Raw genomic sequence first — 124,217 nt, forward strand, 5'->3', positions numbered from 1 at the left:
GGGTATGCAGCAGGAGAATTCCTGGAAGAAAATGTACCTATTAGGTAATGAAACTAGAGTAGCCTAGCCCTTTGCATTCAAGTGAAATTACTTGGTTTGTTAAGAGATTATTTCTACATTCTTCACATCTTTCTATAGAAGTTTAAACATAGTTAAACAGACTTAAGACTCAAGGAATTTACTTTCTCCTCCTGTTTGGCAGTCAGCTTCTATGATACATGTGGACTGTAGATTTGAGGTGAAACAGGAGTGATTTGATAAAACCAAATTACTTTTATTATATCCCAGAGCTGTTCTCTGCAGAAGTTGAACATAAAACTGGAAATAATTATTTAATACTGTTGCAAATCTCCTCTTTAACTTTGCTGGAGTTTGAACATTTGTAAAGAAGTTTATGCATAAGGATGATGAAATGTATCATTCAAGTCGGTGAAGCGGAACACTAGGAAGGTTAGCGTTCTCCCATGTGGGAGACGTGTTCAGTCTGCAATGAATAAACTCCTCCACAAGTAAGAACCGTAACAAATCTTTCTGCTTGCACTGAGTACAAGGCACGTTTATTTGACCTTTTATTCTTCAACTTCCAGGCAAAGCAATGGATGTCTTAAGAAGATCTAAGCTAGAAGAGGTACTTTCCTGCTTTTGCTTTTTATGGCAAGAAGGTGAAACACCCAGCATGTGTGGAGTCATAATGCACTGTGGCTTAGTGCATTAGTAGAGTATATTCAAAATACTCTAGGGGTAAGTACGGTGTAAGAATATAGAAAATGCATCCTTGAAAGGAGAAGGGGAAACATTAAAGTGTTCTCTCCATTCTCTGCAGTCATTTTTGAGTAATAATACTAATGTGTCCTGTGTGCTGAGGCTTACTGTGAATATTAAAACATACATCACATTATATTAGATATTAGGATAGTAACTGCCTTGCTGTAATGGTTTTGCAATGGCCTCAGCTTGCTTTTTTTTTCATCTTCTAGCATCAGCGAGAAGGAAATGCTTAATTCTCAGAACTGAGGTTTTATTTTGTTCCTCCCCTTCTTGGTCCCGCTGTAATGCAGATGAAAAACTTTTTTTTTTTTTTTTTTTTTAAGTTTTGCAGCACCTCACAAAGAACAGGTGTTGTGTCAGTTGTGGGGATGAACGCTTTAGTTTTCGGTTGTTAGTACTGCAGATAAAATCAGCTTTAGCAAATCTCTTTCCATGCCGTTGTAACAACAGCCCTTGAATGAAGGGCATTCAGAGGTTAAAAAAATGGGTGTGGTAACAAAAACATCCTTGACCTGTATAAACCTGGGTAGCTGAAGTTCAGAGAAGACCATTTGATTTTATTTAATTAATTAGTTTATTTTACAAAGGAGGTGAATGTGACCGTGGAAAAAGACAGAGGAACCTTATAAAGAATCAAGGAGGTTTATTGATCAAACGCTGAAACTTAAACATTTCCTGCACTGTGTAGTTGAAATGAGCAAAAAGCAGAACTGTTGGAATGACAATTACATTTACCATTCTGTTAGAAATCTCTCCTAAGTGGCTTTAATATTTACCTCTGGCTAAAGCTTTATTTATTCTGCCTACCCATTATCAGATATTTATGTGACTGATAAATGGATGCTTATCAACTACTACCTTGCTACACTGTCTACCGTTACATCTGAATTTGCATCATAGAACTTTACAGTTATGAAACCAATGTGGTTCCATGAAGGGGAATTTTTATAAACTGTACCTGCCATATATTTTACAGATACCCTTTGTCTTGGGCACAATATTGATTATTCAGGGTATTTATTTATTGTAATATGAAGTCTGTGTTGTAAAAAAAAAAAAAAAAAAAAAAAAAAAAAAAAAAAACCTTCAACATTTAAAGGTTGACAGTCGTTGTGTTTGCTAAAGAGAGTATAGTCTGTGCAGTGCCAGCCTGCAGTAAGGTGCATTGTGTGCCTCAACATGCAAATGAATAAATATGAGACAACAGTTGCTTGGTATAAGCTTTTATTGCTATGTTTATTCTGAATGGTTGTGTAGAATATCCTATATAATCTCCAAGAAACCATTGTATGTGCCAGAATAGTGTAATTTCATATACTTCTAATCAACATCTCCTAGTTTACTCTTGACATCTTGAATAGCTGACTTGTGTTAAATGGCTGAGTAATGTAGACATAAGGGTAATAATCTTATTAGCAAAGTCAACAGTGTTCATGTTCTGGACTACTGAATATGGCTGAGTCTTGAAGGTAAACAAGTTGCCTCATAAGCTTTGGTTGATGGGGTTGGAGCAGACAAACCTATCAGTGCTGCTGCCCATTCTCATCTGCAGTGTGCTTTTTCTAGAGAAGCAATTCAATACCTGAATGACTACTGTATTTTCTTTTTTCATACTTAGTTTTGTTTCAAGCATTACAGTCAAGTCAACAGCTGGCTGCTTTTTATTTTGTTCTGGTGCTAAACTTGCATGTCTTGGGCAACAGGAATGCATCCTGAAATGCAAAATACTATGTATGACAGGAGATTCCAGTCTGGGTAGGAAATTCAATTGCTGGGGGGGGGGGGGGAGCCTCTCATCAGAGAAATGAGATTGTTTAAAAGAGCTAGTATAACAAAAATGATTTTTTTCCTATATAGTTTCTTTTTACTATATGGCTCTTAATTTTAAAGTGGTTGTAGATAAAACTTCTCTAGGTGTTGTCTCTTAAAACAGTCTTCTTGGCTTCTTTCTTTTATATTCCTGTAGAGGTTCGTGTTTTTTCCTGCTTCATGCTAATAAAGGAATTGGTTGCTGTATCCCCTAACCAAAGGTTTATGCACTGTGTAGAATCCACTTTTCACTCCAGATCTGTAAGTTTAGGGCTCTAGCTGGAAAGCTGTGGTGAATCTTGCAGCAGTGGTTTAGGACTGTACTCCTTCAAGCTATTTGCTCTTTCTGTCTTTTGGCATCAGCCTCACAGTGATGGTGCATTTATATTAGGAGGAAGTGGAATTGCTGAGATGCAGGCACATGTTTGCTTCTGTCATGGAAAGGCAGAGGAGCACAGCAGCCAGCTAGAGCCAGTAAGAGCCTCAACTGATATTGTTGTTTGCTCAGTGCACATGAGCATGCGGTGTAAAATTTTTATGCAGAGTAATAGCTCTCCAGCCTGTGAGGAAGGTCTCTTGATCATGTTATAAGATCCTGGCATCACAAACACTTTTAACTTGAGAGCTCCCAAAAGAAGCAGTCTTGACTTTTCTCACTCATTCTATCTCTAGCAGTTTGTTCCTATGACAGTTCTTCCCCCTTTTGATTAAAAATACATGAAATTAATCCTTTATTTAACAAGATCTTTTTCTGGATATAGTTCAAAACATAACAGCATGAGGAAGCTAAAGGAAGGAATGGTGGGGAGGTGAGAAGGAGGCAAAGAGATTTGGGGGGAAGGGAGGAGAATGGCATGGCCACTAAAAAGAGCTGGTTTATGCCCATTTGAAGTGCTTGGAAGCTGTGGCTTTAGTGTTAACTAATACAGTCACTTGTTAGCCTCAAGCAATATCTCTAGAAGGTGAGAACCTCTTATTGCAATGAGGTATTGATTCTGGAATCCGGGGAGAGTCACACTGCCAAATCTCAGTCAATTACTTGAGTAGACTCTCCTAAGATGTGCTTACCCTATAATTTCTACCCCCACTCCTCCCAACTTCAATTGCCTGTGTAGGGCTTGTACCGAATGTATAAATAACTAGTGTGCTTTATTGCAGCTACAGTGTAATCTATTTTTATACTCTTCTGTATCAGCAATTATACAGTTCCTATAAGCACTATTTCACTCCAGTAGTGTGACACATGATCTGAGAGCCTTACCTCTGGGCTTGTGCTGAGCTCACTGTGAGCCAGAGTCATAAGTGCTGGTCCCTGGTGTTGATAGATTTTTGGGGGCTTTTTTTTTTTTTTTTCTTAAAGTCAATATTTAGCTGTTTATCCTGCTCCTGATACTGAAGAAACTCTGTTTTAGGGATTACGCCAGGGTAATGCTGATGCCTGTCAGGATGTACCTGACCTCAGCGAAGCACTCTGGGGATGGAGCTAATAATGCAGTCAGAGTGCTCTCTGCTATGAGGACTTTGTGCAGAAGTATAAAGGAACGTGTGGGCAGAGGAAAAGGGCAAGTGAGGATTTTCCAGAACCTTGCTGGCTTCTTCTGTAGTAAAGGAATTCTGTCTTCAAAACCTACTGCTCACTAACCCTTCCTCCATCAGGGAAATCCATTTGCAAGATGCTAAAACTGACAAATAGCCACAGACTGGAACATTAAGGCAAGGGAAACACTGGATGTGTTTTCAAAGCTGTGTAAGCAGCTGTGGCTCATTGATCTGCTTGATGGTGCAGGAGCATCATACAAAGTCAGCATTTCTGTTGGCTCTTTCCCTATCATTTAGCACAAAAGGTCACCTTCGTAACTCCCTAGTTAAGACTCTTGCTCACGACAAGCATCTCACGAACATGTCCAACAAAATTTTGCCTGCTGTGGAAAAAAGGGTCTTAACTTTGAGGGACTATTACATATTCCTCATGTTGGTACTTGAGTTCTTATTAATCAGTGTAATTCAGAGCCTTGTGCCTTTCTTCGATACACTTTATCAGGTGATCTTTCTTCAATACTGTCCTTTTTAATGTGTTTTTAGAAAGGATGACAGTATCTATTTTTATCATCTGTAGTGTATTTCAGTGGAGGATCTCAAAATATTCATGTTGTGGACCTTGATATATAATCTCTTAACTTCATATGGGGTTCCTTCTGAAAGTTTACTTGCCTGGATATGCACCTTGGGGTCCTGTCTATGACTTGTCTACTTCAGAGAGTTTACCAGCATAATTATATATGCCAATAATAATGATAAATTATAATACATAGTATAATAAAGTCTTAAAGGGACAGTCAAGTAGGTTCTCCTGTGTGTGTCTAAAGTGGCCAAAAACCCTTGTCTGGGTAGATTTTTAAGACCTGTCCACGTTTTACAAACCTTTGATTGACTTAAAGGATAAATACCTCAGAGTGGGATGCCTCATGGCAGAAACAGCATATGAGTGGTAGCTCATTTGGGACTACTGTGCTATATAATCATGTGCAATAACACAGACTACTGCTATCTTGGTAAGACTTTCTGAACACATATTGCCTATCAACATGTTTCAGAATAGCGTTTGCTAAGCATGCACAGGCCATCCGTATGTCTCATGCACAATGGATCATGCCTGTACGCTTATTTTTAAACATGGACAAAAATAGTTACATGGTCATAGCACTATTTCCTGTCATCTACTCCTTAGACTTTGAGTGTAGTAGTACTAGGTGTTCTGACAGGTTTTGGGAGGTATTTCTTAGACTGATTTAGGACAGCATCCTTCCTTCTAGCATAAATAAAGACGTTGGCTACTGTGGAGGACCAGTCTGTCCTTATGAGGGGAAACAGGCAAAGCGAGGGAGGCAGCACGGGGCAAGCCTCAGAGGCAGCAAGGCATTTTAAAGTCATAAAAAGTGTGTATTGCACTAGGCCTGCACTGAGAGCTTACTGGTGGAGTTTGTACGGCTTTTCCTACTACATTATTGCTGTTTTGGACTATAAAGGGCTGTCAGTGACTTTTTTTTTAAGCAGTCATGGAGGAGACATCACCAGACAAAACTTTTGAATGTAGCCTTCTGAATGCAAATCTAAAAACACATCAGGAAGGTGCCAAAAAGATAAAGCAGTAGCCTGGGCACAACTTAAAATTGTTTGACAAAAACACAGTGTAATAGGTGGAGCATAGCATGATCAACAAGCAATGAGATTAAGAATATAACTTTCACATCGTATGTTGTTCAAGATCTTATACAAACACAGCTCGTCGCTGCTTGGGGCGGTAACGGCAGCCTGTTTCTGCGAGGAAGCCGCGCCGGTAACAAAAGACTGTGCTCGGGCTCTTGCTGCGACCGTTACCGGCAGCGCAGCGGGTTGGGGGCGGGCGGTTAACGGCCTCGCAGGCCCCGCGCACCACCGCGCATGCGTGGGTCTCGGGCCCAACGGCCGGGGGCGCCTGCTGCGCATGCGCTCAGCACCCTCCCGGCGTGGGCCCGCGTTTCCACCCGCCCCTTCGCGCGCGTGCGCGGAGCCGGGCGCCGCTCGCCCGCCGCCCGTGCGCCGTGACGCCGAGCCGCGATGACGTGCGCGCGGCCTGCCCCCGCGGCGGCGCCGGGCGGCGCGGCCTGCGTCACGGGTTTCGGCGGAGCGGGAGGCGGAGCTCGCGGCGGGCAGCAGGAGCGGCGGCGGCCGCGGGCGCCTCACGCCTGCAGGGACCCCCGCGGCGGCGGCGCCAGGGGCGGAGAGCGCCCCCACCCCCCTCGCGGCGCCGCTCGGCGCTCGCCTCCCTCCGCTGCCGGCCTCGGAGCGCGCCGTCGCCCCCCGCCGTGCCCTCGCGCGGGCGGGCCCGGGCCCCTTCCCCCGCCGGCGGGTGGGCTGCTCTGCGGAATCCTGGCCGCTCCCTCCCGGGGCTGCGCCGGCCGCCGCCGGGCCCCGCGGCGACCCTCGCTGCCGCTGGCCTCCGCCGTGACACAGGTCGGTGCCGGGGCGGGGGGGCGGCTCGGGCCGGGCCGGGGGCCGCCGGGGCCGGCCGGGCGCGGGCGCTGGGGGGCGGCTCGAGGGGGAGCGGGCCCGGCGGCGCGACTCGCCGTGGGGAGGCCTCCGGGAGGCGGCTTCGGCGCCCGGGAGGTGCCCGGCGGGCTGGCGCAGGCCGCACCGAGGAGCGGGACCGGCGTCCCCGCCCGCGCAGGTGGAGGGACCGGCTACCGCTCCGAGGTGTGTGGGGGTGGACGCATTAGAGGTATTTACGCTACAGCTGCCGGATCTGAAGGGTTTTACGATCTCTATAAATATTTATACGTGACCATAAGTGTCCCTGTAATTGCGCGCTGATACTGTGGCTCTTTTCCTTAAATCGCTCTGCAGCGAGAGCGGTGCTGTGAATTGGGTATGTGGGTCAGGTGCTGCGAGATGTTTTTGCTGGGGGGAAAGTGAGCATTAGGTTCTTTTTCCCTTCCTGCTTGTGAGGTGGCCGCAGTACCCACGCGAGTCTTCTCTGGCTTCCTCTCTTTCCTCCTTAATATGGTTTTAATGGTTCACTGTGGAATTATTCAAGATGAATACATTAAATAAGCTGAGTACTTCTAAGCGGTGTTGTATCATTGAAGTATTCCTTGAAAGGATGGTGAGAGATAATGGAAGCCTGCCTTGAAAGAAGAGGGATTTTTATTGCATGCAGAAAACGTTTCTGAACTACGAGATTTCTTTCTTTAAACGATGCAGCATGTTGCAAATTGCAAGAGGCCTTCCAAAATGTGTTCTGTGTATGTGGCAAAGGCTTAGTATTTGTAGAATGAACGTCTACATGCTTGTCTTGCAAAACATCCTGGAGTCCCTTGTGGCGTAGCGCTTATTAGCAGAATACCCTAGAAAGTGTGCTTTCTCTTTCTTACAGGATTCCCTTATGGATAGTTTTAAGGCAAAAAGGAGTGATGAGTTAGTATTTATGCTACATTGCAAAACTGAAAAGAATTTTCTTGTAATTTTTTTTCCTGCTCTGTGACTAAATTCTTCACTGCCATTTAAAAACAACAGAAATACTGTATGAAAAACTTTAATGTATTATTGGTATTTGATGATGTTGCTTATGGTGGCTTTTTAAATACCTCTTTTTTCCAAAATACAGTTACATTCATAAAAGGGAGCTTCTTATAATTTTTACAATTTGTGTTATGTCATAGTTGCTATTGAAATGTATTGAACCTGGTTAATTCAGCTAATGATGCTGTATGTAATTCATTTAACTTTTTCAAAGGGTTTATTGTGTTTTGATAAAGCAAAATAGTAAACTAATATTTGTCAAACTGACTCTGCTGGAGAAAATCTGTGTGCAGTTTGTCTCGATAAACTCGGTGTCAGTGGTTTACATGGCACTAATGGAAGACTGTGGTGAAGAAAACACGTTTTTGAATAGCTTGTGTCAGCCTGCTGAGATTTCTAAACTGTCAGAGGAGATTTTTTCTAAGGTAGCTGTTACAGTTGAGAACCTTGAGAGCTTATATAGTATGTGTGAATAGGTAGATGTCTGGGACAGGTAGAGAGAAATATGTAAAGTTTTCCAACCTGTAGCATAACAGGAGTGTTGTTTTGTTGTATGATGTTTAATACCCTGGCAGGGGAGATCATACATAAACATATTTTTTCCACTTTATGTTGATAAACCTCTAGATACTTCATGGTAAAAGTAAATAACCTTTCACATTTGGTCATAGCATTATCACTGGTTCTTTTCTATGAGTCTCAGGAAAGCTGGAAAAGGTGTAGACTTAAAGAATTTAAAGCTGATTGAGGTTAGATACAAAAGCCTGTTTTGTTTTATTGTAAGGATACAGTTTTCTTCTGGAGAAGGCAAGCAAATTAGTCATGTTATGAATCTAATTCATATATGTAATCTTGGTTCTGTATCTTTTTCTTATTTTTTCCTCAATTATTGTTGGTATTTAGGTATAAATTAGATTTTAAAAACCTTTGTCATTATTAGTAAAGGTTTATAGAGAACTTCTTGAAAAAGCTTTATGTATTAGCAATGTAAGTTTCAGTTGTTAATTCTTTTTCATCTATATTATCTTCGCTGGAGGCTGACTTCTTATGTTAGCAAACTAAGTCAAAAGTAATGAATAACATGTAATCTATTGTTGTGACAGATTGTTCGGTGGTTTTCTAACTGAACAGTCTTTGGACTGAGAGTAACATCTACTTGAAAAATGCATCACGAGAGTGATAATGGAGTGATTTCTTCCATTAATTCCCCTTCTCCCACCAAACATGCAGCTAAAGGTATTCTGATCTGTCAAGATATACATAGTATGTGTGGAGTAAAGACCAGACTCTGTTACAATTTTTTTTCAGATCTTTGCAATTAATACTATCCTCTTTATGTAGACTAGTATTTGGAGAAAAATTAATAATGGCAATTGATGCAGCTGATCAGTGTAATTAATTACATTGTTACCTTTTGTAGAACTTGTTTTCATATGCATGATGAGCTAATGTAAATATGTATATAGACTAGTGACTCTGCCTGGATTTATCTAGTTAGCCAGTAGTTGTTTGCTGTCCTGAAAGTTTAATTTCTAAATTTTAACTTTTAATATTCTGAAAGAAGAACCCACAGAATTTTACAAAAAAATCTTGGTGGATTATACTGACAACACTAATTTCTCTGTGGGAAAGGAGAAATCTCTCTCTCTCTTTTTTTTTTTTTTAAGTGATAAACATTGCTGAATTTTCAGTTTTAAGATTCTGGTGTTTTGCAGTGTTACAGAATAGGTCAAAGTAGGTCATGTATGTTATAATTGCATATAACCTGCAACATAGCATTGCTATACATCATATAATTGGGCAGTGGGAACAGCATTCAGAATGCAGTATGCCAGTTGTGATTCTCACTTCTGGGTCTTAGCATGAGATCTTGACTTAGTAATATATTAATAAGGGCAGATGTAACTTATGGCTGTATGTTAACCCAGTTTCTTCATTAAGCATGCATTTTTCTGCATTTTTTTTTCTGCATTGTTTTTAATATATTCATCTTAAATATATATTTTTGAGAAGTTGCAGAAGTTCTGGTAAGACTGAATGAGGGAAAGATAGAGTTCTCTGTTCGGATATTGCAGTGACTTCCATCTGTGGGAATCACTGGTCTAGAGATGCTTGACCCACAGATACACATATGGCATAGTTTAGAGCCTAACTTAATGAGGTTGTTTGAAGTTGGACTTACTTGAACAAGGACAAAGCAGGGCTATTTGCAGAGTGCTTTTAAAACTGAGGATAAGGAATTGTTAGTGTAGGGAGGCTTGTGGAGTTGTGCCTTTTTCCTGTCCATTTGCAATGTCTTTTGTACCTTCTGTGTATCAAATCATTGCATATTTTTTAAATTATACTGGCAAGCAGTAACTTAGTTCTTCATAAGAGCAAATTCTTTTTACTTAGGCTAATCTTCAACTACACAGATTTTTTTTCTTTGCTCACTTGTTTTTCATTCTGCATTTCCTTTTGATCATTTGTCCACCTCTGTGGATTATCTGTAGTAGTAAAAGATGCTGTTTTTGTGTTCCTGAAGAGAAATGTTTTTTGGTAAGTACAGTGACAGTTTGACAACAGCAATGCTTTCAGTAATAAAATTCAGATGTTTCAGGTGTTGATGTTTGCAAAGGCAATACTTCTGAAGTACAAGTGTGATAACACTGATAAATAGTTTTTATTTGGATAATGAAGAAATCGTAGATATGCAAGAAGGGAGATGATTTCAAGAAGTTACTCCCTACTCTGAGGCAGAAGCAAATATACTGAAATTATATCTGACAGATGTTTGTCTGATCTGTTCTTAAAAACCTCTGAAAAGACTAATACCACACCTCCTCACTGAACTATTTATAGCTGGTGCATAACTATCATTATAGTTAGGAGGCTTTTCTTAATATTTAACTTATGTCTCTCTCTTGCTGCTAGTTAAGCCAATTACTTCTTGTCCCGCCATTATTACTCATGCAGGATAATGATTTCTGTACTGTTTATACCAACTGTTTGCATATGTGCAGGCTGTTCCTCTGTCTCCTTTTATTTCAGCCTTCTCTTTACTAAACTGTACAAACAGGCCTTTTCTTCTCAGGTCATGTTTTCTCAGGTTTTTTTCTTTGGGCATTAACTCCCACTCGACTCTTAATTTGTCTGCGTCTCTTTCAAAGATCCCCTGCCAAAATCTTACTGCAACAGAATAAGTTACAGTAGAAATAACATATGACAGCGCTATTAAAATGTCATTCAGGGTGGGGGGGGAGTTGTGTGGGGTGTTTTTGTTTTTGTTTTTTTTGTGAAAACGTCAGATTCTTGGCTATACAACTTAAAATACAGTGTGTCCCATATCCTCTTCTTTAGTGTTTGTTAAACCAGTTATCTCTTTCTTCCTCTTTCTGCATTGAGTTATCTTTCTGAATCACAGAACTTAATCCTGATCTCAGATTAGCTGCCTTCTTTTAGGTGTTTCTTGACTCTACAGGATCAGTGTTTGATAACTTATTCTGTAGCAGAGTATGCAGCTTCTGCCCTTCCCCATATCTTTCCCAGCACATGCAATCCCTGTGACTTTTAGATGCAAGTCTGCTCTGCAGTAGGAAACCATCATTGGTAGCAAGCTCTTGTAGGGTTGGTTGCAGCTTCTATTGGAAAAAACATGTCTTTAGCAGTTATATATGTTATATCTTTGAAGTAAGTTGTATTGGCAAAATAACTTCTGTCAGTGTAACTGTATCTGAACAAGCCTTTTGCCATTTTGAAATGTCATTAGAGTATCACTAGCCCAATGACATAGTAGAAAAAATTTTTATCCTGTAGGCTTGCTTTATTGGAAGATATGCAGAGTCAGCTACCAAACAGATGTGATCAACATGTCCTCTGGCTTTACTCCATTTTGTCTGACTTTTTACATAAAAAATTTTTTATCTATAACCTTAGAGGATGGATCACAGATGGGACATATTGTTAGATTCTTTTAGCAGTGCTGCCTTCACAAAAAAACAAAACAGACACCAAGAATGATCATTAAAGAAAGCCTTTAGTTTGTTGCAGGAAGAAATATTGAAGCACTCAGTGTTGATTACCTCTTATCTGGGCTCAAAATGATTTTACGATAGATTTAGATGAGCGAGTCCTACAAATGCCAACAACTTTGAGTGTTGTCAAAACTATGGCAGTGAGAACTATAGTCTTACCTTTGAGCAAAGATTTGAACACTGAAAAACATCTGGATCAGGCAGTTTTTCAGATAAAAAAAGAACTAAATTATTTGACAACCAGAGTAATCAAACTTCTGCAAGATCTAAAGAAAATAAGACATTTTCTATTGAGAATGTGAGAATTGCCACCCTAAATGTTTATTGGTAAAGGGTGTCTTACTACTGAAACATGGCTGATAAAGTTCAACCTGTATTCAGTTGTTATTTTGTCACACTATGTGCACTTCTAACAGTGCCACAGTTATTGCACCTCCAGCATGAGGACTTTGATGAAACAAGAATATAATTGGAATCGTAAAACCCCAAACCTTCAAGCACTGATTTGTTTTTTTGTGTGATGGTTTGATGAGAAATGGATGGATATAAAGAAATAGTTTGTAAACAGTTTCTTCTGCCGCTGGTACAGTAAGTGCAGTAACTTCTGGCGGGGATAAGGTGGATAGTGTAATGAATGACATTTTAATTTGCTGCAGCAAGTTTCATTAGAAAATATCTGTTAAGGCTCTGTGTCTGTGATATTGGCACTGTCATGAATACCAAATGAGGCTTTCAAATGTGAATTTAAATGTTATTGGTGAAGTGGCTGACAAGTCTTAGGTAAAATCTTAATCCATAATGAATTCAGACAAAAGATATTCCAGTATTCTGCTTCCAAGAGTAATAAGCATGAAAGGATGCTTAGGGAAGAGTAAGAAAAAACAGGGCAAGCATATATAATAATTTCCTGGAATATTCAATCTCTAGCTATTTTCAGCACAGGGCTGTTCTAAGTCTGATGTGGTTTCTGTGTAGTTAGTAACCTTTGGATTTCTTTTCCACAAACTTGTCCAGTCCTTTTTTGCACCCAGCTACATCTCTAGCCTCCAAATATCCTTTGACAAGAAATTCTACATATGTGCTACTTGTTAGGTTAAAATATGCTTTTTTTTTTTTTTTTTGCTTGTTTCAAACATGGGTTCTACTGATTTCTTCTGGTGCCACAATTTTTTTGTAGGAGAGGAGAGCAAACTACATCTACCCACTCTGTTCCTTATGCGATTTTTGTAGACCATTATCATTTCCCTCTCCCCCCCATTCCCATTCACCCCAGCACTTTTGAAGCTGAACAGTCCTAACTGGCCTATTTCTTCCCCACTGGAGAACCTGTTCTGTATCTCTGATCATACATTTTGCTGTTCTCTGAAACTATTCCAATTTTACTGAAGGCTCCAGCACAGCTAGTGATATTCAAGATATGGGCATGACGATCTCTGTTTTGTACTCAGTTTCTTTCTTAATAGTTCCTAACACTGGCTTGCTTTTATGACCATCAGTGAGTTGACATTTTCATGGGACTATCTGTAGTCCTAGAATTTCATTCCTGAGTTGTAGTAATCGGTGCAAAGCCCATTGTTTTCTATGTAAAGTTAGGGTTGCTTCCCTCCCCCAACTTGCATCACTTTTTCACCGGCATTGGCTATCACCTGCTTTATTGCTCAGTCATCTACACTGATAAGGTCCAGCTTGGCTTCTTCAGTTGTCCCTTTCCTTGCTATCTTGAAAAACATAGTATTGATGCAAACCATATTGTCAGCAAACTTTTCGCCTTACTCCTGTTTCCTGGATAATTTGGAATATGCTGAAAAGCTCAGGTTCTTGCTGAACCCCACTGGTATCCACCTTCCATTGTGGGAGCACCAATTAGGCCTATCCTCTATTTTCTATACTTAAGCCAATTTACTCATGCATTTAAGCCAATTTATTCATAGCCTTTTCTCTAATGCTGTGGCTGCAAAAAGCCTTTGGTGAGGCTTTTTCGGCTTTGGAAATCCAAGCAGTAGACTTTTTTTTTTTCTTTTCCCCCATTCAGAATGTATGAAGAGATTTGAAAGCGAGGAGCTCTTTTTGCCCCAGCCATATCTACTCTTCCCTACTGTATCATAATCATCCATATGTCCATTAATTCTAATTTATTTGCTACAGATCAGGCTTATTGCTCTGTGGTTCTCTGGAATCTCTTTTAAAAAACCCTTGGATTGCACATGCCATCTTTATGTCTTCAGGCATCAATGTGACTTTAGTGAGAGGTTATACACTGCTATTTGTAGCTCAGCTGTTTTCATCCTTCAGTTCTGTTAAAACTTTTTAGGCAAATGTCATTTAGATCTGATGATTTTTTGTTGTTTTTCTACTGTTCCTTTCTTTTTTTTTTTTTTTTGATGACCCCATCTACATTTGCTTCATTCTCAAGAAATTATTTGTCACTAGATTTGCTCTCTGTAGAGGAATCTTCCAAATTTCTGTTGCAAAGAATACTGATGCAGAGAATTCATTTAGCTTAGCTGCAATAGCCTTACATCCTGCAATGGTAAAGGAGGAGGACAGAAAATGCCCATTGCAGAAGTACCTGTGTATACCACTGTATGACCTGGCTTCTTTTCTCTAACACTGCCTTGTATCAGATGCTTAGCGGTTCCGTTTCATGGTAGTCTTAAGCCAGTCCGAATCCATGTGTTGGCTGAAGGGATGGTTCCAGCTTGAATTCTTGCACCCTTCTTTGTGTTGGTATTAGTGCTGTGGAAGTGTCAGATCAGGGAGGTGAGCTGGCTGATAGCAAACTCTCTTAAAATACATAAGAATAACTTTCCAGGTGGATCATCTGTTTGCTGTTGATTTCCTGCTCACCAGTGAGGGTCAGCTGGAAAGAAGCAGTTAGCAGATAGATATTAACACTAGCTGTAGAAATGGAGAGGGAGTTCTTTTTTCTGGCTTACTCCCCCCAGATGGTGGTCTTTCAACCCATCATGGTCACAGAGCTGAAAGATGAGCTGAAAAAGACAGAACTAAACTAATTACTGGAGTTTAAGGATGCACTTTCTTCTGTATGCTGTCAGAAGTGAAGCCTGGCTGATAAGTAGCATAACTGCTCTCATACTTAAGTTGAAGTGCTCTAATTGTTTACAATACTCAGTGGGCGCTGGAAGCCAGCTTTTCCTGTCGTGTTACTTTAATGGTTTTTGCTTAAAGAATGATGTTCATAGATTATAAGCAGATTGTGATAAGTTTACTTTTTTCAGAGAATGGGTACTCTTCTAAAATTCATTTGGTTGTTACTGGTTTCAGCAGAGTCTTCCATTTTTAGAGTAGTGAAGATTTCAGGAATCACTAATACCTGGTAAGAATAAGTAGGCTTACTCTGTACAGTTAATTCTTTGGCTTAACTGGTGATCTTGAATTCTCTTGTACCAAGGAGATATATGCCCTGTTTTTGTAAGGCACATATGTGAATAGTCTGTGACACTTGACAGTCTTACCTCTTGTAGCACTTTCAGTAGGGGACATGCAGCTGCATTTTTGTAATGGTTTTTGTGACATCTTTAGCCCTTTTTCAGAAATACTTTGACTCTTCAGTCATAAGTGAATGAAAACTGACATTGTTGCCATTCATCAGAGTTTCAGCAGAAGACCTCCAAATGGCAGCAGCAGGTACTGAGAGCCAAGAGCAGCACTGAGATTTTAGAAAAAGAAACAGCAGCACCAAAATCTGATTGTAACAGTCACTGTAGTACATGTCTCATTGACATGTATTGAATTCATTGACATGAACTGTAAGGATTAAAATTTTATGTACCTGTTTTCTTTGAGAAGCCTTTTATGGTTTGTTCAGTTCATTTAAGACTGTAAATTAGGAAAAAAGTTACAAACGCTGCAAGTATTTTGTTCTGTGTATTTGTGAGCATTATAATGTTATCTTAATATATTGAATAAGATTTAAACATTTTTGTGATGTAAATAGCATTAATCATTTTATGTAGCATATAGCTTAGTTAATGAGAAGGAATTTGTTCTTAATGCTGTGCTGCTCTGAGACTTTCCAGCCAGCGTGGTGGTGATGAATTTCCAAGATGCCAGAATGATTTGGAGGCAGTCATTCAGTCATTTGTAGCCCACTGAACTGTGTCCGTTGCTTTTTAGGATACTGTGCGAGAGAAGCTGGTCTCAGGTACAAGTAGAGCTAAACACAGTGAACAGGAATATGAGCAGAATCAATTTCTAACTAGTCTCTTCCATTGAAAAATTGGCAATGTTTTGCAAAGTATCAGTGTGGCCTCTGAATGTCCACAAGTTTCAGCTATAGCAGCCCTTCTTCAAATTAAAGCTGTTATGTTTGTTTCATAGTATTTTTTTCTTAAAATGGTGAACAGACCTCAACAAAACATGACTTCCTTAGGCAGGTAAAAGTTTTGATGTTTCAGCAAAGTCATTCTACAGGAAGATCAAGAAATTAGTTGTCGAAGGGGGTGCTTGGATTGCTGATAAAGCAATAATATTGTACAGCTATAAGAAATGGAGAAGGGAAGTAGATGATTTTCATTTTGAGACCAGTTACAGTCTTACCTTCTTGTTGTACTTGAGTGGGCTTATGAAAGGGTAGTCTATAGAGGCTCCTGATGCAGTTTGGAAGGCAGAGGTTGATTCAAAGCAGGAACTGAAATTGAAGTGTCCGGAAACTCTAAATATGCTTATCTCTCCCTATCAACTGTAAAGGAAGTGTAGGGAGATTAGCCTTCCTAGACTGCAGTTACTCTTTGTGAATACTGCTGTAACTATTAAGATATTTATCTCAAAAGCATAATTTTGCTATAAGCTCATCTTGAACTAAATTATCTACTACTTTGTGTTTTTATGAGAACATTCATTAAAAATTGTGTCTGCGTTCTCAAACCTTCCAGGGCTTTCTAACTTTTTGGAGTCAATATCATTGTTCTTTAGGCTGATATATGTTGTATGAATGTGTCAAATTACAGCTTATAGAACAGTTGGCATTAAAGATTTAATCTAAGTAGCATGAGGTTTTACTTTTCTCATTGGGCCTGCTGGATCTTACAGTTGATTCTGAAGTTTGTCTCTCAAAGCACTTTGAGAGATGGACTGCATATATGGTACTAAACCTGATGGTGTTGCTTTTTAAACTTATAGCCTTCCTGCAACTGGGAGGCTGCAGGCTGCCTGCACCATCCATAATTAGGAGTTGTATTTTATGCAAGTCTTTTTTTTTTTTCTTTTTTTGAAAATTGAACTCCAGGAGGAATAAATCTAGTAACTGCTCAGAAAATAAACTCCAAATCATGTCTACTGCTACTGCTGAGCATGTCTTGTGTGCTGAATTAGACATAAATTCACTCTTTTTAGGCTGGAAAAGAAAGATTTTAAGTCTTCAATTTCAAAAATTTAAGCTCTGTACGTTGTAGAGATCTGACACCTCTACAGTGTCAAAAAAGGTTTTAAATTCTTCGGCCATCCCATGCTTGCTGTCTGAAATTTTTCTGATATTCCCCTCTGAATAGTGAATCTATAGGTTGTGTAGAGAAGCAAGATGGCATCATCTGTGGTGCATTTCTATACACACAAGGATTGCATTAACCTTCTTTGCTGTTGTATTGCGCTTAGATGACTATGCATTTAGATGAGTATGCTTTATGATTTAATAACTCTTCTGAATTGTCACTTGCTACGACTGTCCGGTCTTGTAGCTGCAGCTTTGCAGTTTCCTGAATGATTGCAATTATGTGTTTGTATGCAAAAGCATTATTAAATAGTGATATAAAACTATTTTAAATGCAAAAATGAATAACATTAAATGAAAAAAAAATTCCCAGTAAGATGTTAAAAGGTATTTAAATTATTTAATTGTACTTAGACGCATTTTATTGGACTGTGACTGCTATAAACAGTTGATTTGGATCATTTTCTTGAGCCGTAATTTGCCTTTCTCGTTGTTTTGTGCCTGTCTTACCATTGGCAGTCTGTAGGAGGTTGTAGTAGGAACCATGCTTGTCAATTTTTTTTGCTAAATAGGAATATGGATCTCAAAATATCATATTTTAATCCATCAAATGAATTTTCTATTAGTTAATTAAGCCTTTTAAGTGAATAATTAAAACGTTGTATAATATTTAATCAAATGCATTGGCAAATCTAAGTATGCTAATTGCTGTAGTTATTTTTGTTAACTAATCTGTAATCCTTTCAAGAAGACATACTTTGCTTGGCAGTAATAACTGTCCTGGACATTAATGGATGTACTGTATTTTTGATTGTAATTCCATGATAAAAGCCAAATTAATTATTGTATTAGTTTACCCACAGTTGGTGTTGAGGCAAATAATCTATGGCTCTGGGGCCTTTCCTTTTATCCTTCTCAGTTAGTTATACAACATTTGCAGTCCACTGAATCTTCCAGATTTCCAAATATTTTGAAATTAGGCACTTATAAGTGCCTAATTAATTAATTTCAAATATTTGATCTGAAATACTTTATCATATACTGCCCCGTATCCTTTTGTTGTTGTGGATGGTGAAATTTCTATTCCAGTAACATTGTGCTGTGATTTGGATACATCTTCTTTATTTTTAAAAACTAGAACAGAAAATGGATGCTTACTGTTTCTTCCAGTTCTGTGTCACCATTGCAGCTTCATCATCTAAATTCAGTCAAATCAGATACCTGTATCTGATTACAAGTTTCTGTTTGTTTCTAATATTCTATTAAAAAAAAAGAAAGTGTTGACTTTGAGTGATTTGGGTGCTATTTTCGGAAGCCCATTGTGCTGATACCAATTTAAAAGTTGGTTCGGGATATTACGTGTTTACGTTGCTTGTCTCTGTGCAACAGGTTAAAATGGCTTGGGGTTTTGAATAAACTGATGACAAGACCCAATGAGAAATTTGGGGTAAAGTTTAGAAGTGTACTGACCAAGCTACGGGGAGAATCGGAACAAGACTTAAAATATTTTGAAAAACAAAATCAAGTTGTGCAGAAAATAAACCCTGAATATAAACATGATTCTCTTTCTGCAAAGGGGCATTTGATGTGTTTTAGGTTCCTTGTTTTGTCAAACAGTCATTGTAGTGGCCAGATGCTTTAGCTTGGCTGTTCAGGTCCAAATTGCGAATGGTGGCATCTCTGGAAAAGCAGGCAGTGAGAAGCAAAAATAAAGGGCAATGCAGCTTCTGTTTGATGCTCTCCGAGTCAAGGACAGCTTGTCAGTCCTGAATTGTTGCCCTGGACCAGCGAGTTGGTTGTGAGAGCTGCTAGTCTACACTGTCTCCTTTCCACGGTCTGAGGCATGGTCTGGCAGGCCTGGCTGGGAAGGACTGGCAAAACGGCAGAACCCAGCGCAGGGGAACTGGATGGACCCACTCAGTTTATCCTGTGCACTGCAGCTAATCTCAGGATCTGGGGAAATCAGAGGGGCAAGAAGATGCTTCAGAATAAAAAGGGCCGCGTGACAGAAGAAGAAATAGAGAGGAGGATATTACGGCTCTGTGGCTCGTGCCCTTCCCAGTGTGCTGTGGACAGGCAGGCATCCCTCCCTGCTGGCTTTCAAAGCTAAAGGCTCCTTGAGGTGAGCTAAGGAAGGTTGGAGTCCCTAGGGTGAAGGGAAGGCCTCAACAGCTTTTTCTTGTTTTCTAAGATTTTTATCTGGTCGTTCCCCTCCAATAGCTTTCCATTTTAAAAGATCCCATAAGAGTGTGACAGGAAGAACATTTCCATTATTGTCTTCCCTAGTTAAGCTCTAGTTTGTAATGTTCCAGATTTGACCTGTTAAGTCCTGTACTTTTTTAGTTTAGTAAATATGCCCTTAATTAATGTCATTGGCTTTTGATTTGGATTGATTTAATCTTTCTCTCCCTTTTGTGCTTGCCCTGTGAACACCTTTTCTCGTGGATTACTGGAATATATAAAGATCTGAGTTTTTCTAAAACAGAACTCACATCTGGCATGTTATTGTTCAGTTATCAGACCTTTCTTTTACCTGCTTAGATACTTTATTCATTACTGTTTTTTGCTTCTCTTTTTTTCTGTCCTTCATGATTTTCTGTTTTGCTGCTGCTTTCACATTCTCTGAAATTGCTTTTGCATTCTTTGGCTTTTTGTTCAAGGTACGTGTTACATCTATATAAAATGCTTTCCTTCCCCCTCTTTTCTGTGGGGTTGTCGTCTTTTAGGTATTCACTTGTATCTTAGAACAATTCTGAATTTTCTTTTACACCTCCCGCACTGTTTGTTGTTATCAGTTATGCCAGCAGTTGTTTTGAGCTATGAAAAATTTTACTTCAGAAGTTCAGATTTAGGTATTATTGCTTGCTGTCTTGTTTTGTTTAGTTAGGGTGTTTGGGTCGTGGTCAATAGAGCTTAAACAAACTAATCTTATTTTTGTTCAAATACTAATTCTTGTCTGTCAAGATGAAGTCCCGTTTCTTCATGTTGGAGGTAGGATTTAGTGTTAAGCAATTATCCTCTATTATTCTTAGGAAACTTTAAAGTCTTGTCACTGGCCTTTTAAACTTGTATTGTTGAGATAACTCAATTGTTCTTGATATATATATTAAGGATGAGTATTTTGAAAAAAGAAATATTTCTGTATGTCACTTTAGATGATCTATAACAGATGATTCCTTGAATATATGCTATTTTTAGTTTTGTTAGAATTTCGGTCCATACACTTGAGTTGAATGTATCAAGGCAGTTCATGGGGAGTGGTTTAGGTAGAGTTTTTGTCTTGGGCAAAGGGGTAAACCAGATCAGTGTTTCCTGACCTGAGGTCCTTGGTACTGGTGCTTGGTAACTGGTGCTATGTAGGCTGTTGGCATGTGGTTATCCAACTTTACAGAAAAGAAAAAAATTCAGCTACCTGCCCTGCCCCCTCATGCAAAAAAAAAAAAATCCCCAAATCCTTGAACATATTTCTCTACACACAGATAAGGAAACAAATGTGTTAAAAAAAATATTGAGCATTAAAAATTCACCCTTTTTAAAATTTGATTTGAAATAAAAAAGCTGCGCAGTGCTGCACAACAGGTTTGGGGGTTATTTTGGCTAAAGGTTAAGTAGGAGTATTTGACTCGGTGATCACTTGAGGTTCTTTCAGCCTTGCCTCCTGTGATTTACGGGAGGTTGTGCGAGCCTGAGCATCTGATCCTTTAGAAGTAGTATTTTTGAGATGAAAAGCATTTTGTCTGGCTCATTCTCCTCCCCAGGAAGCAAGTTGTAACAATCTTATTTCATATTCTGAATATCCATTTCTACAGTTAATAAAAATAGCTGTAAACCCCCACTGTTCATGTTTACCTGGCTCTTTATACTGTGTGTTTGTGTATAGATGAGCATGTGTCTGAATAGCAGTACTAGCAAAGTTTGATTTCTTGTCATGTTGGTTTAATTGGCTTATGCCTAATACTATATAATTTCCAATTAAACCTTTACCTGGGTTTGGAATAATTATTGCATGTTTTTCTTGTTGCATTCATACTGCATTATTTTACTTTGATGTGAGAGCAGGGAATTACGATTCTGTATCCTCTGGCTGATATATTTTAGTGAAAATTTGTAGGGAATTAATATCCTTGAGATCCTTGGTCCTCTGTTGAAATAGGTTAGTGGACTGCAGTATTGTAAGGCATCTTTCTGTGCAGTTAAGGGTAATAGCATAAATCTGGTTTCCTTATGAAATCGGGCTAAGACATTGCTTGTGTTTCTTTGTCTTTTTGCTTGTTTTTAACATTCAAGACACCATGAAAACTGGCTTATGTTCTTGTGTGCTTAGATACCACCTCTGCTGCTTTCATGATTTATTTAGGGCTCTTCTGGTTACTGTTGCTAATTTGGCTCTCTGAAATTTGCACTTCTGTTACGAAGCTGGATGTTGTAGGAACCATTTCATTTCTCCAGGTGAGATATTGCCGTATCCCATAGAAGTAAACCCACCCTTTCTAGCCCACTGAATTAACTGTTCAGCTCTTGGAGCATCTGCTTGCTTTCTTCCCTCACTGCGTAAGGCTAAAGGGTCTTAATGTTTTTTTTTCGTAACCTTCAGGGTTTTTTTGCGTGTGAACAAGTCACGAGAGACTATGTGGTATATCTGCCCATGTTTGTGCGCTCTTATCTCTCAGTAAATGAGGTAGCTTAAACCTGTTGCATTTATTATAGGGAAAGTACATGTGTATGGACAATTAGCACAGAGTTTGAACAGCTAGGTTACTGTCCAGACTTATTTGTCTACCAGCTTTGTTTCATTTGCTGTGAGAAAGTGAAAAATGATTTCCAAGAATCACCTGGATATTTTCTTCCTTCAGCAGCTTTCCCAGATCCTGAAAGACTTCCAGGCCCTGTGGAAGGTGGCTGACAGGAAGTGAATCATGAATATGAATCAGCATCTCCCCACCCTTATCCCCAAAATGCTGTTGCTAGGGTGTTCTTCTTTGTTTGCCACTCTTATCACATCAGCACCTTTTTGAAATTCACTCGCTGTCATCCTTTCTTTAATTGCATTCAAATTCAGGCTGCTTGTGTCTGTCTTCAAGACCTTGACAGAATTTTATTTTACTTCTTTTATCTGCTCCTGTTGTATTTTGCTGCCTCTGCTTCTCCTAGATTGAGTTCTTTTTTTCTTTTTTTTCCCCCCTTTTTTGCTTCCTTTTTATCCTGGATTGTAATCCACTCTGGGGTGTGTGTTAATACTGTCTATCCCTGGATTAGGGTTTTTTTTTTTTTCCTGTTGAATGTATCTTTTGAAATACATTGATTTTCGTCAGTGGGTTTTTTTTTCCAGTCGGTCTCCCCCCCGTCCATTCCTATAATAAACAGTTAAAAACAGAACTGATTTCTCAATTCATAAAGATGAAGCCTTCATAGAGTTGATGTGTCGCCTACTTAATTTAAATTTTTGATATTGATTTATTTTTAAGGTGAAATTAAATACTAACAAAAAGATTGATATGTTTAGTTTGTGATTGATTGTACTTCATCCTGGAAGAGAAAGAATTTTGGTTAAAAGAAATAATGAGGTGCAAAGTTCATAAATTATTCAGAGAAATACAATTTTTTTGAATTCCTTAAAAGAAGAAAATCAGAAGGTGTTTGGAAGGGAAAAGAAGTGAGTGCTCACTCATTTGCTTGTGTGCTTCTAATGAAAGATGCCACAGACTAATATTAAAGAATGAATTCTTGTAACTGGAGGAACTTGTGCTTCCTAAGATGTTTCTTCTTTTTTTGCTTGCACTATTTAAGCCCTGTAGCTCAAATAAGTTGAACTTCCAAATTTGGTTATCTCAGCCAGGTTGAGGAAGATATCTGGCGTATTTTTATTTGGAGATATAACTTGTTCTTGTTTTTTAAAGTGTGACGGAGGAGTAGAAATGTGTCATAGAATTTTTATATTTCTTTTGACTGCTTACAAAAAAATACTACAGAAGTACTCCGTCCAAAGTCATGGAACACGTTTTTATGTTTAATGTATTAGAGAACTAATTAGACATTTATGAAAATGACACTAGCTCCTATTTTAAGACAGTCAGATCAAATATAAAATTAGAAAATGTTTTGTGAGTACTTTAACTAGTGAATGATTCTGTGGAAGTTTCTCCCAATACCACTACTGGTACGGACACCACATAGCATGTAAAATAATTGAATATACATTCCATTTTGCTTTTTTATGCTTCAGGATATAACAAAGCAAAGAATAAGGTGTGAGGGAAAAGTTAATTATATTATTTAAGGCTCTAAAGGTAGAGCCAACTAGTTAGGCAAACCAGATCTCCTGGCATCTTGTGAGATCAACAACGAAAGATTTTGTCTTTATTTTGAATGACATTGGCTATCATCGTTTGGCAAATAAATGAAAATCCAGGCCCTCGTCTTCCTCTCTGAAGATCAGTACAAGCCTGTTTCTTTTGTATCCTCACAGTTCTCCAATGCTGTTTTGGAGCAACAGAAGCTTGAATAGATTTTCTGTCTCCTGCTGGGGACAGGTGGTGGCATCAAGAGGCTGCAGCCAGTGTTAGCAGTAAGTTTTTAAACTGAACAGATTTCTGATTGCAGAGCGAGACTAGAGGGGCTTCGGTGTCTATCGTGAGAGCCTGGTCTCTTCTTGGTTACTATAGAGCTTGAGACAAGCAGTAGTGGTTGAACTCAAATGTTGCGTAGGTAAAGGTTAGGCAGTATCCAGGGGAAAACTTTATATGACTCTAAAGTGCAATTTTCTTTCTGAAAAACATGAGCTTTGCAAGTCCTGCCATGAGTACTGGCAGCTTTCTAATTCCACGGGTGAAATGAAATCTGTTAAAAAGGCTGTTTTCAGGGAATGCATATGTAAAAGGCGTGATTCCAGAGACTCAACTTGGAAGAGCTATCTGCTTAAGTGAAATTACTTTCATGTGCAGAAATACAAACAGGTTTTCTGCACTGAATATTAAATACACTAGTCCATTTAAAAATTAAAGCCAAAACAAATGCAAAAATACTGTATAGGAGAATGGTAGATGGATAAAACCGTAAGATGTATCACTCTGGGAATTCCTGATTTTTCTTAAAACTACTTAATAGTTAAGAATGCTGTTCTATTGGAGAAATTACAGAATGTTTCTGCTTTGCTGTGGAAGGGATCTTTCTAGTGTGTTAGATTTTTATAAAGTAGCTATAATAATCAGATCAAGGGTCCACCTGCCCTTCATTATGAGAAAAATTCCTGCCCTGTTTTTGCTACCTCTTAAGTAGTTACTAATCCATGAAACATCCTGCCTTTATCCAGTGCAATTCAGTTTCTTTCAGAGACTGTTAGAGACATTTTTTCCAAAAGGCTTTTAATGTTGAAGAGTATCAAACTGTAAGTTGTGTCCTTGTACTCGGTACCCCCTTTGAAAATTGTAATTTGTCGTCAGCTAGAAAATTGATCGAATATTCAAGCAAGGAATTCTAGTGACTGGCTGGTGCTGAAGGTGGGCTCTCAGCCGGGCACTCCCACCCACTGCCCTGTGCTGGCTCTACGGCTCATTTGACACTCTGGTAAGGAACTAGACCAAGAGAAAATTTAATGCTAAGGAGAAGGGCAAAAAAGTGAGTTGTGTTCTGTTGGTTTAGCTCCTTGAATGGCCTTGCAGGGAAATGCATCCGTTTTACCCAAGAGGGGCAGAACTTCTAGCTTTGAGTCAGAAGAACGGATGATCCTGTGCAGCCAGGAAAAGGGCGGAAAGACTGGGCTCTCCCTGGTTGGTGGCAGTGGGCAGTTAGTGGCTTACCTGTGTAACAAAATAGGGAAGTCTTCTTCTATGTTCTTGTGTTATTAATCTGAATTCTTCTTGTGGTAGCCTGTCTTGCAAAGAAATCTCCATGTCTGCTTGGGGATATGTCTTTAGGTTTCTGCTGTTAAGCTCCATAGTAATATCCTATAGAAAGGTGATTTTAATTGGTTTTTAATTAGTGTTGTTTTTCAGTTGACTGGTGTTGAAGATACCCTGATAGACTGGGTTTCTTCATAACTGTGCCCCTTATATTTCTGCTTTTCTGGGAAACTTGTATGTAACTATGCTAATAAATTATAGTGTACATGTTAAAAATTGATTTAGCTTAATTCCTGCTGAGGCTTTTTTCCCCGGGGTGCTGGAACAGTTTTGTAATGTTCTTTATTGTGGTGAAAACTGCTAGAAATTGACCATTTCTCATTTGTATCAACAGCAAATGTTGAAGCCTCTAGATTTAGGTGGTGTTTCCCGAGTTTCTCATATATATTGTTCTGAACACAGAACTTTTAAATCCTAGACAAAGGAACCTGTGAAAATATAATTGCTTTTTAAATACCTGGAATAGTGCATATCCTGGGTAATAGAGCAATATGGCTAATAAAGCTACTAAGCATGATTTTGGGGGTGTAGATGGAGGCTAAAGTCAGCTTAAGTCTACCAGAACATTTACTTCAGGCTTTGTGTCTTCCGAAAGTGTGTGTGTGTGTATTTATATTTATATTTATATATATATATATATATATATATATATATATAAAAAAGTATATATGTGTGTGTGTGTATGTTGCACTGAGCCCAGAGAGACTTTGGGGACAATATCTGTTTTTTTTCCACATGTCATATCTGCGTATGCAATCTTATCTGTAGTTTATCTGATATGTACAGTATCAGATAAACTGCCTGTTGACAGTGAAGAGTTGACTGCCTTACATCATTCTGACAGCTTCAATAATTGTGTAATTTTGGTTTTGTGTTTTAGGATATAAAATAATGGTAACAGGGCAACCATTTCCCTGAAGTTCAGGTTTTCAGGCTCACTGCCGTTATGGGTGAGTTTTGTGCACATATCATATATAAAAATTTAATTCTGTTGCATTTCATTCCTAGTGAAGCACAAAAACATTTATGTAGTTCCTTTTTTTATACATCCTTAGGAAATGTGTACTCTGGCTGTGTAACTCAATGTAATGTCTACATGAAAAGCAGTGTGCAGCTGCTTTGTTAATATGCAAAATACTTCTGGTTTTCCCACTGGAGTATAACACTGTTCCCTAGGTATTTCCTAGTATGGAAAATTGAAATTCACAGTTAATATTGTGGGTATTAGGGTACTGAGCAATACTTACTATGATTGGAATTATAATGACCATTAAAACCCCCCCCCCAAATTTGTATATTAAAGAGCATTACTATATTGCCCTGTCATTGCTGTGCAAAAAACTGGAACTGTCTAGATGCTCTGACTGTACTTCTCTAAATCTGTAGCATGTTTCTTTAAATTTTATCTCAAGTTTTGGAATTGTACCTGCTTTTTAATGAGTTGAACATGTCAGTCTTGACTTCACTTACTGGTGCTCACTCTCAAAAAAAAGTTATGAAGTAAGTTTTGCTACAATACTTTGGTTGCCTTTGTAACAAGTGTGCTGCTAGTGAACGTTGGGGACTATACCTCCTCCAACCAGCTGCTAAAAAACCCAGTGTTCTTCTCACTGAGCACTAGAATACAATAAAATAAGTGAGCCTTTTCAACTGTGGCAAGTTTTGAAGTGTGTTTTATTGTGGGAAAGAAGTAACTCGGCTGCAAGAACGCTGTCAGTCTTCTAGTAAAACTTGCCTTTAGCAGTTTACATATCCTGGTAGAGTTATGAATTATGACAGCATGACTGATGATCAAAGTTATTTTCAGGCCAGCTTTCTGATCTGTTAGCAGTCTATTAAATTAGCAGACCGAATCCCACAAACTGTATTTCCTGATTTGATAAACATATTTGCTTATATTTGAATGGAGTGTGAAGGAATTCTCTCATCCTCACTGAGTACCTGGAGTGTTTGCTTGCTAATAATTATGCTGAGTTCTTCTCAGGTTCATGTTTGAGAAACACTGATCTTTGTAAGTCAGAGGATTTAGTTATTCTTCTACAATCCTATTAATTATCAAGTAGCATGAAGACATGCACTTAACAGCTTCGTAGATAAATTGTTACCCCGTGTTCTAGATATGTGTTGAATATAGTACTGCTGTTGTGACAAGGAATTAATACAAAGTAAGAGTGCCAAATAAATTCTGTTTACAGTGATGGCCATTCTGACTTTTGAGTACTTAAGTGCTGTACTGTTTAAGGAGTGGAGCTGCTCCTCTAAGAGTTGCTGTGATGAGGCTTCCTGTGTACATGACGCTGGCTGTTTAGGACAGAACAGAAATGATACTCAAAGTCTTTGCTTTTTTCCCTTATGTTATGAACTAAGGAGAAAAAAAAAGTATTATTGCTACTTTGGATCTCATCATTTTTCCTGCATATTGTTTGGACTTTATTTGAAACGGAGTACATAAAGCTTTTTTTTTTTTTTCCTTCTACATAATACAGCCTGCAGTTCTGTAGAGTTGAGGAAAAGTTGTCAATCTTTGTTACGACCTCATTTTTTTAAACTTACCTTTTAAGTATATTTGCTGTTTAAGTTGTTTATTTCCATAGGCCCTGCTTATGATAGCATATTTGATTGCAGCATGGCAGTAATTTTTTTTTAAATTGGCAGTTATGTTTTGAAGTCTAATATTGACTTTTAGATTTTAGAGTGATGACTACTTAATAGTAAAACAATACAATAATTACTTTAAGTGTAGCAGTCATTTAAAGTTGTCTTTTTTCTTTCTTTTTTCCCCTCCATTTTCTGAGCAGATGAGCAGCAAGCTTTGAATTCAATCATGCAGGATTTGGCTGTGCTTCATAAGGCCAGTCGTCCTGTATTGCCCCAGCAAGAATCAGGAAAACCAAAGTCATCGTCACCTAAAAAACAGGTAATCTTTTAATATTCTTACTAACCTATTGAACACTGTATGTCCTGCTGTGCCTTCTGTAATTATTCTTCTTACCAGACCAGTGAGCATACCAAAATGAGTTATTACACTCTCCCACATGTGCTGCCATTTTCTTTGTTCATGTTCTTAAATTAGCAGCAAAGTGAAACAGTGGAATTTCAGGACAGATCATAGTGTATGATTAACTGACTCTAATCCTGATAAAATACTCCTATGATCTTTAATTTTACATGTATGTAGAATTTTTTTTTAATTGATTGGTACTAGATTCTATATTAAAATACCAAGGTGTGCTAGCATCTTTCATTTGAAATGCTTCTTTAGAATAAATTTTATAGCTATATTAGATTGGTATATATATTAGGTTGTCAACTATGTCATATTATTTTCTGCTGCTGTGCTGATATCCTTTAATTAAAATTCCTTCACTGCGTCTTTGGGGTACATGGAGAAGGTCTTGTTTGTTTTTTCTTTGTTTGTTCGTATATTAGAAATTTGAGTTCTTTTCAGCTGTGATTTTATTTATTTATTTATTCCTGTAGATACTAAAGACAGCTGGAAGAGTAGTGAACACTTGCACTGATGGAGTTGAACTATGATAAGGAGAGTTTAGGAGAGGAGGGGAGCATGGATTTTTAGCCAGGTTGTTACAATAGCCTTATTGAATTCATATATGTCTATTCCATTGGACCCTTAATTGACAGTCTAATATTACATGAAACTTGAGTTTGTACAGTCTGTTTTTAACCTGTTAAGTAACAAATCATTCAAATATATTTAGCTCTTAAACAATCAAAAACTTATTGCTAAGTTGTATCTTGTTCATCTATGGTTTAAAAGCAGAAGAGTTCAGTATATTCAGTAACCAAATGGTGCTTTACTAGCATCACAGAATTCAGTTCTGAATTGCGACTTTAGGCATGGAAGTAATGTGCGTATATTATCCAGAATGATTTGCATATAGTAAGTGCTTAGAAAGTTGGAACAAAATCAATTGAACCATTCCTGAGTTTTAAAGTGGTAGTGGTGAGGGGCATATACATGTTTGTCATTCTGTTTAGATTTGTGAACTTTCTGTATAAATCAAGTACTTCCATTGGAAGATATAGCAGTTCATTATTTGGACATAATCTGTGGAGTTAAATGCCTTTTTCTTTTTTTTTGATAATAATTGATAATGCAATTTGAATTTTAAAATTACAATTTTGCCAAACAGTTTTATTTCCATGGAACTGCAAATGCTTACAGGAATCTTGATTATTGGGAAATTAATTGCACGAATGCTGCTTTAGTTTACATCTGTGGGCTTTTATGGAGGTGCTTATGAAATGAGGTATGTTTCTTGAGAAGCCTCTCACGTTTAACTCCAAAGTGTGATCTAAATCCTATTCTGACTAGGAAAGAAGTGCATGCTGTGCTTTTTCCTGTTCACTTTCCTTTTAATAAAGCAACAAGGAGGCAACCAACAGTAATCTAGTAGATGTCACAGATTTTGTTTCAAAGTATCATTACATTTTGAAGGCAGACATGTCCTATGTCAAGAAATGTGCAAATAGTCTTAAATTCAGCAGCTATTATTTTAGCCTGTTATGTTTGTGTATTACTACTCATTTATGTTGCTGTCTTGCAAAAATTGGGAACATACAAGTGAAACCATTCAGTAAGTAGTACCCAATATCTTGTCTCAGGAATGTTGGCTGGAGGGAACTACTGTATGAATATTTTAAAACATGTGCTTGAAAAAGATCCTTTCCTTGTATCTCAAAAAACATTTAACCTCTCTTCAGTTCATTTTCTAAATATAAATGATGATTAAAAAACATACGGTCAGGAAAAAAGCTCCTATGTACGTAGGGAATGCACCTATATTGTTCAGCTCCTAAAGTAAAAAGATTGGGTAGCGAACTAATGAAAAATATTAAAACTGCATGATTTAAGCTTAAAAGAATGAGAATAATTGTCTTCTGTTCCTGTGAAGTGAGATGTTTTGCTTATGCCTATGGTGTTACAGGGCACACAAAGGGGTGGTGGTGAACGGGTTATTTTAAAACATTCAATTTAACTATTTTTTTTGTTATTTCTCATAGCACTCAAGCGAGTGCCTATTCAAGATACAGGATTCTTTGGTAATCAATTTCATGCTGAATTTGAAATGAATCTGTTAAAATATACTGATTGTAACTAGTGTGTTTACTTACAGAAGCATTCATTGTGCTTCAAAATCTTTTTTTTTTTAATTTATTTTTTACACATTTAAGCTTCTATCTGATACCTCAGCAGAAATAGTTTGCCAAAATGTTTGGTATATCAGGAAAGGGATACTAAATTAATATGAACTGCCTAAAGATTATACTTATGGCCTAGGATTATTGAATGGAATTTCATGGCTTTGGTTAGAAGAGGTGGTAACAAACTAATAGTGGTTTCTATGTCTGTCTTGTTACAGAATGATGTTAGAGTCAAATTTGAACATCGAGGTGAAAAAAGGTAAGGTGGGAATACAGAAACAGTCTTCTCTTAATTATTTATAGATTTTTGTTGAGTTCTTGATCATAAAGTTTCAAATAAACTGTTCAAAATGTGGTTCAGATACTTGAGTGTGTTTGGTTTGAGTTTAATTTGGCAGAATTTAAGCAGAATTCAGCTGTTCAAAATGTGGGCTTTAAGTGTACATAATTCAGAAGTATCTTAACTTAGCCATGCCTCACGTGTCTCTCTTACTTTACCCTTCAGATAGATGTTTGTAGCCTAGAACAATCACTTAGATCACAAGCATAGACCTTAAAAATGAGTAGAACAGTAAATAAGATTTTTTTTCACTGCATTATTGCACGTAAGTGCATGGTAATATATTGTTATTATAACACTGGAGTAAGAAACCTAAGTCTTTAAACTCAATAGTGAATTATGCTTTGGAGGAACCAATCTGAGAACTGTAATGGAAAATCTATTAGAATTTGTAGCAAGATTCTTCTCATAGGTATTTTCTGAATAATCAGTTCAAATTTATTTTCATTTTGTGCATGAGAGGTGGACGTTGCATGTGCTTGAAGTGTACTAACATATCTGTATATATCTCTGCTCTGATGGCTGCTCAAAACTTTTCACCTTTACTTTCAATTCCATGCAGAGCTGGTTTGCAGACAGCTCATTTTGTCCATTTGCCTCTTTCTGAAAACATAAATCTTCATCTTGCCTACTGAGAAATGATTATGAATTAAAGTCTTTGAAAATACTTAATTAAAAGGGAAGTAACATCCTGATCATGTTATTTGTCAATTGAGATGGTAAACCCTTTAATCAAGAATTGCTTCACAATGAAACTTGTACTTCTCGTTGCAGTGCTTAAGGATGTGCAATAGATCAGTGTGCATTCGTGGTAGCTGCAATATGTGGCCTCTCTTTAGGGGAGTTGGAAAGGAGCAGCAAGTTCACTAGCTATTAACGTTCTTCAGCATCTTTCTGTCACTCTTCTGAACATCACATGTAACTGCATTATTAATGGTTGAGTGTTATAAATAATATGGAATAAATGAGTCTTTACAAAAGCTTTTAAACTTGAGGACTTCTCTACCTAGAGATTTATTGTGAAATAAGCAGAAGTATGAATTTAAAACAGAGAACTATTGTTCGCTCACTCTGAGTCTGCACTAGAAGAATATTTTTGAAGTATATCTTAATTCATTTTCACAGTGGGCTAAGCTAAACAATCCAGTATGAATACAAGCATGAAGTAAGTGCATTAAATAGCTATTATTGGATGCTGATAAGCCTAACTCTGTTTTGTATTGTCCAAAGTAACTTGAATCTTCTTGCCCAGGGATACTGGGCAGACCAGGCACATTGCTCAGCATGAGCTCTAATACTTTTGTTGCCTAAGCATGTAGATCTAAAGATAAAATAATGAAATGGTGCAAGAAAAAATAAGTTATGCAATTGCTTTCTCACTAATTTTTAAAAAAGGGAAGTGGAAAAGAGAAGTGATGCTGGAGTTGCTTTCAGTAGTGAACGTGGCACTCTGTACCAAGGAACGTGCACTCCAGTGGGCAAAGTTCCAGACCTGCTAAACAAATAGTTAACTACAGCGAAAACTGATATATTTTTTTTAATAATTGGAAGTGAATTAGCTTCCAGCCTCATTTCGATGAGAAAGTATTGTTCCCTAAGCAGTGTACTGATTAAAACACCGATAAAAGGGACAGTTAGCCTTTGCTAATTTTTCTGCTTCACAGAATTTGACTGTTGTTTCTTCCCTGAATGTGTGAATTGAATCTGCCTCACTAGCTTAGTAACTCTTTAACTTTTTTGTTTTAATGATGTTCTTTCTCAAATAATAGAATTGTTTCCTGTAGTGAGAAGTCAGTTATAGGCATTCCGGATCATTTGACTTGGAGAGACATTCAGTCAACAGAAAATCTGAGTCGTTGATCTACAGTTGCATCATTTTTATGGGAACATATTTAAAGAACCACAGTCAGTGTTGATGGACTCAGAAGTTTAACTGTGTAATTTATTGTAAAGATGATAGTATTTAGTTACCTTCTTCAGATATGAAGGTCTTCTGGACATGCAAAAAATGAGGACTGTAGGAGTAATTCCTTTCTGCTGCTTGTGCTTGTCAGCCTGTGGTACTCCAAAGTTTTACTTTAGTTTTCTGAAATAGAAAGTCTTAGAAGTTTCTAAGAATTTACCTGCAGAATGGAGGCATGCAAAGCATTAACTTGAGAAAGAAGCCAGAATGCAAGCAAGTAAAATACTCATAATGAGATTTGATTTTATGCTTGACCATCCTTTTTAATTCTTTCACTGCTTTTCTCTTTTTTTAATGACTGAAAATACAGAGGACAGTGAATAGAGCAGAGACTCTTCTTTGTTTTTTGTAATAAATTTAATTCTGAAAATATTCATAAGTAATGAGTTACCAACTTTTCTTAAGTAATGGACAAAAATTCTCTACAACTTGTATTCTCTTTCAGGATCCTGCAGTTTTCCAGACCTGTCAAGCTAGAAGATCTTGCAGCTAAAGCTAAAGTTGCTTTTGGACAGACTATGGATTTGCATTACAGCAATAATGAGGTAATATTCTGTATTTTCTAAATTCTCAATGTCTTTTATTTTGATTATTTCAGGATAGGTATCTGCTCTCATTAGCAGTGTGGACCAGTTCTGTCATGAAACTTAATTCTGTCATGAAAGCCCATATTTCTAATGTGTGTGCCCTCAAATATATGTTTGTCTAAATAAATACGGACAGGAGATGTATGGAGTGTTTTATGGGGAGAGTCATATGTTAATGGATCAAGTCTCAGACTTCATTGGGAGTGAATAAATTCTCTTCCTGCTTTGCCATGGTCTTATTGCATGGCTTTGGGAAAGTCTTTCACTCTTTGAGCTTTGTCTTGTTTGTAAATTGGAAATAACATTTCTCTCTTGTACGTTGATTTTTTTAAAAAGATTAATGTTACTAGGAAACTACAAAAATACTGTTTTGTAACATTACATTGGAGAACTAGACTCAACTATTCCTCTTAAAGTGTCTGGCTGGCAAAGATTTCTTGGCATCAAACCAGTTATGTCTGATCAAGATTACTTCCAGCTTTTCTTTTGAAGTATAGATGGGATTGTTAATAGAAAATGTGTTTAGGGATGTGGGATCAATTCTTAGGAGTTCATTCTGGTTTTGGCCTTGAGTCAGCAAAATGCTTGAAGGATTATTTGGACACTTAGGCGCAGTGTAATTACTTCACTTAATCTGTATCTCTGCTGAAGAAGATTCCTGTAATTGCTGTTTGTTGGTTACTAACTACCTTACCAGGCACTTCTGTGAAACCGATCCTCAAGATGCAGAATTCTTACAGAAGGCTTTTGGAGATTAGGAAGGTCAGAGGAAACAGGCATTTATGATGCTTAGCCTCAGCTCCTTTCCCTAATAGCTATTTAGGCATTTGAGCAGGTTTTCTGCTTGTCATCTTTTGCTCCAGTTGGAAAATCATTCCATCACATTTTGGAAGTGTGCTGGTGATAACCTGCTATTAACATTAAAACTGCAGCATAAATGAAGAGTATGCTCATTTCATAGTTACCAGGACCTTCCTCTCTTCTTCCCATCTGTTTGTTTCTAGCCATAAGGAAGATTTTGGGGGTAAATGTGGTCTACACAGTACCTGTTGTGATTACTTGACTGGTCCCTAAAATTCTCTATATGATTTGTTTTCTTTTTGCCTAAAAAGTATTGTACTTCATCTGTTGTTGTATCGGAGTTTCATTGAGACTACCTGTTTATGGATAGAATAGATTTTTAAAAATCCATATTATGCTGTTCCTTTTATTACAGACATAAGTTGTAATTTACACTAATCATTGTAGAACTCGGATCTCAAGTGCATTTTAACTGCATGTAATTACCCGTTCTAAAGAAACACGTATGCCTAAAGAAACATGTAGACCAAGTTAATTTTAATTAATTAGAGCCAAGTTAGTTCTAGTAAGGACTGTATTTGTTCCATGTGGTTCACATCATGCTTGATACCTTTCCTTAACAAATTCTGTTATTCAGTGGAGAAATTATGTAAATGATATTACTTCAAACAAATATAGTTGTAATATTTATTGTGAGATAGAAAAATGTGCTTTATGCTCTAGGAGATAGGACTTATTTTTATTCATACTTTTCATATACTTGCAATAACTTTGAGGATGGAAAATACCTTGATGCTGTTGCACGTTTTTCTGAAACTGTAGAAAATTAAGCTGTAATATGCAACACGGTTGTTTCCTCATTGTGAAGGCTTGTTCCACAATGCTGTACTCTTTGAAGGCAGAATTAAGGTTGTGCTTTAGACTTTTTTTCCTGGTACATTTTGGTGGTAACTTGACACATCGTTAATAAATTTTATTTTCAAGTTATTGGGAATGAAAGGAAAGATAGCATCAATTCATTTGTTCCCCCTGCTCTTGACTTCCTGTTTTCTTTCTTGTATCCCGTTTAAGATGTCTTTTTTCTCTCTCTCTGTTTCTTTTTGTAGCTTGTGATTCCATTAACCACACAGGATGACCTAGACAAAGCTGTTGAACTGCTTGACCGTAGTGTTCACATGAAGAGTCTCAAGATACTGCTTGTAATACATGGAAATGCACAGGTATGATTTGGCATTCTAAATGTGTCTCTTCTCAATTTTCAGATGAAAATTTAATTTGTGTCCTTTGTTAAAGATGACATTTTTCTGCCTGAAAATATTAGAGATTGCTTCTTCAGTTTTCCTTATGCATGTATTAGTATTTTATATTGAGTCAGATTTAACTTTTCCTAAATACCATTCTTCTCTTTGTGTATGCCCTCCCTACAGTGGAAGAAAAGTGTTCCTTACTAGAATGATGATGTGATACAAATTTGAGAAGTGCATGGGGAATTTTAAGCAATTATTGTTGTTTGAAACCTTTTTTTAAGTGAGATTTCAGGTGCCACTCCTCTGTGGAAAGGTAAATGTTGTAGAAAGCAGCAACGGTGGTCTGTAGCCTAAATAACATTATTTTGGTATTATCTAACACACCATAGTCATAGTACTGATAGGGTTCTGAATACTAGCACATAATGAACAATTGTCTTTAAACTTTATGAACGAGCTACTAAAATATATCAATTTTGGTATAAATTGTCTAGCTTTCTTTCAACTGCTTGAAAAAAAGGATGCTTTGCATGAAGCTTTTACAAATTTGTTAAGTATTTTTATTGTCAGGATCACAGTTTGTAATATATACTCATTTTTAGGCACCCAGTGTAAATAATGTGGAACCCTTGCCCTCACTGGAAGATTTAGATAATACAGTGTTTGGTGTGACAGAAAGGAAAAGGCGGCTTTCTGTAATAGGTAAGCTATATGTTCCAGTACCTTTAATTGTAAGAACTTCTCTTTTGTGATATTCTTTATGAAGATCTTGCTCTCAACACAGATTGTTTAAATTTCTCTTGCTCATTATTGACTCTTGATACTATAGAGTCTACGCTCTGAAATGCTGTTGCAGTGAATATCTACTTTTAAGAATCAAAAGTGGTTTAGATGTGTAGTATAAAAAACTAAACAAAGATCCACAGGAAATCTATGTAGAATTGTTTGAGTTAACTGACTGGTTAATTTTATATTCCCTACTGTTCATCTAAATTTTATGATTCTTTTCTAGCATATCTTCATATCCTAAAAAGTTAATGTTAATACTACCATTTGTTTTCAGATACAGGAATGAGTTACCAAACAAATCTGTTTGTTTATATGGCATTATGTTTTTGATAGGTATGAGACTTTCATTTTTTTTAATCTTGGTGTGCAAACTTTTATTTAAGATACTTTTTTGGTAGTGGTACAACCTTTTTTCATGTTCTCAAGTTGGCATAATGTTAACTTCCAAATTTAATTAAGAAACTAGAGAGTTTAACAAAAAATTTTTTCAGCCTATTTAATTTATTGTACATTTATAATAAATACAGGTATTCATGCTTTGGAGACATAGCATGCTACAAAGAAAAGTTGAAGTGTCTCAAGACTTGGAAAGAATTAGTTGACATGGGAAAAGAGTGGGTGTGTTTTTGTTTTGCTCTCAAGCTTTCATAATTCCTGGATTACAGGTGTTAAATGTTATATGTAAGTCTCGTATTGAACAGACATTTGGGAAATATCTAAAGGAAAAAGTGATCCAAGCAGGCTCAGGGCCTATGAAGCATTTGAATAAAGCCTCTACGTTTTGTGTTAGTGAAGGGATTCTTACTACCCCTTTTCTTTTAAAAGGCTCTAATACTCGCGATAGAAGTTCACCTCCCCCAGGATACATTCCAGATGAGCTGCATCAGGTCGCCCGAAATGGGTCCTTTACCAGTATCAACAGTGAGGGTGAATTCATTCCAGAAAGTATGGATCAGGTACGTGTATGACTTATCAAAATTAAAGTTCTTTGAGTGAGATTGATTGATGAAATACTAGCCGTCCTTCTGTTGGGAAGAGTTTGCAGAATGGCTAAGAAAGTGAAGTGTTAAAAATCTAGTATCGTTTTAGGATGACGCTGGTGTATTGGAAAGGTGATCTGAAATAAATATAATGCTATTGAAGGACAGTTTGGAAGTTCTGTGCATAGTTTTGAATAGTCATCTGAGCAAACAGAGCATGACACGCAGTGCACGTTTTAGGGGATCACAAACGGAATATGAATTGTTGATGTGATATTCCTTTTGGAAAAGGCAAACATCATATTGGACTGTATAAGCAGTAGTACTGTTTGTAAGACACTGATTTTTCTTGCACTGTGTGGCATTGATAAGATCTCTGCTGAATTACTTCGTCTGCTCTTCAGCACTGCTCTTCAAGAAGGATATGGAATTATTAGAAAGAGCAGAAGAAAAAAAGATGAGGTGCAGAAAACATGATCTATGAGAAGAGGTTAAAATAATTATGATTGTTTAGTCTCGTAGAACCTGGTTTGTCTCCTAGTCTTCAAATATTTAAATATGTTGCTACAAGAAGAAAGATAATATTGCTCTTCATTTTCATGATAGATGAGTTAGCTAGCAATAGGTATAAATTACAGCAAGAGATGTCTAGGTTAGAAAGCACAAAAAAGCTTTCTTCTAATGAGAGAAAAACAAAATTCGTTCCGCAACTTAGGTAATCTGTATCAAAGGAGGTTTTAAAAAATAGATGGGACAAGCATCTGTAAGAAGTTATTTGGACTCAGCTGACTGTGTTTTGGGGAAGAGGCAGGGGAGTGGAGATGGGCCTGGTCTAAATAACCTCTGAAGTCCTTTCCACAGTTATGATTTTTGTGTGAGGATCACAAATGCATGGTATTTTATTCCCCTTATCCATGTGCTATATTGGCAGCATATCAGCTTGCTTAGCATTATAAAAATCCTGCTCTCTGAATAGCGATATTCCCCTTAAAAACAGTCAGGAAAAGATGGAGGAATGTAGTGGGTCACAGAATTGGCAATGAAGAAAGAGAGATTTTAAGGAAAGAAAAAATAGCGGTGCTGCATACCCAAATCATTTCAAGTTCTTGTTGACTTTGGCACTTTGTTCACAAATGGCAACAGGCAGTGTTTTTTATGAGTTGAGTAAATGAGACACAGATGATAGAATAAAAATAGAGGCAAAGAGATTGTGCAACTTGTTGCACAATGTAAATGGCCAAGCTGGGAATAGAGCCTGAATCTCCTAACCTCCAGACTGATCACCACATGGTCACATCCAGCCCAGGTCGAGATTCATTCAGAGAAAATGATTCCTTTTGGCCTGGGCAAAGTTGGTTTTGGTCACTGAATGGTCAGACAGACAGATGAGCCCTGAGGCCCAGGATGTCATTCACTCCAGAGTATTTAGGAAATGTGTAATGTGTCATGTAAGCGTCACTGTGTGAGCTGTCAGCGGGGTTTAAACACAGGAATTTTACTTTCATAGGAAGTCAGATGAATTCAGCCTGAGCAGCCATGAGGGTGTTGGGACTCCACATCCTCTGTTCGTTCCCTCCCCCCTAAGTTGCCGCTGCACCTTGGCAAGAGCTGAGCGTGCTGCTTACATCTGTCGAGCCTCCCCGGCACAGCCCGGAAGGGAATTTGGGAGTGGAAGGAGAAGAAAAGAGAATGAATGATGAAGAGACCAAAAACTTCTGCCTGGCAGAGCGTGCCGTGCTGCGATGGCAGCGAGGGGGAGAGGATGGCCACTGCCTCCCGACGGAGCTTTGCTGCCTCTTGGGCCCTCTCGCGCTTGCTGCCGTGGCAAGGCCTCTCCTTGTGCCGCTCCCGGCGGCCTGTCGCAGCTCGGCCACTCGGTCTGTCCTTCCCGCTCTCGCAGCAGCCCCTGCTCCTTCCCGGGGAATGGACGACGGGTTAGACATGGAAGCCAGGGGCTGCCAGTTGGACCATACTGCATTAAGCTGTAGGGGTAATTCATCTGGCAGAACCTGTCAGCTTTTTTTGCCTTTTTGGACCCACTGCTCAACATGAGAAAAGAGAAATATAACTGCTGAACCTACGGTGAATGTTATCCTTCCCTGTATGGAGCTTATTCCATGTGTCTGAATTTGCAGAGTACAAACTTGCTTTCTGGACACTACTTATTAAATAAGTCCTTGATGGGTACTCAACAATGTGTGTTCCCAGAATTTTTAAGATGCAGCACAGACCACAAAAATTGGAGGGGTAAACAGTTAACAGCAACAAACTGTTGTTCAGTTCATGGAAAATAAATAGGTTATGTAATATATTATAAGAAGTTATATATCAGGAAGGAGCTTGTTCTAAGACAACAGATAAGCTTTTCAGTCTGTTTTTGAGAGGTTGGCTGGTTAAATTGACAGGTGTATGCTAGATTCAAGATACACATTCTGTTTCCAGTTCTTCTGAAAAATAACTCTTCAAAATATTTCAAATTCTTTTGCTGCAAATGGAGAGGGGAGTGATGTTTGCCTGTCATTACACTTCAGGCATTAAAGGTGGTAGCGTGCCGAAACAAAATGAATTCAGCCAGCACAAAGAGCTAGTAGTCCAGAGTATTCTCTTGACTACCTACCCGCCTTTTTTTTTTTTTTTAATATTAGAAATTGAGCAACAGAGAAAGTAGCATTGAGTATTATTTTCATTATTTAATGGATCTGGCCTAGAATTTCAGCTTTTATGACTCTTTCAGACTGATAAATGGGAGATTTCACACAGCTCATGAATATTGATTATTAAGTCATCAGAAGTGTTTTAGGAAAAAAATTTGGCTTCAGTGCTTTTTGTAAACTCCAGTTTCAGATGAAATTTTTATTTTAATTGAAATGGAGGATTTTAGTTTGGATGAAAAGGAAGAGCGTTTATAAATTTTATGCATTCTTTCTCTTTCTCCTTTCATTTTCTGTTCAGTTTTACTTCCTGCACAACTCGTTTGGAGTCTTAGAGATAATTGTTTAGAAGCTTCTCAGGGTATTCTATTTCTGATGTTTTCTGTAACTTAGTTGGCCAAACTTAAATCACTGCAGAGATGATATAAGTTGCCTCCATGACACTCTTTGTCATATTTGAAGTTCATTCTTCAGTGCTGACAACACTTTTTTTCAAAATACTGTCAAAATTTATCACTGTCAAAATATCCTTTAGAGGTCTTATTTTTGTTATTTTTTTAAGCTACTCTTATTCAGGTATTGCTACGTATTAAAAGAGACTACAGAGTATGCAGGAAGAATGTAGCAGTATAACTTAATTTCCAGAGCATGGTAAAGAATGAAATACCCTAATTATATTCTAGTTAGGTGAGAGAAAAGTGACAGAATCCGTTCAGCAAAAAGGACTGCATGTAACGCAGGTTCAATGACAGCAGCTAACTTTTTGTTGGCTCTTGTAACTGATATAGTTTTGTTGTATTAGCAGTTTTAAAGCAAGACCCTTAAAGCATTTCAAAAAACAAAAACTTGAACTTGGTGGTCTCTCTCTCTCTTTTTGTTATTTATTAGATGCTGGATCCATTGTCTTTGAGTAGTCCTGAAAATTCTGGTTCGGGAAGCTGTCCCTCACTTGACAGCCCTTTAGATGGGTAAGAATTACTTAGATTCATTATTTATTTTACTAGATTGCTTAATGTACCAATTGTAACATATAATAACTCTTCAGTGACAACTTTTACTGACCTTCTTCCAGAAATTCGTCTGTTACAGAACATTTAGAAAAGCGTATTGAAACTTAATTGCTTACTAATGCATGGAAAAGAGATGTAGCTTCGCTTCTCCCCCCCCCCCCCCCCAAAAAAAAAAAAAAAGATTTAAACTTGAAACACAGAACTTTAGACTTCAGGTCCTACAACAGCATACTAAAAATTTTTACTAAATTTGCCAGACTTGCTTTTATATTATGATCCCTAGCAGTGAGCAGCCTAATTAGATTTACATTTCATAGATACTGCTGTTTGGCTTCTGGTAGGTCAGGCAAATAACTGAGTGTTATGTTGTGCAGATTGACTACTTGTTTATTTAATACAGGTAAATGAATAATACTGCTAATCAAGTATTTGTATTTAATTAGTTGAGAGGTAAAAAGTTATATATCATTGCCTGTGGCGATTAGTCTGAGCTATAGGATTGCTATTAGTATACATTTTTTGAATGTTACAGGTTTTCTTGCCTACAAATATATTGCAGATACATTTGAACATCTTACAGATTGATTTTTTTTTTTTTTTTTTTGCTGTTTAAAGCAGGATACTCGCTGTCAGAGATGAATTTTGCAGAAGAAATAAACAGATAACTAGTTGTCATAAGCTTGCTTAGATTAGGTGTTCAGAATGGCAATCACTAAACTTGAGTTAAACTCTTTGTTCAAAACATGGTATGTACAAATATATACTTCTGAACTTTAACTCCACCAGTCTGGAGTTGGATGGTTGTTCCACATGTTGTATCAGTCATATATGCAGAACAGCCAGTTACAGTTGAGGTAAATTTTCCTTCTCCTAACTTTTGTGTTTGGAGGAGATCACTGTGGATGAATTTCTTCCAGACATGCTGCAAAGTTCATCTTTCCTAGCAAGCATTTAGAGATGGTTTAGGGTCCCTATATGGAGGGGCAGGAGACTGCAGGGTAGATTTGGTAGGCCCTTACAGTGTGTTTTGGGGAAGGTATTTCTCTTCTGTGGGACAGTATGTAAACTGGATTTGGAAACTTTAAATTAGAATATGGACACATTTTGTGATCTTTTAAAAGTATTTTTGTTTTGAGTGGTGAGGAGTATAGCTAAACATCAGACGAATCACCTCAAGACCTGTTGGTCTTCATCTGTTTGCGTGTGCAAAGAAGCAACAGCAACATTTCCCTAAACCAGAAACGGAGCTGAGCCAGAATAACCTTTTGCTGCAAGACACTGGTTTCCAGATGCTTTGTGACCGTAATGCTTGGGACTCCACATGTGTTAGAATTGCAAGCTTTCATGTCAAGGAATGCTTAGCTCTCTAGGAAGCCAGCATATTGGACACTGTGAAAAAAGAACGTGATATTATTGCATACTGGCTAGTGTTGTAGGAGTTTAGATACCTAATTTGTTATATTTTACAGACTGGAGTAGCTCCTTTTTGAGTAAAACATGCCAGATCTTTTTTTTTTTTAATGGAGTACATGGTTGATTAGAAACAAAACATTAAATGAAAAGTAGTTCTTAAAGTTTTGACCCAGAAGCTGATTTTACAGTAAAACTTGTCTTGCATATATCCATTTTTCTAGAATAAAGAGGTTTAGCAAGTGGCTTATTTTGATAATATATTATAAGTTTCGTAGAGATAATACACTAGGTACTTCTAGCTTCCATAGTACCTTTTCATTTGAGAATGTGTGATTTGAGGACACAAACACATTTGGTATTATTTATAAGTTTTTGAGTTAAATAATATATTTCCATTTCACAAACAAAAGAATAACAGGCATGAAAAATATTTTGCAGCTGGAGCATACTAGGTTATACATGGTAGTTAGATGGGATAAAAATTCTGCCACTTGCCAAATTTTGTTTTTTGTGAGGTTGTGGTGAGTAGAAAGGAAGAAGGGGAAGCAAAGCAATCCTAATTCAATTTATAATGTTTCCCCTTCAAAACCTTTTCTGTTCCCTCCTCCCCCTTAATTTGTCCCATCTACTTAGTCTGCATTATTCCCCCCCCCCCCCCCCCCGCAGCCCCTCCATTCAGATACTTCCTACAAGAGTGTAGGTTTTGTGTCTCTGTTTAACTTCTGTTACCTCGTAGAGAAATTCTTACCAGAAAAAGGAGGCTGCTGGTTTGGTGTGCTTATGGAAATACACTGTAATGGGTTGTTCTGTCTGACTGGCAAATCCCATCTATTCCTTTTGATAGTTGGGAGTTATGTAACAGCGACTGTAGGTAGGAGATAATGTGATCGCATAGGAAGACAAAAATTCTTCACCATTCACCATTCTGTGACTGAGTGAAATTGCTCTCTTAGTCCTATGAGTTTTATGAAGAGAAGAAGAAATACTTTGAGAAATGTTAAAAGGCTCTGCATTTCCTTGGTTAAGCTTTGTCAAGAATCTGTGTGCTGTGTAAGAGATTTTGCCAATATATAAATCTTGGTATTTAGCTATGAAGGTGTTAAACATAGCAATGCTCCTAAGTGGCTTTACCTGTGATAACACATTTTTATTAATACCATTGCTCAGTAACACAGTCTGCTCTATTAATATGTGTAGCTCAAAAAGCAAGCTTTTCCATTGTTACTGATCTTCAATTATTATTGATACCTACTAGATTTGATTTGATTTTTTTTTTTAAACTTAGGTTCTGTGTCTGTAAACAGGTGCGGCAACTTGTATAGCACTAAACTTTTATCAATCATAAGTAACTAGACAGTAAGACTAAATGTTTTGAATACTTCATTAGATTAACAGCAGTTTTTAGATGCTGTATGTTTTTACACTTCTAGAGACAACTACCCCAAATCTCGGATGCCAAGAGCACAGAGCTATCCAGATAATCATCAGGAGTTCTCAGGTAGGCAAAATCCCTGAACATACTAGCTTTCCAAAATACAATCTCTTGCAAGTAATAGGGCTTAGAGAGAGAGCTCACATGGAGAGGTAACATACTGCACAAACATAATATGGTAGTAAACAATCCAAATACCAGTTACATACAATAAAAGATGCCATGAAGGATAAGATCTTTCCTTGCAAACTCTTTCTTTTTAGCTCATCACATGTATAGCACTGCTGCTAGTATGTGTAATATAACATACTTGTCTCTCTGAAAACAACAAGTGATGCAGTGGGTAAAGGCACTCAACTGTGAGTCAGACTGGACTGTAACGTCTGTCCCTAAACTATTGCATAACCTTGGTTAATTTATTTAATGTTGGAGCCTCCATTTTCTCCTCTGTGAAATGAGAATCATTTTTAAGTGCTCATGATTGCTGTAATGGAAAGTACTGCAAAGTGAAAGGCTGAAGGAGGAGTGTGTGCTGGGCCTATAAATTAATCAATCGTCACCACTAATGTTGTTTTCATACCGTAATCTGGCATGAATCCAAATTGTTGTGCATGGTTCAGGATACCAACTGCAATGAATAACCTTGAAAGTGTTTTGAGGTGTCTTTTGTGGACATGCCTTGAAATAAAGTTATACTACTGAACAATAATTAGCTTCCAATGAATATAGGGTGTTTTGGGGGTATTTTTTTGGATTGCTCTATATTTTAAGGCTTCTTTTTATGTTGTTTATGAAACTTTATCCACATAATCATGCAACTGTAATGTTTTTCTTTCAAGGATTCTAGAGAACTAGGATTCTAGAGTCTTAACAGACTACATCACTCTTAAAAGAATAACTATGTTTAAATAACATTTACGTTGTAGGGATAAACACCAAAAATATGGGAAATGTCAGAAAACAGTTTGCCTTTGGTAATCTTAATTTAGCCTATTTGTGTTTATTCATCATGCTAACTTTTTAAATAAGATCATACAAGAGTGTTCTTCTGGATGCTGCTGCTGCTGCCTGGTGCAGGATGCCCTTGTTTGTTAATGATGGGATAGACAGCGATCACTTAATAAGTACATACTCAATGCCTGTCCTCATCAGTTGGTGTGTAACAAAAACAGAGCAGCATGTAGAATCAGAACAGATGTCCATCTGGCCTAATCTTCTTTCTGCTGCCGCAACCACTGTCAGGCTTCCTTACACAAGCCAGTAATACTCCTTCTTCAGAATGTATTCCTAGAGATGTTAGGCTTTAGGGCTTTGCCAAATGCAGGACGCTCCTTTGTGCTTTGATGGGTGTTTCTTCCATGAATTTGTCCAGTCCTCCTTTGAACCTGTATAAGTTTGGGGGTTTTGGGGGGGGGGGGTTTGTTTGCTTTTTTTTTTTTTTAAGCATCCCCAATGTCTTGTGGAAAGAAGCTGTACAGCTCATTGTGTGTTGTATGAAGTGTTATATCCCTCGTGATTTTTATAGACGTCTCATGTCACTCCTTAAGCTATTGCTCTTTTAGGCTATAGAGGCCTACATGCCTTACAGAGAAGCAATTTTGTATCTTTGATCATCTTTGCACTTTTTAATCTTTTCCAGTGTTACTAAATCCTTCTTTAAAATGGAGTAGACAAAAACTTTGTTCAGTATATCCTCATAATTTATAGTGTTTAATTTGCTTCTCAGCCAATGCTCAGCGTTGAGCTGATGTTTTCTTGGAATTCTTTATCACAACATTTAACACTAGTCTACCCTGGATTTCATCTGCCATTTTAACAGCCAATCACTTAGATTCTTCAGGTCTTTCTGGAATCCCTCTGTTGGCTTTATTGCTCTGAATAACATTGTCACCTCACTGTTCATTGTTCTGTCCAGAAAATTCAGGCTTAATTAGACTGTGTGAGTTGTTGCCCAGATCCTTGTGAAACTGTTGACCATTCACTCCTATCCTGTGTGCTTATCTTCTAACCAAATACTTATCTGTGAAGGACTTTCCCCTTTATCTTATGATTATTTTTCTTCTTTAATAGGTTTTTAAAGGAGGACCTATTGAGTGTGTTTTAGTAGTTCAGGCTGCATTGACTCTTTGCCAGTATATCATATTTATGTATCTTTTATTCTTTGTAATAGTTTCTGCCAATTTTCTTGCTAATGAACTGTAACTTCCCAGAATTTCCCTACAAATTATTTTTAAAATTGGAGTTATTAGCCATGCAGCAGTCCTCTGATACTCTTTTAAACAAAAGATTACAAATCACACTTGAGCTATTGAATTCTTGAGATTCTTTAGGACTTTTGTATGAATATCCCTTATTTCTTGTGATTTGTTAGCGTTCTGTGAATTTGCTCTATAATCTTTTTTGCTCTGACACTTCACTTTGAAATGTATCCTCTGATATGTTGCCCATGTTGAGACTTATAATACAAAACTGATTTATTCCATATTCTTTCATCATGTTTTTAATTTTGAAATATATTTTCTTTTTATTTTCTAGTAGAGTATGATATCCCAATATTTGAGAAATTTGGAAAGGGTGGGACTTATCCCCGAAGATACCATATTTCATACCATCAACAAGACTACAATGATGGTAAGAGTTCTTCTTAATTAACCTATTAAGCATCTGGTTGTAATTAATGTCTTTGAAGATCAATGTCCTTTTTTATTCTAGTGCTGTAGTCATCTTTGAATCATCTGTGGGGTTTTTTGTTGTATTTTGGTTTTTTTAAGTGGTCATTCTATTGATTCTAACTGTGGATATTTCTCTGCTTTCGATTCTTATTCCTTCACAGGGTGAAGATGCCAGCCTGGTTATCACTGGAATGTAAACATAACTCTTTCTCCCCTTTTTATCAGGAGTTTATACATTGTAATAGAGCAATAAGAATGGAAGCAGTTCTGAAGCCAGCAGTGCATCTTCCCTCTTCCTACCCCCCCAAAATTCGTGTGTCAGTTAAAAAAAAAAAAAAAAAAAAAAAGGGGGGGGGGGACAGTTCGTGGATTTGTTCTGAAATTTAATTGCTCCTAATTTTGGTCACTTAAGCCCGCTTATGATTCAGTCTAGTACTTAGATATATCTGTGATAAATGCCTGTTTTCTTCTAGTTGGAAATTATATCATATCATATGTTGTGGAAGATTTGAATTACGTGCAATTCATTAAGTGTATGCATACATATGTTTGCATAGTAGTTATTTTTCATGATGTTAACACCATGGTGTTGTATATCATTGAAGGTCGTAAAACTTTTCCAAGAGCCAGAAGGACTCAGGGAAACAGCTTCCGGTCACCAGTTAGTTTCAGTCCCACTGATCACTCACTGAGCACGAGTAGCGGGAGCAGCGTCTTTACACCAGAATATGAAGAGAACAGAATGAGGAGAAGGGGAAGCGATATAGACAATCCTACCTTGTCAGTCATGGACATCAGCCCACCCAGTCGCTGTAAGTTAAAGCATTTTGTGAACTCTGCAATAAAAACTCTTTTATCACCTTCCAAGTATCACAGAATTACAGAATGATTAAGGTTGGAAGAGACCTCTGGTGATCTAGTCCAACCCCCCTGCTCAAGCAGGGTCACCTAGAGCACGTTGCCCAGGACCCTGTCCAGGTGGGTTTTGAATATCTCCAGAGAAGGAGACTCCACCAGCTCTCTGGGCAACCTGTTCCAGTGCTCAGTCACCCTCACAGTAAAGAACTTTTTCCTCATGTTCAGATGGAACTTCCTGTGTTTCAGTTTGTGCCCATTGCCTCTTGTCTGTCCTGTTGCTGGGTACCACTGAAAAGAGTCTGGCCCCATCCTCTTGACACCCTCCCTTCAGATATCTGTATACATTGATAAGATCCCCCCTCAGTCTTCTCTTCTCCAGGCTAAACAGGCCCAGCTCTCTCAGCCTTTCCTCATATAAGAGATGCTCCAGTCCCCTAATCATCTTCGTAGCCCTCCTCTGGACTCTCTCCAGTAGCTCCATGTGTCTCTTGTACTGGGGAGCCCAAAACTGGACACAGTACTCCAGATGTGGCCTCAGCAGGGCTGAGTAGAGGGAAAGGATCACCTCCCTCGACCTGCTGGCAACACTCTTCCTAATGCACCCCAGGATGCCATTGGCCTTCTTGGCCACAAGGGCACATTGGTGGCTGATGCTTAACTTGGTGTCCACCAGCGCTCCCAGGTCCTTCTCGGCAGAGCTGCTTTCCAGCAGGTCAACCCCCACCCTGTACTGGTGCATGGGGTTATGCCTCCCTAGGTGAATCATGTCAAAACCAAACACATCATCAGAATACATGCAATTGAATAATATGTTTCATCTCTCTAATAGGAAAAGGTCAAGACTATATTTTCAAGCAATTTTTTTTGCTTATTGTGCCAACCTTCATGTAGATTTTCACATGGAATTTACATCTGTGATAACAAATCACTAAAAAGACAATTTCTGATGATATATTAGACTATTGAGAACCCAAGAATTGTCACATAGGATGCGATTAAAGTTTATTTTTGCTCATGTTAGTCAACTTTTCCAGTAAACTGTAGTCTCTAGTTGGTATTGTTTTATATTTATGGTGGTATTTCAGGAGCAAATATACTTTCTATGATGACTTTTATAATGATACATTTTAATCAGTCCTCAATTCTTAAAAAGTGTTACTAAATTTCCTTAACATACCATGTCTCTTTCAGACTATTACTTATTCCTTTAAGTGTGTGTCTGTGTACTGGAAATTATTTTGTGAATGAATTTGAAAACCAAAGCATACTTATATTTTCAGCACCACGAGCTCCAACTAACTGGAGACTTGGTAAACTGCTGGGTCAAGGTGCATTTGGCAGAGTATACCTATGCTACGATGCTGATACTGGAAGAGAACTTGCTGTTAAACAAGTTCAGTTTGATCCTGATAGTCCAGAAACCAGCAAGGTAAGTGATGTAAAACAGGGAGTTTGTAAAGGGTTTCTGCTAAAGTGGTCTGCTCTAGACTATAGACTCATGTTGTTCCTTTTCATGAATGTGATGAATCCTTTAAAATGTGTTTTGTTTTCATGACTTTTTAGGAATCCTGTTTTATTAATACCTTGATGATTAATTTGATTAACTCATTTTAGTGCTGCATCGTGTTTTTTCATTTTCAGATGTATCGTTACGCAGTGAACATGCATGACCTAACTTGGGGCAGTGTCTGTTCATAGAATTAAGCAATCTATCATGAAGTGTGTTCTGAAATAGATGATTATTTTACTTAAATTAGTATAGGAACTAGAACAAATTGCATTTACAAACAGAAATTCTGCCCTTATTTAAATGCTGTTCCTGAAAATAAATTCTCAAGGATATGTTTGGCATGAAGACAGTTTGAGATTCTTATCCTGCCAGTCCTGGCTGGTAGTTTCCACCTGCCCCTCCATAGTTTACAGTCATTTTAATTGTAACAGTACAACTGTTCAAGGTTGCTTGTTAAACCAGAATCTACAGATGTCTTTGGGGGGTAATTTAAATTTAAAAATATCACCAGAATGAGTCAGGTTAAAAAAGAAAAACTTTGTTTCTGAAAAGTCTCATGGAATCACACCCTGAGGCTGTTTGAGTGTTCAAGTTCTCACTGCACTTGGTAGTTCCTTGCATAAAGGTGTTTGGTTTGTTTTGGTTTGTTTTTTAAGGGGGGGGGTTAAGTGTAGAAAGCTACAGGGTTTTGGGTATGGATTGTTGGGCTTTTTTGGTAAAGCTCTGGGCATCAGGGCTAGTTACTGTTATTGGCAGTACTTCTCTCTGAGGAGCACTACTTTTGTTGACAGTTTCTCTCTTTGAAATTGAGTTTGTCCTTCAAATATTGGACATTTAAGAAGAGAAACAATGTAATTAGCACTAGTCTTCTGTTTCTTTTTTTCCAAATTGTATTTGCTGCTTTTTACAGGATGGAAAAAGAATTATTAATTTTCCTGCATTAGGACTGCATTCCACACTGTGGGGAGCATGCCCTGGGGAGCAATGGGTGTAAGCATTACTGCAGAATCAAGTGGCTACCAGTTATAGTTGCTGTTACTAGTGATGTCGGATCCAGAAAAGCCAAGAATCACTTGTGCTGTAGATTTCTAGTGTAGTTGTTGTTGCTATTTCTTTAAAAATATAACAAAACAACTGATTTTGCTTTGCAAATGGTAAATATAGAAAAACTGCAGGATCTCTCTTGTAGAAACAGTTCTGTAACCTCGCTTACCATAGCATTTTGTAATGTGCATCTGTCAGTGTCAAAAATCTGTTTTCCTTCTAACTTCAGAAATGTGGGGGGTATCATCAGTAGACTGTGATGGATTAAAAAGTAAATTTTGATGAAAGGCTTCTGGGTGAAATCTGGAATTCATCGAAATTTGAATTTGTGGGGCATTTTGAAAGATATTATGCAGTAAATTTTACAAATGGAAAGTAAAGCATTTCAGGTAACTCTAGTGGAAGCACCTTATTTGTTCATGTGGTTTGTTTACTGTATTTCACAGTTACAATATTAACCAGTCTTTTCTAAGCAAAAACCTTGATGTACTGGAAAAGTTAAGAATTAATGCTAGTTAATCCAGTTGAAAGACTTAAGCAAACAAACAAACAAAACTCTTTTTGCCCAGTTGGCAGTTTAGGATATGTTATGTAATGTGCATACACATCTTGATACCTGCTGTGTTCTGAAACAGATATAACTTCAAAATAAGAGAAATAATGAAATGAGAGCAAAATCATCCCAAAGCCAATTTACAGAAAACAAACACTTTTTTTTTCCTCCCTTCCCTCAGTCTAATTGTGGTATTTTCTTATTATAAAATGTGTAAACTTTACATAAACTACAAGAGTAGTAGTGTTATTTACTTTAAATATCCCTTAAATAGGTACATATTGTCCTGCTGAAAAAATCCCCAAACGTTATTTTAATGTTATTAGATCAAATGTGTAAATCTTGTTTTTTTCCTTTTAGGAAGTAAATGCACTTGAATGTGAGATTCAGCTGCTGAAAAATCTGCTTCATGAAAGAATTGTTCAGTATTATGGCTTCTTAAGAGATCCGCCAGAAAGAACACTCTCTATATTCATGGAATATATGCCTGGGGTAAGCAAGAAAACCAGCCCACTTCAATCATCATTTCTACACAATGTGACATGCACCCAAGTAGACAGCTTCTGCAGCAGTGCACGCAGATATTAAAGAAATGCCTAAGTAAAAACAATAGCCGAAGATAGATATTGGGGGTGTGCTTACAGCAGCCTGACTCTCTTCTCCATTGTTTGTTCATGTATTCAGAATTAGTGGTTTGTACAAAAATCATTTGCATTTGATTTTGGCATAAGAAGTACTGTCTTTGAAAAGACAGTATTATTAGCAGTAAAGTCTGGAATCTCCCTAAAGCGTAATATTTCTTTTTACTGCACTTCAGCTTATGCTGTTGTGTAGTCACCATGTCAGCTTTTGAGAAAAAGTAGTGAAGATAGTTGTGAGAATAAGTGCATTGAAAATAATCTTGGTGCTTGTCTTTTGTGTGGCACTTGGGTACATACTGAACTGTTCTGCTTTTACTATTTTGTCAAGATCTAGTCTGTGCTCTGAAAACTGTAGATTTTCATTTTCTCACCAAGTGGGACTAACAGAGCTGAAAAAAATGTGCCCTTATAAAAACATAGGATCAGTATTTCTGAATAGAGTTACTGCATTCTACTTTACTGTGAAACTCCACAGAAGAAAAGTGGTATTTTTAGGTGAGTTTTGGGCTTTGTTTTTGGAGGCGGCTTGAATTTTTCTGAGATTTGGAGGATAGTATCAAAGAAGTAATTTTAGCAGTTTGTATCTCTGCATAACAAAGCCATTTTATGTAAAGATATTTATAAAACCGTGAATGTTATTTTATACCAAGACCTGTCTAGCTTTTAATTTTTATGCAGATGTGAAGCACAGTCCTCCAGCTTTCAGGTTTTTCCATGCCAACTCTCCCCCCCCCCCCCCCCCAAGTAAACACCATCTGTTCTGTACAGGTCTAAATTGAGTATCATCATTTAATCATCAAAACACTTAAGAATGGTGTTGAATGCTGTTCTCTTTTTCTGTACAACAGGCTGGCACTATTAAGTTATTTGATAGTTTTGAAGTTAATAGTCTGGTATTTCAGTATATGACTTGCGTGTTCAGCCTCTTCCTAGTGAAAGTTTGAAGATTTTCTTAGTGGAGGTAGCGGAGAAATCCTGCAACTTCAAATATCTACATTTCAGGCATAAACTTCATGGGGTTTCAGCTATAATATTAAACCATTTATGAGTCTAGAAATGTTAGTGTTTCATACTCTTTCTTTGCCATAGGGTTCTATCAAAGACCAATTAAAATCATATGGAGCACTCACAGAGAATGTGACTCGTAAATACACGCGGCAGATATTGGAAGGAGTTCACTATTTGCACAGTAACATGATTGTCCATCGAGATATTAAAGGTAATGAGAAGGATAGTTCTGTACACAGTTCTGTGCTTTTAATACAAATTCAATTCTAGCATAAAATACTAAAAATTAAGTTTGAAATACCAAAATATTGAGAATCAACATGAAACTATCGTGAAAACATTGCCTTCCATCACTTATCTTTGTCACTGCTGTAAACTGAGGGGGGAAAAAAAAAAAAAAGCATCTTTATACTGTTTTAAGACTTTTAAAAATGTTTCCCTAGTCTGTCTCTGCAAAACAATCATAAATTTTAGTTCTGATTTTTTGTGTGTGTTAACAGTTTTTATTATATTAAAGGATTATGTCATTACAAATAGATGGAACATGCAAAGGAAAGCATCATGACTCTAAAGTACTTATTTGTACACAGTTTTGTTTGTTGGTTATATAGAAATTACCCAGCACTTCACTGTTAAAAGAATTTATTGGCAGAGGTGATTTGCATGATCCATATGATTCAGACTTCTTCCATTTGCCAGCCAGGAAAACTAATGGAACAGACATTTACCTTTTGCAAATAGATACAGGTGATTCTTAAGTGCTGCCTAAGCAAGCTATGAATGTGTAGTAAGATCAGTGATGTGCAAAATAGGTGTGTTGGACACCATGCCATTGTGTTCCCTAAAAATTTTACATTGTTTTCCTTTTGCTTTATATCAATAGTCTTTTTGGAAAAGATTGAGATACCACTGTCAATCTGTGCATGCTTATGCAAGATAATTGTTTTGAGCAAATCTATAACATAGCTTGTGACTTTAATACAGTATCAAGATAGTTTTAGTGCTGTGGAAACTTCTTTCCCATTTTTTTTATTTCCTTTATATTAAAACATATTTGGCACGTTGCTTATTTTGCCAGTATGAGTTTACAAAGGTGACTGAAGCTTCCTTGCAAAGGCCTAGGAGGCAAAACAGTATGAACAAGTGATTATTTTCTGAACCTCAGAAGTAGAGTGATAGGAATGAGTAGAGAAAGTAAATTCTCTGGCTTGAAATACTGGGCCCATCTTGTATTTTATCAGTGAAATCCAATATTTGTTACTGTTTTCCACACCAAAGCCTTAATGGGCCTTTCATGAATGTAATGCTATGTTCTCTTTCTTCCAGGAGCAAATATTCTGCGAGATTCAGCAGGCAATGTGAAGCTAGGTGATTTTGGTGCCAGCAAACGACTCCAGACTATCTGTCTCTCTGGTACAGGAATGAAGTCTGTCACAGGAACTCCGTACTGGATGAGTCCAGAAGTTATTAGTGGAGAAGGATATGGCAGAAAAGCAGATATCTGGTATGTCAAAAAAACTTTTCTGCTGAAAGGCACCATTTCAGAACAGGCTCTTTCTCACTGGTGTGCAGGCACTATCTGAAGTTGGAATGTTTTTTTTTCCTGGGGTTTAAGCTGAAATAAGGTGATAAGTGTGAGCAGTGACGGTCATATTTGGAGAAAATAACACAGATGAAATCTGGGAATTTTTGGTTTGTCAATTCCTGTGCCCATTGATTTAGAGATCCTATGAGAATCCTTTGAGCCAACCTTGCATGAAGTTAGGATTACCAGACTCTTTGTAAATCCTGGTGAGTTACTGGGTGAAAGCTGCACTGAAGCTTTGAAGTATCATTTAAATCAGTGTCCCATAAGTTAATACTTTGCTTACTGGAACTTCATTTATCACTAAATCATCTTTGATGCAGGGCACAAAATGAAATATTGGTCCCTTAAAACATGAGCGCATAAGAACGAATTTACCAAATTTTAACAGAAGAGTAGTAAAAAGTATTGGTGTGAGGAGTTATTAAACTTTCAAGAATGAAGATGGAAAGACAAATTTCAAAGATGAATGTTTGTGATACACTGTGTAATATCACACAGTCTAACATACCACAAGCCCAGCAGGCATGATTTCAGCCACTAGACTCCTTATATTGGAAGTGATTTGTGAGCAGAAAGAATATTCATTACTGCTCCTGATTATCTACTCTTGCCTAATGTTTTGTGTGCTTAAAAACAATAGTAGGAGCCATGTTATATCCAGCCAACAGCCATACTTTCATGTCAGGGGGAATTCATTTAGCCTAATAGAGATCACCTAGTAATTATCCTGCTGTACTTATGGAACAGCCTTATAGACTTGTGGTAGTTGGCTTGTTCAGCTTTGAAGTATTTGTATCAAGGTTAACACATGTTTTTCAATGGCTTAATATTAAGAAGTACTGAAGCTGGATTTCTGTTGTTGAATAAATCCTTAACTAGACAGTAGGGATTTAGAAAGAAATGAACCTCTGTCCTACCATAAAATTTCTTGAAAATTCAGAAATTATTCCAACCTATCAATTTGGCAGTATCGTTCACATATTTTTGACAGAGATTGAACTTGTAGTTCTTATGGAGCAAAGTTCTGGACATATGCACACCCTTCTGCCTTCAAAAATCATTTAAACGTAAGCTTCTTATCCAAGGATCATGTATGATCTTAAAACTGTCTGACAATCTGGACTGTATTAGTATCTTTAGCTAAAAGACGAAGATACCACCACTTAATAGCACGCAAAAATATAACATAGAAGTTAAAAAGCTTATACTCTTACTTCAGTGATAACTTATGCATTTCTTAATGAGCTACCAAAATATGCACTATATTCTGACTTATTTTAATGTAGAGCATTGCTGTTTGCTTTGCATTTCCCCTAGGACATAATGAGCAAGAAAGCTTTCAAGTGCATTCAAGTCCTGAAGATGTCTGAAGAGCTAGAGTACAAGGATTCTGTAATGCTCCTGGCTTGTATTGGCCTGCTGAGCACTAGATCTGAATCTGAATAGTGGCAGTGTCATAATCCAATCAGTATTGTCTAAATAAAAATGTAATTATTTCTTCACTGAGGTAGTTGCCTTTGGCCCAGTGAAGAAATAAAGTGAAGATGCAGGTAGTGATTTGTGTAACTTTGAGATAAAGAGTAGAGTTGTATGCACAAGTGTGTGAAATTCTATTTTCCCCTGAAGTTGCTCTGGAGCATTAAGTGGACAACACTTATTTGTGGTATTTTAGTAGCTATCTGATATTTCTTGTTTTCCTAGAAGAGCATGACTCTGTTGTAACCTGCTGTTTCACTTTTGCCTCTGTTTCAGGAGCGTAGGTTGTACAGTGGTAGAAATGCTCACTGAGAAGCCCCCTTGGGCAGAGTTCGAAGCAATGGCTGCCATCTTTAAAATTGCCACTCAGCCAACCAACCCCCAGTTACCACCTCATGTCTCAGACCATGCTCGGGATTTCTTGAAACGGATTTTTATCGAGGCCAAGTTGCGACCATTTGCAGATGAACTGCTAAGACACACGTTTGCACACTATCACTAACAGCCTGCCTCAACTCAGCTTGCATCTACTGCATTTATTTTCTATTTGACTGCACTTTTATTTTTTATTTTTTACAAAAAAGGAGAAAAAAGACAAGAGAGAGAACACATTCTCTTGAATCTTTGTTTCACTTAGATTGTAAACAATCTAAATTTTGTATGTAAAATGAGAATCTTCCCTCCCCCACTCCCACCAGGACTAGAACTTTTTGTTTCTATAATGTACTGATGTGGTTCATGTAGATAAAGCACTTTAGTACATACTTGTTCCTTATTTAAAGAGGAAAAAAAAAAAGACAAATGATTGGACAGTCAGTGACTGTGTGACTTTTTCTGACACTGCTGACTGACTCAGGGTGCAGGGAAAAACAGACATGCAGCTAGAGGACAAGAAAGTTACTTATCTGTGATTGTTCTTTGTATTTATAGGTACTTGCTGCAGAGAGTTCTAAGTTCTTATATTTTAGCATTTTAATCAGTTTCCAGATTTAACAGTTTAAGCTTAAACCCACAGTTTTGAGAATTATTTAGAAGCTGGAAGAACTTGGAACTCTTTGTGCAGCAGCGTGTCTACCTGGTACTTCCTCTGTGACCAAAAGAAAATAACAAAATAGAACTCGACATGGATTCAGTAAATAGAGGTTTTGGTATAGAACTATATCTTAATAGGAAAAGATTTACAGGTAAACAGATTATGGACGCAGACTCCTAGGAACTACTATACTGCAAGGTGAAAATTTCCAGAATAAACAGAAGAGTCAGCTGTTGGATGTAAATAGTTGGAGAATGCCTCCTGCTGTATCTGCCAAAGAGAATCCTCTAGTGCATAAGCTTGGAGGGAGACAGTTATCTTAGATAAGAAAAAATAACGATATTGAGGAGAATCTTCCTCTACAATCCTGTGAATGGTTGGGGGGAATGGGAGTGACTAATCCTTGTGCAGTATACGATTCAGAATGAGCTGTAAGAAATAATGTCTTCAAAGCTGTTGAGAGGCACTAGGGTGGAATGTATGTCAACATCAAGTGCCTGAATAATATAAAATTCTTCCCATTATGCACTAGAAAATTGTTTTAGTAACAGTTCAGTCATTTAGGATGTGTTGAAAATTTCTGTAATGAAGCCCAGCATCTTTTAGCACTAGGAATAAGTCACAGAAAAAGAGAAAACTCTGGTTATACTTTTCATAAGATAATGATGATGAATCCACCTAAACAAGAAGGCACAGCACAAAGGATTGTATGAAGAATAGGCCAAAAACACAAAGTGAGCCAGCAACTAAACATGAGCATGATTACTACAGCCTGATAATCCAGATGATCAGTGTTTATCAGGTTTCCAAATGTCATAAAACATAAATTAATCACTTTTTCCATTTCTGAAAGAGAATAATAAAAGAAAGGTAAAATCTGAAATACGAGTCCTCAATTGAGAAGCCTGGTGCTGATCAGGTATAGTTAATAACTGACTTTTTGCTACAGAAAAGTCAAACTCTCATATTTTTGTAGAAGTACACTATATAAATAATTGAAAAGGGAATTGGAACTACTGGACTACAGAACTGAAATAACGCATGCTGTTTGGGATGATTTCTTGCTTGCTTTTGTTGTTACGTAAAAACAGAGCGGGCCGATATTGTGAACCTTGTCCCCTCTGACAGGGTTACGCACTGTAATCCCCAGGCTCCTGTCTGTTTTGCATCCTTAGAGGACTATCAGAATTACGAAGAGCACGGACACAGAATAATAAATTTACCCATTCTCATGGCAGTTAACTCATGAGATTTCTGAATTTATTCTAGGAATTTCCAAATCTTCTACCGAGCATAAGCAGGAGTATGGATCTATTCTAATCGCTTTACCTGTAGTAGAGTAAGAATGATTTTCCTTCTGTTTTGAGCCACCTCTCCTGAGTCTGTGTGTGGTGGCCTTTTTCAGTTTCTGTGAGTGTTTTATTCAGCATATAGTTTGTTTTGGTCAGGGTACATAACTGCAGGATTTTATAAGCATGGAAAGAATTAACCCAACCAGGGAAAATTTAGAAGGCCAAAATGAAAGTCAACTTGTATTGATTTATTTTTAGTTTCTCTGTAACTAGACAAAAGGTACGAAAGCAGCCTTTAGAGAGAGTTGGTGTGTACTCTGCTGTAAAGGACCTTTGCTTTATAAGCAAAATTTAGTGGCAGCAGGGGAGGGAGGTTTAATGTAGAGCCTAATAATTTATGTAGCTATTTAAAGATTGTGTAATTGAAATGACTGATTCCAAACAGATCAAGAAGGTACCAAAACCAAGCTGGAAATGTATATAAAATCAGTAGTGGACAGTGATATCTGAAAAGGTAAGGAAATTTATTATTACCAAAAAAGGACATTAAAGGGAAAATGTAATCAGGTTTATCTGTAGCATTCATAAAAATTAAAGATACTATACTAAAAAGAAACTGCACTCTCTGAAGCTTGAAATTTTTCAGAATCTAGTTTTCTAATAAATACTGTGTCCTTTCTGTGAGGCAGTGCTGGCTCATGTATATTGCAATATCATTTCCTCATTGTGATTTTAATTACTGAAAGTAATTGAAATTGTTGCTTTTGTGCCTTTTCTAAAAATGGCATTCAGTCATGACAATGGTAAGCATTTTGGAATTGGAAAAAGAGAATTTGCAGAATGCATCTTCCTTAAACTTTGACATCAGAAAGCTGCTGAGTAAAGACAGTACTTCTTAAAAGAAGATGACTTTTGCCAGTTCAAGTGATTCTAGTAAAATTACATTAAATGAATCAAGATTAGGCCTGCACTATTTTTTTCCAGCCTAAGCTGACCTAAGCTACTTAGAGTAACTGTAGGTGGTTATTAACCATTCGTTAATATTTTGAGCTAGAAATATATACAAATTTAAATGAGACTGTTTTACCAAAAGGTTAGTTACTATTTATCCCCTTGCATGTTGCACTTCAACGTTGTTGTGTTGGGGTATGATAGAAAAACAATCTGTATTAAATTATGTAGTACTTCTGTATAGAGTGTCTGTAAGACACTTTGTGGACTACTGGCATGATAATTAACAAACCCCATCTCGAGAAGTTCAGAGGGTGCACGGAATTGCATGCGTAAAGTTCCATTAGAGAGAAGGGTTGTGGATTTGAGATCCCTGATGACACCTTTGAATATCTTATTAATGAAGATACCAGCATTTTAGAATCATCAGTTATGCTTGAGTACTAGGTCCAATTATTAGAAAATATCAGTGGAAAGAATACTGTTGCGGGGTTATGTTTTGCTTTTCTGTAAATGCCAAGATGAAGCTATACTCACAAAAAGAAAGGGTCAAGGTTGATAGTGAGTATGTGTATTTTCAAAGGACTTACTTATCTGCTAATGAATCTTATTCTGGCTGTTTGCACATATTAAGTAACAAAAGTTTAACTACTTGTGTACCTTGCTTTTAATGGTGATAACTTTCACAGCATTGTTTGCTCGTGGCTCTTTTTGGCACAAATAGGACTTTTATTACTGTTTCAGCCAATCTTATTAAACTTCTATGTATTTTTTTAATCAGCTTTTTTGTATGGCTAGAATGAGGAAAATTATGAATAACTGTAAATACAAGTTCCATTTGGTGGGAACGCAAATGGGTGAGCTTTGATCCAGCTCAGTCCCGTTTGAGGAGCAGATTGTTCATTTTTAATTTGGGTGATAAAAATATCCATGCAGGTACTGAAAAAAGATATGGATATAATTGACTCTTCTTGATTGATAAATCTGTTACTTTCTCAATTTTAATTTAAGTCTTAAAAACTCACTTGATTTGCAATTCCTATTGTAGCTAAGCAGTCCTTACAGTATACCAGAATGATGTTATTTAACAGCTGTTTTTAGCTAGTGCCTTTTTATCTGTATGCCTTAATTTTGTTCAAATTTGAACACCGTACTGAAATGCTATGGCTGTCGTACAATTCTATGTCACCAAAACAGTCTTTAAATACATTTTTAAAGTGCCCAAACCAAAATTCACTAACTGCATTGAAAAGTGTTCTTTATATGTAATCTGCTGTAGACTTTCAGTTTGAGGCTTTTAAAAAGTAATTTTTGAAGCATTTCTTGAGTACTACCTAGGCTAATACAGTTTTTGTATTTGCATTTTGGAGATTGTAAACTGATGTATACCAGAAAAATTACTTCTCGGCACTCATACAGGTACTGTTACAGCCAAGATAGTTACCTAGCTCTGGGTACTAGACTCTGGTTTTACTGTAGAGATCTTAAGAGTTTTTAATGGACTAGTAAGCGATAGTTGGTACACTTCTAAACATGGTACTGTACTCAGTTGTTTACTTTCAATATACAGGAATATTAGTTCTGTTTTAGCAAATCAACAGAATCCTCAGTGAAGCCAGCTTTGTTCCTGTTAAACTGTTTCCTGTTTCTTTTAGATAATCCTAATCCTGCCATTGTCTTGACTGAAAGCCTTCTTGCAGCACCAGGAGGTACAGTGCAGTACAGCAAGCCATTCTTTTAGACAACATAGAGCAATGTGTATGCAGCTTCAGAGACTTGAGCAAATTGGTCAGATCTATTGTAACTTAAATTTTGATTATTATTATTTTTTTATCTTGAAAGTTTGTCATGCATATGAAAAAGCATAACTTGTGTGCTTGAATGTAAGTCCATGTGGTGTTTCTGGAAAAGCAAAAGTATTACTGCCAGTATCTCTTCTTGCTGGTAACTTGCTGTCTTGTGTTCATGACAAGTATGCAGTGTAAAATCACATACAATTACCAAAGCTTTTCTATCCCCATCTACATATAGCCAAAAGTGATGTTTCATGGATTAGTACTGTTACTTACATATACATATATATCTATCAGTAAGCTATTGCTAACTGAAGAAAGCAGGTACTAGTAAAAAGTGATGGATACTGCCCATATTTAAAAGATTTGGGTGTTTATTGTTGCTGTTTTGATGTGCAAAATTCATGCCAGCATTAAAATGAAGAGTTTGGTTTTTTAAAACTCTTTTTAACTTAATCTTATTGATGTCATTCGAATAATAATGTACACGCTTGGTGACTAAATTTGGCAACTTACTTTGTAGCCAGGTTTGAGTTTTGGGACACTTAAGGAATGCCGTGAAGAAAAGTAATTTGTGATCTGCATTGCTCTGTGCGCCATAATAAGGACATTTCAAAGCTGCGATGAAGCAGTCTGTTTTACTTAAGAGCCAAATCTCACCCACAACTATAAGGGGTGTATGCTGCCTTCAAGAGGAGCCACAAACACACCAAAGGGGGCAGAACTGCTTCCAAACTGGGGTTTCTAACTCAAAGTTCTTGATCAGAAGCAAAGGAGCTTTTCTCTTTTTATTTTCTCTGCTTGGCCTACACACGGTTTATTTTTTCATTTTAATTGGCATTACTTAAATACTGTAGAGGTGGTGGCCGCTGATAGCTCCTGAATTGCACGGGAGCTAACACAGAGCTTAATACCAGGCTCCGTCACGTGAGTCGAGGGTCCTGGAGACTCCTGCTTGCTGGAGGGAGTTGGCTAGTGAGGGCTGCCGGGCCGAGGCTGTGGGGTGGGTGTGCTGGGGCAGAGGGCAACAGCCTGCCCCGCGCTCTCCTCCCCGTGGGGCCACGGCTGCTGCTGTCGCCGCGCGGGCCCCGTGCTCCAGGGATGTGACACGCATCCTGCAGCTCCTGGCCATACCAGGAGTTTGGCATGTGGCTCCTGTGGCCACACTCGGTGCCATACAAAGCAATGTTCGGTTTCACTCTAGCAATATTTACATCCATATATTTGAGGGGGAAGGTGAGATGGAGAAAAAACTTCTCGTGTATCAAACAACATTAGCAGTCATGCTTTGGCTAGGTCTTAGTTTTTCATGAACCTACTTTAAAGGGAGAGGAACTGGATTAAATGCATTAAAATCGTATCTTGTGATTCAGTCCTTACATTGAGTCCACTGATGAAGATTGGAGGTCAAGGTCTTTTGTGGGGAAATAAGGAAAAGGATATGGTAACTCCAGAGTGGATATTTGCAGGAAATATTTCAGATGTTTTTCATGTATTTTCCCCCAATAATAGATTATCCTTTTCCCCAAAGATTATATAATGTGGATTTAAAAACAAGGATTGCATTTTCTTTTCTGAACAGGCATTAGATTGTCAGTTTCCTAGTGTTCGTTTCTCATTAATACCAGTTTAAAAGATGGTGTCACCCTAAAATTGAAATGGTTTATTATAATAAAAAAAAAAGTGTCTGTCATCTCAGACCTCACACAAGTCATATAAAGGAATATCATTGTAAATACGTGGAGGGAGACTTAGATAAATTGGAACGTAGGCTTTTAGTTTTCATGAAGCTATGAATAAAAATTTGTAAATTTACTCTTGATCTAATGTACATTTTTTATGTAGCCATTAAATTCTCTATTTAATCTATCAGTTTCTCACTGTAAATGTTTTTACTCAGTTGAATGCTGGGCACAGTTTGTAATGTATGTACACAAAGGTGTTTTTTTCTATCAATGTTGACTTTTTTGCACATTTTTGGAAATATTTAATTTGTACACTGATTTAATACTCTGACCAATTGTTGATGGGTGTATGAGAATCATGTATGTGTGCAATGTACTACTGTCTGGATGTATGGTTTTTTATTACTTTTGAGATGTTGCTATCAGTAACTGCACTGCTGTTGCTGCTTTACATGGAATATCTTGTGTATATTAAAAAAAAATTAAAAAATTAGCCTATGGTTATCTTGGTTGAGGAACTCAGGAGTTGAGCATTGCTTACTAGTTCCATTTGTCTAACAACCTTCCAAACTTAGGAGTACTTGTAATTCTGTGTATGCATTGAATGTGTGTGTGTGTATATATATCCCAGTAATCTTATTCCACATTTCATTTCTACATTTTTATGAACTTGTTTTTTAAGGGTACTGTTTAGTTAGAATAATTAAATATATAAAAGCTTTGAGAGATAATTTACTAGATAAATATATTTTCAGCTGGCTGATGTTCAAAATATTTTTTTAATTTTTGTTTTTAACCATTCAAAATGTATTTGTATTTCCAAAATCAGACACGAATTGTACTTAAAGATATATTAAAACACTCTGTAGGGACAACAGTGTGATTTCTCTTTTAAGAATTTTGTAAAAAAAAAAAAAAAAACCAAAAAAAAGCTGAAGTATTTAATCAATGCAGAGAAAATACACTGTTCTGAAAAGTTGAAAAGCAATCTTTGAATTCTCAGAGTTGACTGGGGAATAAAAAAGTAGGAAGACAACACCAACTTGGGGAGGTCCCATTCTCCTATCTCCTGTCCTATGTCTGTCTCAGTGTTTCTTTGTAGACCCTCTCCCGTTCCGGTTTTCTGATGTTGGGAAAGGTTAAAGCATGTTTGTCCTCTTGCTGATAGGGAGTGTCTCACGTTTGGAACATGCTTTAAAGACTTGGCTGCTTCTTTTAAACTAGCAGGATGTCAATCTAATATCTGAATTTCCGATTTTTTTTAATGTGGGTTAAGAAAGCCTAATGTTTAAAATGGTACCAAGTAAAACTTCTCATGCTAGTTAGGCCGTGCACTGTTGACTTGTCCTTAAGTCCATAGTTTAGAAAGAGTCGATATACTCCGTCAAATTAATAATTGCCTGGTACGGTGTTTCCTTCACTTCTCATGCACATTTGACTTTGTTACATTTTTAAAATTGTGCTTGTAAAAAAAAAAAATGTATAAATTTTTTCATTTTTTTTTAAACAAATTTCTATGTATTTACCTGTTTTATTTCCTTGCTGGTACATGGCTTTCATTTCGCTCGGGGGTTTGTACCGCTGTAACGGGGCCCCGTTTCCCTCGGGCGCGGGGCCGCCGCCCGGCCGGGAGCTTTGCTGGCTGTAACCCGCGAGCTCTGGCGCGGCTGGCGAAAACGGCACTTTGAGTGTTAATAAACGAAATATTTATTTCCCGCTCTGCCTCCGCCTCTCTCTGCCTCCTCCCCGCCCCCCCCCCCCGCGCCGGGGCCGGCCGTGACGTCACGCCCCTCCCCGGCGGAAGTGACGCCGCGCGCGGCGTTGCCCCCTCCGCCGCTCCCGCCACGGCGGCGCGAGGCGGCCATGGGCAGGAAGGAGCGGGGTGAGCGCGGCGGGCGGCGGCGGCGGCGGGGGGGCCCGGCCGGGGGGGGCGGTGGCCCCGCTGCCCCCGCTCTCCCCCCTCCTCATCCCTCCCGCTCGGTTCCCAGATAAGAAGAAGTCCAAGAAGCGCCATTACGAGGAGGACGACGAGGAGGACGATGACGCGCCCGGCAAAGAGTCGCAGGAAGCGGTGCCCTCGGCGGCCGGGAAGCAGGTGGAGGAGAGCGGCGCGCGGGTGGACGAGTACGGCGCCAAGGATTACCGGCTGCAGATGCCGCTGAAGGCCGACCACGCCTCGCGGCCCCTCTGGGTGGTGCGTACGGGCCGCGGCCCTGCGGAGCGGCCTGCGGGGGGCCGGGGGGCCGGTAGGGGCACAAGCGCCTGCTTGCTGCGGCCTGCGCTCGCCTGGGACAGGACGCGCCGAGGCCTCGGTGAGGGGCCGCAGTGCCGTGAGCCTTCCCCCCGGCTAGGCAGGGCTTGGCAGAATGCCGGGGGCCGCCGCGTCCTCTCGCCAAGGAAGCTGGGAGCGCACCGCCGAGCTGGCAGAGCCCGCTCTGCTGTCTGGGATCGAGTAGTGACCTCGGGAAAGCAGGGGCGGTGGGGGAGAAGGCTCTTCTGCTAGCATTTTCCTTGTAAATCCGTCAGAATAAGATTTGCTCCAATTCTAGCAGAGCGGGTGAACGAGATGCACGCAGCGCGTGTGTTGGGATAGTCAGCTTGTGAGGCCTTCCACAAGAGCTGAACCGGCCCAAAGCTGGAAGTAGCTTAGAAAGTCCAGCTGAAAGCTCGCGTACTGGCAATCTCAGATGAAGCACGAGTACATTAGCTAGATGTTTCTGGGAGGAAGATGAAACGGATTCCAGAAGAAACTGAGTTAAAAAGGCAAGTAGGACGCATTATTGCAGTGACATGGTAACTGGGTTTGTATGTTGGAATGAAACAGTGTTAATCAGTGTGGCCTAATATCCTGTATCTGGTCCCATCTGTTTTCTCTACCTTAAAAGGGAAGTCAAGAAACCTGTCCAAGATTTGGCCTGTAGTGAAAGCATATTTAGAAGAGGCAGCTGCCTGCCAAGTTCTGCGGGGTGTCTGTTATTGAGTGCTGTGAAACACAATTGGCACCTTTCCTTCTCTGTTTTTTCCAGTAAAATGGGGAACAGGGAGGAAGGGAGGTTTGGAAACTTGCTCCTGCCTGGAGCAGGAAAACATTCCTTTTTTATTATTGTTAAAACAAAAAAGGAGAAAAAGCCTAAAATGTCAATCTAGAAAAGCTTAATCAATTGGGATGTGGTTTTTTTATTAGTGTCTTAGAAAGGCCACTGACAAATCAATGTCTGGTCCCTTGCAGAAGGTGAAAGTTTTGTATTCCTGTATCTCCTTCTATGTTTTGTGTTAGTTTTTGTAGTTCTGTATAAAGTTTTCTGGGGTTTTTTTGTTTTGTTTTTTTAAGTATCTCAACACCCTGTCGGGCAAAAACTGCTGCAGTGAAATTTATTAGATGTATATTAAATCATTATTAGTTTCTTGGTTTCTTTAATTTGGGTCTTTTTATAAAATTGTATTTCTTTTTTTTGTTGTTGTAATTTCATTGTTAGGGTCATCCCTTTTCTGATACATGGTGATGTATTACCACCTAAATAGTGGAGTCATTCTATGTTATAGCAGCTGTTTTACAGGAAAGTCCTTGTTTTTCTCAACTAACACTGGTGTGCTTTCAGCATGTTTTTTCTTCCATGTACAGGCTCCTGATGGCCATATCTTTCTGGAAGCCTTTTCTCCAGTTTACAAATACGCACAGGATTTTTTGGTTGCTATTGCTGAGCCAGTGTGCAGACCAACACACATTCATGAATACAAGCTGACTGCTTACTCGCTTTATGCTGCTGTTAGTGTTGGCTTACAAACAAGTGACATCACAGAATATTTACAAAAACTGAGCAAGACTGGTGTCCCGGATGGAATAATTCAGTTTATCAAGGTAAGCCCATTACTGGAATTTTGTCTGCTGCTACTTCTTCATTGGTTTTTACTCACTCATTGCTTTCACAGTCTTACTCTATCCTGTCGCTCTGTTTCAAGAGAAGGGAGACTTTATTTTATTTTTTGTCTTTATCTATAGTATACGCTTGCACAAATAATATTCTCATAACGTAGCCCGTGTGTGGTTTATAGCTTGAAATGAAAGTCCTAAAACAAAGTCTTAGTGTGCATGCTTTACGCCAGGGGAAATGCATGTGGAGTAAGTTTCCTCATATTTAAACAGTCCTTAGATTACGAATGTGGGGAGTTACCTGGAGTAGCTGGTGCACTATAAAACACAGCCTACGTTATCTTGCAAGTGTGTTTTTGCAGTCTTGGCAGTAGATTGGAATTTGATATAAAAACTGAACGTCTGTGACTGATCTCTGATGTGAGATGACATATGCATGTTCTGAAAATATTTGTTGAAGTAGGTTTGTTCCATAAGCATAATAACACTACAAGTAAACGTTTGACTATGTCACCCTTTCCCACAAAGAACAGAAACGTGTTGCAGCATCTGGTCCCAAACCTAGAAACGCTCCTTTGCATAGTCCTAATGATTGTTCTTATTTGTTTGTAGTTGTGTACTGTCAGCTATGGGAAGGTAAAGCTGGTACTGAAACATAACAGGTAAGCAGCTTCTTCCTTAATTAGCGTGGAAGAGGAAGTCTTCCAAACAAATGCACCGCTGTACGTAAATGACTCTGACTGTGGTCTCAGTAGCTGTTGAGTTGAAAACTGTTTTAGAGCTCCCAGTTGAGTGCAACATGTATTACTGCAAGATCATATTCTCAGTTTGCAAGCGTTTAATATATTAGTCAAAGCATTCAGTTTGACTGTCCTGAGCTGCTAGCAGTTATCATTACATTATTGTAAGTAGGATATTAATTTGATGATCTAGCTTGTTTCTTTATTGCTTGGACTTGCAATACCTCCCTAAGGTTTTCAGATAATTGTTTCATTCATTCCTTTCAAATTTACAAGAACCTCGGTTAGAAAGCTTTTCTGTAGCTGTCCTTCAGTCTCATGTGTTTTTATTTGTAATCCATTATTCAGGAAGGACAAGCCAATGCACTGACAAGAGCTGAGTGTTTGTGTGAAATCTGCTTGTTAGTGGATTGAATCTGATCTGTTTTATGTATGATAATGTTGGAAGGAATCTTGAGAGATCCACTGGTTTAGAGCTGACCAGTTTTATTTAAACCTATGATTTTTGGGGGAGAGGGAGGAGAGGGAAGGAGAGAGCAGAAAACTAAAACCTCCGTACACTTTCCTGTGTTTTTTCTACTTCCCTTTCTTTTCTTCATAAAGTTCTTTTCTGTCTGACAGCCATGATTGAACCCTAGGACTATAATCTAATGCTCTGCTGGTGCTGCTTCTTTTTTGAACCTAAAAGTAATGCTAGGATTGTTAGCAGGCTTTTATTGTCTTATTAGGTATCTCTAAGAAAAAATTTCCCCATGCTAGTTCAGACTTAAGTCTTCCTTGGCTCACATTTTAATTGTGCTCTCAAATGAGCATCATTATTGGTGAATCTTAAGGGAAAGAAAAATTTCAGGATACTCAAAGATAAATTTTTAGAGGGTTTGTGTTTTGACTTTTTTTTTTCCCTCTTTTGGTCTTGTGGCCAGGACACCACATCCAGAATTTTCACAGACTCAGTTCAGTCTCAAAAAAAATTTTCTCCTGTCGCAAATAAGACTGTAATGTGAGAGCACTATTCAGCTCTGTCTAGGCAGTTCTTTTGGAGTTTTCCTATTCACATTATATTAACAGCAGATAATCTGAACAAGATTGATAACAGTAAAATACATGTTGCTTTTGGTATGAAGCATCTTTTAAAACTTCTGATTACCGTAATTTCTTTGTTTTTAAATTACCACCCCCAAGATGGGAGGTACTTGAGAGTGCTTCTGGGAGAGCTATAAATTGAAACATCCACGCTATTCTTCCTGTGAGTTGCTCAGTTGATTAGTTCATAAGTATATCTTTTCCTTTGTTCTGTCTATTTAGGTATTTTGTGGAAAGTACCCATCCTGATGTCATTCAGCAGCTTCTGCAAGACCATGTTATTAGAGACTGTCGCCTGAGAAATGCTGAGGGTGAAGAAACAGAGCTCATTACAGAGACATTTACGAGTAAATCAGCGGTATGCTTCGCCATGTTTTAAAATGATTGAATTAACATTAGATAAGCTGTTAAGTAGTTTGGAATGGTTATTGTATGTTTGTCATGTCAGCAGTTGCATTCTGTTCTGTCAGCAATGCTCTGTGCCTCATTAATGAGCCCCATTTTAGTTGGGGAGGGGGAATCTCTAATGAAGACTTCAGTAAAGATTCCTGTACATCTATTTCAGATTTCCAAATCTAGTGAAGGAGGCTTGGGTCCATCAACATCACAAGGAACAGATGCTCAGAATAAGCCAGATGTCCCAGCTGATTTATTTGAGTTTTATGAACAGATGGACAAAGATGAGGAGGAGGAGGAAGAAACACAGACAGTATCTTTTGAAGTCAAGCAGGTATGATTATGTTAGTCTCCTAGCATTTGTACCTGTGGGGGGATATGCTCACGACTCGCAAATAAGTATGAGGACTAAATATAAAGTACCGTGGCTATTTGTTTGATGGAGGAGCTCACTGGGGTTATTAAAATGTCTTTCCTTTTTTGCTTTCCAAAATATTATCTTAGGATTTTCCTTTTCAGTACAGAGGGAGGTAAACTGGATATTGTTCCTTCCCTGCATGCAAGGTGCAGAGCTTAAAGGCTAGAGAAAGGCTCCATAGGCTAAGGAAGGTCCCCCTTCATATGGGACTGAACATTACTGTGTGCAAGATGAGTAAGAATTCAGTGGAGGGCAAATCTCCTGTTGGTTCCAGAGCTGTTTTTTTCTGCTTCTGTTTTGCAATTCGTACTTGCAGAAGGAACTTCTGGTGGTTCTGCTTTCATCCCTTGAGAAGGTTAGAGCACAGTCCTGGCTTGATCAGACCTTCGGAGAGCTTTCGTAAAATTTTTCCTCTTGTTTCTTGGACTCAGTGATTCTAATGTAGTTTTACTGGGGAAAACAAAAGTAAACAAGAAAGAACCTAGTAGCTATTTTGGTTATTAAAAAAAAAAAATCTTGGTGATTGAAGACAACTTGTAATTGTGGTAAAATAACTGCATTAGCAGGGTATGAAGATTTCCCAGATAACAGATGTGCAACTTTGTTAGATCTTTCTATGTAACATACAGAATCTTTTGTCTCTGTTACTAAGCTCTTTCTTGCAGGACTTCAGGGTGTAGTTTTGCTGCCAGATAAAGAACACATCCAAGGCTAATGTGTTATGTTCTTCCATCTGTCTAAAAAGCCCTTTTTAATATGGACTGTTATTTCAGATATTTGGGGGTAGGAGTGGTCATGACTAAAGTTCTTGGAATAAACTTTAACTCTTGCAGACCTAAGGAGTGTAAAAAAAATTAATATAGTTTTGCATGGTACTCTGTAATAAGTGGTTATTTAAAAGAAATAGTTCAGCTGTGGAGAGTTTGCCATCTGAAGGTTTGTCTCCTCTTTAGGAGATGATTGAAGAACTTCAGAAGCGTTGTATCCATTTGGAATACCCCTTGCTGGCAGAATATGATTTCAGAAATGATTCAGTGAATCCTGATATTAATATAGATCTGAAACCCACAGCTGTTCTCAGACCCTACCAAGAGAAAAGCCTAAGGAAGATGTTTGGAAATGGGCGAGCTAGATCTGGTGTTATTGTCTTGCCATGCGGTAAGTTGCTGACTTAATTTTGGGGGCTTTTGTTTTGTTCTTGGCTAAATGATTCAAGACATTCAATGCAAGACATGGTGCATCTTTGCCTGTAATAAAGTAACTTCTGAATATTACATCTACTTAGATTTCAAACAGTAGTAGGGAGTGTTCCAGGTACAAGCATGTAGAGTCCTGTCTATTTTTAATGAGTGGGCTGGGACACTCTGGTGAGGGAGAACCTGATTTGTAGAGCTATCAAGGATTTACTTAACAGGATTGTGTGGACTGAGACAACCCGTGGGAATGGTGGAAGAAGGAGAGAAAAGGAGACTGCATGGCAGTGCCCATGGTGTGGGTGGGAGGGCACACAGGAGATATGGGGAGTGCCTGAAAGAGTGTGTAAGGGATGTAAGAAGAAAGAAGTGTGAAGGAGGAATGGAAAAATGTAAGGAATTGCTACGTGGTGGAATGCACATAGCTGACAGGAGCAATGGAGTATGTGACCGCTGCTAAGAGCTTTCCGTAACTACCTAGAACTTACCTGGTTTTGAAATGAAGACAGCATTAAAATGATTGCTTCTAGCTGCCAAAAGCAATGTTTACAATGATTTTGCTGAGAACTTGCACAGTAATGTGGCTAGTAGACAATCAAGCTGGTTTTATATAATAGCTTGTCTGTTTCTTTAAGACTGTTATAAAAAAGAAACAAGGAAGAATTTGCCTTTCTTTGTTATGATTTCATATCCTCTCTCAGTCTTTTTGTTTTCTTTTACTCCCTCTTTTTTTTTTTTTTTTCCTCCTGATATTTATGGGATGACTAATGAATATCAGTCCTCTTCCTCTGCAGGTGCTGGCAAGTCTCTAGTTGGAGTGACAGCTGCGTGTACTGTCCGCAAGCGGTGTCTGGTACTTGGTAATTCCGCAGTGTCTGTGGAGCAGTGGAAGGCCCAGTTCAAGATGTGGTCCACCATCGATGACAGCCAAATATGTCGGTTCACTTCTGATGCCAAAGACAAACCCATTGGCTGTTCTATCGCTATTAGCACGTACTCCATGTTGGGACACACGACTAAAAGATCCTGGGAAGCAGAGAGAGTAATGGAATGGCTTAAAAGTCAAGAGTGGGGCCTTATGATTCTTGATGAAGTCCATACTATCCCTGGTAAGGAAGCAGTGTGCAACCCCCTCATGATATATACAATTGTTAATGTAACTCTGCTTTTTTAAAGTTTGTTTTCATGCTGTCTTTTTCATGTTTAATGTAGTATTAATCCAAAACTTCGAGTTTTGAGACTTAGATAAATGGCCATGTTCTAAAAATGCTTTTTTTCTGACGCTACAGTTTAGCTGTCCATTGTTTCCCTGAAACCTTCAAATTAGATAATTCTGTCTCAATAACGGCAGTGTAAAATATAAGCACCTTCCCCCTTTTTTTAGGTTAATAAACTGCTCTAAGATACCTTAATTATATTTAATTTCACTGTAGACAAGTCTGCTGCGTGGATGGTACTGCTCTCACCTGGAACAGGAGAGTTGGTCTGCCTTCTTTGCTCTTGAGACGTGGTCACATTGTAGGCTAGGTTTTCATATCTATTTCTACTCCGTAAAGTACTGTGATTAGCTATAGTCATTACCGTCCAGAAATAGCTGTTGTATTTGAAATTACTATGTAATTGAGATCCATACTATTGGAAAGGAATAATGTGGTATCAAAGTTTCAATGGAATAATCCTGGTTAAAAAGTACCATTCAGGATTCTGTTAGCTTTTGTACCTTATTGGTATGGTTTGACTTGAATATAATTTGGTCTCTACAGAAATGATAGGTTTCAGAAGTAGACTTTGCTGATAAACTACTTTGTTAAAATGGTAGTCATTCCTAAGAAGTACTGTGACCTAAGTCATAACAGCTGAGAACATTGGTTTGTTGTTGGGAAATGGGGAAATAACGCAGATGTCTGAAGGTTTACTGGGATTTGCAGAGTGCATTGAAGGTGTAAACTGAACCCGTGATTGGTGTGAAGTTTTGCTGTAACGCAGATCAGTTGGAATTGCGTGTGAAAGGGGGCAATACTTCCTAACGCTGTGCTTGCTTTGTGTTTAGGAGTTCATGAAACTTTTTTATTTTTTTTTAATTCCAGTATTTGCCTTCTAAATCCATTCATGACAGTAAACAGAAAATCTGTCTTGTCTTTCTTAGCAAAAATGTTCAGACGTGTGCTCACTATAGTACAAGCTCACTGTAAGCTGGGACTGACTGCTACCCTGGTCAGAGAAGATGATAAAATTGTTGACTTGAACTTCCTGATTGGACCAAAGCTCTATGAAGCCAACTGGATGGAGCTGCAAAACAGTGGCTACATTGCTAAAGTGCAGTGTGCTGAGGTGATGCTTTGTTTTTTATTACTATTAGTGTATATTTAGTTTGCTTATAATTTTTTTTTCTTTACAGGAAGAGCTATAAAACTGTGGGGGAAAAAAAGTACCCATATGACTTTATATTTACTGGAGCATAACATCAGGTGGTGTGCTCAAAGCTGATTTCTAAAGACTTCAGCTGGTAGACAGTCTTTAGTTTATTAAGGAAATTTTTTCCAATTATTGAAATAAAAATAGTCCAAAGCTAAAAAAAAATAAATAAAATAATAAGAAAACAAATACTTTGTTTCAAGCCCAAATGCATGAAAATGAAAATTGAAAACATGAAACTGGATCTCACTGTATTTGTCCAATGTGATGGCGTGTGACCTCTGTTCTCCCAAGAAAATGGGTAAGATTAAAATCTGATACCAGATAAGTGGAAATCTTGTCACAGAGGCACATTAGAACATTAAAGCAACCTTTCTGGGTCAGACTAAAGGTCTGTCTAACTTAACCTATTATCTCTGAGAATCATCAAGTAAGATGCTTAGGGAAGAGTATAAATACAGGGCAAGCATATCTGATACTTCTCCTGATTACTCTCCAAGCCTGCAGTCATCTGTGACTAGAGGACTTCCTGAGCTACATGCGATTTCTGTGTATTTAGTAATCCTCAGTGGGTTTATTTTTTCATGAACTTGTCCAGTCTGCTATTGAATGGAAGTGAAGTTTTAACAGCTACAGCTTCCTATGGCAGAGTTTCAGAAGATAAGGGTCTTATGCTTTTTACTTTTATTTTTTTTTAAACCTGTCTTTTGCTACTGTTTTTCATTTAATGCTCCCCAGCTCTGGTATTGGAAGAGAAGGTGCAGAATTAATTCCTGTTTATCCTCTTCTGGTCACCCCTGACAATTATCAAACACTTAATGGCTTATAACTGAAATATAGGCAAATCACCCCTTTCATTGGATGAATAAAATTCATTGTAAAGGGACGTATGGCTTTTGTTGTTCTATGGATACTGTGATCTGTTTGTTACTGCTGAATGGGTTGTCCCAGATTTTAAAAAGCCTTACTTTTACTTTGATTTCCTCTTGAATAACAAAACATGATTTGGTAGGAAACAGTCATCACAGTTGTTTCTTTTCATACCCATACTGTAGAGTCAGGGGAGTCTTCCTTATGAAATAAAATAGCTTTTCTTTAAAATCCACAAGTGGATTGAATTTCCAGTCTCCTGCCTATTAAAGTGTAGAGATTATTATGAGAATTGTCCTACTAGCTGTGATGCAAGTACTGCAGCTACAGTACATATTAGAGACAATTTATAAAAACAATTTTATTCTATACATATTTCTTAGAAATAATACCCAAGGTTAATACTATAACCAGTCAATCATAGTAATGGCAAAGTAAACCAAACTGACTTTTATTAATGTGTTTCTGCTGCTTTCTCTTGCATGAGTCAGTTGTTCTCCTTTGGAATTTTGTGCAAAACAGGGGTTGTAAAAAATACTTTTTTTAAGTAATAGAATGTAAATATAGAGCATCTGGAAAGTAACCAGGTTGAAGGGAGAGTAATCAGTCTGCGATTATGAATTTCACTGTGCTTAGGCACTTCAGATGATTCCATCTCAGAAGCATAATTCTTCTCAACCTCTAAAACCGCCTTGTAGACATTCAAAAGCTAAGCATGGAGTACCTTTCTTTTGAGTGATTTGCAGATTTTGTAAATTTATATTCTTTAGGACAATTTTTTTTTGTTGAAATAATATTCTGAGCTACTACTGAAAGCAAAGAAACCCAAAAAACCCCAATGTTGATGGCTGAGAAATGATAAGTCTAATATATGCACAGCTGCACTGCATATTTGTTTGGATTTTCTTGGCATGTTGTTGCGAAGTAGTGTCTTTTCTCAACTTGCCTTATTTATCATAGCCAAGTAAGACCTCAAGTTTACTCTTTAAGTGAAGTTCTTTCTGAGTAGCAAAAGAGGGCAGTGCTGCTGTGTGGTAAGTCAGGTGATGTTCATTGCAGGTACTACTCTTTCATTGCTCCAAAAGAGAACAAGCAGAAGAGTTATGTAAATAGCTGGTTAAAATAAATGCTAATTGATTTTTGCATGTCTAATGATTCTGGTGTTTTTCATTAGCTCTATTTTCAGAAGTTTGTAATTTACCCATAATCCCATTTGTAGATGCCATACTAAGTTCTTGACTTGGAGAGTGTCTTGCAGAATATAAAAATGAAAAAGATTGTTGGGGAGGGAAATATAATTGTATACATTTCCAAATCTGGAACAGAATGTAAAAACAAGGCAAAATGTATTCAATACCCAATATAGTCTGAGGCACTGAGCAACAGACAAATTATTTTTCTACCGTGACATGTTCAGTACTCATATCTCATTCTCACCTTGAAATATTCTCTCCTGATTTAAAAACTTTAAATCTTTCATATAGATAGCATACAATAACAGTGGACCCTATTCAATGCATAAATCTATTGTTACTGTAGTCAAGTGCTAAAAAAAAGCCTAAAAAAAAGTTCCTAACAGTACAGAACAAATCAGGTTGTTAAATAAACTCATGTAAATTGGTAAATCGTTAATTTCTGAACAGATCTTTTGTTAACTTCCTTAGCTGAACAATGGTTACGAAATAGGCATTTTGGTGCAGTATTCCATTAACTTGTAGTGTGTGATGGATATAATGGAAAACCTATGATCCGCAGAATAAATGTGTTCTAAATTGTGCGTTATAGATAGTGTCATTGCATTTGTGTAAACTTTTCTTCTACTTGCATGCTACAGTAGAAAAGTAAGATACCTCAGAAACAGACTTGTGCAGTACTGTGAAATTTATTTATATAATAAAATCATTATGTGTAGGGAAAGCCATTGAAAACTTCTAGTCAATTCTAATGTTTTAAAAGTTGTCGAGTCAATAAGGATTAAAATAAAGTTCACCCTGCTGCAGATGAAAAAAAGGATTGGTAAATAGGTTCAATAATGAAAACTAAATGTATCTCTGATTCGAATTTTCAGAATATGGCTGAAAATTAATTTTTATGGAAAAGGCCTTGTCTAGTGGGAGAGGGAGAATATATGGAAGAAAGCTTATGCCCTTAATTCTTGCTCTGTAAGAAATAATAGTATTCAGTGAAATTATTAGGCATGAAACATCAAGGAAAAATTTTCCAATCCTATTCCAGTCCCAGTGCTTATTCCTGTTGAGGATCTCTCTGCTACAGAATTTTGGAAGGGCAAAATATTAATGAGGTCAAAAAGAGTTTGACAGTGCTGGAGACTAGATTAATTAGTAGCCTTCACCTTAGTATAGCAAATACTGTCTTAAAATTTGTTGCCTGTGCTGTAGAGAAAGTTATAATGCATTATCATCCCCAGTGTCTTAATTTCTCACTGGAATAAAATTAATTAAATAACTGTGGGTCACTCTGTATGTGTGTGGGTTTTTTAATTCTAGGTTTGGTGCCCAATGTCACCTGAATTTTATAGAGAGTACGTAGCTATCAAAACAAAGAAGCGGATACTGCTGTATACCATGAACCCAAATAAATTCAGAGCCTGCCAGTTTCTGATTAAGTTTCATGAGCGACGGAATGACAAAATCATCGTATTTGCTGACAACGTGTTTGCACTGAAGGAGTATGCAATCAGGCTTGGGAAGTAAGTGTTAACAGCCAAAGATGGCACTATCCTTTTCCTCCTTCCTAGAAAATTACCGCGTAATTTCTCAGATTTCAGTATCCCTTAGAGATTTTTTACAATACACTGATTTAACTCCAATACTTCCTATATAAAAAAGAACTTGAGAGGATGTTTTTGGATCAATTTTACTGGCATTGCAACATTATTCTGTGTAAAACTGTTTCAGAAGAATCTTTGTTTAGTAGATGCCTCAGAGGGGTTTTAATCCAAGATTTCTGTGGAGGACTGTTAGTATTCCTCAGTCCATTTTGTTGTTATTAAAGGCCAGTGGTAAAACAAGTGGCAAACCTTTTAAAAAGGTTACCAGGACTATTCTTATAAGAGACTGTAGGCTCTCCTGTCTCTGTGAGGGGAAGATTTCTGAAATAAGAATCCTCTGGATCTTTCAAGATCTTTCCTGGGGAAAATGAGCAGAGAAGCTGGCCTTAGCCTTTCTGTGACAAGCCCAAATAATGTCTCCTGTGGGAAGCTGTGAGGCATTTTGACTGTATGATTTCATGTCCAGAAATTTCAGCAGAACTTCTGAGCAAAATCAGAAACAAATCTCCTTACACTTTCCAAAATTTGCAATGAGTTTTGAATGTAGTTTAGTAGCCATCTTGTGCTGGCTTGCTGTGACATCTAATAAGAAGCAGAATTAATAGTGCTGGATGAATTCCAGCACCTGTGGTCTCTTTCTTCATTTTTTAAATCTGTCTGGACAGAGATTAGCTGTAATGATGCTTCTGGAATGTAGTTAGTTTTGTTCAGTGCTCCACTGAAAAGGCCTTTGAATAAAGATAAATGCTGGGAGGGGATGCTTGCTTCCTAAGTAGCAGAACAGTTGTTAACTGGGGGAAGATACTGCAGAAATGCGTGGTAGGAAAACCAGTTGAAGAAGTATTTACTGTTTGCTTTTCATGTTCTTGAGTGAATTCTCCTTTCCTCACATCGTTTGTGGAGCAGGTTATACAACTGTCAGCGTTGGAAAGAAAGGAGGGTTACAGTGCTAGGTAAATGTAAGGGATTATTTCTTTTAAACAGAGAATTTTCTAATCATAGTTTGCTACGAGCATGTTCAAAGTTGGCTTTAGGCATAAACAAAGTGAACAGTTGGTTTGGGTGGGACAGGAATGATAAGTTTAAGCAGGAGAGAGCAGTCCTGTGGGTCTTGTGGTAGTACCCAAGCCTGTCTGCGTGGCCTGCACTAGCTCAGCGGAGGAGGGAGAAGTGTGTAGGGTAGGTGGGCTCCCCTCCCGAGGCGCAGGTGGCCATTGCCTGGCTGCCTTTGCACCTGCTTGTTCCTTAATCCCCCCCTTTGCCTTGGTACTGGAAGGGAAAGACCATGCACATGACAGGAATTACTTTAACTTCAGGGCCACGGAATTCAAGTTTGCTTAGCCAGCCCTTGCTCTTTGCCATGAGTCTGTCATCCAGGGTAATATAGCTCATGTGATGGCTGTTCTTTGCCTATTAGTGGTGTTATTAATGTATTTAAATCACTGTTTTGAAGGACTATGTCTTTGGCAGTTAATTTTGTCTGTTGTTGGGAGAGGGATCTTTGCAGATCCCTCCAACATCTTTTCACAGGGGTAATTTGAAAAAAAAAATGAAGCTAACATTGGATGTTCTAGGTTCTGGATCAGGAAAGTACTTGGATATGCGTTAATGAATCATTGTCAAGTAGGGCAATGGGGGTTAAAAGGGAGGATTGACAGCCAGGAGTTTTGGGTTATTCTGTGTTTAATTAAGAACGCATGTATTTGACAACCCTTCTTTGAGGCTTTAAGAAACAGCAGGCTCATAGATGCTTTAGTTTCAGTGGGATATCTTGCACTTCAGTCTTGATGGGGATTAAAGTCATCACAATTTAGATATGAAATGACAGGGCTTAAAAACCCTCATTGCTGAACGCCACTAATTGAACAGTAATGGTATTGTTTGGGAGTTGACTCATTTGCCACTTTTGCTTTTTTAGCTGTGGTTTGAAACAATCTGCTGGTTAAACGCACTAAATAAAAAAAATTAGATTAGTGGTGACTATGATTTCTTGGTAGTATAAAAACTACAATAAAGTTTTTTGTTAAAAAAAAAAAAAAAAAAAGCAGGAGCCAACACAGGAATCAAGCTGATGAATCCAAAAAATCTTAGTACTATGCACTGCATGTTTATGTTCAGTTACCACCCATGGTATGTGCAATGTTAAAATTTAAATGAAGCTTTTGAGGCTGTTCCTTGTGTTAGAAATAATAAACGGAAGTGTGAATAATTCTAATATAAATTGTAAAATTTTTTTCCTGTTATTTGGAGATGATTGTTAACAAGCATTTGGAAAAGAAATGTAACAGATTGAAAAGCAGTGGCTATGCACTCCTGCGTGCTTCTCTCATGTTTCAATGCAGGCTTTGCAGTTTGTAGCCTTCTTGAACTCTGCTAAAGCAGGGAGAAGATAGCTAGGCTCTAGAGTGTGTCTTGGAAAATGCATAGTAATCTAAGATACTCCTGAAGTCTGTGGGTGACTGAAAGTTTGTATGAATGAGCCTTCCTGATTGATATATTAAGTGGTCAGGATTATTCATTGTCAAAGGTTGTAAACTCTAGATGAAATGCTACCTTGGGCTGCTCATGGCCACAGAACATTTGGGACCTCATTCTCATTTCAGTAGGTCCAGAAGTTATAAGGAGGGGCAAGAGGTTAATTTCAAAAGCAGGAATAATTTTCCCAAAAGAATATTCAACAGCCAGCTTGTGACTCTCAATATCATTAATAGAGAAGCTTGGGTTTTTAAGTGCTTAAATAGGAAGCAAAGATTGCAGCTGTCAGTGCGCTAGGTCTGTAGATTTGAGGAAAAAAAAATTTATTTTAACAGCTGCCTTCAGTCTTTCATGTAGGATTATAGCAAATGTCTTCAGTCTGTTGATGTACAGCTTCATGGGTGCGCATTAATTGCAAAACGTTTATAACTGTCAGAATTTATTTCTGGCAGACTGGGTTGCTGCAAACGGCTCTGCAAGCAACTGGGTAGCTGCCATAAAGAGCTAAACAAGCTAAAGATAAACTGTAAGCTCTGTCAAAATCTATTCTGTTTTCATATCAGTTTAAGTGCACACTACATTCCCTTCCATGGCATCCTAGTACCTAACAAGAAATGATTGAGAAATCTTGAATTGATGTAATTTGAATATGTCCTGTTCTTTTAGACCTTACATATATGGTCCTACTGCACAAGGAGAGAGAATGCAAATTCTACAGAACTTCAAGCACAATCCAAAAATCAACACTATTTTTATTTCCAAGGTAAGTGAGGGCGTTCAGTGTCTCATTGTACCCACCTTCAGAGTGAACTTTATTGAAGAGCAGATTATATGTGCAAGTTGTGCATTTGGCATTTTTCTATTGCCGCTTTCAAAGGCATACATTTTATTAAATCTTTGTTTATGATACGCAGAAATAGTATATCGCTCAGAGGCTGCTCCTCTGTTGTAGGTAGGCGACACATCCTTTGATCTGCCGGAAGCCAATGTTCTGATTCAGATTTCGTCCCATGGTGGGTCTCGAAGACAGGAGGCTCAAAGGCTGGGACGAGTGCTGAGAGCCAAAAAAGGTAAATGAGGTGGTTGTTGGGCTCTGGGTCTTGTATCATCGTACAGCATTCAAATAATTACTCAATTTAAATTGTTGAATACTGAAACATAGATAAAAGAAACCGCATCATCTTAAATAAGCAGGCAAATTTGGTAACAGCATCTTGGCTGTTACCTTCTGAGGCAAAGAATTACCTGCACTGGGGATGGGATTATTTTCTTGCATGGGTACACACCATGGAGACTGAGAGGAGCTGCCGATAGCATGTCATGCTATTCTGGTAGCCCCATGTGCGCCTTTATTTCATCTGCACAGAGGATAGTACTGGTACATTCTGGTTATGGAACCAGTCCACACTTCCAAAAGCAAAGTATGCATGCACATGCATTTTGTGCTTCTCTGGATACTGAGGACACAGCATGTAACTACTCCAAACAGGAACTTGCAGGGAGAGAGAAGCCTTTGTTCATTCTCTGGCCAACTTTGACTTTCGGAGGCAATGACTAAGCTGCTTTGCTTTACTTATTAAAAGGGTTTGGGAATTCCATTTTGTTTTTTAATATTTCTTATAAGAGAAAAATCGTTTTTGTATCTCTGATTTCTCAGAGGAAAATGAAGGAAAATGAACCTTTAGGTCTTTCATTCATCTTTTTCTTTTTCATTCCTTGATAATTTCCTCCACATCAAATCCTTGTTTAAAAAAATTACAGTATTACTCTAGAAAGCATGTGTCTCTAGAAGGCACATTTTTGATACATGCAGATTATTTCCTTTTAAAAATGGGATTTGTTTTCACAAACTAGTTGCATTTTTGCAAAACATACCCAAGGATCCTTTTGTTTAGAAAAAAGATTCTTAAAATCCTTTCTACTTAAGATTTGCATATGCTTTTTCTGTGTGCAGTTTGTGCTTCTTACAGCTGAGGCTTTATTTGTGAATGCATACAAAACCTGCATTAGTGAACTAACAAACTCTTGGAGAGACCTTGGGTTCTAAAGGAGAACCCAGTGTTTTTTGAGTATTAGATATTGGGGACCATAAGTAGAAAATGATAGACAGCCTGGCATGTTCTTAGCTAAATACCTTTGTTTCACCTTTTTTAATGTAAAATCACTGCAAATTCTAGTCTACATTGATAAAACTGCCTTTGTATTTTTCTGTTGAACTTTTTTGACTTCTGTTACAATCCTTGCCCTATCTTTGTGTAACTTTCTTACATAATAGGCTTTTAAAGAGTTTTTTCTTTTACCTTGCTTAGCATAATAAAGAAGCAGGTTCTGCTCAGTGCAGTAGTGTAACTGAGTTAATCTACATTTCCTTTTCGAGTTCTTCCTCTCACCCACATTCAAGTAACTAAGAACAAGAGTAGGAATTTCCATGCTGCATGCTTTGTCAGTCAGTTTATGAAGGTGTGGGTGCAGCTCATCTTTAAAATAAACTATGCAAATTGATTTTGTAGAGACACAAGTTATCTGAACACCTGTTTTCACTGTTTATTTTTTTGGTTTTTTTTCTTGGTTTCAGGGTTCCAGATGGAACTAATCACTCAGTGTCTTTGTCTCCTAGGCATGGTTGCAGAGGAATACAATGCCTTTTTCTATTCTCTTGTATCCCAAGACACTCAGGAAATGGCATATTCAACCAAGCGACAACGATTTCTTGTAGATCAAGGTTATAGCTTCAAGGTAACTTGTCCTTTCTATTTGTTATGTTTATGCCCTATGCATATAATTCTGTATTTTCTTATTTTAGTAGTAGGTCAAATATTTGAGAATTCCAGCTGTGGAATGTATTAATGAGGCTTATGCTTGCAGGCAAGAACTGTTCTGACAGGACTGTTTTATCACCTATATTACTGTGAGAATAGATACAAATAGCAGTAGTACAGCTTCTAGGAAGGTAAGTATTCCAGCTTGAAACCAAGCAGCTGCTGGGGAGCAAAGCAGAAGTTTACTTGCATGGTTGGTTTATGTTCATATTCTTCAACTGTCTGTCCATGCAGGCCTCTTACTATATGTTCTCATACTGATTGTGCATAAAAGCGTTGTTGATAGCTGTTCACGTCTTTAGAGGCCTGCGGTGAGTCAGAAAACTTCCAAAACATCACAGGTCACAAATAGTTTCCAAAGAACTCCAGTCTCATACCCGTATTTCACTTTGGGAGAAAATCTATTTGCTTGTGACTAAAGAGAACATACAACAGGTAGGATTCATCCATCTTAAATTCATGCATCCAGCTCTGGAAATCAAAAAGTTAGGTGTCTGTTCCCAAAGAAATATCTACCTGGGATTGCCTTTGTCACACACTGATCTCGTGCACTGTTTTCACAGTGCTGTCCAAAGCCTGCAGTGCTGCAGAAAATTAGTCAGGATGCAGCCACATTGATACTGATGGCTGTGTTAGCTGAAGCTGTTCGGGCTAATGAAGCTCTTCAGACTATGCTTATTTAGCCTCCACTAAGAGTTTGACCTTGCTCTTGTAATTTTCTCTGCATGATACGAAACGCATCACCCAAATCCAGAATCACGAGATTGAATGTTAATTGGTTAAGAAATGACAGAATTTACTGTAGGAAAAGACTCTTACTGCAGAGTAGAAATCTTCCCACAAATAAAATGTAGTCATCAAAATAGAGATTATCATGACAGCATAAAGAGCTGTGACTTGTAACTTAGAAGTTTCTCCTAAAGTCCCTTTTGCAAAGGATTTAATGTTATCTCATCTGCTGTCTCCAGACATACGTAGTTTCCTCTTACTTGTTTTTTTAGAAAGTTTACACCTTGTAAACCAATTTGAAATTTCATTTTGCAGAAAGTTTCTTAGCATTGTTTCTTCACGTGCTATGACCTTTAAGAATGCTTTTCAAATCATCTGATTTCCAAGACTGTTGTCTTGATTGCCATTTTATTGGCTAGGAGAGTCAACAAACTCCATGGTGTCCTCTTGTGGATACAGTGATGCTGAGATCTCATACCAACCTGTAAATAAACTTTCATTTAACCAAAGTGATTGGTCTTTGCAGTTTTCTTTCCGAAAGAAAATTCACTGTTTAGTGCCTTTTGGGGCCTTGCTAAAACCTCTTTAGAGGACTGTCTGTCTTCTCCAAAACAAGCTGCTGCAACCAGGGGGCATTAGCGCTTTCTTTCAAGGAAACCTTGAAAGTTTATCACCCATTGTATATCATTCGCCTGTTATGTATCTCTGTATATGTCATCTTCCTCCAAACATAAAATCTCATTCCACTAAAGCAGTGCTCCTCTACTTTATAGATTTCAAGACTTACCTGATTTTTTTTTCTCTTAATCCATGGACAATCCTATATCTTCAACTGCTTGGTGGCTAGAGGCAAGGGAATGTCATCATAAACAAATCTTGCTTTTAGGTAAATCATTGTTTTACAAAACCGCAGTTTTACTGCTCTAGTTAGAAGCATTCTTGGTAAGAGATACTGTTAATAATAGGTGGGGTTAATAAAAGGTGGGGTGCTTATACCTGTCTGTAGGGAGTAAGCTTAATCTTATGGTATTGACAGAAGCCTGCTGTTTGCATGGGACTAAGTGTGTGTGTACACGTAGGCCTCATTTTTATGACAATTTTGAAGACCATCATATGATATCTAATAGATTACCAAAGCTTGGTGGGCCACATAAAGTACTTTCTTGCATGCTTTTTCAGTCACATATAACTTTTGTTCTGAGCTGGCAAATGAACTGCAGGGCTGGCAGTCACCATCTTCCTTCATTCGCAGAAGGGATAGAGCAAGAGGATATCAAAAAGGTGCAAGGACAAGTGGCTTCCAACTGAGCCTCGTTATTTAAGGGCTTTTGCTCCTGAGGCATACCTGCAACAGTGGCTGTCCCCAGGGATAAAATCTCTCTGAAGTAAATAACTGCTCTGTAAACAGTGGCACATTAAAGAGAGCTTTAGAGAGGAGGTTCTCACACTGAAACAGTCATGTCGTAGTGTTTATAGTTTTTAAAAGCCTTGTTTTTCTTTGTAGCAAATGTATTTTGACAACACTATAGATCAGTACTAATCTGCAGCTAACTACAACAAACACATCAATGTGGCTATAGCCAAAAAGATTAGAGAAATCCCTTTACTTATATTTGAGTGCTTTGGATTATAGAACTAATTAAGAGGTTAAAATAGAGCTGTTTGATTTTGCAAAGACCTAGTCCGAGGCATTTTGTCATTGTATTGAAACAAAAAGCAGTGCAAGTGACAGCTGAGTGTCTGGAGTAACACCTAAGCTGACCAGTCCTGGAATGTCCTTTACTTGAAGCTTAGGAACAAAATGTGAGAGTATCTATTTTCTTTTGTTTGCCAGTCTTTTAAGCCTTAGTCATAGCTGCCATCAAAGAAAAATAGGGCTGGAAGGAGCTTTTAAGAGACCATCTAGTGTGTTGCTTCATTCTAAGGCAGGATCAGCTATATGTATGTCATTCCTGACAGATGTTTGCCTTTTTATTCTTCCAAATATGGAGACTTGACTTCATCTTTAGGTAATTATTTCAGTGCTTATGTCCTCTCCTTCAGAATATTTGTTTCTAATGCCTAACTTTACTAAAAATTCAATACTCCCATATAAAGGTAACATTCTGCACTGTTCTTCTAGGGCTTGTTTTCTTCCTGTTATCTCTTAACTCCATTCTCTGCCTTTTAGCAAAAAAAAAAAAAAAAAGACTGAAGGACTGGAATAATACTTGTTTGCTACATCATGTATTTTGTCTTTGCTTCTTAAATAGGACCTTTGTCATCACAATTTACTGCTTGGAGTCTAATTATTTAATTTTTTTGGTTAGCTAACCAATGTTTAGTTATATACTGCTTTGTGTATTTATTTAGAGAATGAATGTGGGATATATTAAATCTTAAATAGCAGAAGAATTCACTAAAGGAATCGGGGGTCATTTTGAACTTGACATCTGTTGAACAGCTTAAAAAAATTATGAGGCAGTGGAAGTTCTTTCTGTTCCACGAATCATGTTAGCTTTTCTCTGCTGCCACACCTGACAGGCTAGTGCAATTTAAAATTGCATCCCATGATTCCTTTTTCTTTAGTTTTGAGATGATCATAGCACATGCTGTTCTTAATAAATTAGAAGAGGGGACCAACCGTACTGTTCATTTAGCCTATGTAATAGGACAGGTTGCTTCCCTGAATGGATTCTTAATGCTAGGACACTTCTCAGAAAGACGCCCATTTTTGTTTTTAAAATTGCCTTTGAGAACCACCCACAACATCACTAAGTTGCTCTAGTGTTTCATTGTCTGTCTGTTTTTCAAAAACTGTACTTTGTCTAGTGTACACTTGTGCTTTAAGTTGCATTTATATTTCTTCCTTAGTCTTTGTAATCAGACCCAGCCCCGATTGCTGAAATGACTAATTTCTAATTCTGTTGACTTGAAATAAACTGAAAAAGGAGGATGAGGAGAAGGAATGGTAAATAATCAAGGGAAATGGTTGAATTAGTCTATCTAAAAACCTCTTCTAGTTAGAAACATTGTGGGAAATCAAATTTCAGTTAAGATTCTCATGAATAAGCATATGTGCTCATTTTCTTTTTTTCTGACCAGCTGTAAGAATGGGAAGGGAAGGAGAAGAAAAGGAAGGCTGATATTTTGAAGAAAGGCATGATATTTCGATAAAAGGCAAAGAACTAAAAAATTTAGTGCTTTTCTGCCGGGATGATCCTCAAATTAATGCTTTGGATAGCCAAACACTGATGATGTTTTTGTTTGTTTGTTTGTTTTTTTCTTTTAAGGGTTTTAGTAGAATGTATTAAGTACAGGAAAACTTCTTGTGGAGTGTGTGGAATACCTGTAATTAAGAAAGCAAGTTGCCTGTTGCATTGTAACAGAAACATGAGAGCTTTTCAAGTCTTCAGGAAAGAACTTTCAACTAATGGAATATATAGCACTTTACTGCCAGTAGATGGCGTGTGCCATGCGTCCGTGGTTATCTAATGAATTACCAAGAGCTTGAAAGAGAAGTAAAATAACAGCTTAGTTATCTTTGTGTGCATAGGCACAAGATGAAGAGTCCTTTTGCTCTGTTGCTGATGCTTTGTTGCAGGTTGCTGCATTGTTACTCTTTCAACCACTGATCATACACCTCAGAATTTGTTAGGCTGCTTTGCCCATATTCATCAATGTTCATGCTAAAATTCCCAGTTTCTGGAAAGCTAATGGATCATTTTAATGGAATATAAAATAGTAGATCTTAAACTAGACACAAATTAGAGCCCACTGCACATTCAGCAATGTGTTATGCGCTGTATATCTGTGCTGTGTAGTGCTGAGCTGTTCAAACTGCTAATTAAAAGCTCAAGACAGTTACAAGAAGGTTGTGGGATCAGGAGTCCTTGTCTTGCTTTCGGACAGCTATGTAGAATGCTTAGAAGGGGGGGAAAAAAACCATTTTGTACTGCACTGTGTTTCCTAGGTGATAACAAAGCTTGCAGGCATGGAAGAAGAAGAACTTTCATTTTCATCCAAAGAAGAACAGCAGCAGCTTCTCCAGAAAGTCCTGCAAGCATCTGACCTAGATGCTGAGGAGGAAGTAGTAGCTGGAGAATATGGTTCAAAGTCAGCTCAGGTAATAAAGAATGCTTTGAAAAGGATGACTGTAAATGGTACAGAACTGGATCATTCCCCTCTCAATTCTGTCTAAGTGTCATGCCACCATTGATGCCATAGGATCTGTATGAAATACTGGAAGAGAGACTTTCACAAGCAAGGAAGATATTTAAAAACATTTTAAAGATACACATATGTCAGGGCACATGCTTTTTGGTGGTATTGTGCTCCTTGAATCATCTCATGCCCTGAGGGTAGAAGATGGCAGGCCACTTTTGTTCATATTCAAGAAAAGTAGCATTACTGCAGGTAGTGGTTCGATATTTTCAGCAACAGATTAAAAAAAAAAGCCTTAAATATTTGATAATACATAAGTTAAAAGAATGCTACAATGAAGTAAATCTTCTATAGTTGATTTTTAGCTAAATGGCATTGTGGTGAAATGCATTAGGAATTCCCAGTCCAAGATAACTTTTCATGTTAAAATTTACATAATTATGTATACTTAGGGTGAGTGGGAGGCAGTGAGTTTCTTTGCAGAAAATTTTAAGAAATGTCCAAAACTTCTGGCACTGAGGTCAGTAAGTGAATAGTGCTGCTCTCTAACTAGTGGGGTCAGTAGGTTGAAGTGTTATCTATTTAATCTTAAGTATGTGGGGGTTTTAGTCTTTTTTTTTTTTTTCCCCTTGCTACAGGTGTCCCGTCGTGTGGGCACAATGAGCTCTATGTCAGGAGCAGATGATACGGTTTACATGGAATACCACTCTTCCCGGAGTAAGGCATCAACAAATAAACATGTCCACCCATTATTTAAACGCTTCCGGAAATGATGTACTTCATGTGTGTGTTTTGTTAAAACTGGATCCATGTATCAGTTTCCATAACTAAAAATATGGAGCTGAGATTTCTGACAGGTCCTTTGAAAGACTTTTTTTGTATGCATCTATATAGCCACATATCTACCTAGCAATATATGTACTCTCATGGATGAGTCTGAAAGGAAGTTAGGAACTAAATCTCACCACAGGAAAGATGTTATCCAAGGACTGGATCCTGGTTACACCCATCTGGTTTCCAGGGCAATTAGTAGAATTTATTTTTATCAGCTGAAGACCACTTTTCAGAAGAATTCGGAAAAGGTTTTGTATATGAAGTTTGTACTGATGTTTGAAATTTTATTTATCTGATTACTGTGTCTGCTCAACTAAAATATTGATGTTTAAAATGCTTAAATAAAAATCATTCCTTGAGCTGAACAAATCCTGATAGGAGCACTTTACATAATATTTTTAAACTGGGAGCTAATTTATACTCATGATTTAATCTATCTTAAAATTCTAACAAATTGGTTGAAAGTATTTTGAAGTTTAAGACAAGAGACGGACTCCGTCTCCAAAGTTAAGGAAAGCATTCCTAAATAAAAATAAATTTCTGTGCTCCATTTTCTTCTTTTTTTTATGTTCTTGCTACTGATGAGAAACTGTTGAAATAAAGGCTGTTTTCCCTTGTCATTTATATTCTATTTATTGATCATGAAATAAAACCATCGTAACTGCTGAACAATATTATGTCACTACAAAAGTTATTGTTGAATCAGAAAGTGTTTTGACTTGCTGTAGGGTGAATTGGAAGCTGAGATGTGAAGGAGAAATTCTGAGTTGGGCTTTTTTTTTTTTAATTACATTTTGGTTAAATGACAATACTGACAAAATTTGTGGGGGGGGGAGGTTAACTATGCTAAAAATTTGATAAGACTACATTTGATCTTAATGCGGTAAGCTTCTAGAAAATGTGGAATGAGGTGGGGGTGGTTTGCAGCACGGGCATGGTTTTTTAAAAAGTTCTGCTTAATAATGTAACAGGTAAGCCGCTAATTTTTATTTTCTTTCTTTCCTAAACAAGTCAGCTAGTGTGATAAGTGAATACTTATTTCCACCATGCTTTAAAAATTGCCTTGAAACTATTCTCCACTCTTCATAAATTTGTAGGAAAAAAAAAAAAAAAACACTGGTAAATGTGGAGATGGCTTTAATAGCAATACTCATTTTTATAGTCAAGGCACTTGCAGTAGCTGGAGGTAGAGCACTGCTGTAGCTCTCCCTGTGCTGTAAATCTTGGCCAGGATGTCTAATGATTTTGCTCCTCTAAGTAATGGATCTGTGTGGGAGGCAGTGCTTTCAACACCAAGTGAAGTGCAACAATTGCAAGAGATAAGAATCACCCCATGTTTCAATAACTGTGTTGGTATTCCACATTTAGATTTAATTACTTTGATATGATTAATGCAGTAATTGCTGCCTGCCATTACTCTACACAGATGACTGTAGCTGAGAGTGGCAGACTGGTTTGCCGTGACTTGCTACAAAACAGTTGCTGCCGTGTGCTCACGGTGGGATCTGCACTGGAAGACAGGCAGTAAATTCTGCCTTCCGGACAGGGGTCAGCTGCTGAGAAATACCGGCTGCTTGTTCCTGGGGCTTTTGTTGTATCGGCCACTCAGTACTTCAATGATGAGCAGTGCTTGAAGGTACAACTAAACCCAAAGGCTGCAACAGACTGAGAATCAGTTTGTAGTCCCAGCCCTTTAGGGAACTAAATTGTTTTGTTCAAAGGCAAAACTCAGCACTGAATTTTGTCATGTGGGAATTTTTGTATTTGAAGCAGTACAGTACATAACAAATGTAACATTTCACAGTGACCAGACAGTGCACAGCAGCTCTAATGGTCCAGTAGCCAGAATTCAAAGAACCTGGGCCCCAGCTCTCCTGGTGTGCAGTTGGTTCCTCATTCACTTTATCAGACACTTGCTGGCTGATGCCTCTATTCTGTGAATTGATAGCAAGATTATTTGCTACGTAACCTGTAGTAACGACATGGTGAGAGCTGCAGGCTTCCCTGAAAAATGGAGCACATACTGCAAATCTTCCTGTTCTCTGCCACTGTGCTCCTGTGTGCATAACTTTCTGAAACGTGGCACTGATTCCTCCGGGAGCGTTCTGGCACAACACCGCATGTTTACTAGCAGCAGCAGGAGTGTGTGATGCAGTTTATAGATGTGGATGGCCTGCAAGTGAACAGTGATAGCACAAATCCCTTCTGGGTCATCATCTAGCCAAGACTCTTACTAAACTTGGGGGCAAAATAAAATGGATTGGTATGGTAAAATTGTTTCAGACTGTGAGGGACCACAGAGGCAAGTGAGCTTTGGGGTAAGTACATCATTCCTTGAAAGTCTGTGGACAGAGGGGAACTGCAGTTTTCTTGGATGTAATTCAGGTTTCTCAGCTGAAATAAAAGTTCTTACTCTCCTCTCTTGCCACTTCCTTAGTTAGGCTGAATCCCGTACTGAGGAAACTTAATCTTCTTTGTTTCTTGAGGAATTCTCATTTTTTTAATAGTTCCTTTTTCTGTTTCTGACAGGCTGCAATACTGAAAACTGTATTTTTGTGTTCATCCATGTGGCAAAACAGCAAGTGTCTGTCTGTGATGGGATTAATGTTGAAGGATATTGTTGTTTTTCATTAAAATGGCCTTCAAGACTGAAAGGGCACAGTGACTTTGGTGTGGCTATTTCCAGCAGCCTTATAGCTCTGCAAAGCACTAAACTACATGCAATTTCTGTTTCTCCATGTCTTCCTATGCCCTCATGATTGTCACTTTTTTTAGCAGTGCCCTGTGTTTAAAAACTTGGGACTTCAAGGTAACTAGTTCTCAGGATAACTTAACGTGGTACATGATAAGAAGCATAGAAAGGATAAGGATCTAAAACTGCTACAAAACCCACAAGTAGAGCTCAATTCTCTATCTGTTGCAGTTGATGAATGTGTTTTTTTTAAGTACTAAATAGCAAGTCATGCAGAGTGCTATCAGTACCCTAGATTGGCTAGCTTGTTTTAATTTAAATACCTTTTTTTTTGTACAATATTTGATTAGGGCTTTAATAGCTGTCATATGGTAGATGAAACCAAAGATTAAGAAAAGCAGTTTTAGTTCATGTTTCTTTTAAACTGAAGTTGCTTTGATAATAAGCTATCTGTAAGCTCTGTTCTCACCTCATACTCCATTAAAATTTGCCCCTCTTGCAGCAAAAACCATGGGAATTTGGAAACCATTCAGAATTCCACACAAGTGACTACACAGCTTGAAAAGATCCTTCAGAAGATGGGTTTGAAGGCAGTCAGAAAAGGCAAAAATCATGGCTAACCACATGGCTTTTTCAGTGAAGAGCTGTTTCAAATCAAACAGTGAATTTTTGCTGAATTTCTGCCATTCAACTGCTGTTTTCCAGCTTTTCTTCCTTTCAGAAGTTCTTAGGAGCCTAAGTACAGTCTTAGCTGAAAGGTGTTACTTAGGCAAAGTTTAACAGATCATATCTCTTTTACTTCTGTAAATTATATTTTGAGATACATCAGTTATTTAAACACTGTGATGTTTTACATGCAGTACAGTATTTATTATATTGTATTACATAAAATAATTTTTAAATAATTACAAGCCAGACATAATTGCAATTATTTCAAAGTGATAATAATAGCTAAGAAAATAAAATTCCTGATAAGATGATAATGTAACCACTGATTCTGAATAGCTGTGTTATTTAGGACACAAAGAAGGCTTCGACTGAACTTTGTCAGAGTTCATGCAAAGAGGAGGGCAAGTTTAAATTGGATTTAGAAATAACATACTGAAGGTAACAGTACAGTTAACATGACCCCATTATTTAGACTGAGAGAACAGTATGACTGTGGATTTGAAGACAAATGATCATCCAAAAATAATATATAATCTAAACTCTGAATGGTCAAGTTAGCTTATACTATGATCCGGTTACATATCAAAAGTTAAATAAAATTGAACCATTTCTATGAAGAGGCAAGTGGTTCAACTTGTTTTGAAAAAACAAAAGCTCAAACTGACTAGTTAAATAAAACAATTTTTCAGACTCAGCAAACTAACAGACTAGGACAAACATCATTGTTTAAATTTAAAAAATTGTGATTGTGTTTTCAAGGCACCACGAGGACTTCTAATAAATTCAAATGCTGAAAGATTTTGGAAATAGGACAAAATGTTTATATGTCAAGTCACACAAATGTGTTCTGGTTGGCTAGTGCAGATGGCATAAAGTTGCCCTTATTATTTGGTGGGCTTACCTGGACTGGAAGGAGCAGGTTTTACTGCCATGGCTGTTACACTCACCATTATTTCTGGGAACTTCAGAGCTCTCTGATACTACTGGACTTCCATCATCTAGATCCTGAAACAAATCCTTTATCAGATGTGGAAGGAAAAGGGGACCAGACAACACTCATCCATCCATCAACTTGGGTTTTACCCTAAACCACAGAAAAGATGTGAAACCCTCTGCAGTCTTCTCAAATGTACATTGTTATCTTTGCTTTGCTCTTCCTTCTAGTCTACTTTAGAAAAGTGATATTTCAGCTTAATCTATTTCTCATAGCATAAATTTTTGGTTTTACTGATAATGTGGATTATTTTACTTATTGAAATTTAACATACTATAGTTTGCAAGTTTGACCTCCATCTCAGATTCTGCAGTAGAAATTATCAGAGTAAGGATCCTAAGTGTGGCAGTGAAGCAGCTGCCGTAGTGGCACATACCTTAATAACTCTTATAAAAAATCAAGCAGAACCACACAATTATGATCTGGCAAGGGAAAGAGAAGCAAATAGTTTAATTATACAGTCCATGTTGTGGTAACCCACATGTATATATTCATATTCATAAGTATTCTTTTTTATATTTGACTAACCACTACATAGTCTGGTACTGTAGATTGGATTGTTCTTTTTCCAGTTTACCTGAAAAAACAAAACCTCTGCACTCATCTGTGATGGGTTACCACAGCATTATTATAATAGTGTAGCTGAGTCTGTATCTTTTAGCATCTCTGCATTTTTATTCCTTCATCTAACTAACCTTCTAGAAATATCTGTTGCTTATAAATGTTTGGAACATCATATTGTGATAGGGTCGTTTGATAAACTATTTTGTGATGTTACAGTCGTGTTATTCATTTACAGCAAACGATATGGTACATAGGCCTTTCAGGCACGCTTGTGCTAAGCCTTCCCTAATGTTCGTCATCAAACCTACTGGTTCACCACCTGCATGACATAAAATGTATGTTCCTACGGATGTCAATCCCCTCACATCTCCTTTTGTGCAAGGAAGGTGGTCTTTATGCAGATTTGTAGAACTGCATCCTTATTCTCTTTTAAATCCCTCCTAACAACTCTTTGCAATGAAAGACTGCAATGAAAGACAAGATGGCTCTGCTTTGTAATATTAAAATCACAATAAAGCACTCTGTGCCTTGTATTATTGTAGTATGTAAATTTTATGAATTAGTCTCCTTTCAAATGAATGAATACTGATGATTAGTGCTGACTGGCATTAGTTCTACTGGCATTTTATCTTCTGAGTGTTTACATGTGCACTTTAAATGGTATCTGTGTTTCTGATCATTTTAGTGTGAACAAGAAAAAAATTAACATGAACTAAGCTGCCTAGACGTCAAAGCAGAAGTGTGGACTTATCAACATAGTTCCTGTGCTGGGACTACTGCCACCTCCTGAAATTCCTCAGAGGGACAACAGGTACTGTTCTCGTGAAGTTGTTGAAAGACAAAACGTTCAGGCCTGAAACTTTTTTTCCAAATAGTTGGCTAGAAACCCTCTTTCCTAGAATGATTTTGATGAAAAAGAGGTAATTCACTGCGAGCAAGTGGAAAGCAGGGGAAGTGATGATCCCCATGTAGAATTTACTGCAAAAACCTAGAAGAAGGAAAGTTAGTGCGACTTGCAAAACTGTAGCTTTACCATATAAAATATCTATTTCACTAGCATATCAATGAGAGCAGATACATTCACCATATTTGGCTTCACACTATCTTAATGATATATGGATCTAAAAACTACCATACTGATAAGCTGTGAGCAGCAGTTTTTAGGAAGGGTGCATTTATTTCCTCTCTCAATAGGAATTACAATATGAAAACCATTTTTAAAACTGGAGAACTACAGCCTAAATTTGAAAACAAATTTCAGTTTGATCTGTTGCTCAGTAGTTTTAAATTTTTGTGGTAACTTCTTAGAATACACCAAATGTAAATTAGATATAGAAGGTCTTTCTTTGTTGCAGGATTTGTCTCCATCTTTCCTGTCTAATGAATAAATGTTCTCATGTATGACATGGAATTAGCGTACATTTACTTACACACCTACATACACTTGCACTGAATTTCACATTCATCAGCTGTTTTCAATTTCTTTCCAGAAATATTTATTTTGTTTATGAATAATTGTGTGTGAAGCATCTTTAGATAAATATTAAATAATGTAGCTACACCATGCAGAAATGTAGGAGGAAAGGGAAACTTCGGAAGTAATTTAGACTGTAATATACCCAGACCTTGCCTGACATATTTATCAAACCTGTTCTTAGAAGGCTTCAGTGAGAGCAATTACATAATCTCTTGAGATAGCTTGTTCTGATTAAAGGCTATGTGAATATCTAACCAAGATCTCTTGTACTGGCAAACTAAGCCTATTATTGTTTTGTCTTCTGTCTCTAACCTGCATCCCTACTAGTCTTCACTCCTAGGTGAAATAAATTCTCTCAATCTCCTCCACATTTTTTAAAAACTTTCTTGTCGATGCTCTCTGTACCTTTTCAAGTATGACGATGCTTATTTTAAAGACATTGTTTTAGCTTAAACCAATATGTACTTTGTAGATATTAAGACCATTTTATTGTGTGCCCTTTACAAATGTATTATTTACTGCTGTATCTACAAAGACTGATGCATGTGTCTAGCTTTATTATTACAGGTAAATTTATTTCAGCGGAGTTATTCCCAGTGATCAAATTAAGCATGTGCACAAATCCTAACTGGATTTTGGCCCAAGAAAATATAAATGTAGAAAAATAAACAGAGGAGAAGGAAAAGAAAGACAAATAACTTTGAAGCTCACTAGATTTAGTTATGACTAACTTGCTGGAAAAGTAAGTTCCGGAAATGGGGCTCTTGCTTGAGACTTCCCTCTGTCCTGAAGTTTTACATGAGCCTTTGATTCAATTATAACAGAGGTGGTTATCTGACACATAATTTCTGAAACTAATCAAGTTTTTATGGATTATCACTACTACCTTCAGAAATATCCAGAAATAAGTATGAAGACAGCAGGAAGGCTTTTCAAATATTGTACAAAACAAACTGATATGTAGACTGGAACTCAAATTCTCCGTGTATGATTATAGATCTGTGCTGTCGAACTGGGAAAAATGGTGTGGTGGAACAACGCATGCAGTTAAGAAGCATTGCTTATTTTCTACAGAAGTCACAATCTACTCAAGTATAGCATATCTAAAAGATGAACATTCTGTAGTACAAAGAACATCCCTGGATACCATATTTTACAGTAACTGTTTGTAATGTTACCCTGGAAAATCATTTGTGTATGGATGCAAAAATGTATGTTACTGGATGATGAATGGTACTAAGAAAACTTCACACAGACGATATATTTTCTAACATATAGGAATGAATTAATGCTACAGAAAAAAATAGCCCTAAACCCACCTTTTTAATGAAGAAAAAAGCATAATCCGTATGTGAGATTTCTGCCAAACCAATGGGGGAAAGGGGAAAACTAAACTTTGGCTGTATGCTTAATGAATAAATTTATCTGATTTGAATTATACAAAATAATAGGTTCATTCTATTCAAGTCTCATCGCAGACCCACCCCCCTTTTCCAGCCCTAGGGGAGGGAGCGTTAAATAATGGTCTGTGTAAACTGATGCTCATGCAGCGAGAGTTTGGAGAAGTGCTGCTTGTACAAGTTAAAGCAGGAAGGGAAGAAAGAGCAACCAAATAAAAAGCAGCTGCAGGGACAAAGTGGACCTTTCTGAAATTAAAAAAAAAAAATGTCTTTCTTCACGAGGGTTTTGAAAATGAAATGCAAGCGGGCACTTGAATCTGAGAGAAGGACTTACTTCCACCACGCGATTTTTGTCAGCAGGTTTCACCAGCTGCCCAAGCTTTCCAGCAGCCCGTCTCTGGAGGTGCAAAATAACTCGCCAGGGAACAAAGAGGGGGAGGTGATGGCAGGCTCGGAGAGCGCAGGAGCGCTGCTGAAGCCCACCGCCACCCGCCCGCTCCGCCGGGTGAAGAGCCTGCAAGAAATGCCGGGACCCAACACGCTCTGCAATCTGTACGAGTTCTTCTGGAAGGACGGCTTCGGCCGCATTCATGAAATCCAGGTACAGCTGAGCGGGCTATTTAATAAGTTATTCACGCCGAGATTACTTAAACCTTTCCTCCCCCCCCCCCCCCATAAAACACTGCTTAATCATCGAGTTAGCAGCACCGCAGCGAGTCATCGCCGCGCCGTGTTCCTGCCGTTACGAAAGAGTCGGGATTAAGAGGATCCCCATTCAATCTCCGCGTCCCTTAGCGCTTGGAGGTTTAGCGTTTTTGTATTTCAGGGAAAAGCCTACGAGTAAGTTGCTTTCCAGCCATACAAATACCGTTCATAAAATGCGTGCTAACAGGGGTTATTCCCCGTGTTTGTGGGGTGACCGTCTAGCTGGCACCCCTGAGCTGTCCCCCCTCTCTTCATGTTCATGCGCATTTTGAACTTTTAGGTAGGTGCCTTACACTTGGAAAAGAGAGAAAATACCCCATCTTCTTGAACTCGGTTGTTTCACAAGCTTGCAGCGGACTTATTTTTGGCGGGTGAAGCTGGGAAGTGCGGGCTCTCCTCCAATCTCGGAGCGAAACGCCCAGCCTCCCGCAGCCGCCCTCTAGGTGAGGCCGAGCCGGCACCCAGAGCTGTGTTTACACGGGGGACGGCCCCGGTCGTGCCGCGGCTTGCGGCTGAGGCGCTGCTTGGAGGGGGGACGCGCAGGCGTCCGCGGGGAGCGCTCCCTCAGACACCGCGCGGGGGGCAGCGGGGCTCCCCCCGCTTTCCCTCCTTCGGCTCGGCCAGAGACCATTTTGTCTCTTCCACTTCGACCCTCTCCCCCTTCATTAAATATCCTTCGCATATATAGGTCCCCTGAGGGGGCGGTAGATGTGCCTGGCCCCGCTGCCGTAAGCGCCGGCCGGCCCGCCCACAGCGGAGCTGTTTGCACGACCCTCCCCTCAGCGGGAGGCGGGCGGTTTGAACCCGTCCCGGGCGGGGCCAACGGCCGCGGCTCGCGCTGCCCCCCCGCGCTGGAGGCGAGGCCGGGGAGCCCCCGCGCCGCCGCCTCCCGCCGCCTCCCCTGGCGCCCCCATTGGCTCGCGCGGAGGCGGCGCGGCGCGGGGGGAGGGGAGGCGGCTGCCGCGGGGAGGAGGGAGGGGGCGGCGGGAAGCGGGGCCTGGCGGCGGCGGGAGGCCCCGAGCGGGGTGCGAGGAGCCCCCCGGCCGCCCCTGGCGGCGTGACCCCGAGGTGCTTCGCGAGCGGCTCGGCCAGACCCCCCCAAGCCCCCATCACGTGGTGTGCGACGGCTCTGCCTCTTCAGTGCGCGATGCGGTGGGCGGCGGGCACAGTCAAATACATGTGGACCGGGGTGGGGCGCGTGGGGGTTGAGAACGGCCCCCCTCGGTTTTGGCATCTCAGCTTCTGTGGCGGCTGATGAGCCGCTGTGTGTCTCCTTGCTCCATCACGCTGGAAGGAGATGGGTGAAGCGCCGTTTCCCAGGCTTGCCGTTGAAGAAGCAGTTGGGTGAAGGGGTATCCTGCTTTTGTACGGTGTTTCTCAGATGCTGGCGCGCGTAACTGTTATCGTAAGGCTGCCTCATTCTGAAGAAGTTGTTTTTGGTTGCTTGGCCAAACATGTGGGTTTCGTTCCTGAAAAGTCCCATTGCATCTCCTGAGGCCCTTTCCCCGCGGTCCAAGTGATGGTAAAGTAAGCATTTGCGTTTCAAGAGAGTAAAGCAATGGTTTTCACCCTTTTTTGGTTGTGGGTCCATGAGTTTTCAGCTGGAGGTGCAGACCTATTTGGAAGTTATACATGTATGGCATTTATTAATTTTGCTTTTCTTAGTCACCTTTTCCAGACTGCATAGACTCACAGACCACCTCAAGAGGTCCATTGGCTGAAAACCACTGAAATAAACTGGAAGGAGAGATGAGAAGTAAAAAAAAAAGGAAAGAAAAGAGAAACCAAACAGAACAGGACAGAATTATAAAAAGCTTGACAATCAAAACTGAAAATTAGGGTTTACATACAAGACTAAAAACACCAGAAGGAGGAGGAAACGGGGCAAAAAGAAAATGTCTGGCTTTGTTGTAATTTTCATTTAGATTTCTACAAAGAAGTTAGGCTCTTCCGTCTGTGCTGAGTTTGATGGCAGCCAAACTAGATTTCTTTTGGTGAATTACTTAATTGCTTGCTAACCAAGACACATGCAGATGAAACTCTTATAACAGCTAAAGCTTTTAGTTACGATATAGTTCTTATTTTCTCTGTGTCTGTGGTGCAGGACAGAATTGGAGAGGTACTCGCAATATTGTCATCACACTAATAATGTACATTGAATTAAAGTTTTCACTGCTCTAAGTATGAAACTCAAAGCTTTGAAAATTATTCAAAATATTAAGTCTCTTAATACTTTTTAAGTTGTGCATCCTTTTCACAACCACTAGCTGATACAGATTTTTTCCTTTTTAATGAATGTTATTTATAGAAAGGAAAGCAGGAGGAAGGATAAGGAGGAGTTGAAATATGACACTAGTTTTTATTCTGTTAAGAGTCTCAAAAAACACTTACAAATCATAGATGGCCTCTTCGCATACATGCTGGATGCAAACAGGCATTAACTGGATTAATAACAGTCTGTTAAATTTAACAATACAGTGAACATCAGGAATGAATTAATCTGAAACCCTCTGGTAACCAGCACAGCTACTTAAACGATGTCCTCTGACACGCACAAATATTCATAGACTATATGCAGAAGGGGTGGGGAAGCTGAGCATTTTTTCACAAAGGAGGTTTTGTTCTCAGTAACATGATTCCGGTTAGTTCTGGCCAAAGCAGTGATGCCTACAGCCATTATGACAAAGAGAAAGTATTTTTAATTTGATGAAGTTAGATCTCTTGTGTCTCATCAGTACTATACAAGTATAAAAAAGAAGAGATGAAGGGGTAGGGTTTGGATGCTGACAGTCTGAATTTATGACGTGAAGGAATGCATGGTGTGCGAGTGGTATGTGAGACACTAAAGTGTAATATTTTTAAGGTCTGGAACAAGGGGTAGAAAACCTATGTTGTGACAGAAAATATCTAACAGAAATAATGGGCATTTCTTTAAACATGAGATTGATACACAGAACACCATTCTGCTGAAAGCAAAAGAAGTATAAATACCTTGTCTTTGTCCGTTTCTGTTTTAAAATTAGTATGTCATTTATTTGATGGAATGGATATACATTTGATTTATTTTTATTGTTGAAGTTACTCCTACCATGTAAACCTCATGATAACTGAAAAAAGCAAGCTGTTCCAGGAATAGCAAAATTAGTTGAACCTGTTTTTCTATGATCTGTGACTTGGATCCCCCTCACCCCGCTGCCTTTTCCTTACAGCATTTGTCTCCCAACTCTTACCTTCCTTAAAAGACTTTCATGCTCTCCCTTCTTTCCCTGTTCAGTTTCATATCCCCTAAGATACGTCTGGGGCAAGAGAGATTTTGGGCTCTGGAAGTGCTCATTCATTGATTGGTTTGCATATGGTGGCTGGTTAGCAGGAGACCAAACAGAGATGGTAACTGTTGAGTTCCTACTGTAGCATTTCCCTCATCAGAATGACAAATACACATCTCTCATTTGAATCCAGATGCTGACTTTTGAAAATAATAGGAATATAATTGTAGGAGGCCTTTATGTCTGTGTTAAATTTGACTGAAAGTGGCCTGTGTATTCCAAAAGTAATTATGAGGAGACTGTCAGCACAATTGTACAACTCTGTTTTATTTGGAAATGAGGCAAAAACAGTTATGTGTCTGTAAGTGTTTGGTAACATATGCTAAACAATGGTTCATGTGTCTCGAATATACTGTTGACAATTAAACCTTTCATCTCTGTAACCAAGACTAATTAAAACATCTCTCATAAATTAAACTTGGGTCAACAGTAGACTTTTACTAGCATAGTCGTATCAGATGTTTGATTTGTAATCAACATGCTTCTGCAAGCAGATGTCTCTAGATCAAATGCAAGTGAAGTATCAAAGTTAAACTTGCCAGTTTAACTTATTTTGCTACTTTAAACTGTAATCCTTTCAAATTTAAAACTGACCCAAATCCACAGTTCTATGAGCTATAGATTTTTTTCCTGCAATGTCTCTACTGTTAATTTTTTTTTATTAGTTAAGCCTCATTTTTTTCCTGAAATGATTTTGTGGCTATATGCCAAGTGAATTCCTGAAAGCTGAGTGTTTCATTTCATGACCAGCTCAGAATGAAATTTGTTTAAAATAATCAGTAAGATTTTATGGGACAATGATATAATTTCATGAGAAAACTTTTTTGTTTCTTTTTTTTACATCGCTTAATGTTTTCCAATCCTCTTTCTTAATTGCCTGTTGCTTGCCTCCAGCCTGAATCATACAACTTGCAGATCAGCCACTAAATAAACCTCGTTGCAGGAGTAAGACTTTAGTTTTTCCTTCTTTTTGCAGAATTAATGTATGTCTTTCTAAAATTCCATCCTGATGAATCCACCTCAAAATGTAGAGTTTATCACTAGACTGTTATGCTGTCATAGTCCTGGGTTTAGTTTAAGACTGAGTAAGTTTTTTTTTTCTTTTGTAAAGAATAAACTGATAGACTAAATGGTTTGTTTACAAAAGACCTTAAAAGGTAAATTACTGTATCTCTGTATTACACTTTTGATTTCACCTTTTTTACCTCCATGGTTTTAATTTTTTCAGACATTCTTTCTAACTTACTTTTCTGGAGATACATATTTTTCAATTCTCCAAGTCCTTTCATCTTCTCAGTATTTGGTTTCACTAACCCTTCGTGCCTTAGATGTTTGGGTCTTTTCAGTCAGAGGTCCTGAATGGTGTGACCTCTCTGTTTTTCCTGTGAATATTTCAGAGTAATACTTAGGTGTTTTCTGGTGACACTTCAAACCATTTCTTTACTGGAGAGGTGGGGATCAAGTTCTAGATGCAGTGTGTTGATTTACTGCATGACAAATTGTCAGTTTCCTTTTCTGCTAATCTTTAATAATATTTTACTTCTGTTTATCTTTGTTGGTGATACTGTAGCGAAAGCACACTCAGGAATATGGGAAGATCTTCAAGTCTCACTTTGGTCCCCAGTTTGTTGTATCCATTGCAGATCGAGATATGGTTGCTCAAGTCCTCCGGGCAGAAGGTAGAGCACCGCAAAGAGCTAACATGGAATCATGGCAGGAATACAGGGACTTACGAGGAAGAGCTACAGGACTTATTTCTGCGTAAGTTGTTACTCCTTCGTTTTCCGAGTTTTGTTATAAAAGTATGTTAATTTTCTGAAGGACTATACAAATCATCTGGGAGTTCAGGCTTGTCTGTGTGGGGAAATTTGTATGTTTAGCAGAGGGGAAGGAGGTTAGGAATTTATGGTGAGTTGTTTATTCTGCTATAAATTTTCTAAGGGACCCTAATGATGCATAGTTTGAATGTGGAGTAAGCTACCTCATGTGAAAACATTCCTGGAAAATGCGTCTATCAGGTAGAGATGTCTGAGCTGCCTCAAGTATCTGGAAGCAGTATCGCAGAGTAGGACTTACTAGCTTTGGCATAGCACTGCGCAAACATGGTTTTGCTGCTTCAGATCTAAGCTGATACGTCCGCTTGGCAGTGTGTTGTGTGGACTTACCAGCTCAAGCTGACGTTAGCTCTGTTGTTCACCAAAGTGCCCACTCAGTGGAGCAATGCAGAGAAGTCACTCCATGGTAAATTCCCACTGTAGTGCATTCCCATGCAGATATATCTTTGTATGTGACCGATTCTAGAAGAGCTGTCTGTGTTTTAAAGCTTGCGTAAATGCTCTGTGCATGTGGGTGTGCTTAACTGCCAGTGGGAACTACTCACAGTCACCACTGACATAAGATGTTTTTTAGAGGGAAACTAATTTTCTGAGTCATGCCCAGTCTCTTTCTTTCGCAGTGGCAAAAGGCTTTGTGTATTAGACCTCAGACTGGAATCTTAAATTGCAGTCCAGGCTAACAGTTCTTTGATATTTTGTGAAACGAAATCTTAAATCAAGAGATACTCAGAAAATGTCTGTTAAAGGAAATGAATTCTGCTGTTGGCCAGTAAGTTTCTAGACCTTGCAGGATCATTATTTCAACTGAAAGAATTTCATCGGAAATGAATTGCTTACATAGCAATTTAAAATAAATGTATAAAATACAATTGAAAGATATTCCTGTCGCCACTGTTCTGGACTACTCTGCTTATATGAAGCATGCAGAGGCTACAGCTCAGAATTTTAGCCTTTGACACAAAGATTTCAATACATAACTCAGCAAAAGGAGAATCTAGCTCTAAATAGTTTCTCTATAGATACCAAGTTTGTTTGTTTTTGTGTCTGAATCTGAAAAACACTTCAGACAAGCTCATTGCAGCTGGAGGTAGTGATATGCATAATGTGATATTGTGAATACAGCTGAAGTGTGTCTTTTCAGCTCCACAACTTTTCACTTCCACATTGTTTATGTAATTTTTAGTATATTATCATCTGTACTGAAAACTGACTGTAGCCTCTCAGGAGTTGGAGTAACATTTGTCACAAAAAGCATATTATTTTGTAGATTTAGAATTAGCATACCTCAAAGTGATATATCAGTAACTGAATTTACAGTACTAGCTCGAATCATTGACTTCTCAGATCTGGATGAGATACTTGCCTTTGGCAATTATGCACCAATTCTAGTTAAAAACAAATTTGCAGAATATCCATTCAAATATTTAAATTAATTTTAATAAAAAATTACAAATGCAAATTTCTTGTGTCAGTACTACTAGAATACTCATATGGAGACACTTGTCAAATTCAGAATACTGAGTGGACAAGTTCATCACTCACATCAGAGATTAATTTATAGATGTACATATTGTGACATTGTGAAATTAATAAAATATGGAATAAAAACATAGGAGTGTAAAACCAAATACATGTTACCCCCCCCCCATTATTCTTATTTCACCACTTGATTTTTCATCTCCTAATAAAAGTGTAAACAGCTTTCATTGGGGAGCTGCTACCCAGCTAGTGATTGTCAAGGAGAATTGTGTATAGACATTATTAATAATTTCTTCTAGGGAGGGGGAACAATGGCTAAAAATGAGAAGTGTACTGAGGCAAAAAATTCTGAAACCCAAAGATGTGGCTGTTTTCTCTGGAGGAGTCAATGAAGTTATTACAGATTTAATTAAAAGAATCCACACCCTCAGAAGTCAAGAGGACGACAGGGAAACAGTGACCAATGTTAACAACCTTTTCTTCAAGTATTCAATGGAAGGTGAGCCCAGACTCTATAATATCCATATAGAAATTGGATGTAAAGTTGTGTGCTTATGGTTAGGCATTTTTGTCATAAACAACTACTGCCTCATTGTGATTAATTTGAAGAGGGAAGCTTGATATTCTGCATTCAGGGATCTTCTTACCCAGGGCAACGGATATCAGTAGAAATCCTTCATAGAGTCCAAGCAGGTGATACCTTTTAGTAAGGGATAATTCCTGTGGAAATGCTGATATATAAGCAAAATATAAAATCAGGGCCCTAACCAGTTTCAGTACTCTCTATTTCTATATTAATTTCTCAAGAATAAGGGTGTTAGCCTAGGAGTCTAGCTTATCAGCCATGTTAACACAACAGTCTATTGGCGAAATTGCAAGTCAGGGTGTCAGTATGGTGTGTCTAAATTCTGTTCATAGTTTCATGTAGGAAAAGATACTGGTTTCCACTGCCTATATATGTGCTTACTGTGGGATTGCTGTGCTTTTCTTTAAATTATCTGGCTCTGGCTACCATTAATGAGAGAATATTGTGCTAGATGGAACCCCAGCCTGAGTTAGTATGGCATTTCCTGTATTCTTATAGAAATTTAATGGTGATTCGCATTTCATGCATTCCTTTAACTGACTTCATACAGCCTGTTCTTGTTGTATGTGCGTGCCTTTTAAAAACATTGACACTCTTTGATGAGAGACAGCTGAATAGTTTGAGATTTGCAAACACTTCAGAATTGCTGACCTATACTGTATCAATTGACTGTCTGGTAAACTAATCTGAGTCTGTTCTACATGAATAATGTCTAAAAGTGGCACTGAGCTAAGAGTTACAAATTTTAAGGAATTTTAAACTCTGAGCTTACAGATTCAGTTTAACTGATGGGTTGGTTTAAATTCTTCACATTCTTTTAGCATTTATAACTTGTGCCTGGCACACACCTATTTCATATATGAAATCCACTTTCAGTTAACTTTTACTGGTTACTCAGTGACCCAATGTGTAAGATTTCTTGAAAAGACTATCTAAAAGGTTAAAAAAAAAAAAAGGGGGGGGCATGAGAACTGGCAGTTGTTTGAAGGGGCATAACAGAAATTAAAGGCACAGAAAAATATCTCTGCAAGGAGGAAAATTAGGGAAGGCAGAGTGAATTGAAAATAGCTAGATTTTAACAACTCTTTGTAAGTAAAGAAGAAACATGCAGGAGAGAGAAAGGAGAAAAGTTTCAAAAAAAAAGTAAATATTCTAGAGAATTTATGGAGAGTTTGAGGGAAGACTGGACAAGATCAAGGTTAAACATCATATCTATTGTACTTGTTTTTAATAGAAAAACAGAGAAAGAAAGGGAGAAAAGAGAGACTAGAGAGTTAATAGACCAGTTGTCCTAACTACAGTTCCTGAAAAGGTACGAACAAACTATTGATACAGACAAAGCAGTAAACTTAAAAGCACAAAATTTATTTTAAAACATGCAATTTGATGCAAAGGTCTTGGAGAAATTATCTGACTGCTTCTTCAGATTGCCTGATTGCCCCACCCAATAAAAAGAATCACTAAATAAGATTATTTGGATTATAGCAATGCTTTTTATACTGTTCAACGTGGTGTTTTCATTAAAAAATGGGAAATATGTTCTAGATTATACTGTTAAAAGTTGGGAGCAAAAGTATTTAGAAATCTGTGCTCAGAAAGCAATTAAAAATGGTTTGCTGTCATACTGAGAGGGCACTTTGACTAAATTCAGTAGGTCAGTTTATGGCCCACTTCTGTCTAGTACTTTCATTAATAATTAAGGTACATTTATAAAACTGAAGAGAAAGACTTCAGGCACACTAGAGGACAGGATTTCAGTTCAGAATCAACTTGATAATTTGAAGAAATGGTCCAGAGATGGGAAGAAGAATTTAATAAAAATATATACAAAATACCATTCTTTGGAAAAAAAAGGGATTCACCGTGGGGAACACTGCAATACTGCAGAAAATCAGCTGAGGAAATCATAATGAATCACAAAGAAGAGAAAAATCAATAATGGCATTTCCAGCAGTGTCACACGTGTCCTTTTTCAAGGCCACATGGACTCTGTCATGTGCGGTGTGTCTAGAGCATGATGCATACTCAGTATCCATGTACTGCTGGCTTACCCTGACAAAGAAGGGCATAGCCACTGCTAGGAACTCCTGCATTATCACCAGCTATCAGAAATACCTTTGGCCTTAAACCCTCTGCCCACTCTCTCAAAGGCTGCTATAACAGGTTCAGGATTCGTGGTGCAATGCACAACACAGTAAACATGTTGGAGGGTTGCTGTACTTCTTTTGGAATTCCTGGATATCATCTCGAGCTGAATGTTATTGACATAGTAGTCACTGCCTCTCTAAAATGTTTACCTGGGATTTAAGTGTGTGTTTTAAACTTCAATTTTATTTACCCCAGTTACAATTATAATAATTAAACATTTTTGAAAGGCAGTTCTATAACTTTAGTATTTTAATTCTTTAAAGGACTAGTATATATATCTGTATGTGTATAGCAAATTCTTTGATCTCTCATGTGCAGGTGTGGCAACTATTCTTTATGAATGCCGGTTGGGCTGCCTGGAAAACAACGTCCCACTGCAGACTGTTGAATATATTGAGGCTCTGGAGTTGATGTTTAGTATGTTTAAGACCACTATGTATGCAGGTGCTATTCCCAAATGGCTTCGTCCACTTATTCCAAAACCCTGGAGAGAGTTCTGCAGATCCTGGGATGGACTCTTCAAATTTAGTAAGATGTAGTAGTAGAAAAGTTCAGCTGTGTTTCTGCAGATTGTGTGTGTGTGTGTTTGAACAGGACTTCCTGCATTTTTCTTCTAGAATTATAAGAAGACATTGTGGCAGAAGAGGTGTCACAAGAATGGAATAAAATATTATGTGAAATATTAATTATTTAGAGTAATAAATCAGGAGAAGTTAGATGAGCATGTAGGTTATGTATCAAAAAATTTCTTTATTTTTTTCATTGGATCTGCAATAGAATGCAATAGTAAAATTTTCATATTAAAATTAGACTGACCAAGGGAACAGTTTTAAAAAATACTTTATTTTTAAACAATTTTGCCAGCACAATTTAAATATTCACTTATTTTATACTGCTATTTCATTATTTCTTTCACTGGCTAGTTGTCACTTGAAGTTCAGGTTCTATGCCAGGGCTTTATTTTCAGCCACTCAAATTTTAATGAGGGTGGTTTTGTTGGTGAGTTTTCAGTAAGGCACTGTGATAAAATAATCTCCCCTGCAACTGACTAGGAAGTTAAAAAATGAGCTCTAGCATTTAATTAACAGAGCTCTTAATGGAGTTTATATATACATACAAGCATATAAGCTGATGAAGAAATACACTGTTACACTGCAATATGTTTTTTGTAAACAAAACATTTCAGGCTATTTTATGAATCAGTTTTCAGTCATCTAAGTAAAGAGGAGGAGTCTTGTTTGTAGTATTTTTATTTAAGATTCTGGAGTGTTTAAAAGAAAACTGAACTCTCCCTCTGTGATGTTAGGAAGCTGCATGCATCTCTGCATTTATTTTATTTTTGTCTTCCTGGAGCAGAGACTTTAGTTTCATAATTTTTAATCTGCCCCAGTATACTGAACAACATTAGTCATTAGGGAATCTATTTAATGGTGGTGGTGCAGTGGTTTCTTTGAGACACATTGTATTCTTTTTACATTGCCACTTTTAAATGATTTCCCATGATAAAGTGTTATTGTTCCCTTTTGTGGGTTAAAAACAACAATAGACCCCAGATATATTTGAAAAACGGTTCTTGAGGAATTTCTTCCACTTGAAACTTTTTTGTCATACTATTTCTTTGTTTAATCTCTTTATGAAAAAAGGAATTAAATAGATTAAAATTACATATTTTAACCAGGCCATCGCTGTATATGGTGTGTGTGTCTGTGTGGACTTCATAAAGGAATATGTTGATTCTAGTTCTTTTTAAGTTCATCATGTAGGGCACTAGCCTTCTGAGAAGTTTCATCTTGCACTTGCAATCACTTGCTTCACTGAAGATGCTGTTTGTAGTAACTCAAGGATAAAAGGGACCTGTGGGTGAAGCGATTCAAAAGAAGTATCATTTGCTGCAGTTTTTCAGTTGTTATTACTTGATGCTCCTCATCTTTGTCTTCAGTGTGATTCACTTCTGTGGCATCCACCTCCAGTTGCTGCCACCATCTTGTAGCAGCTGCTGCGTGCTGACTTACAGCATGCTCTGCAGAGTTTACCCCTTTTTGCAGAGTCATCAGAAAAAACAGCCAGCTGGCTATAAAACTTGACCCTGAGCTTCCTTCACTCCCAATCAGAAACTACAGCATCTACTGTCCTCTCCTGATCCTCAGCTCTTTCATGCTGTGAGTGTCCCAAGGATCTCATCAGCTCAGTCTTTCCTTATCATGAATACCAAAGGACCTCCACCACCACTCTTTTACCTTTCTTCCCGATAAAATTGTTTAAAATACCTTATTTTTTTTTATGGCTGTGTAGTATATCATAAGGAGAAGTGTCATTACTGAATGGAACCACCAGAGAAATAAAAATGGAGGCTTAAGCAATTGTTTTTAAATCCCAAAGGTCAAATCCATGTTGACAACAAATTAAAGGCTATTCAGTCTCAACTGGACCAGGGAAAAGAAGTGAATGGTGGGCTACTCACATTCCTCCTAGTGAGTAAAGAACTTACTTTGGAAGAGATCTATGCCAATATGACGGAAATGCTCCTGGCAGGAGTGGACACAGTAAGCTTATTATTATCATTTTTCTTGTAAACAGTTGTCTTTGTAAAGCAGTACTATTTGCAGCTATCTTTAGGGGAGTTTAAATTGTTTTTAAGGACATAATTTCTGACACATTTGAATCTTGGAATCTTTACAGTGATCGAAAATACTTGGCACACCGGGTAATCTCTCTACTGGAATGAAGTCAGTGGTGTTCTGTTCTAGCTGTGATTTATGTATGAACTACCTAAGGAGTAGCAGGAACCCATCACTTAGGAGTTGTTCCACAGTTCATTAAATTAAGGAAATAGCAATTGTCTTTACATTCAGCTTCAATTTTCATACATTTTCTTTCTTTAGTTTGAATATCAGATCAGTATTTATTGCTTTTTTAGACAGACCATAATAGAAAGCACTGCTGAAAATTAGTGTGAAAAAAAATCGATCAATAATCTCATATGCAGAATTTGGTAAATGACTTTAACATATGGATAATTAATCAACTGATACACACATTATAGATCAGATGTTTGATTTCTGCTGAAGTCTGTTAGAAGGGGGATGCTAGGCCAGCACTGAAATGATGTAGGTAAGGCATGAGTTCACTTTACTCCTTCTCGTGCTGGCAGCATGGAGTCAATCTGAGGCAGAAAGCTTTCATCATGGAGCCCAGTGGGAATGAGGCTAGAATATGAGGCATGTAACACCTACAGAACCGTTTTAAGGGGACCAAGTTAGACCAAGTAATGGATTGGTCATCCCTAGCATTTGAAATAACATTAAGGTCATGTACATCTTTCCCTCCTCTCATTCCTACTGTGTGAAATCAGCGTAGCTTAGTGTGATCTGCAGCACGACAATCAGAAGCATTAGAAAAGATAAAAATGAGTTGTTTTACTACATGTACAGTGTATACTGAGTTACTTAGAATGTCAATGAACACTGTTATTCTAAATGACTGTAACTGAATGTTATTTTTATAAAGAAGCTATATAACTTAGTGCTATGTAAGATTGTGTTTACTAGACTTAAAGTGAAAAAGATAAAAAAGTAAAAATGTAAAGTAGCCTTATAGTAAAAATGCTCTCCTGATAATTAAATTCAGATTTTTTTTGATTTAAAAGAAGTTTTGATCTAAGAGAAGCAATTCTTTTTGACCTCCAGAATAAGGAGCATATGTTTATTTATACGCTGAAGGTTATTCCATTGGTTAAATATGCCAAAGGTTTATGAGACTGGAGAGTTTTTTGAAGTTTTGGTCCTACGTAAAGCACAATCATTCATCCCATTCATTTTCTAGTCTTTCAGACACTTAATTTTCCACTTTTAGTGTGTGAGAGAGTTTTCATTAAACTAAAAGGACAGTGTTCAAGTTCAAGCCAATGAGTCTGTTTTTCCATTTGACTCAGCATCCTCAGCTGGCAACATTTTGTGAGAGGACTGTACTTCTGATTTCCTCATTCCCAAGTACAAGACAGAAACTGAGGGAGCCTTTTTTTCCCTACTGCTGTCATTTCAGATCTCATTTCATCATAGAAACTGAAGGAGGTTTACAGGATTATAAAAGCTTTCAACAAAATTGTAAGGCTGTTTTGGGCTACAAAGCATTTTGGCTGTCCCTGGAACAGTGCTAATTTTTAAGAGGTTGTGAAGGAGCTGGGAACCTGAGAAGAAACAGTGTTTATATCACAGGAAGTTCTGTATGCAGTTGGCACAACTGCCAGCTCCTCTGAGGAATAGTGCGGGGTTGTATTTTAGCAAGGGACAGCCACTCAGTATTATGAGAAGAAGAAAAGAAGGCTCTGAGAATGATACTTCTAGCATTGTACCCCAGTTTGAAGACAAGATATAAAAGGTCACTGTCATGTCAAATTTACTTTCTAATTTAGTCTTAAATGTAAGCCCCAAATAAAACATTTCCAGAAGTTGTTGGATGTTTTACCCATACATTGTTTGCGACCTTAAGGTTTGTTGTGCCAATGAGTGCGAAGCTGAAAATGAGACTCTTTAGTGCTTAAAAAATGAGACTGGTAATCTATCTATCTTCATTATACAGGTTAAAAAAAAATGCAATTAACATCAATTAAATAAAATTAGGTTAGAGGTTACAATTTCTCTCTCTTAAATGCTGTAAGATATTAAAAACAATATAAGTAAGGAACAATATGTTTACAGTGTCATTTTCCCTGCCATACTTACTCAGGAACACTGAAAATAGATTATTTATTATAAGCTTTCTGTCTTCAGTGATGATTGCAAGGGAAGCAGGCTCAAATAAGGCCCTTTGCTTGACCTTCATATCTGAATGCACCTGATAGTAGAAGCAAAAAGTCCTGAGTCTAGTATTTGGATGGAACAGTCCCTGAAATCCAGGTAGTATAAACACAAGGAGTCATGATTGAATGAATGGTAAATATTGAACCACAAAAACTTAATGAGTTGAAAAACTCCATTTGGTTGCATATTAGTGCAGATGGAGGGAATCCATGCTCTCATAGTGTATTCTAAACCACAAATATGCATGGAAGTGCAATTTTTCCAGCTGATGTGCAAAAGGATTAGGTAGTGGGTTCCTTTAAATCATCTTGTGCTCAAAGCTGAACTGTCTTCTGCCTTGTATCCTATTTCTTCCTTTGTACAAAATTTTTTAAAAATTATTTTCCACAGAGTAACTCTTTTTTTTCTGCAGTCTTGATGATCATTAGAATCATGAATTATTTGGAGGGGGGGCAGGAAAGAGGGGATTATTTTACCTACTTACATTAAAATTTTACATTAGAAAAATGAAGTATATGTGGTCATTTTAAATACCTAAACTCATCTTTAAGATTTCTTAAGAAAACTTTCAATAGTTTTCATAAGCAAACTTAAAGTCAAATGGCTTAATGGTGTCATTTCATTCAAGTGGGAATTTTAAGAGATAAAAGGTGCGTACTGTGATGTAGCATCACTTACCAAAAGATGAAATATAATCTTAGCAGTATTAATATCAATTCTGTTGTTGTGCAGATGCTGTGAAGAGAGACTGCCATATACTTAAAATGAATCGCTAATGTTCTGAGTACCATTCTTTTATTTAGTTCCCTGTAAAATGTTTCTGTTGGGAGGAAAGATAAAGAATGTACTGAAAACTAATAGTTAATTTAATCCATTACTGTTTATAGTGTTTATGTTTCAGTATTACTTATGCAATTTTGTTTGCATTTGTCCTTTCTGTTGCTTTTTGATATTTCACTGGGAAAACACCAACATGGATTGTTTTTGTATGTAGGAGATTTTTAGGTAGAAAAGGGCTGAAGTAGGGGATGGTGACATCTGACAACATCCCATTGAGTTCAGATGTTAATCATTGCCAGTCTGTTTTATAACAGCACACACATGAAACAGTTAAAAACTGATTGTTTTTCTTGTCTTGAAACTATTTTTAATCTACTCTTGTTGGAGTTGATGATGATGGTAGTGGTTTCTTCCTTAGACTTCTTTTACCTTGTCCTGGGCAACATATTTGTTGGCAAAGCACCCCGAGGTTCAACAACGTGTTTATGAGGAAATAGTCAATAAGCTGGGGAGGGACCAAGTTCCTGTTGCTGACGATGTCCCCAAGATGCCTTTGATTAGAGCTGTGCTCAAAGAAACCTTGAGGTAAGTAGCAGACAACTGCAAATCATTAGTTAAAATATTTAATTTCATGTGGCTGTAATGACTTTTGAGTTGAAGCTAACATTTGTATTTAATTGTTGTTATTTGTTGCTTCTACTTTTATTTATTGTAGCAGTAATGTGTACAGGGATTCTCAAGCAATTAAATATGATAGTTTATGTAATGTTTGATGTTTTTTAAGTATGGTAGAAATAGTATCACATATTTATGACATGCCTGGTAAGGCAGGTAACCAAAAGCTTATTTTTGCCTTTAAAGCATTAGTCTATGTGATGGACTGTAAACCCCCCAGTGCCTTGCCAGTAGATCTGGAGTGCCAGGGTGCCAGCAAGAGTGGGGCTTGCTCCAGGAGGGAGAACGAGATGGGAGCCAAGAGTGACCACAGCACAGGCAGGGCAGTGACCTCACTGACCAGCGTGCCCATCCCACAGGATCTAGGCACGGCTTGGCTGGTGATCACTGCCTCTGTCTTTGAGAATGCACTAGTCAAGGGTAGTGCTTGTGCTTGCGGTGTTACTCTAGACAAAGTTGTGATTGACCTCTCAGGCAGGGATATCGTGTATGGCGGTCAGCAGCAGGCTCCTGTTCTTACTCTTTTTCCACAGATAAAGAGACTGAGTCAGATATAGACTAGTTAATCTGCTTAAGGCCATGTAAGAGATACTTGTCAGAGCCTGAATTGAATCTTTTTCAAATGGTTTGTATGTCTGCATAGTAATACTGTGTATGTGTGCAGTCACTCAAGCTGTAAACCTTTTAGTTCAAGCAGTTTTGATAAAGTAGTCTCAGATTTTTCTGTCCACATTTCTCTCACCCCTCTGCTTGTGCAGGGTGTGTCTAGTACAGGTAGGTGAAATGATCCATCACTCATTTTCTTTCAGCTCAGGGTTGGACCACAGTTTCTTTCTGTTTTGATGAGATCTTTCAATTGTGTCACCCTAGCTTTAACATGTCTTCATAAGTTCCTCTTGGCTTTTTTCCTTGTCCTTTACTTGGAGAAGCAGTTTTTGTTTATTTCAGTGACTTTTGTGACAAAGGTGTCTGGATTTAAGCCTTGTTTAACTTGTAAAAACTAAGTCCTTTTCTCTGGTGGATACATTTATTGTCTTGGTTTGGCCAAGGACCGCAATCTATCTAAGCTTCAACCTCAGGGCAAGTAAAGAGGGTCAGATGAAACTTAAAGTCGCCTCCTTGGCAGATCTTTCTTCTGTCTCAAATCTTATTGTAGAGACTCCCCATCTGGATGTGCCTACCAAAGTGATGGTCCTGTGTCTTGCTGTAGATCCCCTCTCTTTACTGTTTATGCTTCCATTTTCTAAGACAGTGGAGATTGTGATAGACAGCAGTTCTGCGCCTTGTTAAGAATCTAACATAAGCTTCATACCCCTCCTGTACAACCCAAGAAATAGAATTGTCTTTTACATCTGGGTACAGTGTCAAAAATCTTGGTGCCTGATTTTTTTAAGGATCAGATGTTAGAGTTTTTGTTCTCCTGCTGAGATCTCCAGCCTCCTCCTTTTCACAGAGGATGATATCTGAGTCATGAAGTCTTTGGCCAAAAAAAGGGTTAGCAAAGGGGCAGTCAGAAAAGGGAAGAGACATTCTTATCTCCATAATTTTATTCCCAGGGGAGTGGGCTCTCAGCCCCTTGTTTTTCAGATGGTCCTACAGGACCAGACCACCTGCAATATGTTAGCTGTGTAACATTGACTCCAGGCTGTTTCATATACTGTGGGGCTGTTATGGACACCGCTGTACCTTACAACTTCAATGAAGAAAATGTGAAACCTTGCTCTCATGCCACCTTTTTCAGCATCTACTTGTGTTTCAAATAATCAATCTCCTTCCATCTTATCTCTACAGAATAATTTTCTTTACATCTGCCTCAGTGCTTTCTGGGAAGTCAACTTTCTTTTGTTCCTAAAGTGTGTCTCAGTGAGTACAGATTCCAGGTCATGTTTCTCATGAAAAAGTTTTGAGTCTAACCTGCTCAAGCCTGGATTGCTATCAATGGGGTTATCTGTTACAAGCTAGTATGGTCTGGCAGGCCCTTGCATCACACGCAGCTACCACCCAGTGTTACTGTCTGTCTTCTAGCAGGTGATTCAGAATGCTTTCTCCTACTTGTGCAGAGCTCTTTGACTGCCCAAGCAATTGCTGAGCATAATTTAAAAAAACATGTTCATCTCTCCCTGGCAAGGATTCCAGGCATAATGCACTAATGCCCAAAAAGCTTATTTCTCACATGAACCCTGAAAGTACATATAAATCACCAGGCTTTATTACCCTGTTATTTTTGTGTCATACTCTAGTTTCTAAGAGATTTCATTTTTTCCAGTAGAACAGGACTTCACTACTCTAATAACAGAAGATGTAAAATAATAACACTTCCTGTTGTTTTTCATATTCCTTTCTAACTTATTACTGTAAGCTGCTCTGAGTGCAGGTAACAAAACAGCAAGAACTGTTGTTTTGTCGGTTCTTGTGTAAGAATCTCTGCATTTTTTTGGGAGGCAGATTGGTGTTGAAAAACTTCTATTTGAGGGCAAAGATATCTTTCAATTCCAAACTCATTAACTCAGAAGTTATACTGAGGTTCCTCAGAATTTGAGCTATAATTCTAAGAAGATACTTTTCTATTGGAACTTCTCCCCATCCTCAAAATCCTTGAGTTCCACAGAGCTGAATAACTTTTCTGTGTTTATTCCTCTCAAGATCCCAAGGAAAGAAGCATCTTTGACTTAGACTGTCTGTACTGCAGTCTCAGTTGTTCAGATAACAGCTGAATCTTCTCCAAGAAACATGAACCTATAGCACTACGCATCCCTCCCCCCGCCCTGTTTTTTTTTTTTGAGACAAATTGTCCACTTCCATTGGAAACTGCATTGCCCCAGAGCGGTGAGTGGTATATACTAACTTCAAACCTTACATCATTCAGTTTACTTCTTTGCAGTCCCTATCTTGCCCTTCTCCTTTTTTTTTTTCCAAGGTGACAAAGGCCTTCTTGGCAAAGAGTTACTTTTTTAGTCAAAGGGTCATAGAGTAAGTTCCTTTTCACCCCAGAAAAAAGGGTTCTACAGAACTTTATCTTAATGCCAAAGAAGAATGAAAGATGACAGACCATATTCCATTATTTGGAGACTGAAATGCCTGTTGGTGACACTGGTTACATTAATTCTGTTGCTTTTATGAGAAGATTAATGATGGTTATTGTTGTACGTATATTTCCATGAATGTTTTTACAACTCAAGTCAGCCATCTCTTCTAATGTATATTTGCTCTTTACAGAGCAATATAAGGATAAAGTCCTACCCTTTATACTCTCTAGGGTCCCAGAGACTTCATGAAGTTCCTGGCAATGGTAGCAGAGTATTGTATCTTCATTTTTTCATCAATAACTGCACATTGAGGGGAAGATGTCCAAATAAGTTTCAGGTTCTCAAAAGGAATAAAATAATCTAAAGATCCTTGCAGCTCATAGAGTATACAAACTTAGCTTAACTCCTGTTCAAACATAGACATTCATAGGAATTATCGTAGACTTGCTTAGTGGTAGGGCCTTTCACTCACCACAGCCTGGAAGCTTGCTCAGCCACTGTTGTGAAGTCCTGTCTGGTGACTGTTTATATAAAACTCTTTATGCCAGATTCTGCATACAGGCTTGGCCTCAGACTCTCTTCTGTTAGACTTCTCAGAACAGTGATCAGTTTCAGATTCTCTTCAATGATGGAAAGTTTATTCCCATGCATGACCTTTTATTTTCAGTCCCTGTTCAGGTCTGTGGTAACAGATGCTTAGCTACAGAGCTTCCTCAAACAATCTCCATAGAACGATCCTTATAGAAAAATAGTTATACATCAACGTGCTGAAGCTGTTGGAAATGCAATCAAAGCATTCCTCCATCACCTTGGTAAAATTGGCCCCTCTTGGAGATACTATTTTGCATAGAAATATAGAGAGGATTTAAGCTGTAATGTGTCATCAGCCTCTTTCAGTCTTCTTCTGGGATACAGTCAGTCTCCAAATCCATCCTGGGTTCTTCCCACTTGACCTTGTTTTTGCTAGTTTTTCTCAAAAAAAAATTATGCTTCTTTTAGATTATGGGAGCTCATATGCATTATATTTCATTTAGACCAGACAAAACTTTTCTTCTTGCTTCATTTCTCTGTCTCTGAGGCAGAGAAATCTGTTTATGCAGTTATATTTATTTGAGTGCTATCATGTTGTTTCACTGTGTTTTTCATCAGTTTGCTATCATTTCTGATATGGACACATCTTACCAGTGAACAAGCAACCAGATAGCATCTCTAAAGAACATTCTAATTTCAGGATGTGCTGAATTCTATCCCCATCTTGGCCAACCTTTATGCCAGTGTGGGCTCTACACTGTGAAGCTGATGGCAGAGTGGTTCATCTAAGGACCCTAAGGTTAAGGGCATATTTCTGCAAGTTGGCCACATGTAAATACGCATATAAAGAATCAATCTGAAGAAAGGTTATCTACCTTTAATTGGAGGTTCTTCAAGATGTTTCGTGCATATGCTTATTCAAAATCTCTTTGCCTTCTCTTTTACTTTGCAATGCCCCTATGATCATTTTAAGCTGCTTGACTTAGAAAAAAGAAGGCATGTGACATGCTTTTTTTTATATGTTTATGTCAAGTATTCATGGTAAGGTAAGGGGATTTAAGAGAAGGCATTGGCAAGCCTTCTTCAGCTCCCTGTACTGCTAAAGAGCCTCCAGCTTGAGTGATTGATTGCATGTTAGTAAGTGTATAAAGCAAATACATAAACAGACCAAATAGCTCAATCTGCAGTTAGTGGTAAATAACTTTTCCCAGGTATTAATCATTTTCTCACAGATGCTTCATGATCTTTTAATTTCCAAGATGATTTGTACTTCTAAAATCCTTTTTGCTGTGAATGTATATTAGAATGGAATCTAAACTTTTAAAGTTGTATTAGTTGTTACTGTTTAACTTCTCATAAATATTTGTCTCTAGATTATATCCAGTATTGCCAGGAAATGGAAGAGTGACCCAAAAAGACTTGATTGTTGGAGGATACTTGATACCTAAAGGGGTAAGTTCTATTGCAGTCCTCTAGAGAGAACAAAATTTAAATTGTTTTGTGTATGAGACGTGACCTGTTACAACATACATACACTTGATTAATTTCAAAAGCTGTCACCAAACTAGAGCATTAAGAAGAAAGCATTATAATAATACCTATTTATATGGCAAAAAAAGAATTTTATAATTGACTTTTTGCTGGTTTTTTTTTTTAACATTTAACATGTCTTGACAAAAATGCAAGACCTTCCTCCTTAATAGAAGCAGTATTTCTCACCCTCTAATCAAATTTACAATCTTGGCTTCTTCTTAATGTTCTTGATACAGAACTCAGTTGATAATATCTCCGTGCAATGTTATTATTTGATTAAAAAAAGAAAAAGCATGAATTTTGTTATTTTTGTCAGTTTTCTAATTCTTGGCTGTTAATCTCCTTTGTAGAAAGAGTTTAATTTCCTTTTTAAATTATGGATCTTTCCTTTGTACTATTCAAAGATTACACAGAGATCAGGAAAGAGCTGTACAGCTCTATTTAAATTGTCAGGTTCCCTTTTACTTTTGTCTTAGAGCAATGTAGCTTTAAAACAGTCAGGATCCTTAAATTCGTAATATATATGTATATTTATTTGGAAACATCATCATATCTATTATTGCTGCTTTTTTCCTGAGATTTTTTTACCTCCTCATCCTTCATTTTTTCACTTTTCCCTTGTTTTGTATCTCTCTTCTCTTTCTCTGAGACAGTCCCAATTCTTACGACTTTTGTTTCCATCTCCTTCCCCATTACATCTTCTCTAATATATCCAACAACATTTGAAGATTATTTTGCTTGACCAGCTGAGAAAGGGATCTATCTTTTTAGGTATCTTTTTTCCTCTAGAATTCACAAAAGATACTTAAATTTTACATGCTGTTTTATCACCTCATAATATAATAATTGCAAATACTTTTTTTTTTTTTTTTAACCTGTATTGGATTTAACTAAATATAAATGTCATTTATTTCCTCAGACACAGCTGGCACTCTGTCATTATACTACTTCATACAGTGAAGAAAATTTCCCAATGGCAGATGAGTTCCGACCTGAACGCTGGCTGAGGAAAGATACTTTGGACAGAGTAGACAATTTTGGTTCAATCCCATTTGGCTATGGCATTCGAAGTTGTATAGGAAAAAGAATTGCAGAGCTGGAAATTCATCTTGCACTGATTCAGGTTAGAAATCTGTGACAGCATTACAGGAAGAAAAATACATTGGTATGATTCTTTTCTCTGCATACCATTTCTGGGTATCTTATTGCGCACAAAATTTTTTTTTTTTTTGAAGTGTTGTCTAGCATGCTCATCCTGGAAAGGCTTAAAAAAATGAAAATAATCATGCTTGAAATGTAACATATTAGTTAAATTGCACTGCAAAAGAATAATCCTTTACAGTATGAATGAAGTAAAACCAAAAATAAGATTGTTAAGAAAGTATTTGGAGATTTAGTACAGAAGGTTTTTGTAAGCAAATTGCAGGTCTTCCTTAATACATATTAGCGTGGTTGCCTGCTCACTTAGGGGTTCTTATTTACAAACAATTCAGTACTTACAAAGAGGTAAAATTAGTTTTCATATCCTTGTACTGACTGATATTGTGATAAGTAGTTTTCATATCCTCTTATCGACAATTGTATTAGGACAAGTATTAAAATCAAATGCTTGATTTTTAAATGTTCTTTGGTTATTCTGTCACTAATTATTCTTTCTTCTCTCTTTAACTCTATTGTCATTTTATAAATACATAATATATAGATATAAATAATTAGTATTTGTAGTACATATTAACACATACTGTTCTGCACTGCTTCATTAAGTAAAGAAGGCTCTCTCAAGAGCTGTTACATTTTGTATCACTTACAAGACTTCCTCTAGCTCAAACATTCAGATCAGATTGTGCCATCAAACCTCAAGATTTGGAAACTTTTTATAGTTACTTAACTATAAAAATATTTAGACACATTATACGTATTCAAAGCAAAGCTTGATTAAATTTGCCTTAGAGTACTTAAGGAATAAACAAATTACCACACAATCCATTTATAAACACCTAGATGATATTTAACTGATTTAAAAATAGAAATCCTTGAAGCATGGAGTTGATCAATGAGAAGTTTTGTCAAATCTGTCTGATTTCTTTTTCTGACTTGATTACTGATCTAATGTGGTAGAAACAGAAGAAATCAGGTATTTTGTCTTTGGGAAGTATTTTCATGTGTTTTATGTTAACATGTTGTTCTCATGATTAAATTGATTAAAATTTGTTTCAAGTGGAAGTACCTATAAAATGTGTGGTTGAAAAAGAAATATCCAGAGGCAGTAGCTATCAAATATTTGCTGTTGAACTGGGAAAACATTTAAGTAAAATTCTATAGGAGTCTGTCCTGGGTTTGGTTTCAGTTGGTATTTTGATTAACAGTGTAAATGACAGATTAGAGAATACTTTTAGGGTTTGCACAGGATATCCAACTGACATGAACTAGGTTAAAATCAGAGGATGTGAAAAAAGTATTATGAAAAAATGGAAAAATGGTCCAGAATCAACAGGAATTTTTTCCACTAAGGACAGGTGCAAATCACTGCTCTTAAGAATAAATCAAATGCATAAATACAAATCGCTAAATAGCTAGGCAATAGTACTGTAGAAATAGATTGGGGGATGTAGTAAAAATCAGTCAACAATATGATGATAATTCTGAAAAGGCACTGTCATTCTTAGCAGGTTCTTGGCATTAACAGGCAGGTCATAAGTCAGAAAGAGCAGGTAATTTCTCTGTTTTACCAAATACTGGTGAAGCCTCAGCGAGGCAATGGTCTACAACTGACTCTGCATTTTAAGGACAGTACAGTCAAATTGGAGGAAATTCAGGAGAAGGTAAGAATTAGAGGTGTGAAAAAGAGAATGAGATGAAAATTTGATCAGTCTTCTAATACTTAAAAGGTACTTAGGTAGAGAAAAACAATGAATTGTTCACCATGCTCACTAGGAGAAGGCTAAGAGAAGATGGTCTAATTTATAGGAAGAAAAAGGTTTGAGACTAGATATTAAGAAAAGCTTTCTATTATAAATACAGGGAACTATCAGGGCTGAGGAGGTGCTGATATTTCCTTCTTCAAAGTTTGAGAAGAGATGGCTGTGTTCAGTCTCAAAACAAAGGGGTGTGCTAAATCTCTTGGATTTTTTTTTTAGCCCATGATTTCTGATTTATGTTTGCAAGTGGTCCCCTCAGTTTTGCTAAAGTGTAAGTGTATGGAAATAGAAGTTTAATGTATGGAGAACATGTGTGACAGAATTATAGTGGCTGGACATTGGACAGTTGCTGTGTCATGTTTGTTTTATTTTCCCCTGCCCAGGAAGAGAAATGTGCAATGGAATTTGGGCTTTATATTGCTTTGTTTTATTAAAGCACACATTGATTAATTATAAAGAAAATTAAGTCAAAAACATGTAGAGAAAAAGCTCATGAGGTTTGAAAGAGAATTTCTTTGATACTTCAGACCATTTAGGCTAGTCCTGGGGAAATTCGTTAGAAACAACAAGCTCTGGTTTTGTTGTGTGTTTTAGAAAATCCCCCTCAATCAAAGGAAGAAGATTTTTAACAATAATCTTCACCTTGCAGTAACTTTGTTTTTCTGTGTGGGAATCACAGCAGTCAGACTCAGTGGAATTGACAACAGAAATGATGTTTGTGACAAACTGAGGCTGTTCTGTTTTCTTATCAAACGTCTACTCTTCATCTGTAATTGTGCAACTTTTCTAATATTTGTCATATTTGTCTTCGCAGTTGCTACAGAATTTTGAGATCAAAATTTCTCCCAAAACTGAACCAGTTCATGCCAAAACTCATGGACTTTTGACTCCTGGAAACTCCATCAATGTGAGATTTTCTGACAGAAAGTGAGACTCAAAAGCTTTGGAAATACTTGTATAATTTTCATGGAAGCAGACACATCTCATGGATGTTTGATCGTATTTGTTCTCTGGTTTGTAGTTATATGGCAAAATGATCAAGTCTTACATTCTATCTTAGTTCTAGCAGTACAATAGAGAAGTTACCTCTCTCATAAAAGATATTTACATATTTGGAACTATATCCTGAAGCAATTCCTTTTTGCACTGGGAATCTCCCTTTCCCTGGAAAGATTTCTAGTAGTAACAGCACATGCACTGAAAAGAGCAAGTGAAATTCTGACATTTTTGTATCATCCAGTGGTTTTGTTACACTGCTTAGTCATAAAAGTCAGTTATTCATGTGAGTCTGTTTGAGAACATGTAGAATTATTATATAATAGATGTAAATTAGCTGCATGTATGAGTTGGTGTTTTCCTGTTTCTTGTCTTCCAGTGTGTTTTTTTTTAAGTTTCCACCTAACAGTGAAATTATGAGATCATTCTCCTCTCATCTGTAAAAGCATTTACGCTACATGTTAAAAAAAAATGAATGCAGTAATGTGAAATGTAAAGATACAAAAAAGTACAAATTATATCTGTTTGTTTAGACTCAAAATTCAGGGCAATTAAAAAATATCCAAGCATAACCCCCATAAAATATTTCTATATCATTAGAAAATTTAAAAAAATTAAAATCTTAAAAATAAAAATTTAAACCTTGCATTGCAGAATTACAAACCCAGACAGTGTCCTCCTTACCAAAGCATAAGCTGGGTGGAATAGCACAAGCCACTTTCATTGTTCTAACTAATATGCCAAAACCAAACATCAAGGTAAACAATAAAAATGAAATAGTTGTTATATTTTGTCATTTAATTTAATTAAAATACTACTGCTACAACAATAATAAAATTATCTTTACAGTTCTTTAACAGTAAGAACTGGAAGCTTCCCACTGTAATGTGCTGAACCATAGACAGGCGCATAGCTGCCTTCTGTAGGATGGAAATGTGACTACTAAGTGTTTTGAGATTTTTTACATCTAGTGGCTAACACAGAGTGTACACTTGAAAGTTTTTTGTTGTTGTTTTCTTTTTCCTAGAATAACTAACAGGTAAGTCTCTCCTGCATGAGACTTTGATAACTTAATTTCACTGAGCACTAACCTTACCTTCTCATTCTTGAGAGAAACCTTACACCTTGGGACCATGTTATCCCTTGAGCAAAGAGCTCAAACCTGTATATCCTAATATGAAATTAACTATGTAATAATGTATAGTTAACTGTAGAAGTGTCAAGTTTTGATTGTTGTTTGTGAGGTAGTTTACATACTGATAATCATAAACTTTCAGACATATGCACAGTTAGAAAAAAGTTGTGCAACTCAGTTTTTAAAATCACATTAATCTGCTTTGCTCATCTAGCTATGAAAAGTCAAGGGTAGGTTATGAATTAAATAATATACTTGAGTTTTAAAGGTGAACAGGAAATTATGCATAGCTGAGTTTTACAGACACATAGTATTTTGGTTACTTTTTTGTAGTGCCTTTTGAAGGTCTTGACAAGAGGAAGAAAAAAGTTCCATTCTTCCTATGGATCTCCTATGTAAAATAATAACACTAAATTAAAATGGATCTGATCTGTGAGAAGATTAAATGTTTACATGTTGACTTTAAAACGTTAATCCTGTATTAAGCATATATATATGTACTATAAGAACAGAGGATAATCTGTGGAAGGATTTTTTTTCTTGAATGAGCTTTCCTTCTTATATTGTTTGCTAAGATTTCACTTCATTCCCTTTTATTTTCTTTTCCATTGTTATTTCTAATGGTCCCATCTTAAGGCTGAACAGAGTTTTATTCGCTAGAGCCAGCTGACATCCTGAAGGAGATGTTTTGCAAAGGTCTGTTTAAAAATCTGTGGATTGAGTGCTTGACTCCATAACTCTGTCAGTTTATGTGGACCTGGGGACCAAAGGCTCGAGCCCTGAATCCAGATTTGGATTCTCCATGGGGCCCTCCTTCTGCATTGTCATAGCATCATTAGAAACACCAGGCATTGGTATGCTCAGTACCTTTGTTACTTTCTACCAATTCCAAACTAATACGTCACTCTACAAGAAGGAAGAGGCATTCTAAAAATGCTGTTTAAAGCATTTAAATCTTTTCATGAAAACAGAAAATCTGTGATTTTTTTAAATAGAGCATCTATACATGTAATTTTTCGTTTATACATAATAAAGTATTTATACAGAATTTGCAAGTCCCGGTTCTCATTTTAATTGTTATTTATAATCGCATTTTTCTTTAGTGTTTTAAAGTTTTTCACTTGTTGGATAGGACTGGAAGATTCACTACTACATAAGAAATTACTAGTTCAGCTAGAAAAGATGGGGATTAATACAAGAATGTAAGGTGCGTAATGACCTGCCTGAAGGAGAGATGATAATGTGTTATATTAAAAGAGAGCTGTCATTCTGGAGGAAAGTTACTAGCAAAGTTACTCAAGAAATAGCCTGGGACTGATTTTAATGTAATATTTTGATTAATGATAAATTGCTTAATATGTAAAAAAGTATTAATGATATAAAAACTGAAGGTATGGAATATAGAAACAACAGATCCAGAATGTGAGTAGTTGAAAATGACATGAGAAGGAAGACCTAGATAATCACAGATGACTATAAACTGCAAGTGTGCAGCAATAATGAAAAACACAGTTGTGAACCTGGAATGTATCAGATAAAGCATTTCTGGTAGAGATCAGGAGAAAAATAGGTGAGACTGCATCTGAAGTACAGTTTGGTTATGTGTTCAAGAAAGACGGAGACCAGTTTGAACAGGTAAGGGGACTATTAAGATTATCAGGTTAATAAAGAATGTTTCTGTGAGTAGAGACAGGGTTATATCTACTGTGCTTTCTACTCTGCCTCCATGTGGTAGAGACCACAAGCTTGCAGATTGGGCTCTGGTGCCTCTGGAAGCTGTGTAGCCATGGGATTGGTAGAACTTGCTTCTTTGGACACAAAACCATGCTAGCCTGACTATGCACTTTCCGGATGGATTAGATAGCAGGTAGAGCAGACATGGATGTCTGCAAGAGACTAAATGTATCCTCAAAAATATCCATGTGGTTAGTCTAGAAAAGTGAATATTGAGAGAGGAGAGAGTTGCTGTCTTTAAATACCTTCAAGTTAAGGTATTTATTCCTTAAGATGAAGGACAAAGCTTGCCCAAAACAAATATCACCAGCTAGCCATGGATAAATTTAGACAAGCATAGAAAGTATCTAGCCACCAGGAGAGTGAGAATCTAGAATAAATTTCCAGTGATGAATGGTGAGGACAAAAAACCTCCCTGCCCAGACATGAAAAAATAGTTAAAGATGGAGTATGGTCCAGTTACAAGAAGAATTATATAAAGTGGTTGATTGGTTATATGAGAGTTGACCAGAATTCATGACACAAGACCTCTTCTAGTTCTCTGTTCAGACCTTTGGCTTGAATGATAATTGCAGTTGTTTGAGTTTTTTGAAATCAATACAAGCAAGTATTGCTAGTTTACAAAGCAGTAGCGACTATAGGTATTTCAAAGAACATAGCCTACCTGAGGCTGCAGTATATACCAACAGTCACAGAATTTGAAAAGAAATCACCCCAAAGCATCCAAATTCAGAAATTGGTAGATTACCTTGCATTTTTAATACTTTGCTCAATGTGCACTATGGAATGTAAGAAGGAAAATACAGGCCTATTTAGCAAGTGAGGAAGAAAAGTTTAAGGGGCAAGTTCATGAAAGCGTTGCAATTGGATGTTTAGGAACACAGAATTACTCTTAGGTTTTATTTTTTCATGATAATTCATACATTCAAAACTAGAATCACTGTATTCAGTCAGTCTATTCTCTGTTTTTTCTTACTCTGTTGTAGGTACATAGGCCTGGAGGCCTATGAGGCCAGTGTGAAGTAGTCACAGCTCCAGGAAAATTGCTCGCCAGTGGTGAATGAAACGTATGAGCTCCGTAAGTACCCCCATGATGAGCATGCCTCACAGCTGTGAACATAAGAGAAGGCGGCGCTGGGGGTGGGTAGATGAGTTGTGCTGTCATGTTTAGGATTGAGGCTGAGAAGCAGGAGAGCTACACAGGATGAAGAGAGTTAGGCTTTGGTGCTCTACCAAATACATAGTCTGTGGGACTGTACATGAGATCTACATTAAGGAACTGGAGAGGTGAGGTGTCGGACGTGGGTAGGATGGGGGAGGAAGAGAGAAATGGGAAGAGGTTAGAGAGCAATTCAGGCATACTGCTGTGTGTGCTATTTGCACCATATGTCAAAAAAAATTGGCACTACTGTACTTGATCATTGAGTTTGTGCCTTCCTATGTCACGTTGTCACATTACATTCATAAAGATAAAAAAAGCTGTTATGTAACTATTAAAGGTTCACGTTCTAGGTAATGCCAAACTTACCCAGTGCATGGCCAGAGAAAGACTCCTGATGGATATAACAAACCATTAATTCCCAGGGTTCCAGAGCAACTGTGCTTTGCACTGGCAGGCTCCCATGGAGGCTGATAGGTTGCAGGCTTTTTCACCGCCTGAAGCGTCAATAGAGGATTTTCAGAGTCCTGTGAAAAGCAGATGCTAAGATGATGTAAAATGCTACCGAATTATAGTCATAGCACTGTACAGCTACTCAGAACAGATAAGCTAAATCAATCACTATGGAAAGACAGTCCAACTGCTATTAGATACGGGACCCTTCTGATTCCTGCAAATAAAAGGAAGGTATTAAAAGGAGGAGGGAAGGAAGGAAGGAGGAAAGGAAGGAAGGAAAAAATAGATTTTCTACCCACTGTGTTTAACACATCAATAAATTCTTGCATCTTTTTCCCTTCCAGG

General features: G+C 37.7%; 3 protein-coding genes across 10 annotated transcripts; all 3 read left to right on the forward strand.

The window, feature by feature from the left end:
• The first annotated feature begins 6,498 nt into the window (after nt 1–6,498).
• Nucleotides 6,499–63,194, forward strand: MAP3K2 (mitogen-activated protein kinase kinase kinase 2). 6 transcript variants are annotated; one of them, XR_010884599.1, is made up of 19 exons: nt 6,499–6,570; nt 25,876–25,945; nt 27,794–27,912; nt 30,021–30,059; nt 30,380–30,420; nt 32,910–33,009; nt 34,959–35,072; nt 35,702–35,801; nt 36,714–36,844; nt 40,408–40,487; nt 43,373–43,440; nt 45,910–46,005; nt 46,652–46,858; nt 48,185–48,333; nt 50,372–50,503; nt 51,742–51,871; nt 52,987–53,164; nt 55,001–57,563; nt 59,656–63,194. XR_010884599.1 is itself a non-coding variant. In XM_067299239.1 (18 exons), the coding sequence occupies exons 2-18, from the start codon at nt 25,942–25,944 to the stop codon at nt 55,224–55,226; spliced, it is 1,914 nt and encodes a 637-aa protein (XP_067155340.1). In that variant the 5' UTR covers nt 6,499–6,570; nt 25,876–25,941; the 3' UTR covers nt 55,227–63,194. The 6 variants fall into 6 exon arrangements, 5 of the variants coding, with proteins under 5 accessions (XP_067155340.1, XP_067155344.1, XP_067155341.1 ...); XM_067299239.1 differs by having other exon boundaries at nt 55,001–63,194; XM_067299243.1 differs by having other exon boundaries at nt 57,495–63,194.
• Nucleotides 63,195–63,293: 99 nt separating this feature from the next.
• ERCC3 (ERCC excision repair 3, TFIIH core complex helicase subunit) lies at nt 63,294–86,927 on the forward strand. Its single transcript, XM_067299244.1, has 15 exons — nt 63,294–63,360; nt 63,467–63,672; nt 65,101–65,337; nt 65,962–66,011; nt 67,395–67,530; nt 67,738–67,902; nt 68,940–69,144; nt 69,974–70,288; nt 71,326–71,510; nt 74,972–75,174; nt 78,397–78,493; nt 78,683–78,800; nt 80,348–80,466; nt 85,231–85,383; nt 86,060–86,927. Exons 1-15 carry the CDS (start codon nt 63,342–63,344, stop codon nt 86,192–86,194), a joined length of 2,343 nt encoding a protein of 780 aa, XP_067155345.1. The 5' UTR covers nt 63,294–63,341; the 3' UTR covers nt 86,195–86,927.
• Nucleotides 86,928–94,316: 7,389 nt separating this feature from the next.
• Nucleotides 94,317–121,563, forward strand: CYP27C1 (cytochrome P450 family 27 subfamily C member 1). Of its 3 annotated transcripts, none has more exons than XM_013960626.2 (9): nt 94,317–94,652; nt 99,653–99,843; nt 101,696–101,895; nt 104,449–104,658; nt 106,510–106,673; nt 110,128–110,294; nt 115,315–115,393; nt 116,394–116,597; nt 119,207–121,563. In XM_013960626.2, the coding sequence occupies exons 1-9, from the start codon at nt 94,317–94,319 to the stop codon at nt 119,321–119,323; spliced, it is 1,668 nt and encodes a 555-aa protein (XP_013816080.1). In that variant the 3' UTR covers nt 119,324–121,563. The 3 variants fall into 3 exon arrangements, with proteins under 3 accessions (XP_013816080.1, XP_067155347.1, XP_067155346.1); XM_067299246.1 differs by having other exon boundaries at nt 94,628–94,652; nt 99,726–99,843; XM_067299245.1 differs by lacking the exon at nt 94,317–94,652 and adding an exon at nt 95,819–95,872.
• Nucleotides 121,564–124,217: the final 2,654 nt, after the last annotated feature.

The sequence above is a fragment of the Apteryx mantelli genome, chromosome 6, assembly GCF_036417845.1.
Source record: "Apteryx mantelli isolate bAptMan1 chromosome 6, bAptMan1.hap1, whole genome shotgun sequence".
NCBI lineage: Eukaryota > Metazoa > Chordata > Aves > Apterygiformes > Apterygidae > Apteryx > Apteryx mantelli.

Excerpts from the sequence above, each read along its gene's own strand:
- CYP27C1 (XM_013960626.2), top strand. The coding sequence starts at position 94,317 with ATGTCTTTCTTCACGAGGGTTTTGAAAATGAAATGCAAGCGGGCACTT. Across the intron at positions 94,653-99,652 it reads GCCGCATTCATGAAATCCAG|CGAAAGCACACTCAGGAATA; the intron begins GTACAGCTGAGC and ends GTGATACTGTAG. Across the intron at positions 104,659-106,509 it reads GGATGGACTCTTCAAATTTA|GTCAAATCCATGTTGACAAC; the intron begins GTAAGATGTAGT and ends TAAATCCCAAAG.
- MAP3K2 (XM_067299239.1), top strand. Across the intron at positions 30,060-30,379 it reads TCAAGATACAGGATTCTTTG|AATGATGTTAGAGTCAAATT; the intron begins GTAATCAATTTC and ends GTCTTGTTACAG. Across the intron at positions 35,073-35,701 it reads TAATACATGGAAATGCACAG|GCACCCAGTGTAAATAATGT; the intron begins GTATGATTTGGC and ends ACTCATTTTTAG.
- ERCC3 (XM_067299244.1), top strand. Across the intron at positions 70,289-71,325 it reads TGAAGTCCATACTATCCCTG|CAAAAATGTTCAGACGTGTG; the intron begins GTAAGGAAGCAG and ends TGTCTTTCTTAG. Across the intron at positions 80,467-85,230 it reads ATCAAGGTTATAGCTTCAAG|GTGATAACAAAGCTTGCAGG; the intron begins GTAACTTGTCCT and ends TGTGTTTCCTAG.